The 121,896-nt window shown below is 28.4% G+C and overlaps 1 protein-coding gene across 2 annotated transcripts; it reads right to left on the bottom strand.

The window, feature by feature from the left end:
- Positions 1-6,262: 6,262 nt before the first annotated feature.
- fog (folded gastrulation) lies at positions 6,263-83,322 on the bottom strand. 2 transcript variants are annotated; one of them, XM_065507029.1, is made up of 3 exons: positions 82,686-83,322; positions 46,070-46,216; positions 6,263-11,314 (listed from the first exon to the last, which is right to left on the bottom strand). In XM_065507029.1, the coding sequence occupies exon 3, from the start codon at positions 11,035-11,037 to the stop codon at positions 8,437-8,439; it is 2,601 nt and encodes an 866-aa protein (XP_065363101.1). In that variant the 5' UTR covers positions 11,038-11,314; positions 46,070-46,216; positions 82,686-83,322; the 3' UTR covers positions 6,263-8,436. The 2 variants fall into 2 exon arrangements, with proteins under 2 accessions (XP_065363101.1, XP_065363103.1); XM_065507031.1 differs by lacking the exons at positions 46,070-46,216; positions 82,686-83,322 and adding an exon at positions 25,127-25,795.
- Positions 83,323-121,896: the final 38,574 nt, after the last annotated feature.

Below are 121,896 nucleotides of genomic sequence, written 5' to 3'. Positions count from 1 at the left end.
AACATCATGGAAATCCGCTAAGGCGACTGCAAGTTATGGGCATTCACACCCAATAGTTTCCGTGTCATAAAATAAGTTGAAGCTGCATAATAAAACTTTTAAAACGCTTATAACTCCCAAACGGTTTAACCGATTTTAAAGATGTTGGTATCAGTGAAAAGCCCATGAATTTGGCTTTCTCATAGGTATGGAAAATGTTTTGACCGCTTTCCATAAGCGTTCGCTTAAGCGTTAAATTCTAGCAAATCGCTCCTAATTATCAAACTATTATATATATTCAAATGATACATATTTTATCAGATAGCTGACTTCCTTACGCTTCCAATGAGTACCAACATCATTGAAATCCGTTAAGGCAACTAAAAGTTATGACCAGTTGAACCCAATAGTTTCCTTGTCATACAGCCGACAAGATCGGTTTTTCTCCATTCAAAATAACTTGGAAAATTATGGCCGAAAAATTAGTTGGTATCAGGAGATCAGAATCGAGTAGTAGGTGAAAACTGCATAATAAAACTGTTTAAACGCTTATAACTTCCAAACGACTTAACCGATTTTAAAGATGTTGGTATCAGCGAAAAGCAAATGAATTCGGCTTTCTCCTAGGTATGAAAAATGTTTTGAGCGCTTACCATAAGCGGTCGCTTAAGCGTTAAATTCCAGAAAATCGCTTCTAATTACCAAACTGTTAGATATGTTCAAGTGATACTTATTTGATCAGATAGCAAACTTCCTCCCGCTTCCAAGGAGTACCAACATCATGGAAATCCGCTAAGGCGACTGTAAGTTATGGGCATTCACACCCAATAGTTTCCGTGTCATAAAATAAGTTGAAGCTGCATAATAAAACTTTTAAAACGCTTATAACTCCCAAACGGTTTAACCGATTTTAAAGATGTTGGTATCAGTGAAAAGCCCATGAATTTGGCTTTCTCATAGGTATGGAAAATGTTTTGATCGCTTTCCATAAGCGTTCGCTTAAGCGTTAAATTCTAGCAAATCGCTCCTAATTATCAAACTATTATATATATTCAAATGATACATATTTTATCAGATAGCTGACTTCCTTACGCTTCCAATGAGTACCAACATCATTGAAATCCGTTAAGGCAACTAAAAGTTATGACCAGTTGAACCCAATAGTTTCCATGTCATATAGCCGACAAGATCGGTTTTTCTCCATTCAAAATAACTTGGAAAATTATGGCCGAAAAATTTGTTTGTACCAGGAGATCAGAATCGAGTAGTAGGTGAAAACTGCATAATAAAACTGTTAAAACGCTTATAACTTCCAAATGACTTAACCGATTTTAAAGATGTTGGTATCAGTGAAAAGCCCATGAATTCGGCTTTCTCCGAGGTATGAAAAATATTTTGAGCGCTTACCATAAGCGGTCGCTTAAGCGTTAAATTCTAGCAAATCGCTCCTAATTATCAAACTATTAGATATATTCAAATGATACATATTTTATCAGATAGCTGACTTCCTTACGCTTCCAATGAGTACCAACATCATTGAAATCCGTTAAGGCAACTAAAAGTTATGACCAGTTGAACCCAATAGTTTCCTTGTCATACAGCCGACAAGATCGGTTTTTCTCCATTCAAAATAACTTGGAAAATTATGGCCGAAAAATTAGTTGGTATCAGGAGATCAGAATCGAGTAGTAGGTGAAAACTGCATAATAAAACTGTTTAAACGCTTATAACTTCCAAACGACTTAACCGATTTTAAAGATGTTGGTATCAGCGAAAAGCAAATGAATTCGGCTTTCTCCTAGGTATGAAAAATGTTTTGAGCGCTTACCATAAGCGGTCGCTTAAGCGTTAAATTCCAGAAAATCGCTTCTAATTACCAAACTGTTAGATATGTTCAAGTGATACTTATTTTATCAGATAGCAAACTTCCTCCCGCTTCCAAGGAGTACCAACATCATGGAAATCCGCTAAGGCGACTGTAAGTTATGGGCATTCACACCCAATAGTTTCCGTGTCATAAAATAAGTTGAAGCTGCATAATAAAACTTTTAAAACGCTTATAACTCCCAAACGGTTTAACCGATTTTAAAGATGTTGGTATCAGTGAAAAGCCCATGAATTTGGCTTTCTCATAGGTATGGAAAATGTTTTGATCGCTTTCCATAAGCGTTCGCTTAAGCGTTAAATTCTAGCAAATCGCTCCTAATTATCAAACTATTATATATATTCAAATGATACATATTTTATCAGATAGCTGACTTCCTTACGCTTCCAATGAGTACCAACATCATTGAAATCCGTTAAGGCAACTAAAAGTTATGACCAGTTGAACCCAATAGTTTCCTGGTCATATAGCCGACAAGATCGGTTTTTCTCCATTCAAAATAACTTGGAAAATTATGGCCGAAAAATTTGTTTGTACCAGGAGATCAGAATCGAGTAGTAGGTGAAAACTGCATAATAAAACTGTTTAAACGCTTATAACTTTCAAACGACTTAACCGATTTTAAAGATGTTGGTATCAGCGAAAAGCCCATGAATTCGGCTTTCTCCTAGGTATGAAAAATGTTTTGAGCGCTTACCATAAGCGGTCGCTTAAGCGTTAAATTACATAAAATCGCTTCTAATTACAAGTTATGGGCATTCACACCCAATAGTTTCCGTGTCATAAAATAAGTTGAAGCTGCATAATAAAACTTTTAAAACGCTTATAACTCCCAAACGGTTTAACCGATTTTAAAGATGTTGGTATCAGTGAAAAGCCCATGAATTTGGCTTTCTCATACGTATGGAAAATGTTTTGATCGCTTTCCATAAGCGTTCGCTTAAGCGTTAAATTCTAGCAAATCGCTCCTAATTATCAAACTATTATATATATTGAAATGATACATATTTTATCAGATAGCTGACTTCCTTACGCTTCCAATGAGTACCAACATCATTGAAATCCGTTAAGGCAACTAAAAGTTATGACCAGTTGAACCCAATAGTTTCCATGTCATATAGCCGACAAGATCGGTTTTTCTCCATTCAAAATAACTTGGAAAATTATGGCCGAAAAATTTCTTTGTACCAGGAGATCAGAATCGAGTAGTAGGTGAAAACTGCATAATAAAACTGTTAAAACGCTTATAACTTCCAAATGACTTAACCGATTTTAAAGATGTTGGTATCAGTGAAAAGCCCATGAATTCGGCTTTCTCCGAGGTATGAAAAATATTTTGAGCGCTTACCATAAGCGGTCGCTTAAGCGTTAAATTCTAGCAAATCGCTCCTAATTATCAAACTATTAGATATATTCAAATGATACATTTTTTATCAGATAGCTGACTTCCTTACGCTTCCAATGAGTACCAACATCATTGAAATCCGTTAAGGCAACTGAAAGTTATGACCAGTTGAACCCAATAGTTTCCTGGTCATATAGCCGACAAGATCGGTTTTTCTCCATTCAAAATAACTTGGAAAATTATGGCCGAAAAATTTGTTTGTACCAGGAGATCAGAATCGAGTAGTAGGTGAAAACTGCATAATAAAACTGTTTAAACGCTTATAACTTCCAAACGACTTAACCGATTTTAAAGATGTTGGTATCAGCGAAAAGCCCATGAATTCGGCTTTCTCCTAGGTATGAAAAATGTTTTGAGCGCTTACCATAAGCGGTCGCTTAAGCGTTAAATTACATAAAATCGCTTCTAATTACAAGTTATGGGCATTCACACCCAATAGTTTCCGTGTCATAAAATAAGTTGAAGCTGCATAATAAAACTTTTAAAACGCTTATAACTCCCAAACGGTTTAACCGATTTTAAAGATGTTGGTATCAGTGAAAAGCCCATGAATTTGGCTTTCTCATAGGTATGAAAAATGTTTTGAGCGCTTACCATAAGCGGTCGCTTAAGCGTTAAATTCCAGAAAATCGCTTCTAATTACCAAACTGTTAGATATATTCAAGTGATACTTATTTTATCAGATAGCAAACTTCCTCCCGCTTCCAAAGAGTACCAACATCATGGAAATCCGCTAAGGCGACTGCAAGTTATGGGCATTCACACCCAATAGTTTCCGTGTCATAAAATAAGTTGAAGCTGCATAATAAAACTTTTAAAACGCTTATAATTCCCAAACGGTTTAACCGATTTTAAAGATGTTGGTATCAGTGAAAAGCCCATGAATTTGGCTTTCTCATAGGTATGGAAAATGTTTTGACCGCTTTCCATAAGCGTTCGCTTAAGCGTTAAATTCTAGCAAATCGCTCCTAATTATCAAACTATTATATATATTCAAATGATACATATTTTATCAGATAGCTGACTTCCTTACGCTTCCAATGAGTACCAACATCATTGAAATCCGTTAAGGCAACTAAAAGTTATGACCAGTTGAACCCAATAGTTTCCTTGTCATACAGCCGACAAGATCGGTTTTTCTCCATTCAAAATAACTTGGAAAATTATGGCCGAAAAATTAGTTGGTATCAGGAGATCAGAATCGAGTAGTAGGTGAAAACTGCATAATAAAACTGTTTAAACGCTTATAACTTCCAAACGACTTAACCGATTTTAAAGATGTTGGTATCAGCGAAAAGCAAATGAATTCGGCTTTCTCCTAGGTATGAAAAATGTTTTGAGCGCTTACCATAAGCGGTCGCTTAAGCGTTAAATTCCAGAAAATCGCTTCTAATTACCAAACTGTTAGATATGTTCAAGTGATACTTATTTGATCAGATAGCAAACTTCCTCCCGCTTCCAAGGAGTACCAACATCATGGAAATCCGCTAAGGCGACTGTAAGTTATGGGCATTCACACCCAATAGTTTCCGTGTCATAAAATAAGTTGAAGCTGCATAATAAAACTTTTAAAACGCTTATAACTCCCAAACGGTTTAACCGATTTTAAAGATGTTGGTATCAGTGAAAAGCCCATGAATTTGGCTTTCTCATAGGTATGGAAAATGTTTTGATCGCTTTCCATAAGCGTTCGCTTAAGCGTTAAATTCTAGCAAATCGCTCCTAATTATCAAACTATTATATATATTCAAATGATACATATTTTATCAGATAGCTGACTTCCTTACGCTTCCAATGAGTACCAACATCATTGAAATCCGTTAAGGCAACTAAAAGTTATGACCAGTTGAACCCAATAGTTTCCATGTCATATAGCCGACAAGATCGGTTTTTCTCCATTCAAAATAACTTGGAAAATTATGGCCGAAAAATTTGTTTGTACCAGGAGATCAGAATCGAGTAGTAGGTGAAAACTGCATAATAAAACTGTTAAAACGCTTATAACTTCCAAATGACTTAACCGATTTTAAAGATGTTGGTATCAGTGAAAAGCCCATGAATTCGGCTTTCTCCGAGGTATGAAAAATATTTTGAGCGCTTACCATAAGCGGTCGCTTAAGCGTTAAATTCTAGCAAATCGCTCCTAATTATCAAACTATTAGATATATTCAAATGATACATATTTTATCAGATAGCTGACTTCCTTACGCTTCCAATGAGTACCAACATCATTGAAATCCGTTAAGGCAACTAAAAGTTATGACCAGTTGAACCCAATAGTTTCCTTGTCATACAGCCGACAAGATCGGTTTTTCTCCATTCAAAATAACTTGGAAAATTATGGCCGAAAAATTAGTTGGTATCAGGAGATCAGAATCGAGTAGTAGGTGAAAACTGCATAATAAAACTGTTTAAACGCTTATAACTTCCAAACGACTTAACCGATTTTAAAGATGTTGGTATCAGCGAAAAGCAAATGAATTCGGCTTTCTCCTAGGTATGAAAAATGTTTTGAGCGCTTACCATAAGCGGTCGCTTAAGCGTTAAATTCCAGAAAATCGCTTCTAATTACCAAACTGTTAGATATGTTCAAGTGATACTTATTTTATCAGATAGCAAACTTCCTCCCGCTTCCAAGGAGTACCAACATCATGGAAATCCGCTAAGGCGACTGTAAGTTATGGGCATTCACACCCAATAGTTTCCGTGTCATAAAATAAGTTGAAGCTGCATAATAAAACTTTTAAAACGCTTATAACTCCCAAACGGTTTAACCGATTTTAAAGATGTTGGTATCAGTGAAAAGCCCATGAATTTGGCTTTCTCATAGGTATAGAAAATGTTTTGATCGCTTTCCATAAGCGGACGCTCCTAATTATCAAACTATTCAATATATTCAAGTCAGACTAATTCCTCACGCTGCCAATGAGTGCCAAAATCATGGAAATCCGCTAAGAAAACTGATACTTATTTCCAATTAAAATACAACAATATTTTTCCTATATTTTTCTAAAAACTGTATAGTTTTTGTTTTATTTATTTTTTGCTTCGAGTTTTGTTAAAAAAATAATATTTGTAATTTGTTTAAATATATATTATTAACATTTACATTTAGTATATTAATTTATATTAAGAAAACGTAATATAAACAATAAATAGAAGGAGAATTCTCAGTTTTTTTATTTACTATAAAATTATGTACACATTATTGATTAATTAATAATTTTTATTAATTTAATAAAAACGTTTAAAATAAAAATTAAAAAGAAAAGATAATCAAATTACAATAAAGAATGTAGAGTTTTAAAGACAACTTAATTAAGGGGGGAAATTACAACAGCATAATAATAAGTAGTTACAATAACACAATTTCAATTTATATAAAGATTTTGTTAAATTTTTGTATGAATGTTAGAATGTTAGAGTTTAATATTTGCTTTTATTTTTAATAAAATTAATAGTTGGGCAAGTTTTTTTTTATATAGATTTTTAAATATTTTTTAAAGAGATTCTTTTTGTTATTATTGAAATTTGAATATTACAAAAATATTTATTTATGAATAAATGTGGTGGTGACTTAATTAATAAACTATAAATTTTTGTACATAAAACATTGATTTTAAAAAGGTACTTAATAAAATTATAAAATAATTCGATAAATATTTTTAGAAATTACAAAATAAAGAGGTTTATTTAAACTACATTATAACTATACACTAATAAAGACAATTAAATGGAAATATTATACTTTTTTTACAGCTAATATTGATTGTTTTCATATAAATACTTAATTAATAATTTTTGGGATTAAAATTTTTAAATATTTTTTTTTTTACTTATTTAAGGGTTTCTTTTTTAAATCACAAGTAAATATTGCTACTGGTTTCACGCTCATGTAAACAGTGTAACGCTTCTTTCGTGTTTTCTGTTCTACTCTTCTTCTAATGCTTTATCAAACAAATTATATATACAAACAACAACAACTTAAGATTATTATAAACAAAAAATAATAACAAATGTAATATAAAATAGATTGTTTAAAAGTTGCTTAAACTTCTTCCTGTTGTAGTTTTTGGGGGTTGAGTTTTTGAAAAAATGCATAAATAAATCTTATAAAAAATCTCATCATTAGAAAATCTTTAATATAATAGCGATAATTTATATGTAAATATTTATGTATGTATATGACGGCGTTGGATGATGGGATTAATGGTTAGAAAGCTTTCAGTTTTTAGTATTACTATTTCAAACTTTGTCTAATTGTCCTGTCTAATTACTCCGGTTTTGTTCTATTCTTATAAAAAAAGAGACGTTGTAACGGTTCTCTGAATGAATAATTTGTTGCGAAAATAAATTTGAATACAGAAAAAAAAATATAATTTAGGAAAAGTTTCTTTAGGCTTTTTAAAAAAGTTATTTAGAAAAAATTAAAGACAATATTATTCAGGTAAAAACTTTAAAGCTTATGTAGAAATTGTGAAATTTTATATAAAAAGCTTTTACCATTTTTCTAAAATGTCAAGTTTGTATTGCTTAAAAGTTCAAGAGTTCAAAGCTTTCTGGAATCAAATAATTAAATTTTGAATTCCAAATTATAACATTAATACAGATTTAGATAATAATATTAAAATCACTAAATAAAACCAAATTTGTTTACTTAATGCGTAAAGTTAATACTGATTTTGTGCTTTTAGTCTTAATAATTCTAAAGCTTTTCTTTGTATTTTCAATAATTTTCCTAGAAGTACTATAAATAGCCAAATAAAACTTTTTGAGTTTATCTTAAACCTAAGTTTTAGTTACAAAAACCAAAAACCGGATATTACTTTTGCAAAATTTTTGAAAAAAACACCAAAAATATTGAAAAGAAGTTCTTGTTGAAATAATTTTTAAAAACCAATTATATAAAGCTTTGGAAAGCCAGCTTGTTATCACACTAAGCCAACTGAGTTCAATGTACTACAACTCTGCTGTCTATTAAAAACATTAATACTTTGATTTTAATGTTTCCTAGATGCTCGAATCTGTACTAAAAGCTTCTAAACCTTTATCTCCCATCATTGACTAAATAAAAACTTTAAAGTTTTCTTTTTTAAGTTAATACTTTTGAGGCGTTTTTTCGTTTTTCCTACAAACATTTAAACTAAATCAGAATTGAAACTAGAGTTTAACTGGATTTGGGAGCATGATATGCTGACCAAAATCGTAGTAATAAAGGTTGTTCAACGGTCTTTACCTCCTGTTCAGCTTCCGGTTGTTTATCACTGTTTGTGGGTTTATCTAAACGCCAGGCTACCGGTAGCCACCAGTAGGGCTCATAGGTATTATTTTCTGTAGAAGAATCTACAGAAGCAGTACTACTACTACTGCTGCTAGTGGTGGACTCAGAAGGAGTAGAATCTTCAATAATTGTTGTTGTTGCTGCTGTTGTTGTGGAAGTTGTAGTGGTTGTGGAAAGACTTTGTAAAAGTTTTCCAGTTGAAATGCTGTTAAAACCATTTATTCTAATGATTTTACTGTTACGATTACTGCGTGTGGATGAGGAAGACGTTGATTCTTTTGTTTGTACATCATTGGAATCTTCTTGGGTACTTAAGGTGGAGCTTTCTGTGGAACTTTTAAAACTTTCATGTGAAGAACGTTTAGGTGTCTGTGTTGTTAATAGTGGCATTATTTTTGACCATATTTGTGAAGTTGATGGAGTAGGTTTGGTGGCCACCGTTGAACTTTCACTCAGAGAAGCGGGAGACGTAGTTGACTGAACTTCATCGGGTAATGTTGTTTTGCTGGTTGTTATTGATGAAGTCATGGGCTGTTCTGAGGTTGTTGTTGTTGTAGATGTAGTTGATGCTTGCATTGTTTTGATTGTTGTTAAGGTGGTAGCTGGTCGTATGCCCTTCACGAGCTCGTTAATTAAACGCAATTCTTCGGCCAGATCAATTTCACTTGTTAATGGAATTGTTTCCATATCTGCTGCCTTAGTTGCTGCTGCTGCTGCGTCAGTTACTGTTGTTGCTGCTGTTACTTCGATGTCTGGTTTGGCAAAGTGTTGATAGTAAAACCGGTCATTATTGTCGTTTTCATTATGGACCGTAAGTAACGGTGTCACTGCTGCTGTTTCTGCTGTAGTTGATATTAATTCATCTTGTGTTTTTGTTTCTGCTTGCAAGCTGGTAGCAGTAGTTGTTTCTATTGTTGTTGTTGTTGTGGTTGCTGCTGTTGTTGTGGCCAACACCTCAACCGGTTCTACTTTCGATTTCTTTGAAACGACATGTTGCTGATGATCTTTTTGGCCTTTACGCATGCGCTGTAATTCTTCAAAATCCTTTTCAATTTGTTCTTGTTGCAACAGCAATTCTGTAAGTTCTTGTTGTTTTGTTGATGGCGTCGTAGACAAAGACGAAGATGTTTCAATTATGGTCGTATCGTCCAATTGTATTGGTGTTGTGGTTTCTAAAGGTTCATCATTCGTTACGGCTTCCAAGGTTGTATCTTTAACCAGATCATTATCGTCATTATCATCAACATCACTGTCACTAGCATCGTTCATTAATGGATTTAGGGTAACACTTCTTGTGTATTCTTGTTTATCCTTCACTTCCAATTCTTGTTCCATAATATTTGGTAAAGTGGTCATTTCTTCCTCATCCACATTAAGACTTAAAGCATCTGAAGAACTTTCATTGGGTTCTTGCAGAGAGACCGTTGTGAGTGAGTCTTGTAATGTGGTGGCTGTCGCCTGCTGTAGCATAGGCAAAAAGGATTCAGTTTGTAATAATGTTTGTAAATCATTTTCTTGTGGTTTGTCATGGTCATCATCGGTTGTGGTGGTCGTCTCTGTATCCATTATGGTGGTAACCAGTTGTATTGAGCTATCATTTTGTATTATGGACAATTTGTTAGGTTTTTGTTGTTCAAAACCCGAAGCTGGTACCGAAATGGCTTCAATCTTAAAATCCGCATCATCTGCTAAAGTAGTCAAAGTATTGCTTTCTGCAGCCTCATTATCACTTGCAGAGGAGTTTTTCTCTCTATGCTGCAGGTAGATTTCAAAATTATTTTCCGAAATATTTGAGGCTTCACTAACCAAATCATTTATGGCCGTTATATTGGTTGGTGTAATTGATGTTTCATTCGTTGGCTGGGCCGTGGTCACTACAACATTTTGCTCCTTCTCCGAACTTTGCATGCCCTCATACGATATCGATGAATAGTCTTCCAATGGTTCTTCATGAAATATATTGAATTTATTCTGAAATATATTAAACTTTAAAGGCTCATCTTTCGAGGGTGGCTTAAATTCCACTGTAATACCCTCTACAGATTTTTCTGATTCTCCCATAGGCATTTCACTGCCATACGGCAAAGGATTGCCCATTTCCTCACCCATATCATCGTAATCGTACAGTTCATCGTTCTGAGTGTTACCCACCAACAGACCCAAAGCATTCAAATCGATCAATACATCATTGGAGCCAATAACAATGGGTATGCATTTGGTGTCCACCTGTTTGTGGCCCTGTGGACACTCCACTCGTAATGGCAAAGTAAATATTGATTTTGGTGTAACTTTACGTGATTTCACTTGTTGTTTTTGCTCCGGTGGTAATTCAATCCAGGCCTGCCAGGCCAAATTTTCCACTGTACTTTCGATGGGCTTCGATGTAACCGGCAATGCCATTGTTGTGCTCAAGGGCATATCAAGTGTCATTAACACTTGCATGGCCGCCAGTAGCTGGGCTATAAATATTGTGGGTGTAAAATACATTTTAAGTTTGTTTTACTTTATTTTTTTTTATTTACTATCGTTTTGGGATTTTAAGTTGTTGTTCCTTTTGTTTTTTTCGCTGGTATTTGTTTTTTTTTGCTTTCGATTTATGCTGGTAAATTGAATGTGATGCTGTTTATTTGTTTTGGAATTTTTGTACACTGTTTATTCGATTTATGATGTTTTGCAGACACAGTGAAAATGTCTGTCTGTATTAATTACAACGATGAGGATGTTTGTGTATGCTTTGATTAGTTCGTTAATATCCGGTTCAAAACTGTAACGAAAGAATATTGGAAAAATATGTTGTGTTAAAGTTTTTGTTTTTATATCTGATAATAGATTAAAAATAATAAATAATATTTAAATGGTTTATTACATTTATCCCCATTATCACAATGTATAGTTATGTTTTAACCTAAAGTTATACTGACAGTATTCATACAAAAATTAATTTAACCGTCAGTTACAATATAACCAGACACTGCGTTAATGGGGGTTAAGGTTTCATTATTTGAAAGCTTACAACTAATTCAGTTTGATAAAATACTTAAAAGACAAAATGGTCAAGTCCATGGTTAATTTATAATTATGTATCTTGAAAAACTTTATACTTTAAGTGCTATCCAAAACTGCAATTAAAACTTTCAAGTTAAAAATGTATGTACTTTGATTTCAACAGGTTGTACATCACTGACATTACAGTTACGCCATTAAAGTTATCATTTTAAAGATAACTTTTTTTTAACACACTTAAAACAAGAACAAAAAGTAGATTTATTGTTTAAATAAACACTTAACATTTTTGTGTTACACACACCAAAAGAAGAAAAAAAGTGAATGCAAGAATTACAACATCAACAACATTCTAAGAATCTACAACTTTAAAGACGAAGAAAACGGTAGGCAGATATTTAACCTAGACATAAATAAGATATAAGAATAATATGATAAAAAAAACTGAAAACATTTATCACGAACCAAAAAAATTTATCACATCATAAAAAAACAATGTTTTTTTTTTTATTTGTTTGTATACTTAATAAAACATTAAGTGAAAAATGTATATAAAAAAACATATTTTCAAAACATTCTTTTAGACAACCAACCAGCCAACCATCCCTTCAAACATATTCGTAATTACGATCGTCGTACCAGTAACTGATGGATGGATGGTGATGATCAGCATGATATTGCAGTTATATCACATTACTTTAGATAATTATGACAATGTTCTTTTTTTATGATGATGATCATTATTATTATTATTGTTATTTTTATTATTATGTGTAAGTTGTATGTATAAACATTATTTATAATTTATATGTATCTGTTGTAATAAACATATGTGTGTTGTTGTTAAATTTTTAATTCAAAAGTTATTTATAACATTCTAAAAATGTATCTATGTATCTACTGTTATGTTTGTCAGCAGTAAGTGGAGTAAAAAAAGAGGTTTAATTTTATTTTTAAAGCATCATTTTTATTTACATTTTTTTCTTTTTTGTATTATAAAAATCATGTTAAATTTTTGTATGGGAAGAATGTAAATAAGTTACATGACTCTTTTTTTCCAACTATATAGTGTACATGTAACAGAAAACAATGGTGTAACATTGTTTTACTAATAAAAGTGTTTTTTTTATTTATTGTTATTATTTATTTGTATTTGTTGTGGTTGTATTTACAGAGCTTTTGTTGTGTGTTTAGAAACTTAGTTTGAAGTATTTTCCCAGACTTATTAGATGATAATTTAACGTGAACTTTAAAAAAATGAAGCTGAAGCGAGAGATGTGAGAGAATTTGAAAATAAAAAAACGTATGTAGCTGATTAACATATAGAACAGTGAGCAACAGAATAATTTTCGTGAGAAAACTACTTTCTAAATTTTGTTCTGGTTAAGTTCTTCATATAAAACACTTTAAACTAGGTTCAAATGGGATAATGTTACGACAACGTATAAAGTTGCTTGGGATTATTTTGTAACTAAACTAGGACAAAAATTGCACATGAGCAGCACATTCTAATAAACCTAAGTATCTAAGGTCTCAACGTCCCTGTTCACTTTCAAACTCCTATTCATAGATAGATCATACGTCCCTTGTAACGAATTTAGATATTTTCAATATTTCTTTGGACCAATGTCCATAATTTTGTAACAACTGTGAAATTTTCCGATTAGTACTCAAGCCGCGTGAACGCAAACTAAAATTGCAATCTCAAATTGCAATCAGAAAAGACGTGGTAAAATATCTGTATCTTCTAAACTACTAGTCCTATTGCAAAATTATGTAACCACGAATCGTACAGGAGGACATAGGCTTTCAGAAAATGAAATTCGTGACTACCTTGTTAGAATACAAGTTAGGATACAGAGTATCAAAGTCAACCAAAACTGAAAATTTTTAAATTTTAAGTTGACTCTCTTTATTCCAGAATGACTAATAGTAAATGATTAAATCGATCAGACTTGCACCCTACTTCAGAAAATGGTCGAAAATAATGAATTTTAAAAACAAACTTATAATTGGAAAACAAAAAGTTACATCGAATTTGTCTAATTTCTTTACAAATTATAGTAAACATATTTATTGGAATTAATCTGACATTTAATTTTTAACCCACCTGATGCACTTTTCTTGTGAAAAAAATCGTGTTGAAAACTATGTCTCCTGAATTTGTTGATTGGCGATTTCAATTCCTAAGTCGTGGTATAGCACACTGGAATACATTTCATTTGATATAAATTTATTAGATATAATGAGATATAGGCAAAAATATGAAAAAAAATCTAAATAGTCGTGGTATTTGCCTATATCTCATTCATTTATGAACCGATTTTGCTGATTTGCAACAGAAAATTCTCATATATATATCATAGACATTGATATAACTAACACAGAACATTATAGTGCTGCAAATAGGAACGACAAACTCATGGTGAAGGATGTAAATATCCAGTTTCCACTGAGAATTAATGGCCAAATGAGCCTCAAAACATATGACGGACTAATTGTGAAATTGAAGAACGTTAGGAATAACAGTTTTACTTCGGAAAAGTACAATAATGTCCTTTTTGGAATAATTTCAAAAGTTTCACAAACCCTGTAGATTCATTATCAAAATTTCCGCCACCTTTTCAAAGCACTTAAAAACCTATAATTTAAACAATAACTTACAAAACAATCAAATAAAATATAAACATTTTAATTACAAATCAACCTTCACTCCCAGCATTTGTTTAATTAATTAATTATATATTTCAAATGTTCAAATTATTTTTTTCTATAATACAATTTCAATTCAATTTGCTTATTCCCAAACAACTGTTTTAATTAATAAAACATAAATTACTGCGCACTGTATGGAAATCATCTTAAAAATTTATGGAAAAACTAAAATTTAATTAAAATTTTCATTTCACAAATAAAAAAAAAAAAAAAAAAAAAAACTTAAGAAAAACAACAAATGTACACAAGGTCAATAAGACGTAAAATAGCAGATAAACGCAGTTTGTTTTAAAAATTTAAACAAATAAAGACACACAAAACAAAAAAATAAATAAATGATTTGATATGATAAAAAAAATTGTTTAGAATAGTTAAATCAAAACAAAGGAAATAATTATTTCAAACCAAAACTAATAAACAAATTGTTTGTATAGATAAATTAATTAGATAATAAAACTTGTATGGATATTGTAAATAATCTTTGGCACTCGTACATTAACTCATTTGGCGGATACACTTGTAAAGAGTTACCCCGCCTATTAAACTGAATAGAATGGGGAAATAAGTCTTTTCATTTTGTAAGTTGTTGTCCCTAGAAAAGAAGGAAAAGCCAAAACATAAAGAAGTAAAAGTCTTATATTCGGCTGTGCCAAATCCATCAATATGTGAAAATAAAATATTTTTCTGATATAGGGGTTATATGGGGGAAGGATCAATTATGAACCGATCCTCACAAAAGTTGCTAGATAGATGTAGGATCTTATATAACTTGTTTGTGTCCAATTACATCAGAATATTAATGTTAATGTATTTTTAAAAGACAGACGGACGAACATAGCTAGATCGTCGTAGAATCATATACTTTTGAGGATTTGCGAGAAATATTTTGTTGGTGGGTATAAAAAAAATTGTATTTAAACCAGTGGTCGGCATAAATAAAACATAGATTACATTTTATTGATTGAGTTTTTTCTTTCTTATTTATAATTTTTACGAACTTTCTTGATATTCGCGTTGTTTACAGGTATATAACCGATCAGCTTTGACCGAGTACCGATCGCTGGTTTTAACTTCTAGTTTATATGAGGAGCCGCAGAACCACTTTTTCAATTTTTTTTTACAAATTGATTTTTTGGTATTTTTATAATATTTTGGTTGAAATCTTCTAGAAAAAAACAATTCCCCAAAATTTTTAAATTTTCAAAAAAGTATCTTTTGAGATATGGCCACATACCATATGAGATATGGCCGCATAACAAAATATTGGTTGTACAAAATGCTGCCTAATGGCAACCTATCTTTAGAACAAATAAAAGCATTATTTATTTTTTGTGTACAATTTTTAAAACTTACACAATTTTAAACTAATGTAAAATATATTTCCATTGTAAAGCCACACGCAAAAAATACTTCAACCATATTAACATAGATTTTTTAATAGAATTCATATACAATGAAACAATAAATTAATATTTCTTTCATTTAGAATTTTTTTTATAATACCAAACTGATCTGCTGCTGCTCTGTACTTAGATATAGTACCACATTCTAGGTCAATGTACTTTATGTAAAGCCAAATTCAACAGAATAGTTTTTTTTGTTGATTTGTTTCAGTTTGGGTAATAATTTAATTTTCTACACAAAAAAAATGAAGCGATCGTTTTTTTTATAACATTATTGTTTGTTTGTAAATCAACAGGTGTATAGTAAGTAGTAGTTGGCTTTTTGTTGCTTTAGGTTTATTTTATTTTTTTCTGTAATTTAGTTATCAAATCCATTAATGTCTACTCATACAAATTAACCGCTTTTAACGTATAGAGAAATAAAAAAAAATACCAATTACAAACACTCATGTATACAGAATTCATATAAATACCGAAATTGACATGTATTTAGATACAATACGAGGGGGTACAACCAACAAATAGCAACAAAAAATTCGAAATTATTGTAGACCACAATTATTATGATAATTTGTGGTATTTATTTATCGGTCACTGAACGTCAATTTTAAACACCAACATCAGTAGCAGCAGCAGCAACAAGAGCTACTAACTACAACATGGTTGGTTGTTAAAATAACATGATGGTGGTGGTCGTGTATATAATTACTACCACTAATGCCAACATCAACAATTTACTACAACTTCTATTTGTCTATATACATATATATACTTTTGTTTTAACAATTTCAAATTGTTGTTTAAAGTAGGTGTGTTTTAGTTGCTGAGTTTAGCTGCACTTTAATTTTTAATGACATTTACACAAGACAAAAAGTGACCATGGCACTTGATATTTATTAACACACACACATGTTCGCCACAATCCTGAGATATTTGATATTTGAGTACTGGAATATAAGACAACCTTTAAAATTAACAAGTAGATTTTTAAAACAATTTGTTTTTATTATTCTTTTGTCATAATTGTGCACTTGTCAGTCGCTATTTGAGCTCTTAAATTGTGTTTGGTAATTTACGATTATTAGTTTGTAACATAAATTTGAATTTGTATTGGGAAATTGGGCGTGAAAATGTTAGAAAAATTATTAGTTCAAATTTCAAAAATATTTATTTAAGATCTGAAGTGATTTTTTTTATATGGTGCATAAATAAGTTTTAGAAATGTAATGTTTTAAATAATTATTTTTGAAATATGGGCATTTCAGTAAGTGAACAAATAATGTATTCTAATATTATATTAAAAAGATGTCTAAATGTTTATAATATTGGTTTTTCAACTAAGCCGAGTTGTTATCATAATAAATTTTGATTGAAAATTGAAAAAAAAATATTTTTTCTTTTAATGATATTTTTATTGTTTACATATTTGTAACAGTACTGCGTTCATGTTACAAACAACAAATTATTACAAAAAAAAATAAAAGAGTCCGAACAAAGCTCAATTTATGGTAAATTTATCATTTGAGTTAGTTCATGTTCCAATGTCACATTCCAGTACCTAAATCATGGTTTTTATCAGAACTTTGAGATTGTTATTAAAGTGGCTGAAAATTTTAATTCAATCAAAATGTAGTGGTTTTAACTAAAAAATATGTTACTGCATCTAATAATGATACATATATTATTTTGATTTTCAAAGTGGGTCTTTTGAAATTTTGGATAATTTATTTTAGTTTTCCAGATCAACCTATTACTTGGAGACGAAATTTAGACATTAATAATTTTAAAATATAATTTTACTGACTTTGCTTTAACCTTCACTTTACCAAAGGTTTTTTTATGTACATACATGGTTTACCAATATCCACCTGGGTTCAAATGTTTTCATTAAATTATATAGAACTCTAAAATTTGTTCAGTGAGTCTAAATTTTATTTAAATCGAAATAAAATGAAAAAAATTATTAAACTAATAAAAACCGAGAGGTCACCCGGATGGGTATTGGTAAAGCGAAGGTTAAATGTAAGTATTAAATGTATATATTACTTTAGTCCAAAATAGATGTACATATATATAAAATAATATAATAAATACGAAGTTTTTAGTAGTTTAAGAAATTCAGAGTTGAATTCATTAGACTAATCGGCAAAATATGTCGCGTGACAAATCATACTAAATTTTGTAAAACAAAATCCAATGGAAATATTTCAATCAATTGATAGCTATTTTTTCATAAATTCTTTTCCAATCCCAGACTTTTACATTTTTCTAGAGGCAATCGAAAATGAACTAATTTTTTTTATTGCTATATATTGGAAAGAACTAAGCAGCAAAACCAATATTTTGTACGAACAATTTAAACAAGAATTAATTTTTCAGATTTCTTTATGTTTGTCACTTCAAAGTCGTACGAATGTCGCGTTCGTGACTGTGGAAATGCCCATATACAATATAGGTAATGATTTTGCAAATATAATAAATATTTATTTACATACTAGACACAAATTAAAGTTATTAAAGGAATTGAACATAATTTTATTTTGATACGATTTCATTCGAAGGTAAATTATGAAATATAATTTGAATCGATACAAAATAAAAACTAACATGACCGAAATTACGACTCTTTTTAAATATTGTGTACCACTACAACACAATAAATACAAAACTAGGACTTTTTACCACCACAATATTGGAAAATCAAAAGTACAACCCTAAGTAAAAAAAAATATATGTAGTTTTTACAAAAATTATATAACAACCCAGCAAAAACTTAATAATGACTTTCAATTACTGCACAACTTACTTTACAATGACTACATCAACAGTACTTAGAAGTAGTTAAGTAATAGCTGCCGTATAATCTATACAAATATATAAATGTCTTTGTAAGTTTGTTAGTTTGTTTGAGCATCACGCCTAAACGGCTGAACCGATTTTATTGAAATTTGAAACGTAGATAGATCCTTACTGGGAAGCGTCAATAGGCTATATATTTTTTTATTTTACTAGCGTAGCGTAGGGTACCGAAGCGCACCGGATTAAGCTAGTCTGATATATAAGTACTTATTTACAAAATTAAGAACTAATTCATAATAAAATTTATTCTACCTGTGAATGATTAGAGTTTTGTTAATTCAAATCTATTCCAAATTAATTAAAACTATCTTCTTTCAATTTGTTTTTATAATCTCTTAAAAGAAGAAGTCGAAGAAGTCGATTTGTAACAGATATAATAGTAATAACTTTGTTAAGCTGCCCTTATGAAAGTTATTGTTTATTAAAACTGTCTTCCTTTGAAATCATGTTTCTCCTTACATTTGTAAACCCAAATAACATAACATTGTCAAATTCAAAACGAGTTATGATCAATTAAAAATTCAATTTGTTTAAAATCCTTTTAAATAAATTGTTTTGTGTTTATTTTTTTTTTTTAAATCAACCAAATTTTTTGTTAGAATTTTGCATTGTTAAAAATTTTATGTTTATATTTTTTATACAGTATTATAAAACATATAATTCCCTATTGTACTTTAGATACAGCTTCAATCAATTCTTCTATTGCTCAACGTATAATTGATTGTTACATTTTACAACATAATTCTAGAATCACATCAAACAAAAAAAACGAAATCCACATTTATCTAAATACATATATTTTTCACAATCCAACAACTACAACAGAAAAAAATGAATTTAATCCAAATTAAAAACTCCCATCGTGAATGTAAAAAAGAAATAAATTGTTCATTGTTCGTTAAAATATTGTGTGTGGCTGATGGCCTCAACTAAAAACTTGTTGCAATTTAACACCTTCATACTAAATAACAAATCCATACAACAACAAAATTCAAATTACAACAAATAGTAAAAGGGAAAAAAATTTCAGCACGCTTCATGCGAAATATAATACAAAAATAAAACAACGAAAAAAAAAATAAAGATTAAAACAAAAAATAAAATATTTTTAGGTAAATATTTCAGTTTTTTTCAGATTTTTTTCTCTCGTTTTTCTAACGAGTATAAACAAAGCAGAACGTGTGAAAGTAATGAAAATCATAAAAATTCTAACTAAAAAATTCTTACACATACTCACATGTATACACTGGGAAATAGAAATTGTTGTTAACAATTGCATTTGGCTAAAATAAATAGAGCTGCTGTATGTGTGTTTATATGTATTTGTTTGTATGTGAACTGCAATGAACGTTACAATTAAAAATTCAAATTTCAAATAAATATAAAAATAAAACATTAGAACCATAAAATTTTATGCAATTCTGAATGTGCTACACAACATATGTATGCATATTTTGTATCTTTTCTTTTTATAGTTCTGTTCTGTTGTGTTATGTTATGATTATTTTATTCACAATTGCTATATATTATGCAGCATGCAACATAGATGACTTTAACTTACACAAAAATAGTTTAATCTACATGCAGCAAGAAAATAATAAAAATATGCAAGTGCAAATAACATGCTCGTTCTGATCATGTCTTCATATAAACATTTGCCTCTTTAACAAAAACAAACAACCCATATTCATTTAGCAGAATCTATAATTATATTTAGTTTGTTTTTCTGAAAAAAAAAAATTAAGTTGTATGTAAGTAAGACAAACGCGTGCCGAATTAATAAACATTGTTTTAACAAAAAAAATATTCAAAATACATAAAGATTTTGTTCAATATTTCAATATTTTTGTTGTATTTATTGTTTATTTGGTTTTTTTCTCTTATTTTATTCTTGCCTGAATACAAGATTTTTCACTTTTTTTATATAATTTTTAAACAAACAAACGAAAACCTCACTTGTTTAAAGAACTTGAGTTGAGACACTGAGAGAAATTTATTGAATAATTTTATAAAATTTTATAAGTTTCCTAACGAATGAATATATACTTTATAGGTTTATACAGCGGATAAAATGTTTAATAAAGTACATATGGGCTTTTCCATAGAAATATTAACAGTGACTGAAAATAAAAATGTTCATAAACAAACGATTCTTTGTAACATTATATTAAAAACATTTCTTAAGTTTTAGGTATTTTCAGCTAACCTGAGTTATAATGTCATATTAAAAAATCACTTGGAGCTACGATATAGATAATTATGCCCTAAAAGTAGCTAAAACGGCGTATTCATTGAAAAATAATAATTTTAAAAAATAATTTATTCACTTTACTTTATATGTATGAATTTCTATTATTATAAGTTTTTTGTAATTTATGAAATTTTGAAGAAAAATATGTCGCGTGACAAATCATACTAAATTTTGTACAACAAAAACCAATGGAAATATTTCAACCAATTGATAACTACATTATTTCATTTTAATTAAAAAATTCTTTAATAACTTATGTTCCAATTCACAGATTTTTGCATTTTTCTAGAGGCAGCAGAAAACGAGCTAAATTTTTTGTCTCGTTCGGGATACCATGTTTACTGAAAATATATTGGAAGCAACTAATCGACAAAACCTATCTTTTGCACAAAATTACAGCAACAAAAATGCTATTGAAAAATATAAATATGAACAAAATTTTCAGATTTCCTTTTTTTATTTCACTTTAAAAGTTTACGAATGTCGCGTTCGGGACCTTGTCCACATTTCAAAGTAATTCTAAGTAATGCAGATTCTTCATTAATTTTTTAAGAAATTAAAAAATAAACTGAAAGGAGAAAAAATGCTTTAAATCAATATGTATTAGATTTGAATATACCAATCATTAAAAGGTTTAACTAATTTTATTATGAATTAATTCTTAGTTTCGCAAACAGGTACTTTTAAATTTGATTATATGTCAGTCATTACTAAACTACTTCTAAGTATTGTAGATGGTATGAGTTACTTCAAAACCAGACGTAACTAAACAAGCATTACGATTCCACTGTTACCTTTTATAAGTCATTACAATCAATTTACAATGCCCCAATTTGGGGTATCACACGGTCTACTATTTGGTCATATTGTCATAATGTCCTAATATATTATGATAGTTTAAACAAATTTTTGTTGTGTATCAAATAAAAAAGTTCTAAACTAATAACAACCATGTTTATTGTTTTGTCATAAAATAACACAACAACAACTATTATAATATATTAGGACAATATGACTAATAGCAGACCATGTGAATACCCCAAATAATGTGCTAGTATTATAGTTGTGACATGTAACTAATTATTTTAGTGAAATAAAAGTAATGACTTATTTAACTCTCTATTTGTAATGTGTGTGGCAAGTAGTTGCCTTTGTATCATCGTATTTAAGCAATGAGTTAAAATGAAACTATATTTAATGTTTTCATATGGCATGATTCTTGTTAATGATGTCCAAATTAATGCATCCCTATATATATAGAAGCTAATTTCAAGGCCTTGTAATCCTAAATGGATGCAATGAAATTATATCTCATGTATTTTGTTTAATATAATGTAATTATGGTTTATGAAGCTTAACACTCAAAATAATATATTACTACTTTTTAACAAATATTTACTTTATTTATTAAGTGTATAATAAAAGAAAATGTGCAAAGTTTTATTGCTTTAATTGTACAAACAAGAAATTGTTTGTATATATAAAAAACATTATAAATTTTATATATATTTTTTTTTAAATTTTGTAGCTTTATATTGATTATATTACATTACATTTTGCCATCATGTACTTGCACGCATCAACCAAACCTACATAAGTAAGTTCTTGTAAAATATACGGTGTAAATTATTATTATGTTGGCGGTTTAATTTTCAATTGAATTTTTTTTTTTTTTTTAATGTTTATTTTATGAATGTTGTTGTTGCTGCTGTTGTTATTTTTAACAAAATGTTTATTGTATAAAGAAGAATATTGTGCTTTACCCTCAAATTTCAGTTTCTGATTCAATGTGGTTTGCAGTCGGGCAGGCAGACATTGCTGGAGAGTTTAATTTTTCATTAATGTATAAAATACAGACAGCCAGTAGAGTTTGATAGGACTTGCACAATAAAAATTGTATTAGAATTTTGTTGTCTTAATTTTGAGAAAATAAAAACAACATTAAGCTAAAGCAAATAAGATGAAATTATTTTAATTTTGATTTGTAATTGACAGAATTATTATGTGTTTTTTTTACTGTTTGCTTAAATTTTGACGGGTAATTTCCAAGATAAATATTGGGTAATGTTAATGTTAAAGAATTTGTTAAAGAAAAGTAATATTAAAAATATTAAGAATTTTTCAATAATTTAACAAATTAATACATAATTAAAAACTTGTGTTTACCTAAATACAGATTTTTAAAAAATGTTTACACAATATGTAGGAATTTATGATATTTTTTAAATTTTTAAATGAAATTTTTTAAATATCAGCAACAAAATTTGAAGTTCTTCCGAAAACAACTGCAGTTCTGGAGTTAATATCTAAATAATATTCGGGAACCTAAGATATAATGAATACAGTTCAAGAAATGTAGAGGCTGAAAGATAACTGTTATTAAATACAGAATGTTTGAGAACAAATTTTCTGAAAAAAAAATGTATTTAAAACCCATTATACCTAGTGTTATCATAAGTACTGCTTCATGTATAAATTATAAAAAAAAATTTCTGGAAATTTAAAATTTTTTTTTTTCAAAATTTAGAAAAAAATATTTTCGAAAATTTGTACGACATGTTAAGTGACAGGTTATAACAAATCGGAAAACTTTAAAAATAATTTTGTGAAAAATATATTTAATATAATTATGGAAACGAAATTTCGTGAAAACATTTTTGTGAAAATTTGAAAAAATTTCGAAAATAAATTTGAAACACTGCAAAAAATTTGATATGTACAAAAAAAATATTCTGAAAAAATATAATTAACAATAAGATTAACTCAGTAACATGTCAAAGTGTAAGATGCCCTTCGTAGAACATGTTAAAGTGGCAGGTTACAATAAATTTTTTATCGGAAAACTTTAAAAATAATTATGTGAAAATTTCGAAAAAAAATTATTTTAATCAAATTAAATAAACAAAATTGCATGAATATATAAAAAAATTTAAAAAAAAAAATTTTAGATTACCAAAAAAAGTATTTTCGGTGAAAATGAAAATTTAGTTAATTCAATGCTCTGTCATATAGTTTTTTTTTTATTCAATAGCGAAAGTTATGCACTTAATGAAATTGTAATGTCATAATGTTTAAAAAAATTGGAAAATATGAACATTTTTGAAAAGAAAATTTTGAATGAAAAAATTTAGTATTCCCCAATAAAATCTTTGTCGAAATTCTCAACGCAAAAAATCTGAAAAATATTCAAATTAAAAAAATATATCATATAATTTAGAAAACTTTAAACAAACTAAAAAATTAATTTATACAAATTTCTAGACTAATTTTTGTTTTTAATAGGCAATATGTCAAATACTGGTTGAAGCAGTGGAATTAAACATTTGATAAAAACGATTCATCCAGTGTAAAAATTATTTGTTCGAAATTCACATAATCAAAACCTTGTAGAAAGTTTTAGGAGAATTGGAATATAAGAAATTATTCCTTGAAGAATATTTCATTTTATTTCCAACAATAATTTGTTTATAGGTTTATTAAATTTTATAGTTGAAATCCAATTAGAAAATGATATGGAAATTTCTAGAACAGTCTTTTTGAATAAAATAAAGTTAACTGTGTTGAAATAAACAATAGAATTGAAAATATTTTATTCACAGGTTACGTCTGTTTCATCAAATATTTGTCATGTGTGACCCTTAATAAGCTAGAATTTACAAAAACAAACATTTACAATTAATGAATAATTAATGAATAATTACTTTTCGGCTTCTTATAAAACTGTTGACATTTCTCACTGACTAGAATTTAATATAAATATTAAATTTTAAGCGACGAAATACATATAGACTCCACAGATTAAGCAAACAAACTGAGAGAGGCCCAGAGACTCTCTTGAATCTCTGATATGATTCACTTTAAATCCCATTAAAATTATCGCAAATCTAAACACCCTTTCATTAAACAACACTTTTACACTTCATCTAAGCTAAATTGCGCGTTTTTTTTAACAAAAGAATAATTAATTTTTGTTAATTTAAAACATTGTTTAATGTACGCAAAAAATGTTAATGTATTGTTTTGATTAAAACCAAATTACAATTAAAGTGCGTTTCAATAACAACATTTGTGTATAAGTTAAATAAATACTAAAAGCAGCAATCCAAATAATATACATTCAATGACCAAAAACATACATATACTCGTAGTTAAGAATTTAAGTACACATGTTTTTGAAATCGACAGAAATTCAGAACAAAAAAACCTTGAATTCTTATCAGCATCCAACAACATAAAATCAAAACACACGCTTATTATTAAATCAAAATAACTATACAAGTTTGGATAAAACTACAAAACATTTTAAATAAAAACTAAAAATAATATAATATAGAAAACCACTTACTTTTTGAAACAAAATTTTTTTTTAAATCCTCAATGAAATAATGGAAATTTATAAATTTTTCCTAAAATTGCGGCCAACACTTAAAATAATTGCCAAAATAATACAATAACAAACACAAAACACTTTTCGCACACAATTAATTAAAGTGTCAAAAAATTCACTTGATATTTTTCGTTTGTTTTGGAAAATTTTACTCTTAAAAAATATTTTTGTTTTTTTTCTCTTTTTTTAAAAATTATTTAAATTTTTATTAAACATAACTTTTATATTGTTGTTTTTTTTAGCTGTTTTTCTTTAATACTATGACACTTTACAAATTCTTAAGCTCATAAATTTGTTGCTTTTAAAAATAAAACATTACTAAAATAATTTCATTTCATTTTGAAGTTTTTTTTCTCGGTTTCAACTTTATTTGTTGTTAAGTGCGTTAACATTTTTTAATTGTTTATATAGAAAAATTGTTCATTTAAATTGAGGAAAAACACATTTTCTTTTTGTTTTATTCGGAAATATTGTTCTTTCTTCAACTTTGCGTGTTAAATCTGTGAAATCTGAATACAAACTGAACACAAGTATTCAATTTTTGTTGAAACACTTACAATTTGAAAATAAAACGAAAAATATCAAAATACCACCAAAAAAATATATAAAAACAAAAATAATAATGAGTAAAACACACACACTCTCACACTCATATTTTTGAAATAAAAACACTGAAATTGTTTGTATTGTAGTGGTAGTTGTGTTTTAATCTTTCAGTACGAGTACTACAAAATGAACCATAGTGTTTCTGTCTGTCCGTCCATCTAGAAACGGAACAGAGTATTTTTGGTTTGTTTTTAAGGAAATTAAGAAGAAGAAAATTTTTAAAACACTCACACACATCCACACACCAACAATCTTCTTGTGGTAGAGTAAGATTTGTTTGTTTTTGTTGTTTCCTCAAAAACTTATAGTCAAATTTTACAGATAAACTTACGCAATTTTACTACTTAAAAACCAAGTGTTTTTATTGGTGTGTGTTATACGAATTTTACTCAAACTCAAATTTTTCGTTTAAAGAAAATTGTAGGTAAAATTTCAAGACTCTCAAAATCAAAGATATTTTTACTCAAGGATATTTAAGTAAAGACAATTGAGTGCTAATCAGGGATATACATCTCAATTGGTGTATTAAACTAGGTTTAAATGTTTAGGCCACAACTAACAGTGGGCACTTGATATTTGGAATTAAAATAAATCTTAGAAAACAGGTAATCACAGAAAATTTTTAGTAACAATCCTGTGGGAATCTTGTGTTAATTGTTTTAAACATATTAGTAGCGTAATATGAGAAAAGTATTTAAATGACTTAAAGCGTTAAAGTTCTTATAATTTTCATTAATTTAAATTTACCTGTATGACCATTACTATAATATCCAAGACGGAACCAAATTCCTTAGTGAGCTGTCAGAATGTGCGTAAAAGGCGCCAATTTCTCTATGTTAGGACCTGTTTATAAACCAAGGGGAAGAAACATAACCACATTACTTGTTATTTGACTGGTTCTGTTGGGGTAGGGACCGGTTTTAATAGTAATACTATTTATGAAAGGGACCTGTTACTTTAACGGGTGTTGGTTTAAATGTGGTAAACTGATTGACATGGGTCACGGTATTAATCCAAACAAAACTTTTATTATTTTAAATGAAATGATAATATTTAAAATTCATTGATAAACTGTAAACTTTTAGTCAATATTTAAAACTTGAAAGTATTACTACAAACTATAAATTTCCCACAAAATACTTCCCACAAAATTTTTCGTTTAATATAGTATTAAACGAAAAATGGTATTAGTTCCACTACAAGTTTAAGAACGCATACATATAGCCTGTACTTGTTTGGCGTTGGGATCAATGATATTTGTTTGAAATGCTCACCTCCAGAACTGGTTCTAAAGAAGCATTGTGGAGCTAGAACATGTTATATAAAATGGTTCTGGGACCAGTTCGTTAATCAGTGCTTTTTATTTAAAATTGTTACCATCGTAACTAGTTCTGAAGTAGCTTTACACATTCTTACTAGTTCTTCCGTAAATGATTTTTGTTTGAAATTGTCACGTTAGGAACTAGTTTCAAGAAGCAGATGAGGAATTTCAATGATTAGTTTATTGATTTAGCCTTAGTAGGCTTAAAACATAAGATGCTAAACATTCATAAAATCAATGGAATTATAAAAAGGTTTTGGAAAAAGTTTAATTTTCAAATATTGACGGAGAACTGAATATTGTATTATTTCCAATTCATTGAAAATTAAACAAAATGTTGGCTCATTTTTATTTTCCAAAAAAATAAAAGTTTTTAAAAGGTTACCAAAGAGTTGTTCCGGAACTAGAAAGTGATCTATAGAACTTGTTTAGAACCAATGCATAACTAGAGCCAAAGTACAGGTTCCCTAATGTTCCCAAAGAAGTATTTAAGAATCACATTATTGTTCCACAGAACTGTTTCCAGAAGTAATTGCGACATCACTAGTTCCAAGAATCTGATGTGGTTCTGATTACACTCGTTCTGAAACTAGTTATTTTAGAACAATCTCTGAAAAGTTTCCTGAGTATATTTAGAAGTATTTATCATCAATCAACACATTCAACCATGGCAAATTATTTCTCAAAAAACATTTATTTTGATTTGAGTCAAAATTATCTACCGGTATTTTTAAAATATTATTCTAATGCATTAGTTGTTGAAATAAATTAAGCTAAGTTTATCATCCGAAAGGTCCAATTTTCAATGACGAATAATCATTTTGATAACAAAATTTAATGTACGTGATGTTCAATCGTGTGATCTGACATCAAGACTGTATAATAAACTACATACATATTTGACAGATATCGCCAAAACAATATGGCACCTACAGACTGTCATCGACATTCTCTTATTCGAAAACATTTCAGCTTTTATTAACTTAATATTTAAAGTAAACCACAAAAAGGTTTTTATTTACGGAATGGGTGGACATTTTTATAATAATTTGAAAAATTTCCAACCAATTTTTGCCTTATATACCTTATAGAAAATAAAAAACATTCCCATCCGGAAATTTCAAATCACTGCAGACTTCTATATCTGCGTCCATGTAAAACCTGCTGACACCTACGAAATTAATCCTACTTTTTGTCAAATGTCTGTGGATTAAAGTAATAGGTTGACCACATAACTAGAAATCTATTAAATTTTTAAGATGCAAATTTTACGTGGCACAGGTTCATAAAAGTCAGTTCAGACCTAAAATTTTGAACTTCGATATTCCAAAAATTAAATAAGAAAAATTTCAGAGCCAATGTAACAAGGGTACACTACATTATCACTCAAAAAACAAATTCCACTCTTAAATAAATATTGAGTAAATATATTTTGAGTTTTACATCTCATCAAAAGGATAATATGCCCTTCTAACCACACAAACAGGTAGTATTTTGATAAAAATTTAAAGACAAAAGAAATTTATCTCAAAATAAATAAAACAAAAGGGAAGCAACGAAGAAGAATACAAGACACAAATAAAAGATAAATAAAAATATCTCAGCAGGTAAACAGAAATGTTGTTTTTGTTATAATCATTGTGTCTATAGGTCAGTAACAAAACAAATTTATGAAACATCATGAATTGTCACCTACATTTAATAGTCCAGGCTAGCAGCAGCAGCAGCAGGAATGATCGTATTTAATTGGGTCACAAAAACAATTTCAAATCATTCTTATCATTATTGTAGAAAATTATTTAAAGGTTTTCTATGGTTTTCAAACACCATGGGTAAGCAAAGTATACACACTTACAGACAATAGACACAAGAATGACACATGGATGGATGGATGGAAAAATATAAAGAATAATAATAAATGGTCTTTATAGACAACCAGGTGAATGGACGGACAGACTGATAGGCCAAATTGAAATGGTGACAAAAATATGTTTTATAGGTTTGCTAGTCTCTAAACAATGGTTTAATTTTTAAGAAGAGTTAAATACAGATTGTTCTAAATGCATACATAATAGATATACAGTAAAAGGTTTTTTTGTATTGAGATTACAGATTGGTAGTATATAATTTTATTAGAAAAGTAGTTTCAGATTAAAGTCAGTGTGTCTTGACATATTTTGGCGCGTTCGTAAAACGCGTGCTTAGGTAGTCAAATCAAATGAAATCAGTTCAGCTCAACCCTGCTCAGCTACTTGTTACTATGTAATTTGTTTTAGGTCTAGAGTGATATAGAGTTTGAAATTTTAAATTGGTATTCCTAAAATAAGATGATTATCATTTGAAAAATTTTAAGTAATTTTTATAGTCTGCTGAACAATAACTTTATTTCTTAACAATTATGAGTTTTCAACTTGTTTACACATAATTACATATAAGGACACAGGTATTAAATTCAGTTTTGAAACAACTGTCTTAATGACTTTTCTTTGTGACCGTTTGAATTGTATTATTCTGCATATTTGTAGCTTGTTGTTTGTGTTTTAGTTATAAAATTAAAAGTTAATCTGTGTAACTACCTTGAGCTGTCAATTAAATAGTGGACAATGTGTTACAAGTCATATCAACTTTCATTTATTATGAGTAGACCAACAAAAACAAAAAGAAAATTAGTTGGTTTATAATTATAATTATTATTTTGAAAAAGTAAGATCTTGAAACAAGTCTTATTTTATAAACAAAGATTTCAAGTCCAGTCCCCAATTAGTATTTAAAAACTAGTTATATTTTTTTTTGCTATACATATTTTAACAATTTCTTTTAAAAATCTTGTACCACATGTTGAAGTTTTGGTATGATAATAAACTAAAACCATCATTATTTTCGACTCTGATATCTGTTTTTCTTCTATATTTTTAACTAATAATTTCAGTATGATTTAGAAAAATATTTTCTGCTTTTTATTTAAAGTTCTTTTATAAACTGATATGACAGAGTAACCGTATTTATGACCATCACGTTACAATAATAAAAAAAAAACTTTATATAATTTGCCTCCATGTAACTTCATTACAAAAGCCAATGTCATTATCATTTGCTATTTATAAAATATAAATAAAGCTCATGTGTATGAAAATAGATGCTTTTTTATCTTGAAAAGATTAAACCACCATGACACATCTAATAATTTTGTTTACTCATAACCATGATAAAAGTGTAGGGGAATTATAAAATTTGATTTGGTATCTAAAAACCTGAATTGAATCGAATATTTAGCAAATACTTAGTAAAAGATGCACAGATCAACTGTTTATAGTCTAAAAATGAGAAATGAATCCATCAAACAAAGAAAAGAACAAATCATGTTTTTCTTTAAGATCCCTTTCAAAAATTTCTACAGACCTGTGGTTTCGATACATATTTTGATTTTCAAAACTTATTCTGCACAATCAAACACGTTCTAAGAGATGCTTCACTCAAATCTGTAGACTCCAACTGGATATTACAAAAATCCATGAAATAATTCAGACAGGGAAAAAATAATTTTTAGGCATAGGTGATTGATGAATAATTTTAAAAATTTGAAAAAAGCTGTTTTATATTAAAAGCATTTTTTAAACTTCTTTAGATCATAATGGTATGAATTTGGGGGGCGAAAATAAATTAAAATTTATTTTATATTTTTCTTTTTTATATTAAAAATTTTGGATTTTGGGGTGGGAAATTATCTTTTCTCCCCCCATGGATTCGCTCCTGTTTGAAATCCGTTAAAAGATCCATAATTGGGAAACGTTGCTTTGCAGAACTATATATGTGAGAAATCTGTTCAAACTGCTGATAAAGTATTAAATTACGAATTTTAACCGTTACTTTAAATATATATTTTTATACTAGTTTTAAAAAAACTCAAAAATTTGTTGAAAAATATTAAAATTATCACAAATTCTATGAAATTGTAAAACTTTCCAATTTAAATGTTTTTCCAATTGATAAATTTAAAATTTAACTTTTTGTGAAAGAAATTATAAAATTGCAAGTTTGACTTCTTGTCTTAAAGAAATTTGAGAGAATAAATCCAAAAGGTATTAGGTCAAATCAAATGGAAATAATAACAAAAATTTTGACTGAAGTTGAATTTCAGAATATTATGAAAAAATACATTTGACTAAAATCATAAGATTGTAACCATTCGTGCTTAAATGATAAAAAATTAACGAAATGTTCAAAATAATTCCATAAAATTAGATATTTTCAAATAAAGGATATTTTAACAAAATGGTAAATATTTATTTAAAAAATGCTTTGTTTGATTAATTGTAATCTCATGGCCATTAAAGGTATAGTTTTAATTAAAACGTTATATTTAAATGACAGAAGATAATTGGTTTGTGACTTAATAAAAGTCCTGAAATCAAATTTCATATTTTTTTGTTTTTTTGATAAAACTGAAATATTAAAAAATTAAATCCTTGATACCGGCCTGAAAATTACTAAACATTGGTGCATGATCTCAGTTTTTTTTACTAAATTTAATATTTCACAGAATTCGATGAATTCAAATATAAGATGCGGCTAAATTAAGTAAATAACTTAACCCTTAATAGCACTGGTTCCAAAATTACCCCAAAACAAAGTTTGGATTATATGCATAAAATGGTTAAATTGTTGTTTATTTAAATAAAATAGTTCCCAAATTTATTTTGATAACATTGTAATCGGGCAATGTTTGTTAAGTATTTTAGAAATGTTGACCCAAGAGCAATAAATGGTAAATTTTCAATAAAAGCTTTATCTTTGTATGACAGCTAATGATTTTTTTCTAATTCGTTATATTTTATTTGAAATATTCCAAAATGAAGCCTTTGAATTTTGGCTTATGAGAGATTTTTTCACAAATTTGAATGGATCGACTAAGAATTTTATATCGACACATAATACAAAGACTGTACAGTGCGAGTATCTGAATGAAACTAATTACTCAAGCACCACGAGTGGTAGTTTTATTAATAACACAGGGCAACAAAATCGAAACAATTTTAGAGGTTTTTTAAACCACTACACAATTTTGATATCTCATTTTGTTCCTATTACATGTGGCTTTTCGATAATGCAATAAATCTGAAAAATGTCTGCCGATTTAGATTTTTTATACAAAAAATTGCATTTTTCACGTAAAAAAATAAATTTTTTGCTTCAATTTGTTATTATAACTCCGAAACTACTGAGCCGATTGAAACGCAATATATATGTATATGAAAGTTTGTACATAGCATTGGGAAAATATTTTCAAAATTCAATCAATCGAATGAAGCAACTACTTAATGTTATGTATAGCAAACAAAAAAGTAAAATTTTGTGAAAATGAGCGAATTCACTTAATTGTGAATAAATTCGAAAATAATTAATCGATTTTTATGATCGATATCTCATTTAGTTTCTATTATATTTGGGTTTGCGATAAAGCAATAAACCTGAACCATTTCTGCCGTTTTCGATATTTCATGATCCTTTTAAAACAAAAACAATTTGTTATTTTCAAGTAAAAATATATTTTTTGTTTCAATTTGTTATTTTGTTTGTAACTCCGAAACTACTGAGCCGATTAAAAAGCAATATATAAGTAGATTAAAGGTTATGTAAATTTTTTTAAGTTTACCTCAATAATATCGGACTAACCCTTTTGAGTTATCATAAATTATGTAAAGAAACATATACAGTGAAGCCTCGATTATCCGTGATTCGATTAACCGGCAACATCAATTATCCGGGAAAGAAAAAGAAAATATTTTTGGATCGATTTCAACTTTTTTGCATCGATTAACCGTAATTAACTCTACTATCCGGGAATTTAAGCAAAATCTTTTTCGATTATTTTTGAACAATCAAACACAATGTGAATAAATCGAAAAGGAGAATTCCCTCGACTTTTAAAGTTTTGTGTAGAAAGTGATTCTGTTATTGGCTTTCGATGTTTCCTGAAAGAACAAACTCCAATTTCTGGATTAAATGAAAAGGCTAAAATATTCTGCTCAAAATTAAACAAAAAAACGATAATGCTGCAGGAGAAAAACCTTAATGCTGCAGGAGAAAAATGATTATATAGCTGCCACAATTTTTGTGGAAAAATTAAATGAATTCATATCAATGGAAAAACTCAACAATGACAATCAACAATGAACAATTTTTCCCACCAAATGTGATGTCTTTGATCTATCCAATGGATCAGGGTGCAATATGGAGCTTTAAATGTCATTATCGAAGAACTCTAGTGTAAAAACTAGTTACATCAATCAACAGAGAAGAATTTAAGAAAGCACTGTTCTCAATTAATAATCTATCCATAGAATTAAAAAATTTTACCATTTTTTTACTTAGGAAACCATGATGCATCAAATCTATATAGTGGTTAGTGAAGCCTTTTTTGCTGTTGAACTATGTAATGGGTTCCATACAGCTAACGAAATGTTTTAATTTTTCACGATAATTCATACCTTTGACTGTGATCATTTTTACCCAGGTTACATTAACTTAAATATATATATAAAACACTAGAAAGATAGTGAAAAATAGATTTAGTATTATGATTATGCATAAAAGCTTAACGTTTTTAGTTGCAACTTAAATAACGGTTTTAAGAGACATGAAACTCAAGAAAAACTTTTATGACTGTCACACAGCTACGAGTAATTATATATGTTTGTATGTGCTTATGAAATGTAATTCACTTTTTTTGTATATTTTTAAACTTTTCACAAATGAAACTAAAACAATAGACAATAAATACAAAACTGTAAAAAAAAATTTCACCGTATTTTCAAAACCACAAATAGAATAAAATTATTTAAATGTACTACGAGCACAAACAATCTTAATACATTCATATTATACCCTACTAAAACTTACTCTCTCTCTCTTAGCTGTAGCTGTAGATTTAGGTTTTACTAATTTACAATTTACATTTTACATTTAACACATTTTGTATGCGTAAAACAAACTTTGAAAGAAATTCAATTCAAATCAATTCAATTAATTTTCAAGTTTATCGATCACACTGCTTTTGCTGGCAGTTCTTAAAGACAATTTACCACTTTTCGAATTTATTGTTAAGAAACATTCAACATTCAAATATTAAACAGATGAACGGACAGACAGAAAGACAATCAGTCAGTTAGATAAAGACGAGAGACAGACAGACAGGCAATTTGGTTGATTGTTGAACAATCAATTAAGTATTTTTGTGATGGTTTTCTATTATTTGCACATTATAATTAATACCAGTGAGGGAAGAGTCTTATCTTTTTATTTATTTTTTTTTTCGTTTTTATTTGTTGTACTTCAAAAGTGCTAGAATAAACTTTGAAAAATGCATTTATTATTTGGATGGCTGGATGTTTGGATGGATGGTTGGTTGGCTGACTGAATGCCTTGCTGGTAGGTTGCTGGCTGGCTGGCTTTGTTGTTGGCTGAATGGTTCATTGGCTGTTAGAAACTGCTTGCAACCAAATGCGGTTTGATTGATGTGTCGCCATTAAGTAGCCGTTAATGTCGATTTAATGAGTTTGTTGTATGTATAGGATTTCATACATAAGAAGGTTTTATCTTCCCATTTCTCTCTCTCACTATCTCCTCTCTTAACTCCTCTACTTATTTGCTTTTTTTTTCAATCTATCTATTCTACAAATATTTACTGCTCGTATCTCTCAGTATTTGGTTTCACATTTAGACATTGGAAACAAATTTATGGTTGTGTTAAAATTTATTTTAATGAACTTTTGTGGTTTTATAGATTGATTAGCTAGATGATGCACAAATAAGAATAAAATTTCAATTAGTAGTTGAATTTGATGCCAAAAATATGCTTAATGAGGAAGTGTTTTGTTTCGCCGTTTAATTGCCCCAAAAAATAACCATTTGCATAGTGATGTGTTTAAGTTTTTTAACAAAAAGAGTTTCAGCAGATAGTTCCATTTTAAATTAGTTATATTTACAAAAAAATATGAATGATTTTTATTAATCAATTTAAAGTTATGACTTCTGAGTCACTTAAAATTTTGCTTAGTTTTTTCTCTTGTTTGTAGCTTCATTTATTTATTTATTAAAATAAATTAACTAGAATTTTGTTAAAAACCCATAAATCATGTGTTTTCAAGTATTGGTTTAACACCTTTGACACTGCCAATTAAATTACAATAGGGTTTAATTTAGTACAAGTGGACAAATATTTTAGTTGGTTTTTTTTTGCTGCTACTGCTTTGAAGACAATGGAATGTTGTTTCTATTATTTGACTTGTAAAATACCCAATGAGTCACTTAAAATCTTTAAAACTTGTAGTTGATTTATAAAATAAGTTAAATAATTTTAAGGTTAAATAAAAAATTGATGGTTTGACATTTGCAAAATCTAATAAAAGCGGTGGTTTCCTCTTTCATTCAATAGTTTTTAAACAAAAAATATATTTAATTTATTCCCTTCTCTCTTAGATGCAATTATTTAAGAGCGAATAAATTAAACTGTTGTCAATCATCGGACAATTTAAACAAACAATTTCTTAGCCTGTATGATTTGGAAAGAGATACACCAGCCACTCGTTCGAAATATATATTGCGTTCAATGTAGGAACTAATTTTCTATAAATTTTTTTTCATTGCATACGAATTAACTAAAATTAACAACTGATAGCCGGCTGAATTTCACGCCAATACATTTTAAAAATCAAGCCCAAAATGTTTCTGGTCATAAATAGCCGCCTTTTTGGAAAAAAGTGAATGGAAAATTGGATCCAATTTAAATGCGTCCACAAATATAGACCTGTCTCGTACGACTGATAGCTGGCAAAGCATAATCGCCGACACATTTAAAATCCACCACCGAAAATTTTTCGTAATGAAAATAGCCTCAATTTTTTATATAAATCCCTTGGTAATTTTATAATTTAGTTTTAGCTGACAACATTTTAAGAGTATGCCGCCTCGGCGGTGAAATTTTGTCGGCGCAAATCTCTGTGTACAATCTTTAAGATACCAGAAATTTTGAATTCGCAATTGTTTTTTTTATTGTGGATCTAAAATAAAGTCAATAATATAGCGAATAACTTCAATATGTTGATTTTACTTAAAAATAATTCCGGATATTGCATTCATTTTTTTATATGGTGTTTGATATGTTCAACATTGAGATAACTTTTTAAAATATCGAACTCCATATAAAAAAATTCACACGAATTAAAAACATGTTTAAAGTTAAAATGTGACTTCATAAAGACCTACTATTGAAGGTAAAATTTGACATCATAAAGACCTACGATTGAAGCTAAAATGTGACTTCATAAAGACCTACGATTGAAGGTAAAATTTGACTTCATAAAGACCTGCGATTGAAGCTAAAATGTGACTTCATAAAGACCTACGATTGAAGCTATAATATGACTATATAAAGACCTGCGTTTGAAGCTAATATATGACTATATGAATATCTACGATCAAACTATAATATAATATAAAAATAAGACATTTCGTTGCAATTGAGCTCTTTAATTTGTTGATTTGACTGAAAAAGTTACTTACAAAGCGAATTTATAGAAGGTTGTGGCGAATTCAGGAAAATTCAAGCGGATTTAGTTTTTATGTAAAAAATGCGAGAGAAATGTTTTGAATATCAAACTATAAATTCGCCTTGGTTACATGTTTAAGCCGACCTAAAAGAGCTTACATTTTGAGGGTGGGGACAGGACTCAAAAACCATGAACTTTTAATGACAACTCAAGTAAAGTCTAGGAGTTTCTCACAAGTACTTAAATTTTCAAAATATTTGATGAAATAAACGAATAAACTACTAGTTTTAGCAAATAGTTATTCGATCTGATTCGACATGAATCAGATCGAATCAAAATAAACTGAAACATTTGTTTATGGTAAAGCTAATTTCCAAATATTTCAACAATATGAATGTACCTTAAGCCATAGAAAATGAATATAATTGAACCATGATTAAACCCTCTTACAAATCTAATAACTGAAAAATAAATATTTTCAAACTACACATGCAATTACTAAGAGGATTTAAATTTCAATGGTCAATACCAGGTTTTATCAAAAACAAATTTTTAATAAAGAACTTTACTATTAATTGAGCCCTGGAAAAATATTGTCAATTCGCAAAGTTCAAACAGAATTTAAATAAACTTTAAAAACTATTATAAATGATGAACAGCAAATAAATAAATAAAAATAAATAAAACAACTGAATGAACAAAATTGAAATATTTAATGAAAAATTCATGAGACAAACACAATTTGTATAAAGTACAAGCAAGAAACAAAAAAAAAACAGAGAATCCAAAAAATTCGTATTTATTTATTAATAATATTACTCGTACAATGTATACATATAAAACTGTTATGTGAATGTGCGAATGCAAATAAAATATAGTTCATACAACCAAACATTAAATATGTCGATACAATGTTCAATACAATAATAAATAACACAAGTTAAACTATTTAATAAATTATTGAAAAAAAAATGTGAAAAAAACACAAGTGAACTGTAATGAACTTTTAATAAAACTTTTGCAATATTAAACAAAAGCAAAAAACAAATTTATTGCAAAACAGAAAGAAGGTGGTGGGAATTGACAAAAAAAAAAGTATCCACTAAAATGCATTCACATAAAGCCGAACATTGTTTGTCTCAACATGAACTATTGAAATTAAATGTGAAAAATTATTTATACGTTTTTAAAACATTTTTTTTTAGTGAAGGTAAAATGCAAAACACCAAAAAAATATTAAAACTCAAACTAGCATTTGTTGTTTAATATCAGCATTATTTGTTTTAATAGATATTACCAAATTTAATAGGATTTTATTTAACCAAAAACAAATACATAATTTAGGTGTCTTTTTAAAGGTCATTTAGTTTTTAACATTTTTAACATAGAAAAGCTGTTTAAAAGTTATTAACTAGATGTTAATGTTTAAAACAACTGTTTCAATTGTTGGTTTATTGTGATTCAAACAAAACAAAATACCCCAATGTTATTACACACAAAATTTGACTACATATTTTGTATGCGTAAATTCGTGCAATCATACCAATTGTGTGAGTATCATAAAATAGCACCCAAAAAAACCCTAATAATATTTGTATGTTTAAAATATACCATACAAAATGTGTCACTAATCTAGTACTATGTATTTAAAGTCCTTGAATTGTTCGTAATAAAATATATAATTACATAGATTTTAAATTTTCATAATTTTTTTTGTAAACTACTACTCTTTTTTTAATATAAATTTTAATTTATTTTTGTAACTCACTGTGCAATTTTTATAGGCTATGAATACATATGTCCAAGGCTATCAACTGGGTTGTTGCTCTATTTTTTTTAATATAATTCAAAATCAAATCATGCTTTTCTATCTTTTTGAGAAATTAGTTTTAATATACAATAACTTTACTCAAACATGGGATAAATGGAGTAAACTGTTTTGGGTTTTTCTATTGACAATTATTGTACTGATTTACATATGTACTGATTAAATATAAACGTCTAAAATATATTAATAGGAGAATCCCAAGGCCCATCAGAATTTAACATATGGGGGATTTCAAGTCAAATGAACCAACTTTATAAATCGATGTCTTCCGATCGGGATGAAATTTACACGTATTGATTAGTAATTCAAACACAATTTTTGAACAATATCGGTCAGGAACTCTCTGAGTTAGAGGGGTTCAAATTTTGACATTTTGGCCAAACATATGTTTTTTCGCATCCATGTAACTTATTACTTATTGTTCTTAGCTAAATGTGTCTTAGATTTTTTAGATTTAGATTTCTTCTATATTTCGAAAAAAAAAATATTAAAAAAAATTAAAAAAATTTTAATATTTGTTTTTCGAAATCTTTTTTGACTAAGCTTTCTGTTGAGCAAAAAAAAAATTAAAAAATGGCCCATTTGGGAAAAAAAGTTAGATTTTGCAAAATAAAGTCAAAAATTTTATGTCTTGAGTTACAAAATATTTATTTTGGGATATCTACCACTCGCATCGCACTAAGCAAACAAAAAGGTCTTCAAGGACCTAAGCTTTCTTTTGAGCAAAAAAAGTGCCCATTTTGAAAAAAAAGTCAAAAAAGTATTTGATTTCGGAAAAATATATTAAATTTTAACCCCCTCTAACTCAGAGAGTTCTTGACCGATCATGTTGAAAAATCATGTCTAAATTACTATCCAAGAGGTCTAACCTTGTTGCAAATCCGAACAAATATTTAAGAAATAAAAAAATTTGAATTTTTCTAGGAATTACTGGATTTTCTTTTCATAAATCGTTTCCTACCTTTATCTTTTACTAACAAAATAACATTCTGTCAGTTTCTGCTATCACTAGCTTGTATGGAAAATTCTTTTAGTAACGAATCTTTCATAAATTATTCAGCCTAACTACAAAGGCCTTAAAGTCGATTTTAAGTCCATAAAGTGGACTATTATTTTAAATTTCGAACCATAAAACAAATTTCAAATATAATTTAAAAATGTTGTTTCATTATTTTAGAAAAAGTTTTGGAGTTTTATGTACATTTTGTTTTTTTATTTTTTTTTATTTACATTCTTTGAAAAATATTTTCATTTATTTGAATTGTATGTGTTGGAAAAAGTTTTGAAAGCTTTAAAATTTCTTTTATAGTTACGGTGTTTAAGTTCAAAATTATAAGAACTTCCTTTAAAATTATCAAAGCGTAATTATGATGTTAGGTTAAATTTTAGCTAGGTTAAATTATAAATACATTTAGAGTTCGAAACTTTACACTTCTTTTAATAACTTATAATTATGTTGGTTCCTGACAAGCATTTTAAATTATACATTTAAATTTAATAAATTTCAACAAACCAACTCTTTTTTATTTATTTATCTTAATTAGCATATGTCAACAAATTTTATTTAACTAATAAATTTTACTTTTTTTTCTCTCTCTACTTTTAGGTTCAAAAGAAACTACCATACAAACAGCCAAATACATTCGTTTTCATTAGAGGTAAGTTTTATAACATTATTTATTTTCTTTCTTTTTTTAAGGTTTTGGGTTTTTTATTTTATCAACCGTATCTTGTATTTTTTTCAGTAAATAATGACCAATGTTTAAGAACGTCATAAAATCGTTTTAAATTGGGTCAAACATTTCTTTCATTATGTTCTCCTTTCCCAAACTCGAAATTACACTGGCACACATAAATATTTACTTATATATATTTTTATTTATATTGCAAGCAATTGATTTTATTTAATATGTGTGTTAAAGTGAAAAAGAGACCAATAAAATAAGTATTAATTTTATCAGGTATTGTTATTTTTGAATATTTCAGTTTTATGATCGTGTCAACACGCTTTTTTTGTTTAATTGTTATTGTTGACTCTTTTTGTCAATATTTAAATATCTCTACACTAAATTCGTAGAATTATTTTAAGAGTTATTAATTGGTATTTTTAAGTAAACAGTAGTATTATTTGGGTAATAAAATGTGGGTACTACCAGTGATATGTTGATAAGTCAAAGAAAATTTCTTTGAAATTTTCCGATTGTAGGAATGATCTTTTGATATTATTTAATAAGTGGAGAAAATCCACTTATTAAATCTTTTAGGACTTAAATTAAACCAACATTTTATAAAAGAGAGAGGATTTTAACTATATTTTTATAAAACTGTTATGCAATTAAAAATAATGATCGTTTGTAAATCAATCGCATATAAAATACATAACTATGATCACATGTTACAACATCGTAACTCACAACCTGTTTCAACACCACATAATGATCATACTGATGATGTTATGAGGGAGGAATGGCTCGTTTTTGTTATCACAAATTGTTTGTTACGAAGCGTCATCAAGTGATCATTATTCAAAGATAATGAATTATTTATGCAGCTAATATCAGTAAGTCAATGAAGATTTCAAAAGCATTTTAAACTGAACATCTGCAAAACATTGACAAGTACTAGTAATTTGAAGTTTACCAACTTAAATATGGCAATACCATTCATACATTCTTATTGGAATTCTATAAAAAGCCAATTGGTTTTATATCAGCTGATTCTTTTATAATAAAAAATAATGAAAACAGAATTGACAAAACAATAGCTAACAAGTAAAAATTTTATTTTCGGCTGTGCCGAATCTTGTATACATATGTGACATTAATATTTTTCTAATACAGGGGTTAGGGCCACTAATGTACCGATCATCACTTGTTTGTGTCCAATTTCACCACGATATTATTTATTAAAAGACAATTATGAATGTTCCTTACATTTTCTGAGGGGGACCTTAGTATGGGGACTAGTGGGAAATGTTGAACGATTTTCGCTTTACTTTACAGAATAATTTCATAGAACTAATTTGTGCAAAATTTTATCAGGATTGACGTATAAAAAAACATATTTATGACTTCTCATACAGTATTCCGAGGGACAATTGTTTGGGGTCTATGTCCCCTCGTAGTAATCATAATATTGAAATGATAAAGCCTTCAACTATTTTTTTCAATGTTGCTACAATATTATGACTACAAATATACAACATTGTTTAAACAAATCTACAGCATTAATATGGTTTAGAAACTTTTTATTTTGCAAATAATTCTATAGCTTATATCTCGCATTGGAAATGGTGTTTTCTCCCACAAAAACTAAAGAACCTACAGCATTTCTTTATAAGTTTCTGTAAATTAATTACAATTATTATACAATTGATATGCCAACAACATACTTATATATAATTAATAAATAAAAACAATAACAAAAGTTAAATTTACGATTATTTTCTTTTCACAAAATTAAACAAATACAAACATTAGTAAAAACGAAAAAAAACAAAATGTTCAACAATAACAACAACAAAATCATTAAATATTCAAAAAGTGAATTGTTTATAATTTGTGAATTAAACAAAAACTAAGTATTGCTGTTGGCCATTACATTTCAAATGGCCCTGAACTTATTGTTATAATTTTTCTTTAAACAAATCAAAAAAAAAGAAAAAGAAAAAAGTGTGTACTTTTTGTAAATAAACATATATTAATACAATTAAACTTTAAAATACAAGCAAATAAAGAAAAAAATATAGAAATAACAAAAAAACGTGACTTTATAAACAAAAACAAGAAAAAAAAATTAAATAAAATTTATTGTAATTTAAAATAGCCATTTTATTTATTTTATCATTTTTACCTTTTTCGTATTTATTGTATAAAATTTTAAGTGTTTTTAATTGTTTCATGTAGATTTTTTTCTATTTTTAGTTTTTATGCAGTTTTTTGTAACAATTTTTTTTAATTACACTTATAACGAGTTTATTATTTTGAATTTTTTTTGGCCATATTTTTAAATGACAATAAATTTCATTTAAAGTGTCCATAAACAAAAAACAAATTATTAAAAACAAGTAATAATTGTTTTTTTTTTTAAATCCTAGATACATTTTATTTTGGTTAATAGAAATTTATTTTAATGACACTTTTATCTTTTTTATGGGCAAATTTTAGCTAAAACATTTATGTATGTGACCAAAAACATTTATATTTTTTTATTGCAAATAGAAATAGATTATAATTTACGCTTGAATTATGTTGTGAATAATAGCGGGAATTAGTTAAATTATTGTAAATTTAACTTTTAATGCCAACTTTTTTATATCCCAGCAAAAAAAGAACTTCTTAGAAAGCCAAACTGGAAGTAGTTACAAAAGCATGTTCACTAAATAATTTATTTAACACAGTGGCATGTCATTTTTAAATTCCTTTCTCTGAATATAATTAAAAAATGAGTTGTTGATCTTTTTTTAATATCCCAGCAAAAAAAGAACAAAAGTGAAAGAAGCAACAAAAGCATCCTTACTAATGAATTTTTACACCCAGCTATGTTTTTTCATTCCATTTCTTTAAATATAATAAAACTTATTTTAAAGTTATGCAAAATAATTTTAAAGAAATTTATCTATCAAGCTTTGGTTGTATCATTAGACATATTTTACGGAGAGATAATAAAGAACTTATGTTTAATTTAATATTTCAAAACATTTTCCCTGAATGAATTATATGTATTTAAATTTTAAATATTTTCAGTTCTTTTGTTTGGTTTATGTGAGTTTAATGCATTATTTAAGTGAATAGGTGCAAATCATAAGTTCACACTTGAAACCATTTCAAAATAGAACCTCATCTGTTTTTGTTAAGTAAAATATTCCATAAATATTGTGAAATTAACAAATGCTATTTATTAAATGAAAACTACATAAATTAATTATAAACCAACTATTAAATTTAAATAAATAATCATGACATTCACACATTAAAATATACATACAGTAGGATGGTACGATTTAAAGAAAACAAATATTTTCGACAAGCCATCGCACCGTTTAAAATTTTTTAAGACATGATCATACAAAATTTGAAGTTGTTTGAATTTATCTTTGGTTTGTCTTTTATCAAGGGTCAAAGTTCAAATTTTATATAAGAATAAAGTAAAGTTGCTTAATTTTAATTGTACTTAAATTTTGTACCGATTATCCAATGTTTACAATATTGTTCTCATACTAATGCTTATGTGCCCAAGTTTAAATTTTTTTTCCTCTACTTGAAACAAAAATTTGTCCTTGAGCAAAGGATATCTCAAAAATTATATATTCCATTACCTACAGATTATCCTCAATTATAAGCCATTGTGTGGTTAACAACACATTAAAATTTCAGAGTGGGACCTGAGGAGATAATGCACATTTATTAAAAATTTCCTAATATTTCGAAGATTAATTGAAAAATATATTTTTAGGCAGAGTTAGTTGCTATAAATAGCTCCCTAATTTATGTACGAACGACAACAAATACAAATACAACAGCTATATAATTTATATATTCAGTTTATACAATTCAAAATGAAATTACGCATTTTGATGAAATTAAACATTAATTACTAGTGTTATTCACACCTTAAACCCCAAACCTAGAAATTTATTAAATAAAAATCCAAAAACTTTTAAGCACACTACAGCCACTGACAATCATAAACTGAGCCACACACATGAAGGATGACATACATTCATACATATGTATGTATATTAGGCTGGCCCCCAAAAGGGTGGTGCATGTTCCCATTTAAAATAAAAATAATTCATTCTAGGATAGCGTTTCTCAACGGTTTTGTTCGGGGTTCAGTATTTGAAGAACAGGATCAAATATTTTAATACTTTTCGCAAAGACTTCTTATTAGATATTGTTATCATGTGAAAGGTCTTTGAAGTTGTTTTCAATGCCCTTTCATAATATAAAACAAGTAAGAAAGTATGGTCGGTCAAGCCCGACCATATAATACCCTACACTAAGTAAATGAGCAAAAATATTTTTCTTTTAAAATATCAATAATTTATATTCGTGAGTGTTTTCGAAAGTGGGCCTTATATGGGAGCTATGACCAATTATGGACCGGTCACCATGAAATTAGGTAATGTTATTTATGTCTACATAAAAGTTATTCGTGATGAATTCCAGGTGTATACAAGCATTTTTATGAGATTTTTGCTCGTTAAAGTGATTTTCGGAAACGGGCCTTATATGGGAGCTATGACTAATTATGAACCAATCATCATAAAATTAGGTCGTGTTATTTATGTATACATGAAAGTTATTTATGTTGAATTTTGTGTGTATACCGACATTTTTAAGAGATTTATTCACGTTAAAGTGATTTTCGGAAGCGGGTCTATATGGGAGCTAAGACTAATTATGGACCTATCGTAACAAAATTTGTGGTCATGAATTTTGAATATATATAAAACTTATATGGAGCGAAATTTGTGGAGATACATATATAAATTCAACATTTATGACCGATAAAGTTAAATTTTTGGACGACATTTGTTGTTAGACCAATATTTTTGAGCGTTTTAAACATCTGCACAAACGCATTATACCCTCCCTACTACGGTGGTGTAGGATTATGGCCCATTGGCTAGGATTCTGTAACTGAATGAATAAATAAAAAATGATTCGGTGTAAAAACGATTTTCTATTATAGCGTTCAGGCATAATTTCTTGGCGAGAAATATGTAAAAAATTTAAAAAAGGACCTTGTTTTTCCTTTAATACAGCTCACCAAATACTGACGCCAGACCATAAATTTTAAGAAATTGTCTTCTCAAATAAACTAGATTTTCTATTTTAGTAAGATTTTGTTTTCATATGCAAAATTCCCAATTTAATTATAGATAAATTCACTGAAATTTATTGTTGTTTTATTTTATTTTTCTTCCATACAAACGGGACCACTCTAATATATATGAGCACTAATTAAATACTTTGACTCATTAACAAATGATTATTTAAATAACAGTATAAATTGCAAATAAAAATGTAAAACGTCACATAAAACATTCATACATAAATATAAATATTTAAATATAAACGAACATTAAATGTTCATAACATTAAATGTGTATAAATGGGAGTTCATGTGTGAGAGAACATTTACAAAAAAAATAAAAAAATTGGTGATAGTGTCAAAACCTGTCAACTCTTAAAAAATTTATGTGGAAAAAAGTTTAATATGAAATAAACAATGTAGCGAATTATTGTGCCCAAAACAAAACCAAAAACAAATTTTATTCTTTTATAAAATAAATCATTTTTATAGTCGTATACCATAAAGGAAATACATACATGTGATAACAATTTCATACATGTATTTATTTCGTTTATTTAATTTTTTTCCAACCACAAGTACCAAAAAAAAAATGTCAATTTCTTGTCAAAATCATGCTTAAATATTATGTTACATATTTCCCGCATCTCTTCCCAAACACCCCTTTACCAAATGGTTTATGGCAAATGTTCTGGAGGAGTTGGCAAAAGTGATAGAGAGGGAGGTAAAGATTTTATTTATTTTTTCAAAATAATATATTTAGTTCAGTTACTACGTACCCCATTAATGCTGTTTTGTGACTGAGTAGTGAGTGTTATGAGCAGTCATAATAAAATACAATTGAACATCTCATATCACGTGGTTCTTATTCGTCTGCTTCTGCGGCTAAAATTTTGTTGGTGTTGAAAACATTCATCAATGGATTGCTGAAAAAAAATTAAATAATTTTAATTAAAATAAAACAAAAATTGTGAAATTTCGATATAGGATTTATATTTCAATGCTATTTTAATATTATAAATAGTTATTTTAGAGCCTAAATTTAAAATTGTAAAAATATTGAAATTTAGCTTAATTATGTTGTTCTGATTATAATTTTAGCTAGATGACATTTTTTTAAAACCGAAAATAGAAAAATTTTAAATCTTAGCACACTTTACAACATAAATTTTCACACATGATTCAAAATCCAACCTAAAAGCATAATAAAAAATTAAATTCCTAAGGTCATCGGGTATGTTTTATAAAATATATTTATGTCTATTACTTTCATACCCTCATCAGCTTTATTGTGATGGGTGCTAAAACTACAAAAACAAAGATATTTGTTTTGATATTTTATTCCATAATCGAAGACCTTTAAAGGTCAGCAGCACACATTTATTATTTTAACATTAAAGTTATTTTTCCTGCTGTTGTGATTCTAGGAAACTAAATTATTTATTTTTGTATTTTGCTTTCAGATAATGTTTAAAGTTTTGACATTTCGTTTTAGTGAAATAATTTGTTAACAATAAAACACTCCTGTCAAAAAATATGCCAAAATTAAGCTGTTATTGACAGCGGCAAACAAAGGAAAATTTGGAGAGCTGATTTTATGAGTTTTCATATGAAAACTTAAATCATCAATAGCTTGTTTAATTATGATTTAAATTAAATTCAATGATATTGAAAAAAAAGTAGCAAAATAATAATAATTTTTAAAACTTGTTTTTTTTTAATAACTTAAATTATCACCAAAATGTATGTTGTATAGCTACTAATTTTATCTGCTCATCAATCTCTTAACCACCATTATTTTTCTCTTCTTATTAACAAAAAGAAAAAAATAAACACTGAATGCATCTTCTGTATTTTTCATAAATAAATGTGGAAAAAACAAAACATTTGCTGCAAAAAATACTTGACCCAATAAAACAGTAAATTTTTGTAAATAATGAATGACTATAGTGTCAATAATACTTTTCATTATTTATATACAAACAAACAAACAAACACTACACTCTCCCATATGTACATTAGGGTGGCCCTTCTTTTCCAAACTTTTCGATATTCCATGCTCCCAAGATCTAAAGTTATTATCCGTCTTCTGAAAACCAAATGCTGAAATTAGAGCAAAATTGGATAACTTTTGCAGGTTGCAAATTTCATTTAAAGTTTCGTGATTCAGCTCAAAATAGCAATATTTTCCAAAAAATTTTAAAAATAACAAAAATCGGTAATGTCCAATACAAGGGCCAGCCTAATCACCCACACATTTGCATATATGTATATTGTACAACGTCGTGCACTATGGTCGTTAGCTCATGACAATCGACTTCTACTGGTGCTACATACATGCTGATATGCGTGTGTCTGTCTGTCTGCCTGCACTCTGTAGATTCATGATTATTTACTCATCTTTATTAAATGAGTTATCAATCATCAACATCAAAATACAAATAGAAAAATAAAAGAAAAAATAATGATGTATAGACCAGCAGCAGCATTATTGTATGCATTTAGATGCGAGAGTCACTACTTATTTTATGAGATATGGTAACAAGAGTATTAACTGGAACATTGCCAGTGTTGAGAACAAGGGTTCTATAAAACGACTTTTTGTTGAAAAATTTCGAAATCGTCATTTTGATCTCAAAAAAGTCGAACAATCTATTATTTGGTCCCAAAAAGTTTAATAACTAATAAGGGAGATTTTTTTTTAAAAAAAACTCGTCGCACAATTTCATATATCGTCTCCATAATAAAACAATAGTGTATAATTTGTTTGACATTTCGAAATAATTGAGCTTAAAATGTTTGTGTTAGTAGACATCTTGAACAAAAGTAATATTCCAATTGATCTTTTGACCCACTTTGTGGAAGTAGAATTTCACATAATTTTGACCACAATCAGATATGTAGATTATTATTATGCAATTGTTTTTATTGAGGGGACGATGAGGCTTATCAAAAACTTTTGTATAGAAAACTTGTTCGGTAAAAATAGAGCACTTTTCTATAGAAAACTTGTATGTCAACCAATATTCTATGGAAATCTCTTTCGTCAAACAATTTTCTATGGAAAACTCGTTTAAATTTTCTATAGATAATTGGGGTTCGTCAAACTATTTTCTGTAGAAAACTCATTCTACAACAGTTTTCTATAAAAACAACAAGTATGAAAGTATTTTTGGTCAAACCCGACCATATTACCCTACACTGAGTAAATGACCAAAAACACGTTTCTTTTAAAATTTCAATAATTTATTTTCGTGAGTGATTTTTTGAAGTGGGCCTTATATGGGAGCAACGACTAGTTATGGACCGATCATCATTAAATAAGGATACATGACTTCCGAATATATAAAAATTATTTGGAACGAATTTTGTGCAGATACCTGTATAAATTACCATGGATTATAATAATATAAAATACATAAAACTTTTATTCTCTGGTTTAATCTGACCAACTAATTATTATAATATTTGTTTTTTGTATGATAATTCTTATAATCTTATTTGTCTTTCGTATTGCTTATGGTTAAATATCGATCATGTTCAGCCCGTGGTGGCTATGAGTGCTGATCACTGTATTAAACACTCAAAGCATGCAATTAATGGATTTCTCAACCATTCGACAACCAAGTTTGTACTGGACTTTCAATCTCCCACATCAAAATTAGATGTATGTTATTTTCACCACTGTGGATTTGAAATAAAAAAGGAGCTTAAAAACTTGATTCAAAACATGTAAAGCAGTGCACATGTCCCATTAATTCTTAATGGCTACAAGTGCTGATCACTGATGTGAAGTAAATTAATCTGCATGTAGAAAATTTGGAAGACAACCGAGTATAGCTATTTAACATACTATAACTACTTTTCACCATGAATGGCAATGGTATATTGTCCCTTAAATGCAAACGGACGTAACTACATACAAATTCAAAATCGAGTTTTTGATTGATTATGGTGGTTTTTATCAAACTACATGCTCACGCAATTTTTTAGACCCCTGCAATCAATAAATAAGTATCCACTAGGGTATTCGAATTATTCGATTTTTCTCTTGTTCGAATAAAACGAATAATTCACATGGTCACAAGTTTAAAATTAATCGAATTATTCGAATAATTTAATTTTTTTTAAAAAAGTAAAGAATGAAGTTTTGATGTCGGGTTTTTAATACTTTTAAAGTTAAAGTTCAAGTATTGATATTAAATTTTCAACAGAAATATTCTGGTGAGATTAACTCCCGAACAATCTACAATACAACTGACTAGCAAAACCATTAGTTTCCTTTTTGGAGATATGCTTTAAAAAAATTTAGATAGTTGGACATGATCCTGAATTCAAATACAATATTCTTTAATTTGGGTTTCAAATTGAGTAACTAATTCTTTAGTAAATTAATTATTCACTATTTCTAAATATTTGTGTTTATCATTCGATTTATTAAATATTTTGTAACACTTACGTACGCGGTTAATAACATCACTTATATACATATATTTTAAGACCCTCATCTATTTCAATGTAATCATTATAAATGTCATCCTCAATATCACTTTCGATGACCGTTTCAAAATCACATTCTTCATCACATTCAACTCTACTTTAATCTAAGTTAATATTTTGATTATTAATTGCGATTCTTCTAATATTTCGCCAGCAAAATAACAAATATTTTATTCCCTACCTTTTCATTGGTTCAAGTCCTAAGTTAAAAATTTTGAAAGATTTGTTTTTAGAATTGTAACTTCTTGCAGTAATATTTATATATTTATAGAAGGAGCTATCGGAACACTCATCTACAGTGATCGAACGTCCCTTTGTCTTTAGTTATTTGTCGTATTTCAGAAACAATAAAATTTTTGTGAGGCATTATTATTTATTTAAATTTGAAATTATGAAAAATTTTAACAATTTAATAAATTTAAATATATATGAACATTTATTCGTTTTATTCGATTATTCTACATAAAATTGTTCGAATTATTCGTTATTCGAAAATAGCCATTTTTAAATTGTTCGAATAATTATTCGTAAGAAATTATTCGATTAATCGAACGATCATTAGTCGAATGAATACCCTAGTATCCACACTATAAGTACATTTCCCAAAAAAATGCCAAGAATACTTTATTATTATAGATTTTATAATGTTTTTTGATTCTCCTGTAAAAACAAAAATAAAATTGTAAATACATATAAGTTTGTCATTCCGTTTGTAATATACATATATTTTCTGGATTGTTGTATATGTATATCGGTGTGGATATAGCCATGTACGTCTGTATGTTGAAATCAACATTCCGTAGCCCCCAAATTACTTACATGATTCAGACAGTAATATCTCCGCTATAGACCCGGTTCGGTTGCTATTTAAAATCGAGAAACTCGGCCCACAAATAGCTGAGATATTAGGATAAAACCAGGACAACCTCGATTTTTGAACTATTTTTTATCTATATCTGGATTACTAAGCCATTAATATAGACAATATGGATATCTAATGATAGATATTTCAAATACCTTTTCACCGACGTGTGTATATAACGTAAGTCGAGCCAAACAACGGGTCCAACATTTTTTTCACCAAAAAAATTTTTTTTCCCGTAAAATGTTTTATACTAATAAATTAAAATAAAAAAATAATTAAATTTTTTTTTTAATTTTGTTAAAATTTTTATTTTAAAATATAATTTGGTGAGGGTATATAAGATTTATTTTTATATTATTTATTTTTATTCGATTGTTTCTTCTCAAAACATAAGTATCGACTCGCCTAGAAAAATGCATCTATGGCTCAAGTCAAACTTAGAATGCTGTAAACAAATTTATAGTCCCTTTTATTTGAGAAAAACAAAAAAAAATATATATAAAACAACATAAAAACTGTATGACATTAATAAAGTACAAACATCTAAACAAATGAGTTCAGAATGTGCGAGTATGTCATTGTCTGCTACAAAAAAAAGTTTTACATATGGAAACGAAGAGAATTTTATAAACAAGAATGAAATATACAATAGAACAATAACGACAACAAAACAGACTATTTGCAAACAAATACAACTGAATAGAAAATTTTCATAAATATAAAGTGTACATAGTGAATGTCCAAACTAGGTACAGTAAGTGGCAGGAAAAAAGGTCGAGCGATATTTGAAATTAATTAAAAAAAATAAATTTGAACTGATAATCTTTATTCTTAATGATTGTTATTTGTTGTCTAATGAGAGCTCAAGGTAGCCAAATAAAAAAACAATAAACTTGGTTCATTTCTCCCGCACTCACTGTATATATGCCTGTGAATAAAACAAAATTATGATCTGATGCACAATAACGACACTATTCGTAGTTATCAGTAGAATAAAAATTATCAATACTACACATAATATTGTAAATATTGAAATAAATGGTCATTAATGATGATGAAAGAAAACAGAAAAAACTAAAACTACAGTAAATATTTTTATTGTGTGAGAATTCAAGAGAGTGTAGTGTTTGCTGATGAAAAAGATTAAATGGCAAAAACTATTTTTTTTAAGAAAAAAATTTAATCTTTAAATTAATGAAATTTCTTAGGAATTTGCATACAGACATGTTTATATTTGTATTTTTAATGACACTTAAAAAAAAATATTAGTTATGTGGAATTTTTAGCTTCAATATGTTGAAAATATCAGTGATAAATTAATATTGATCGCTATTATGTCATCTGGAAAAAAAAGGAAAATATATCATTTGAAAATAAATTGTCTTAAATGAAAAATGAAAAAAAGATATTATGTCCACAAGTTTAAATAATTTTGAGGGATGGTTAAAACATTTGTATTTAAATACAACAATTATCGTTTCCCAGCAGTTCTAGGAGACTGCCCGAACTAGTGATTTTATATATAATTTAGGGAGACAACTAAACAGGAGGTCAATTGACTCTTTTGGATTACAATGAGACTGTCTGATAGCTGGTAGTCAACGCATTGTATTCACATACCGGTTACATAGAGCAAGTTACCCAACTAGCTACCCAACTGGTTATCTGATCAGCTACATAACTAGTTATTTAGTCAGTTAAAAGACATATCATAGACAGTCCAATTACCGAATGCTTGTAGACAAACCTTCCTCAGATAACTATCCAATAGATTACTTCTGGTGGCTAAAATAACTACTTTCTAAAGTGCAGTACAAAATAAACGCTTAAAATTACTTAACTATAGGTTACTAAGAGACACTGAAGTGACAATTGACTTCACGCTAAGTTACATGGGATGTCAGTATACTTAAGTAAAAATAAAATAAACAATATGAGAATTATATCAACATATTTGATATATTTTGTACGAATTACCCACACGTTTAAAGTGACTACACTATAGTCTACTTAGAGACACTTAAGTAACAATTGTCTTCAAGACTGATTACCTGGGATGTAAAAAGTAACCAATGGACTTCTATCTACACAACAAAGAGGAAATACGTGACAAATGACCCAAAATATATAAACTGGAGTCAGTCGAATAATCAAACATTAGTGAAAACAAGAAAGAAAGTATGGTCGGTCAAGCCCGACCATATAATACCCTACACCAAGTAAATGAGTAAAAATATTTTTCTTTTAAAATTTCAATAATTTATATTCATGAGTGATTTTCGGAAGTGGGCCTTATATGGGAGCTATGACTAATTATGGACCGATCACCTTGAAATTAGGTCGCGTGATTTATGTCTATATTAAATTTAACTATGTTGAATTTTGTGTGTATACCAGCCTTTTTAAGCGATTTATGCACGTTAAAGTGATTTTCGGAAGCGGGTCTATATGGGAGCTATGACTAATTATGGACCGATCGTAACAAAATTTGGTGACATGAATTTTGTATATATAAAACTTATTTGGAGCGAAATTTGTGTAGATACATGGATAAATTAAACATTTATGACCGATAAAGTCCAATTTCGAAGGGACTTTGTATGGGGGCTAGGTGAAATAATGAACCGATTTCAGCCAGTTTCAATAGGCTTGGTCCTTGGGCCGAAAAAGTAATATGTACCAAATTTTATCGAAATATCTTCAAAATTGCGACCTGTACTCTGCGCACAAGGTTTACATGGACAGCCAGCCAGCCAGCCAGCCAGCCAGCCAGCCAACCAGACGGACGGACGGACGGACGGACATCGTTTAATCGACTCAGAAAGTGATTCTAAGTCGATCGGTATACTTTAAGGTGGGGGTTAGACTAATATTTTTGGGCGTTACAAACATCTGCACAAACGCATAATACCCTCCCCACTATGGTGGTGTAGGGTATAATTACTGTCTATAAGGGCTACATTGACTACTTGCTTAACTGCTGTAATATTAACTTGTCAAGATCAAAAAGTTGTTTCTCTAAACATTGCAAGATCAAGATGTTGTTTCTTACAATGTTTGCCACATGTTTAACTAGTAAAACCTATTCTATTAGGACGTGTCAAAATGATTGATCTAAACATTTAATTTAACATTTTATAATTTAATTAAAAGTCTGCCTTCACTTCCTTTTTGTTTTATTATTATTTTTTCCAACATCACTAAAACAAACAATGTCTTGCTATACAAGTATTTTTAGTTTTTTTTATTACAAATATTTCCTATACTTCGATTTTTTGTTTAATTTTGTTATTTTTTATTTTTTTGTATTTAATTTTAAATTTCGTATGCATATAATAAATAATTTCATGCTAAATTTATAAAAAAACACAGTATTTAAAGTACTACATTTAATACGTTTGTACAAAAAGTTGTTGCTTTTTGTAGCAATTTTTAAAATCTCACGTCATTTTTTTTTGTTAAAGGTCTTAATACTTGTTTGTACTTTTGCAATAATCAATCGTTGTTTTAATAAAATATTTTTATGCACATTGGCGACGTCTGGCTTATTTTTGTTGCTGTTGTTTGATTGTTTGTTTTTGCAGCTTGAAAATAAGTTGCAGTTGTGATTCTTAAAGAAAAAATGGTTAAACTTCTTGTTTATAAATATATTTTTTTTTTTGAGAAACGAATACAATTTTTAGAGAAAACATTAAAAGGGTTCAGAGCAATATACCAAATACTATTTGCTATTGATTTATCTTAAAAGGATTAAGAGAAGGCCCAAAAGAAGATACTTGAGAGAAAAAGATGTTTAATACATTAATGCCTAACAATTTCAAATAAGTTTAAAAACTATGCAATTTATATAATATTATTCTTCTGTTTGAAATGGTATTCTTTGTGAAATATTAAAATTATATGAATTCTTTGTCAAATATAGTTTTCAGCTGTTTGTTAAATCAATTGAATATCCTTAATATTTGTGTAGTTGCCTTGAATTTCCACTTGTTCATTAAATATTTTTTGTATTTTTCTTGTTTGAGCAAATTTTATACGAAAACAAGTATTAAAGTTTTATTAAAGATGCATAAACACAAATTAAAGAATAAAATATTAATATTGAAAACAGAAATATACAAAAGATACAAAATTTAAATTATTTTCCATTTGTAAATTAAACTACAATTCTTATGAAGTTTACATTGTAAAACTTTCGAAACTTAAACCAGTCAAGATGAGAAATAAAATGTTTAATTTCCTTTTGATTCGAAAAACCAAATAAGTTCGGGATTTTTTAATATTTTTAGCTTTTATTTTGAAACATTTGTTCAATATTATTTTATTGACAGTATTAGTCATTTTTAGCTATGACCTTTTCCCATCTTTCTGGCAACATATGGATTCCGCGCCAAAAGAACTAGTCATATTTTGATGCCAAAATCGGACAAAGCCAATTTCGATACTCTGTTATGAAGTTAAGCGTATCCCAGAAAGAGAGAGCGATCTGCTTCGATCGAAAAAAATAGTAGTCGGAAGGGACAAGGTCTGGACTATAAAGCGGTTGAGGCAAAACTTCCCAACCACTTTATTCCAAATAGTTTCTAACATGTATTGCAACATGTAGCCTAGTAGTTTCGGTTTCATCGCAAGTAATGTTTCTGTGCAAAAATGAGTTGCTTTTATAGCGTTAAAGCAGCATTTCAGACATACAAAATAGTCTTCCAAGTTGTATGGTACCCAATTTCCCTGCTTTTTGATGACTGCTGCAGCTCGCAAACATTCTGAAATTTCTGCTTAAGTAGCTCATAATGATTTTGCTAGCTCTTGTTGAGTTTGACAACAATCTTCATGAAGTTATGCCTCTAATTCTTGGTCTTCAGACTTTTTTGGATGGCCTGGGAGAGCTTTGTCTTCCGTGTCAAAATCATAACTTCTGAACTAACATGCAGAATAACATGTGCGGTTAACCATGATGTGGTTAACTTACGATTCACATGATTGTCTCAATCATATATGGTTGCAGTAAACAAGTATGTGCCTGTGTCAACCATTTCTATGATGAATCATTATATCATAATATGTTGCTCTCAGATTATGATATCCATAAGCCAAGAACAACATAATATGGTAAATCCTACATCATAAATATGGTTGTCACAAATATATACTTGTTTACTGTAACCATCTACATATAAGATTGACACAATCATTTGAATCATAAGCTAACCATATTATGGTAACCACAATCATATAAACCATTACTGTGATTACAATATTGTTAAAAAAACTTGTAAATGCACAACTATGAAATATTCTTAACTAATTGAGAATTATATTCTTTCATAGTATTAATACATTGAAATTTTTATAAGTAATGCCGACGCTAAGTAGTAGTTACTACAAATTATGTTAATCATAAAAGTCGTTAGAATATTTTTAGTGTGGATCTAACGATTTTCCACTAAAATGTAGAAAATAGAAAATGAAACATGTTTAAATTTTTCCTCTCGACTTTTACTAATATTTTGCTTTGAGCTTAAATAATTTAAGCAATTTAACTTATCGACTAATTGCTGTTTATTAATTTAATTTTTTTTTTTAAACGACATTATTCTTGCCTTTAATATGTATACATATGTCTGCAGCTAAATTAATTAATTAGTTTTTTTTATTGACAATACAATTTTATTAAATCATTAATATTTACAAATGGGTTTTATATGGGTTAAAAAAAATTTAAAACAACTTTTACAAATCCCTCATATAAGAAAGCAGCAAGCAAAACACATTACCAAATTAAACAAATGAAAATTAATTAATTTAAATTGTTTATTTTGCTAGATTTTTAATTTGTAAATATTGTTAATTTCTTCTAAATTGGCTGGCTGTGTCTGCTCATTAAAAATATAAAACAAAAAATTTAGCTGATTCAGAATTTTATTGAAATTTTGACCTAATTAATCACTTTCTTTAGCAAAAATGAACAGAAAAACATACATAAATGGTTTATAAACAATAAATTATAATTTATTAACTTTAAAACGTAGAAACAATATTAAAAGCCAGTTAATTTAATTTTTTCATAAAATATTTATAGTTTAAAAAAAACAGTTAATTTTAATTTATTAAAATTTTGTTTAAAATTTGTATAAATTTTCGTTTTTTTTTGTTCAATTCATTGTATAATATTTACTTGTTAAACTTTTTTGTTTAAACAATCGTTTAAGGGCTTTTTTAAACAATTTATTATGCAATATATTTATTAACATTTTTTTTGTTTAGTTTTTTTTTAATTATGTATATTGACTTTAATCACTATGGAATCACCGTTAAAAATACTACAATGAAAAAAGGTTTTTAACAAAACAAAAAAACTTGTCTCTGCTCATCAATAAGTTAAAACTTCAAACAACAAAAAACTTAAAACACTATATAGATTGCATAAAAACTTAACAATACTTAATAAATTATAAAATAATAGTAAATTTAAAAAAAATGTTATACAACAACACTTAATACAATACAATACAAATATTTAAATACCTTTGTGATACAACAATATAAATTTGTTATTAAAAATAACCAAATACTTGTGAATATGAGCAGCAGCAGCACGAGCTCTCAGCACCCTGAATTATGATTGTGTGATTTAAATGTTTTTTATTTTGTTAAATATTTAAATTAATTAAAACCTGATCCAAAATACCATGCCAGAAAGTTATAGTAAATGTGAAGAAATTAATTGAACTAACCCAGCAAAAACTCTACTTGCCTAATAAGGCAGCAAGTAATATTGCGGACAACTGCTTATTATATAAGTGTTCAGAAATAAGTAGCTATCCATTGATAGTTATATAAATAAAGTATTATTTAGGACATTACCAGCAACTCATTATTATTTATTTAAAATAATGAGAATAATAAGTACCACACATTACTCTGTAACACATAAAGTAACTACTGAGAAGATGTAGCGCAACCCTTTAACCTTAAGAAGCAACATTTAATGCAATCGATTGAAGAATTGAGGACTGCTGATCCAAATTGTTTTCCCAGCTTTTTTGCTTCGTCCGGAAATGCTCATAAAGCAAACAAATTAATTTGTCTTGACTAAAATCTATATTAATTAAATATTTTCCCAATAAACTTCAGACCACTAAAATATCAATATTTCCCGAAAAATAATGGTCCATGTTTTTAGAATCATATATAAAATATTTCTACACTAGTACTGATCTCCTAACTCCATATATAAAACAAATAATTGAATTCGCCTTGCTGTCACATTATATTAATTCGCCTTGGTTTGTAAGAGAGTCAAGATTTTGTTCGCGAATTTCCACGTCGTAGGTCTAACTTCCTTACTAAATTGTTGATACAGATATCAACATATCTGATCCATAAACAAATTAAATATTACCGAATAAAGGCAGTTGTTGAGTGCCAAATCAGGGTTGGCACAATTAAAAGTTTTGGATGCTCAAAATTAGAATTTTCTGAGAGACCTGTGTTTGGCGTTTCTTTTTTTTTTGTCCATTCAAAAACATTTGCCAATAAAACAATGGAATACCACTACTAAGCGCTAGTTCACAATCGTCAGATTAACTTGAGCAAATATTGAGTTTATACACGCAGAGAAAAAATATAATTGGGCATGGTTACTGAAACCATTTAAATAGTGTTGCAAGTTTTTTTAACTATATTATAGTCACAGTAACCATTTACATGATTGTGGTAACCATAATATATATGGTTACAGTAAACAAATATATGTTTGTGGCAACCATATTTATGATGAATAATTTTATCATAATATGTTGTTCTCAGATTATGATAAGCTTTAAGCCGAGAGCAACATAATATGATAAGTCCTTCATCATATAAATGGTTGTCACAAACATATACTTGTTTACTGTAATCATATATATGGTTCATACAATCATGTGAATCATAAATTAGCCATGTGACTATAATATAGTTAAAAAACTTGTAACAATATTGAAATGGTTACAGTAACCATGCCCAACTATATTTTTTCTCTGCGTGTAGAAGACCGAGATTTTCCTATTTCTCTTCCTATCTAATCTATAAACATAACGGTAGAGAATTATTTTATTTTAACTTCCGCAGATTTTTTTTCAACAACCTAGCCTTATCGGCCATAACCGGTTATAAATTTCTACTTAAGATTTTAATAAACTCAATTATGTTAATAAATTTGCTGTCAAAAAAAAGCTATATTCTAAAAGAAATCATTACATGAAAGTGATTTTATTGTAAAATTTGCCACTATTTTTCGTCTAGAAAATATATATTTGAATTTTATACTTTTTTCCTCTATGAAATAAGTAGTATCATCTGCTACGTGTTATACCTACCACCAAAATATTGATTTCCATTTAAATCATATGTTGATTAAAAATTCAGCAAAAAGTTGAAATCGACTTTTTAGTCGGAAAAAAGTTCAAAAATTTAATGTTCGAAAAGTAGGCTATTGAAAAATTTCAAAAATTTTTGTTTGAAAAGTTGACATCGACTTTTTGGTCGGAAAAAAGTCGAAAAAAGTTAAAAAATTTCAAAAACCGAAAAGTAGGCTATTGAAAAATGTCCAACATTTATGTTTCAACTATAAGATAAATTTCTAATAAAATTAAAAACTTAAATGCACTGGCCTTCACTGATAATTTTAATTTTTTGAATATTTTATATTCCATATTTTCTAGCATTTAATAAGTTAATTATTCGGTGCTTCACAATAAATTTATACCTCATCAATGAATGTAATATGTAATTAAACATTTATTTGTATTTATACAAAAGTCTAATACAAAATTGTGGTTAGCTTTATTCATGAACCCCACACATGTCCGTCCTTCTGGCATTAAAATGAAAATTAATTTTTTTAAGAGACAGGGTTCCATCACTGCTTTATAATGAAAACTTGTGTAACCTAAAACTAAAATTACTACAGTTTTTTTGTTTAAAACCAATATAGAGAAATAATACAAACACTATTTGTCTACAATATTTTTCAAATTTAAAAAAATTTAAATTTCTAGCAAAAAAGCTTTAAATAAAATTATATAAAAATCACGTTTTTTTAAATAAACTGTAAATAAATGTTTAATAAAAATATTATTTAAAAAAATTACATATTTTTCATGTCAATAATTATATATAGTATAAATGGCAATTAATTATTATTATTTTTGTTCATAATATTTGTGTAATACATCATTATGATATGTTGATTTTATTTATATTAAACAAAAAAAAAAGAAAAACAAATTAAATAAATGACAAAAAATAAGCCAAGAGATACAAAAAGTAGCATTCAATTAAGCAAATGTTTGAAAAATACCAACAACAGAGGTCATTGTACTTTTATACAAAATAAAAAAAAATTAAGATGAAATGATACAGACAAATACAGAAAAAAAAGAAGAAAAATAAAACATAATGCGTTTGTTTATAAACAAATGAATTTTGAGTTTAATTTTGTTCATATTTTTTTTTGATATAATAAATATACAAATAAAACAATTTCATTAAAAATATGTAAACCCCCAAAAAACGTAAATGTAAAAGAACGTTCATGTAAAATTCTGGCTTTACTTTGGTAGTCTTATCTTTTTGTTTAAGATTTGAAATCTTCATTTTTCTTTTGTTTTAAGATCATTTTCTTATTTATAACTTAAGATAACTTGATTTTCATTAGACATATGCAAGCGTTCTGTCGGTCGGTTTCTAAGGAAAATTGTACAATACATGACAATCATATAGTACGAGTCATTTATTATAATTATGAGATTTCAAGTGACCTTTTTCGGTAGTTTAATGATGGACATGAAAATGTTTTAAAGTTGAGCGAGCGTAATTTGGCGCCTTAAATTTAGTTTGTTTTTATCCCCATTTTCAAAACAAGTTTATTAATTTATTTGTTTCATTTAAAATTTTGTTAACAATTCTGCTTTCAGAGGATTTAAAAGATTTATTTGTTTTTTTTTTTCATTTGGAGAGAGAGTGCTTCGTTAGAGATTGTATTTTAAAATAGACTTTGTTTTGTCTGATAAATTTAAACAAACAAAAAATATCAGTATGAAATTCGTTAATGTTTTTTCAATGTTAAAGTCATTGTATTGTAATATTGAACATTTTCAATGATAACAATTCAATTAAATTTTAACAAAAAATATCAATGTTTCAAATTAAGCGGAGATAAATAGAAACAAAAACATCAGAATTGATTTGTTTTCATTGTAACAAGGTAAAAATAAAAATATGTACATGATATATACATTATATGGAAACAATGAAAAACAACGAATTGAAAACTGGATTTAGCAATCTTTACTCGAATTTTTAATTGTCCTGATTTCCCCATTTCTCGGAATTTTTATTAATTTTGTGGAATTAAAGTTATTTATATTGAAATTTATGCAAATTAACAAGAGATCGTGAATAATATTTAAACTATTCTGTATTTGTATGGTTTTCAATTATTTTTTTGCATTTCTGGAATTTTGGAGATTTTCAAAAAGTTTTTGGGAATTTAATTTTTGATGGTTTTTTATGTAAAAATTATGAAATTTAACAATTTTAACTCAAAATTTAAAGGCCAACATTTATTAACTTTAGTTAATAAAATTTGGGAATTTTAAATATTATTTTTTGGAGTTTGTTTGTTTTTATTCAATTTCTTATAATTATAGGCATTATTTCTATGATAAACTGCCGTTACAGAGAGATTTTTTTATTTGATCCATTTTATATGAAGGATATTTTAACAGCATTTTTCATATTTCCCATCATGTAAAAATGCCTGACTTTCTTACAGAGTTCATAAAAAGTACTAACAGAAATGTACATTATTATTAAATTAAAAAATTGTTTATCCCTGGGAAAATATAGTAAATGTTGCCAGCAACATGTTGCAGTAATGCAAATTAGCGTATTCACATTTCACTTTTAAATTATTAAAAATTAATTCAAAAAAGTATGTCATATAATTTTTTAAAACTCAAACTATTATTAAACACTTCAAAGTATTAAAATAACTTAACTAAACATGTGTCATTTAATGATACATACATCTACATAAAGAATAAACAAATATTTTTTTAATTTTATTAAAACTGATTTTCATGCCAAAGAATCTTGCTCTGCTTTGTGCTTCACTCTACGTCAAATATTTTAATAAGACAGCAAGCAGCAGCAAGCACACAATGTCTTTCACATAAAGCATCATCATTTACGCTCATTGAATTTTATCTATAATTTTTATTATTTTTTTGCAAGAACAACAACAACAGCAAAAAAAAAAACGCGAAGCACCCTGCATTGTATTTGAACTTTTGCACATTATCGCCAGCAAAACATGAAGAAGAAAACATGAAACGGAAAGACTTTGGCGCCAAATGCAACATTTACAATGAAAAATTCGTGCTGATTTATTTCAACTGATTAAAGTAGAGTGAGTACGCGAAGTATTAGCGGCATCAAACTGCAGCAGCAGCAACAGCAGATCCAACAGCAATAGTTAGAATTCAAAAACAGATGAAAGAGTAGACAAAAACTAAAGAAGTAGAATGAATAAGTATCTGCTGCAGCAGAAAAATCTAATTAAAATTTTACCACAAATAATGTTCAAATACTCATCTTACTATTGCTATGAAAAGAGTATGGCGAGTGTGTTTTTCATCTTCTTTTTTTGTTTTAAAATAATGTCGATGTGGTATTAAAGTACTTAGATGAAGCTGATGTTGATGAACATTAACTTTAAATGAGCATTATGCACGATTTATTTGGTTCTCATCGGATTTTTTGAGCTATTTTATTTATATTGTTGCAACAAAAGCTAATAAAAAAAAACGTAACTCTGTTTTTCTGTAATCTACACTCAAAAATTACTTAATAATAAATTAAATTAAAGTTGTTTTGGAAAAAGAGAACTAATATTGCGTTAATTCATTTGAAAGAAAGTAAAATTCCATATCAATGCATAGACTTATGAAAAAATTTAAGTAAGTTTGATGGTATTTCATTATAAATCAGTGGTAGGCGTTCATATTAACCATGCCACATGTACATTACATGACTGTGCACGAAACCTAATAAATGTAGATATTTGAGATACAAAAACATCAAATCTGATTCGTGTTGCTTCAAAAAAATGTGCATTAAAAAATGCAAGCAGAATTTTCCCTGCAATCTCACGAATAATGTTACAAATGCGACTACCTTTCAACCTAATTGTAAAAAGCATGAGGCCATTACATCGCAGGCGTTATTGAAGGTCTACATAGGATTCGATTCGATATAGAAAATCCTTCTAGAACGCCTCTACTCCGACAAAACACATCAGTGATTGGCACTCGTAGCCACATGATCGGTGATTTATTTAAACAAAAATTAATGTGAACGAGTCCATACAAATTTAAAAACAAAAAAAATCTTAATAAATATCTGTTCAGTTTACAACACAGAAATAAATTGCATGCCTTTAAAATCCATGTTGTCTTTAATGTCGACTACTGATGTACTCGTATTCATATTGTCTCAAGAAGCGTTCGTGCTTCTTTTATTACTGAGAGTACAAAATAAACGGACCGACAGGTTGGCCAACAGATGCTTCCGGTGCGCTTTTATGGGTCCCAAATCTGCCTTGGCATCGAGCGTTGGTATGATAGAGACAGAATATATTTTTGGATTGAAAGAGATTTTCTTATTTGCCGGAAATTGTGGTCTTAGTTGAGTCAAAACAGTGGAAATTTTACGAAATACATAATGAGAAATTTGACCTTTACTTTGTAATTGGCTTATAATCTTTTGAAAATCTTTAATTGCCCTCTTGATCTCTCATCAAACATGATAATTGGCTGTTGTGTTGAAACTAAAGGCTGCACAAAAGAGCATAAGACTTGTGGTACATGAAGCCTCTCCAATAATTGTAATAATACGCCTCCAAAAAGACATTCTAAAATAGGCTTTCTAGAAGTCCTGTAAATTGAATGGAGTATAGAATGTCTTGTCAACGCCTGTAAAAACATTTCACCCACTCCTAAGTGAACACCATGTTAATGAGATAAAGGATTATAATTAGAACTTACTCCCATCAATATAGTTTCTTAACGAATTTCATCCCTAAGATATTCCATGTTTAACATGTTGTCCATGTGAAAGTTTTTTCTCTTGGCACAAATATAAAGATCGTATTATCGGATAGACAAGTGAATGTTGGCTTCGTTAGATTGAGAATCTTCTTTGTTCTCTTTAGGTTTGGCTTTCCCAATAGGATGTTGTTGTTATTGTAGCAGTTCCACTGGTGTCAAAAGTTCTTTCATGGGGAAACAACTTTCGGTTGATACAGCAGTTGCTGAATTGACAATCTTTGGCAGAATGAGACTCGGATGATTCCGGAGCGTAGATCCAAGTTAGATTTTATTCTTACATTGTGAAGTGGTTTAATAACTGTTTGACTTCCAATACCAACTACATATTTATTTAATACCTTCTGTAATCCCCATTTAATACATTCTCTAATCATAGCCTTAACGACAGTATTTTGATCTGGGAGTCGAAAGTATTCATGTATATTTCGGGTCAGAACGTAGTTTAGTATTCGGTCTCCATTTCATAGTATTATTGTGATGCAGCAAACCTCAATAAATTAAATAGCTTATTTGATATGACTTAAATACAAAATAATTTAAATAAATCAACGAATTAAAATAAATTGTATTTACTGCTTACGACTTTTTCATCATATTTCTCTAACAATTTAAGAAATTCTATTTAAAATTTAGTTATTAAAAGGTACCTTTGACAAAATTGAAAGTCATATTTAGGGAAATTCCCAACACACCTGTTTTAGTTTGCCATACGAAAGATTAGCTTAAATCTCAGGTAATTAGCTAATAATAAATCACTAGCATTAACTTTTGAGTGTATGATGATGCAGTTAATAGTGTTTAACCTTAAACAATTTCTGGAAATTTTTAATTTTTTTTTATTTCTTCTTAACAAAAACAATAGAGAAATAGAAACCAACATGAAAACAACAACGATAACATTTAATAACAATATAGTAGAGCTAAAATAAATTGCGCTTGCGTAAATTCCCAAGACATTTAGAGAGAGCAGCTGGTGCAGCAGGGCAGTGCAAGGCATAAAAACATTGGCGGATTAAATATTAGACAAATACCCAACAGATATAGAGATGGATGGATAGATAGACATCCATCAATATAATGTTTGCAACAAAAAAGGGAATCTTTTTAAAAGAAAACGAAAAACTGAAAGAAAGGAACAAGAATATACACAAAAACAAATAGCACTTGTTAACTTTATTGTATCTGGCGTTGGGATATTATTCTTGGGAGTTTGTTATGTTTTGCAAACGAAAAGAAAAAACAAAAGTTTTTCCAGACTGCAGCGAAAAAAAAATAGAATAAAAACAAAGTAGCAAGCTACCAGCAAGCCTGTACCGTCACATGAATTACCAATAAATACAGTGTGGCAATGTTAGAGATGTTTGTTGCACACAGATGATGATGATGATGCCAGTTGTTGGGTTTTGATTCTTAAGAAATTTAAAATAAAACTAAAAGTGCTGCAGCAATAACAACTTTTTTGCAACAACTACTACATGCCACTATAGAATCATAAAGTATTAAGTATTTTTTATTTATTTCTCAGGCTTAAGTCTTAGAAAATATTATTATTGCTACTTGACTTGCCACAGTCAGTGGCACTATTGCTGCTGTTGCTGCAACTGCATCAGCCACTGACTCAGTACACAATTCTTACGAAGTATTTTTTATGTTTCTGTTTGTGTAAATATTGTCGTTGCAGTTTATTGTTTTTGTATTTGTTTTTTATTTTATGACTTTTTCCACAAGTAGCTAATATTTTAGCAGCGGGCAGAATTAAAACTATAAAAACATTTAAAAAGAAACTTAAACAGCGTCACATGGCTGGGAAACAAAGTCGGTCGTCTCAGTGTGGTGGTCGGTCGGTCTTTCTTTATTTTTTTTCTTCTTACACATTTATCGCCCACTTATTAAACTGTTGTGTGAATTTGCTGTTTTCTTTCTATTCGTTTCTATATGGGCGTCTATAGGCGAGATGTACAATCTTAGATTTCAAATTCCCATAAAAACAGAGAGTTGAAAATACGACTTTTTTATGGCGAAATATTTATGTTGGTTTTGCAAAATAAGGATTTGTCACTTAATAAAAAAATAAGTTATGTTAGTAGAAAATTATTATTTCTGACAAAAAAAAAAATTATAAATTTTAAGTTTGTGGGGGGTGATCGAATATTTTGCCAAAACGATAATTCTATAAATATCCATGCTTTGAATGGTAAAATAAATAAATACAGACTAGTTTTACTTATTGTTTTATATTTCATTCTAGATCAATTAAAGCAGATTAAATTTATTTTATGAAACTATACACAGAGAAAACAGATTCTTGATCGTCTGATTCTGTCTTAGTGAACAAATTTTACACTTGTTGGTACAAAATTTTAGAACGCGTAATTTTGGTTGCTTCAACCGATATTCGACCTTATCAACTGACGTTCTGTTGATAGAACCGAAAAACCTAATCATCCGATTGGCAACAAATTCGTTTGCTACTAGGAATCTGTGTTCTCTGTGTAGAGGCCATTAATTTAGCTTAGTATAATCATATTGAAGAACTTATATTTTTCCCTTCTTTATAAGAAAATCCTTATTACCTGCTACCTAATCATGATTCACGATTTTTCTGGCATCTTCTTTGAAACTCATTTCTTACACAATACCTTACAGTCTTTGATGAACTTAAATATTCTAATTATCAACTATCGTTTATGCTTAAATAAAATGCATGTAGTTAATCTTCTTAAAATATATAAAAAAAAACTATTACAAAATTCATCAGAAACTATAAACAGAAAAAAAGTAAACCAGACTTTAGGTTCTTTTTTACCAGATCATCATAAAAAATTATCTGACTACACTCGTAAAAGCTTAAGCAATTGTCTATGGTTTGAGAACAAAAAAATATAAGAAGAAAAAAACACAATGAATGAGAAAAAAAAATAAAATTAGTAATGCTTATTACATCAATAGACAAATGCAACAAAAATACAACCTGTTGCATGAACACACATTTCTTTCTTTTCCAACAAAAGTCTACACAAAAACAAGGGGGAAATGAATGAATAAGAACAACCGTGCAATAGCAACAATAACACAAAAAAAATATTGAAATAAAATTGAAAAAAATAAAACAAAATACAGGTGAAACTAAATAAATATTATTTGTTTCCTGCCAACTAACTAATACTTGTATTACGAAGTATGTACTGTGTTTGTGGCAGTCTGTCAAAATAATCATAATCGTAAAATAAAATTAAAAAAAAAAAACAAATAAACGTACCAAGGAACAGACACACAGTGGGGCAGGAGAAAGGGAATCAAATGATTATAAATAAATATGAAAAAATTAGTTTATCTTTACTTTTAAAAATTTCTTATCAATTTGTAATCAGGACTTTGGTTCTAAAGAGATATGTCTAAGAAATTACATGTCAGAAAGACTAAAAACTTAGAATTTATACGGAAAATATAATCTTTTCAACCCATATCAATATCTAAAACAAAACAATTTTTGGGTTTAAAAATATTTTTGGATTATGTCCCGAAATTGGTACATAATTGATCCAAACTGGAAAGGACTTTTAAATACCTTTTATTTGACATACATATTGTCTATGTGCAGAACGTTGTAGACGAAATATATGCTAAATTGACCGATTTTGCGGATACAAAAATTCTCATGAATATATCTGATACACTTATATAATATGTGAGTTCATTTGAATTTTATAAGCTTTAAAAGCATTTGCACTCTAGTTGCGGTCAGTGGTAAATTGTATAAAAAAATATGTATATTCTATAAATGTTATCCAATCGGCCCCACTGTGCAAATTATGGATGAATGGGGGAGGAACTGATAGAGAAAGAGTATAAAAGAATGATTGTCTATTGTTGGATTGTTTTTGTTTTGATAGTACACTTAACAAAAGTTTAGTGCAAACATTTGCCAAAACCGCAGTCGAGTTTCTGTTTCCAACAATCAGGATATAATTAACACGCGTCACTCGTATTAAGTGAAAATTATTCATGTGTATTAAAAATTTCACTCCCTAATCTAAAAGACTTTGTAAATCCTGCGGTCCCCATGAGAACTCAAATTTACTTACATAAATTTGATCCGTCAGTCAAAAATATCATTGAGACAGTTCAGATGACTATAGCAGTCACATAGAAGAACTATTATATTCTTTGTCCAGACAACAATAGGTGCAATAGGTATTACGTGTGTAACTAATACTTTCCGACATACATATGTCCAATCATAAAGGGTATAATAAGTGCGCCTGTAAAAAGTCTAATCATGTTGTTGCCATCAACTAATAGCGTCTTACTGTGCCAGATAATTTCTGATATTCTTCAAATGATAATCGTAGGTTACCTGACTTCTATCTCCTTTAACGCCCATTCATCAATCACATTCGATACCGCAACCAAGGTGATAAGAAAGTAACTTTGCGACACAGATTCTTCCAAGAACAAATCGTTTGTTACACATTCCTTACTATTTTCATTTCTCCGAATACCCTCATACATGGAACTCTCGATAACGGCCTGTCTAAGTTGCTCCAGGGAATAAATGTATTTGAAAAGACATTATGACTTCGTTATGTTATATTTGAGAGTTTTGATTAATATATGGCTGTCCACGTAGATATCAATGGTCAACGCCTCGAGATTTTACGTCGCAAGAACGATCCGTTTGTTGAACATTCGTCAGCAATGTTGTTTCCCCGGATGTCTTCATGTCCAGAAACATTTATTAACTCCACAGGGTGTGGTCTAAGTTGGGCCAGGGAATAAATTCAATTGAGAAGACATGTCTACCTAATTGAGCCAGAGTGGAGAGCCTTATCAATACTCGACGTCTCGTTGTCATATGTATATTTTCGCGTAGAAGACGGGACAGTTGTAGAGCAATCTGGGTTAAACCAAGAGTTCATGTTCATCGGAGTAAATTGAAGAGCCACTGGCCATTTCCGTCTTTAAACTGTCAATATTTAATACAATCGTGTCATCCCAGTGGATAGGGTTTCCGCCTAGCCAACTCTTGTTGATATAAAAATTGAAATTATCCTATCAAAGTTATGCGTAGAAACTATATAATCCTTTCGCTGCTTCAAGACTGTGTAGGATGGATCCGTGAGAAATACGGTCATGCTTAAGTTCGTCTGACTCTTAGAGTCTTATATATAACCGAGCATTTGATGTAAATATCTAGGAGAAATATAACCAGGATCGTTTTAAAACTTGACTGAGAATTGGAAACTTTGGAACCTGTAATAGTAAGATAGAAGTTTAGTGTCCACCATTCAACCACAGAACTCCAGCCCCTTCGATTTTATAATTTTTCTTGTCGTGTAAATCAGAAAAGAAAACACTAAAACTCTCTAAGAATAATTCTAATTCCTAAAGAAAAAGAAACTAAAAACAAATTTAGTCACTGAGTGGAAAAATAAAAAGCAAAACTTTTCCATTTTATTTAGAAAGCAAACGAGCCAACAACCAACCACCTGTACAAAAAATGTTCCAAAAAAAAGAAGCAAAACCAAAGGGGGAAGCACTGACATTAAACACACTACAGTTGGTGGCCAAGAATTGTTTTTTTGTTTGTTAAATACAAAAAAATACTATAATTAAACAACATTTGAGACACAATTTTATGCAACGAAGCGTCAAAGTGTTGATGAACGTGTTTGTTTAACCATTTCTATTACCAAAACGTAAAAACAACCATAAAAACAAAAAAATAAAAAAAAGAAGAATCAACATCATTCTATAATGTGTGAGGAGTATTTGGCAGTACATAGTTTTCTTGTTACCAAAAAAGGTTTCACTCGTATATTCTACGTAATCAGGGGGAAATAAGTGTAAATGTATGAATGAATGACTGAATGAATGAGTGAGTGTGTGTGAAAAAAAAGTAATTTTATTGACCGCTACTTAGAACCTGCTAACCGGAAGTTTTAAAAATGAAAATGCATAAAGGTCTGTGTTACTCAGACCAAGAATTAAACAACAACAACAGCACGTTGTATGTCTGTTAGAATTTATGACCACTATATACATTACACTATAGACGATTCATTCATTCAGTCAGTCAGCCATTCATTCATACATTTATTAACATGTCTTGGCATGGTTGGTTAAATTTTACTATTAATTTCTTTTCGTATGCATTATTATTACTTTTTTTATGTGAGTGTAAAGTGCGTAAAAAATAATTCATCATCATTCAAACAATTTTCTATGATGTAGACCAAGTCAAATAAATGTTGGTTTTACAACCATTTCCCCCCCTCCACCTTTTATTTTCCCACTATTCTACGGTGCGTAAATAAAAATATATGTGTGGATCTGTGTAAATATGTATGTTTGCATATTTTATGTTGGTTTCCCATCACATTAAACTGACAGTCAGTCGTCATTCATTCAGCCAGTCACACTACTACTTCGTGTCGTTTGGTTTTATACTTTTTTTCTATTTTTCTGTTCCTTCATTTAATTTTCAAATGATTTTCTGTGATTTCATTTCGTATTAGAGTTTAGTTTTTATCTTTTTTTTGTTTGAGAAGAGGATTTTTCTCATGTTCAGCTATAGAGGTACAGACAAACGGTGAGGCAGACAGACAGATAAATATGTACAGTATTCGTACTAATAGACGCGTGAAATGTTCATACGTGTTGGTACTCACTCGTACTGACGGTTTTCAAAATGATGTTACATTATGGTTACAGTTCGTTGCGTGTTTAATTAATTCTTAATTGCATTTAAGTCAAAAATCACTTCTTTATTCTGACACATTTCTGTAAACAGACAGAAGCAATACACTTAGACAAATAATTTTAATAGAAAAATTATAAATTTTTAAAACACAAACTTATAACGAAATTCCCTAGCTATTATCTCATGTAGAGAAAATACATGGTTATATGGATGGATCCTGTGGATGGAATCAATCATATTCTAATTTTGCTACAACCATAATATGTTCATATCACCTAATATGCTTAAATGTAATCACATTATGATTGAGCTGTTATCATAATATGTTTGGGCTCAACCATAATATAATTGTGCTACAACCACAATATGATCATATCAGCTATTAGGTTTTTACATGTTGTCCGTCAGTCTATTGAAATCATTTAAGGTAGGGTCATACATGGCAAATATTTGCTCAAAAAAGCGTAACCACTTTTTTTAGCACAAATTTGTTACTCTTACAATTGTTTTGTAAGATCAAACAGCATCAAATAAAATAAAACTAAATTGTTTGTTTTAAATCATCCTAAGTAAAATAAGATTTTTAAATAAATAAAAGAATTCAAATATATTTCATTTAGTGGTTACGTAATTTTCGTAAATTATTTGTCATGTGTGACCTTTACAAACATGATTTTATGATGTCTCAATATATCGATTCGGTAGCTATTTAAAGTCTAGCAATTTTTTTCATCAAACTTTGCTGAAAGGTTTATGAACAGCCAAATATAGCAATCTTACTTGTTTTCTTTACATTTACTTACATATTTTGCTCAGTGTATATATTGTAAATATAGTAAATGTGAGGATTTTAGTGGTGCTTGTCATTTCAATGGCTTGTTAGCAATTAGTAAACAAAAATATTTATTTGAATGATTAAACTAATTTAGAGCTTTGTTCTGTTTCATCCTCAGTTTACAAACTTTAATGTGGAAATAAGTTAACACATGAGAAAAATATATATGAATCACTTAAATTAAAATCAATCAAATGCAATTATTTAGAGTACTAAACAGTGAGACCTAGCACAGAAAATGCTAAAAAAAAAACTTTTTTTTGTAACTACTGCACGGATAGTAAATATTAAACTATATTGTTTGAATACAGATATTGCTAAAGGAATATTCCAAAATAAAATATTTCGGAATCCAAAAAAAATTCGAGGATTTTTAATAGGGAAATTTTAAATGAATTCCAATCAATTCTAAATGAAAAGAATGGCTTTTTGAACATCAACCCAGCAAAATATCGGTAATCACTTGCTATTACTGAACAACATACTTTTCAATGACTTCATACCATCTTCATTACATAGAAGTAGTAGTTGATATCGAGTAAATTGGATCGCAATTTTCATATTTGATATTATAGCATTCGATATCGAGCAAGCAATTTAATACAGTTTATATGTAATAATGTCGATATCTAAAACATTTTTCGATGCGATAGCTCTTTCGATCTCGAATGCGGTAATTTGGTCCCAGGTTGTTAATAGAATAATATAACTAAGATTCTTTTTATTGCTGACATTTAAACAACTGGATCAAAGTAAGTCATGAGATGTAATGCAGATTTGTGCAGATATGTCAGCAAAATTTCATACAATTCATATCAATGACTTCCGAAAACCAGATGAATGTTATAAGAAAATCATATACATTTTTACCATAAAAATTTATCACATGACAATAACTGACTGACTATTTTATTTACCATAAAAATTTCAAATTATCTTCATTGAAATTGCTTTATTTGTGAAATGAAAACATGAACTGTCAATTACATTAAAATCTCACATACATATTAAATAAATTTGGAAAAAAAATATGTGATTTTTATTTAACAAAATTAAATTCACTATGTATACAATGCACAGAGTTATTTAATGCTAAAAAGAAGAAAACAAACAAACCAAAAAAGATGTGAAAAACAAAATCCCATCATGATCATCAGCGTCATTATGAGCACCATAATGTCAATAATCACAGTGAAAAATAAATAAATTTAAAAAATCATTTTTACAAACATCAAGAGAGTTAAAACATGTGAACCAAACAAAACAATGAAATGAAATGGTAAAAACTGGGCTGAGCTTTTTTTTCTTCTTGTATTTCTCGGTTTACAGGCCATTGTAGCAGTAAAATTATAAAAATAAACGAATTATCATACAAAAATACATATTTTAAATAAGAATATCTATACAAATTTATACTTATGTATGTAGTTATGTTAAAATGAAACAGGAAATGCGGAAATATGTATGTATGTTTGAATGTACAAATGTCTGCATGGTATAATAATAATAACATAACATAATTATGTTATATGTGTGTCAGAGTTTACATGGAGTCAAACATGTATGGTTGGTTGGTTGGTTGTTTTACTACTTGTATGAATAGTGAGACCATTTCATACATCATACAATGAATATATGCATCAATTGTATTGTTTTTGTTTTTATTGTTTATAAAATGCCGGCATCATCAGCATTATTATAATAGATTAAATGAAGATGATTTTGCTAAATAAAACAACAAAATCATAAACAAATTGCATAAAAACAAAAACAACTACATCTGATAAACAGGGACATTCATGTTTAGTAGCATGCAAACATTAAAAACAAAAATTGCATTCATAAACAATTTGAGTTTTTGATTTTCCATAGATAGATGACATAATTATTGACAACTGAGGGACAGCTTTGAACAATTTACCACAATTTTGTGGTAAGATTTTGGTTTATTTTTTTTTATTTAGAATGATTTAAGATAAAAAAGTAATACTTTTTATTTCAGTGAAAACTGAAACAATATATGAAACAATATATTTACATATGGTCATTTCCAGGATCAAGAATGACATCTTATCAGTTGTTATCTCTTGTTTCCATTTTTAGTTAACAGTTTAATAGCACTGTAATGAGTCTAAAAGGTAGGTGTTAATGTGTTAATAGATATGTGATAAAAACTGCGACAAAAAATAATACTAGTTTTCAACTGAAGCAATACAAATTAAGGGTGTTTTAAATATAATTGATGCCATCAGTGCAAAAGTGGTGTAACCAACAATATTTTTGATGGTTGCTGTTCTGGTGTTACATACATTCCTTACATTACCAACTATCAATATAAAAGTGGTGTAAGCAGATGAAGCTAAAAAAATCGTTTTTTCACAGAGCATAATATAACAAAGTAATAGAGCAAAAGTGGTGTAAGTTATCCCTACCCCTAAATGGCTTGGTTACACTACTTTTGCGCTGATAGCCTCAATTGGAAAAAGTGGGCTCTTGTTGAAATATTTGCATTCTTTTTTTACAATTTTTAGTATAATTAAGTACGCGACATACTTTCCCGTCACATTTGAAAAAAAAAATTAGTAACACTTGAAATTGCATTTAATAGCAAAAGCTTCTTATTTATTATTAATTGGTTTGACATTATTTATATAAGTGTTTCAATAACTTTAACTAATGGCCTGAAAATAGATTTTCTACGTTTCCCATTGTTTGGATCTTTTTTAATTTTTCCTAAGTACTGTATTATTGCTTCCGTCTTCTTTCGCAACATGTTTTTGTTATTGTATTTTAACGTACATACAAAAAAAAAAAATTATTTTGAAAAAGATATATTTACGATAGCGAACGCGATAAACAAGCTTCAAAATAGAATGTGTAGTGTGATTGTAATCTCTTTTTTAACTTATTTTGCTTTTTAAGGCCACTAAATTTTTATTTGAATCAAAATTTTGAGCATTTTGATTAGATTGATCGCGGAATACTCACAACAAACAATGATTTAGGTACAAGAACGTGACATTAGGACAATATATAACGAAGTTATTAGGACATTTAACGCGCATTCTCCAAAATGTTTGATTTTCCTTATAATTTGTTTTTGAAAAAAGTTACATTTACGATTGCGAATGCGACAGAGTTTATTGTCGTACTTATACACAACCACTTTTGTTATTTATAGTTTAGGGAATAAAAAGGTACCTTTATATCAACTAAACTAATACAGATGGGAGTATAAATTGACTGGAAACTGTTCACCACAAATAAAAAATTATTTTTGATTTTCAAAAGCCGGTACGATCGTATAGTTTTGAAGATGGTTAAAATCGACTTTTGTTTTACTGTTTTTTAAAATTTTCATACACAAACAATAAAATCTAGCAGGCATTTCAAGAGAAAATATTTTTATCTTTAGTTAACTACGTTTTACTTGTATAAATTTTTCTAGTAAAAAATAGTAGAATAAAAATTTCGTTCGTTTGTATTTTTGAGAATATATTTTATTTTTCTCTTTTTTTCTACTTTTTCTAGAAACGCATTCAAACAATGCTAATATTTTCTCTAAAAAACACACGTAACAATAATATAATTCCTTTTTATAATTATTTGTTTAGTGGTAATCATAATATACTTATATTTCGAAAATTATTATTAATATAACAATATTTTTTCATAGTTATCATAATTTTGTTGTACTTAGAACTTTCACAAACATAACATCGTTCAAAATCAATCATATTTCCAATCGTATATAGAGAATCATGTAGTTATTATAAAATATCAACCAAAACATTGTTGTAGAAAACATGTATTTCACCATTTAGTTAAAGAAATCCTCTTATGACAGCTACAAATATAAAATAAATTGTTCTACTTAAATGCAATTTAAAAAAAATAACAAAACTTATTTTTGGGAATACAAAATTTTTTTTTATTTTATAAGTTAAATTTTTTATGTGCTAAATTCCCAATTTAATTTTATTAATTCTTTTTAATTTCTCACATATAAATCTTGTTCAAAAACATTCCATTGAAAGCATAGTTTTGTAAAATTTATGATTATGAAAATATTTTACAACATTACAAACTATTAATCATCCAAAAAATTTAAAACATTTTAAAAATCTTGGCATGTTTTATGAAAAATATGTCAAATCTTTAACCTCCAGCATGAATACTCCTACTATTTAGATAAATGTGGACAGTAGAGCAAAAAAATAAATTATAATTTATCAAGCAAGTGTCACAGTCAGTCAGTAGTTTTTTTTCGCTGCTTTACACTCGTTCTACTACACAGTAATAAAGACAATATTATGACATGACCAATTGAGTTGAAATTTATATACAAAAGCAAATCAAAAAAACAAATCAAATAAAACAAATGTGATATATAGTACATATTTTCATATTTCAAGATCTTGACCTTATACTATATACTTTACTTGTAATATACTTAAATTTTTTATACAATCATTTTATTGTATAAAATTAAAACAAATATTGTCTGCAAGCACGGGGTGTTAAATTTAAAATAAAACAATAATATTTCTTGTCTTTCTTTATTTTTTCTTTAGTTAAAATTAATATGTAGCGATTTATTATTTTTCTGGAGATTTTATTTTTTTTGTTTTAGTTGGATTAAGCAATAAATTTCTCAACACTTTCAATTTCAATCTGTTCAAGTATGAAAAAAATAAACGAAAACGTAAAGCCAAAAATATACAAATAAAAGCAAGAAATATCCAACAACAAGTCGCCAACAAAATCATAATTTTATTTTATTTATTTAAGAATATTATTATTGTTGTTCTTGTGATAGTTTATAATAGTAAAGTAGTAGTTTTCCTACACGACTCTAATATGTTGCTCTCATTTATTTATGAAAATTATTTTGTTTTGTTGTGTATTTGTATAAATATGAATATGAATTTGGATCCAAATCGGACTATTACAATGCCCCACTTCATGCCAAAAAAGAGCTGCTTGCTACAACCATCACGACAACAACAACAAATCATTTAATTTAAAGACTGAAAAAATCATTTCTATGTGGGTGACCCCTAAAAACTAAATTATATTTAATATTTTTCTGTTGTTGGGATTTTGTTTTAGATTTCTGCTTCATTTCATAAATAAATACCAAACAGACATACAAAGAAATATTTATATTAGGGGGTCTCGACAAAAAATTATTTCGATTTGAAATCGGAATTAAATCCAGAAGATTTTCAATTGACAGACAGAGATTCTTTGCGAACAATTGAAATGATAAAATTGCCAAAATATATATTTTTATTACAAGGCCGTCATGTCTACTTTGAAATATCATTCACTGTCTTAGTACATAATGGTAAAAATATTGTGCATTTAAGAAACTTATCTGTCGATAAACTCAATTCAACGATTCCTATTTGACTATCATGTACGACTAAAATTGAAAAGGAAACAAGATTGAAAGTCTACAGGCAGCCACAATCAACAAAGCGATGTAATGAAATGTTTCGTTTGTAGTTATGAACTGGAACTGATGACATTTAGTGTAAATGAGTTCGACTTTTGTGAAATATCGGGAACCACAAGGACGGCCAGATGTTGTTCATAAGGTGGCTTAGTATCGCTTATACCCTGGACTCCCTGTTTTGGTCAGCTGGAGAAACTTAATCTGCGACCAGGTTTGAAATCGTAAAGTAATCTCTGAATTTAACCTTCAAATTGTACGATTTAAGAGACATTTACAAGACACAATTCTCTACAACTCATCCAGATGAAGCGTTCAAAGCTTGTGATTATTCTTCAGAATACTCTAAGATGGAATTTTCATGAGTCTAGCAACATCAAAAAAGGCCGTAAGGGCCGTTGGCAGTTTATTGCTAGCGGCTCATTGGTAGGTCATGTTGTCGTCATGGTTAATGAAAAGTCCATACTGACCTGCGATGACTTGATTGGATAAGGCCTCATTTGCATGTATATCAAATTTGAATATTGAAACCGGGTGGGCTTGTGCACCAAATTTTTAAATAGTCGTTTCCATCGTTAATATCCTTTATGCTTTATTAACGTATGGACTGATTGCTTGACCATTTCGGGAACTTGACATAATTTTGTACTTTGCTATTTAGTGAAATGAATACTTCAGTATTTTCGAAATTTGGCAGCTCAGGCATAGGAGTAAAACCAAGACGATACTATGATCGATAACAGCGACATTAGGATTATTACGGAACTGGGCAATGTGGCAGTTCGCTCTAAGAAATGTTGCAAAGGGACTGTATACCTATAGATTGGTTGCACGACGAAACCGCGGAGCACGTACTCTGAAAATCTATTGAATTGCTTTAAAATATGTCTATATAAATCTTATCCAATATTGTACAAGAATACCGATCGTTTCTAGAGGAGATAACGAAATGAAACGTATGTGAAAACCAATAGTTACGGTGTTTGTATCAATCTGGATAAACCTAAAGGCTAACAGCTTAAAGAAAGAACCCACCCGTGCTGAATAAATGAAAGAGCCAATTGGGATCCTCTGAAAGCTCAAAGCTTATCCTATATAAAAGAGCAAAAGTCGATGATCACAACCATTCGGTCTAGAACATATATAATTTCAATAGTAAGCGGCTGCTGAAGTATGCGTTAATGTTCTCTCAGTGTGCGCTTGCCATTCTATCCACTGATCGTCAGTTTTCGGAATAATATCTACATCCCTCAATTATTGCAAGAAATTGTCTATTATTATCACCAAACAAAAATACTTTTATAGATAGTATTGAGATCTCTCAATGATCGGCTCAAACAAATGAATTTTTGAGAACTCAAAACATTCCATTCACAGACATGATTTACAAAAATGGCATATTCTTATCGCATCATATTGAACATAAATTGTAAAGTCAGGATATTTCGTCACCTAAAAAACTGGACACCCTATCCTACACAAATTCAAATTATTATATTTTTTCCATAACTTACATACTTATATGTATGTTTGTTTCTATAATATTTTCAGGTTAGTAGTGTATTTTATAAAAAAAATATACAAAATAATAATAATTTGATTTGATGGGGCTTTAATAATACCGAAAACAAAAACATCAAAAATTAAGTATTGTATAAATTATTTAATTCACAATAAATCAATTGGTTTGACTTTTGGTAATAAACCTTTAACACCTACTTTAAACATGCGCTATCTGCTATTGTTGTTATGTTATTATGATGCTATTCAAATGAAACTGAAATTGAAATTCGAAATTGGAAATGAGAAAGATGTTTAACACTTCATGCAGACATTAATTTGTTTTTTATTTTTATTATTATAAAATTTTGTGGTTGGTCGATCGTTCAAGTTGTTTTCTATCTTGTGGCATTATTGTAACACTTTCGCAATTTGTATCTGATTTGGTGGGATTTTGTTTATTTGTAATATTATGATGGCTTTAATAGTATATTTTTTATTTTTTTGGTTTTCTTTTTATTTCTTTAAATATTTGAACAGGTGTTTTCTACACTTTTTAATTTGGTGTTAAACGCCTTCATTCAGTTGGTTTTTTTGCAGTATTTTACAGCTTTATGATCAACCCACCACCACCACCATTGGTAGTTTATGATTATTTATGCATTTGCTAAAGACTTGAAACATATTTTGTGTTTTGAAAATTGGTCAAATGAATGAATGAATAAATAAATAGATATGAGCAATATCCGCAAAAATTGACAAAAATAGCACAAAATAATTAATGAAACGTAAATGCAAAGAAAATTAATAATAAATAATTATAGAAATTAGACAGATTTGATAAACAATATCGAAATTATGAATGAAAAGTATTTTTAAATAATTTCTTATAGAATCTCTTTATTTTCTTTCTTTATATAAAATATTTAAAACTATTTTAAAAAAATATTATTAATAAACTTTTAAATAACACATCTGACATTTTAAACAAAAAAATATAAAACACAACTTGCAAGGTCGCTCGCTACATCCATACTGCACTCACGTTTTATTCTTCATTTCAAAAATGTGAATAATGGTTGGCAAGTGTATATTTACTACGAAAATCCAAAAAAAAAACTTTATTTATGATAAAATAGCACAGAACTTTTGTTTTCTGACAAAACTGGTTAAATATACATATGTTTGTATATAAATAAAAGATTTGTGTAAAACTTGTTGCTAGATTGCAACAATGATGAAGTAAAGTGAAAAATAAGGGTCACTTGATTTGTTTTAAGTTATTTTTCTTAACCATAGGTTTTATTTTTTATATTACTCAAGAACCTTACAGTTGCTTAAAAGTTGTTTAAATAATCTCAAATTTTACAAGGAATGGATGGTAAATAAAAATGTTGCAAATAAGTTAGTTAAAGCGTCCAACATTCTCCGATAAAGATTTAACCAAAATATAAACCACGAACATAGGTGGTGTAAACCGAATCTTATATGTACTTTAAAATATTTTTTTTGGAAAAAAAATTAAAATTTGTTTTTCAATTTTCATTAGAAATTTTTTTCTAATTTTTCGGTGAAAAAATTTTATGATACAAAATTTTTTTTGTGAAAAAAAATCGGGTTGTTTATGTCAAACAAAACAACTAGTTAACTTTCCCTTGTTTTTCCCCGCAATTCCTATTTTTTATGGATATATACCAATGCTAAGTATTATGAATTGCAGTATACGTTAAATTGTCATATAGTTCTAAAAAATTTCTATTGAACCCGATTGTCTACTTTTACTAACTTTGGTAAGAATTTCCTTATTCCAAATAATTTAATAAATGCAAAGAAAAAAATCCTAATTCCTTTGTTTTATTTTCCTATTCCTTTCTTTGCATATCCAAATTAAATTATTCTGAGTAACAAAATATCGATATTTTGTTTTGGCTCAGAGAGTTTATAAGTTTCCAATCCTCCAGTTTTTTCATCCCCAACTAATCATTGAGCTCAACACGGGTTAAAGAATATTTTTCCAGATTTTTACCCATTGTAGTTCCGACTTACTATGGCGTTTATATGTAGTTGCAAAGTTCTTTGAAATATCTATCATTAGATATTCATATTGTCTATATTAATAACCTAGTAATCAAAAAATAGGTCAAAAATCGAGGTTGTGCTGTTTTTTCCTTATATCTTAGCCATTTGTGGACAGATTTTAAATAGCAACCGAACCGGGTATATAGCTGATATATTGATGTATGAATCATGTATGTAAGTTATTTGGGGACTACGGAAAGTTAATTTCAACATATAGAGGGACATGTTTATATCGACCCCAATATATATACTTTGTGGGATCGCAAATGAAAAATGTAAAAATACAAACAAATATAATAAATAAAATTTGCCACTCATGGTTGAGGGTATAAAAAGTGGAAATTAAAAATGGAATGACAAATTTATAAATACCCACTCAATATGGAAGTTAATAAAAATTAAGCTATTTATGAGTTTTGTTAAATAAGAAATAGGCTAATTCTAAGTCTCTGAGATATGGCAAAAATATTTCAAAAATTCGTGGTAGTAGTAGTTTCTCATGAATATATTTGATATATTTTTTTATAGTAGGGACATCGTAATATAAATTTCTTTCTTGGGTCGAAAACTAATATTGTAGAAGTTAAAATTGGAATGACAATGAAATAATCATGAAGTATCGTTCATAGGACCATAGGTCGAATTATATTTACGCAAATAAATCATTGGATACTACTTCTGTTGGTTTTTTATTGTTTTTGGATTGATAAAAAAATTAAGTATAAAGTCTACGAATAGTCTAATTCAAATTTTAAACATATTCGATCACAAATAAATGCAATGAACCCGTTCTTCAAACTGAATTAATTTCGGTATTTTAAAAATGACTGCAGACGAGCAGAATGGTTAATTTAGGATTAGCGGTAGCTTAGCTGCGGTAACGGTTTTGGTTAATGTATGCGATAGTAGTGTGTTTTATATTATCAAATTTCAATTTAAAAAAATATTTTTATACTTTAAGGTTTAAATGAAAATAAAACAAATAATTCAGTGAAAATATTATAAAACGTTTCTTTAAATTTTGACGATTTTGAAAATTTACTTCGACAGTTCCCAATTTCGCGATTTTGCACCCATATCATTTGTAAAAAAATGTCAGTAACTAAACGACAATGAAATGCAAATTTCATTGCTTTCAATACGCAATGAGTATAAAAAATGCATACGTTGAATAATTTTTAAAATTTTAAAGACATCTAGAGGAAAATTATATCAATATATATTGTTACCTTAATATAGAAATGCCCTAACTCGTGTTTTTTCAGCTCATATATCGTCCCCTCAATTGCATAATAAGAATCTACATAACTGATTTTATATGTGGTCAAAATTTGTTGAAAAGATAAATTGAAATATTACTTTTGTTCCAGATGTCTACTAACACAAAAAATTTAATCTCAATTAATTCGAAATGGCTAAACAATTATACACAATTGTTTTACTAAGGGGACGATATCATATTTATCCACAAAATCTAGACTTAAAAAAATCATGAGTACCTGTATTAAGGTAACGATATGTAGATTTGTAATATTTATACATATTTTTATTGTGTAGACAATTATTTGAAATTTTCTTTTAAAAAAAAATTATTTTTTATGATTTTTGGATACAATGAAAAAATGTGAAATTGTATGAACTACATTTTGTTCAATTTAATGTTATGTATGAACAAATTCATGCCAAAAATTAAAAAGTTTTGGTAATAAATCTTCATGTTTCATTCGTTTTGTTTTCAAAAATGTTTTAAAAATAAATTTAAAAACATTTCTTTTTCCAATTTATTTTTAAAGTTTTTACTTTTCCACAATCCAAGTTCAGCAACATGTGTTTCAAGCATTATCATTTAAAAAAAAAAACTTATTTTTAAATCCCAGCATAAGGATTTATAAGTCATTCATAATGAAAATTGTAAATAATCCCGGCAATATGGGTTAATGTCTTGCATGTGTTAAATAAATATAAATTTAAATTATATCAAACTGTAATAATCTCGATCTCGTTTAATATCGATCTTAAGCTTTAAAAACAGCAAAAAGTTTCAAATTTACAATAATAAATTGTTTTTTAAAAAAAGGAATTTGTTGCTAATTCAGGGTTTAAGTTTTTTCCAAACACACAAATAAAATTGTCTTAAAAACCACAAAAATTAGCATAACTTGTTTTTTATTGTTAAATTGTTTATTAAAAAAAACCTTTGTTAACATTTATTTTATATTAGAGATTTTAAATTGACGACTTTGAGAATAAAAAAAACTAACCACAAACGAAAAACAAAAGCCAACAAAAAAACAAACTTACCTTTAATTGTTATTAATCCACAATTTTTGTTGTAGTTGTTGTATTTAATACAATGATGATGATGATGATGGGGGGTTTATTATCAACACTTCTCAGAAAACAATTCACTAATTTTAACACTACTTAGTACAAAAAGGGGAGCAACAGAGAGTGCAAAAGAGAGCTCTTAAAAAGGGGATCATTTGAAATGATTAAATTTATGATGAAAAAAAGTGGTTGCTGGTATTATTAATGTTTTTTATTTTAATTAAACACTATTATTTATTTAGTTATTGATATTTCTTTTTAAATATGTTAAATTTTCAACAACTCTTGTTTTCCAAAAAATTTCTTCTTTCTCTTTTTCTTTCCACAGTAAACAATAAACTTGTGAGGGTGTGTAACTTTGTTTGTTTTGCTTTTTTGGTGTTTTTTACACTCTTTTTTTTAACAAGGAATATTAATGTAAAAACGCAACAACAAAAACACTGATAAAATAATCACCATAATTTATGCAACAACAATGAGCAGAAGAAACAGAAAAAAACACAGGCCTTTAATGAAGAATATTAAATGAGTTTAATTTTGTAAATTTTTTGTAAAATAAAATTGTAATTTTTAAAATAAATTTCTCATTGTATTTTAAACGCTTATTATGTATTTATATTTTTTAATATTTTGACATTTAACACTGGTTTTTTTTATATATTTTCGATTTTTAATACATTCACTTTATTATTTTACACTTGTTATTTAAATCACACAACAACAAAACAATACATTATAAATAAAAAAATACGCTGATAACAGATTGTAATAATTTTCTGATTTATTTTCTTTCTTCTTCTTATTCAAAAAGTCTTTAGAATTTTTTTTTTTATTTCGAACAATTGATTGACCGTTGATTTTTTATAACGTTTTTTTTTTTGTTTGGTGTTTCTATATTCTATTTTCTGGGTTTTAATTGTATAATTTATTTGACATTTACGAAATAAAACACGTCTTTTTTTTATTTGAATTTTTCGGTTCGTTTTTTATTATTTTCGATTTTTGTTTTTGTTTAACTTAAACACAGTTGTTTTTTTACATAAATAAAAAATCGTCTCGATTTCTTGTATTTCTTTCTTTCTTTGTTTTGTTCAGAAGTCCGTTCAAAACGGTATCTCGCTATTGACTAAAATACGACAAAACAAATGAAACACATTTTTCCCATATGTTTGACTGACTTCACTTCTCTTTGCTGTATTTTGTTGTTTTTTTCTTCTGTGTGTTGCTTTGTTGTAGTTGGTTTATTTAATGTTGTTTTTGTTGCTGCTGCTGTTGACTTTAGTATAGTAAACGTTGACGTCGACGTTTGATCATCATTATTATCACGATCATCTTTGTAAACGAGCCAAAGAGCCACAATAAAACTGAGTTTATAGCAAAAACAAAACGAGCTAAAACCAAAATAAAATGCAACAACAACTACATCATTATTATGATAAAACAGTGTTTCAAGCAGTGTATTGATTTTCTTATAAGTTTTGATCCGAATTTTTACCATGATCTTAAATTTAGTTTCAAGTTTAACTTGAAAAATTTTGTAAATACCTTATATTCGACCATCTGAAAGCCTTACTGTTCGTGCAAACTATTGTCAAATATGCCTATTGGGTCTAGGTTATCATCCCACTAAGACAGTATATTATTGTGATAATTGATATATTCGAGTCAACATATTCAAAGCACCTAAAATATCATATCCATTGATTAGGTGATACAATAGTGAAAAATTTCTGTGTAACAGTTTTTCTATAGACAACTTTTTGTATAACATTTTTTTCAATAGAAACATTTCTGTATAAAAGTTTTTCTAAAGAAAAATTTCAGTTTTTCTATATAAAAATGTTTATATGACGTTTTTTTTAAAGAAAAATTTCTGTGTAAAGTTTTTTCCAATGGAAAAATTTCTTTATAACTGTTTTCTCTGTAGAAGATTTTATGTACAACAGATTTTCCATAAACAAATTTCTGTTTAAAGTTTTTCTATAAAAACATTTCTGTATAACAGTTTCTTTTTAAAGAAAAAATTCTGTATAATAGTTTTTTCTACAGAAAATTGTCTGTATAACAGTTTCTCTATATTGTATAATATTTTTCTTATAAAAATATTTCTATATTCAAGATTTTCTATAGAAAGATTTCTGTATAACAGTTTTTTAATGCTGAAAAATGTCTGTATAACGGGTTTGTTATGTAAAAAATGTCTGTATAACAGTTATTCTATAGTATCATTTCTGTATAAAAGTTTTTCTATAGAAAAATTTCTGTACATATTCAAGTTTTTATATAGAAAGATTTCTGTACAACGGTTTTGCTATGGATAAATGTCCATGTTACAGTTTTTCTGTAGAAATATTTCGGTACATCAGTTTCTCTATAGAAAAAAAATCTGTATAACAGGTTTTTTCATGAAAAGTTTCTGTAAACATAATTTTTGTATAAAAGTTTTTGGCTAAGAAAAGTTTCTGTAACTTGTTTTTTCAAATAAAAGTTTTTGTATGAGAGTTTTTTCTATAGAAAAATGTCCGTATAACAGTTTTGCCATGGAATTTCTGTATAATAGCTTTTTCTCAAGAAAAGTTTCTGTATAAGAGTTTTTATATTTTATCTGTATAACGGTCTTTCTATAGAAAAATTTCTGTGTAACAGTTTATTTCTATTGAAAAATGTCTGTATAAAGGTTTTGCTATGGAAAACTTTCTGTATTACAGTTTTTTCTGTAGAAAAATGTCCGTATAACACTTTTTCTATAGAAAATTTTCTGTATAAAAGTTAAATAAGTTGAACTTTTTATTTTGGAACCCTAAGTGGTTTAAACACACATTTTTGAATTGACACATTCACTTCACTGTCTACTAACTATGAACGTAAAAACAAAAAACAAATATTATCATTATTATCAAGATCGTTTGTTGTGTATATTTTCTTCTTCTTGAAAAAAACAAATGCCTGCTTTACAAAATGCATTGCAGTACCAAACGCAACAGCTTATATTTGTATTAAGTAACGAAAGCAGTTTTTTTAATTTCATTATTCTCTTATTAAAAAAACCCTTGTTTTTTATACAATTAAAATATTGCTGTTGTTTTCGATTATTGTCTCTTTATTTTATAGTACTCTTTGTTTTATTGTAGAGTACATATTTTTTATTTTTGTTTAAATATCAGGTTTATACGAGTTTTTCTAGTGTAGATTTGAAGTAGAGTTTAAGCCATATGATAATGGGTTGGTTGGTTTAGTAGCAGAGCTGGTTGCTTGCTGTTGTTTAGAGAATGTGGTGATCAAAACAGAAAAGTGAATATGTTGACAGCAACATGTTGCTACTACATGTTGTTTTGTTTATTCATTAAACAAATGTTGATAGGGAAATTATCGTAAAATGTTGCTAGTAATATTTTAATGTTGCTATTAATGTTTTAAATTGGGCTTCGAATTGAAATTTAAGTGGGTGTTTTAAATGTGAGTGGAAATTAAACAAAATTATTGGGTTTTTTACACTTCAAGTGTGTGAAAACGATTGTGTTTTCAATTACCAATAAGTGGCGGTTTTTGTGGAGTATGTAAGGAGTGAGATCGAAAAATTCTTAACATACATATATGTTTATAAAAAAGAAACCACTAAACTTACAGCTTTAATTTTTTTTTTATTTGATTGAAATTATTATTACAATTTACAAAAAAAATTATTTTTATAGTCTTAATCACTAGTGATGAAATTTTGAACCTTTTTCGGAAACCCTTCCATTAACGTTTTTATAGTGCTTTCTGTCACTTTGCTCGAACATGTAGTCCATCTCCGTTTAAAATCTACCACACTTTTGGACACCTTTTTTGTACTCTTCAATTCTCTTTTAACAAGAGCCCAATATCTCTCCACTGGCCTTAGCTCCGGGCAGTTTGGAGGATTTGCCTCTCTTGGTACAAATACCACATTATTGTTCTTGTACCACTCAAGGGCTTGTTTGCCATAGTGACAGGATGCCAAGTCAGGCCAAAAATAAGTGGACACATTATGAAGTCTTATGAATGGAAGCAGCCTTTTTTGTAAACATTCCTTGATGTAAATTTCGGTATTTATAGAGCCCGTTGTAACAAATGAGTGGCTTCTTTTGCCGCAACTGCATATTGCTTGCCATACCAAGAACTTTCTGGGAAATTTTGTCTGCTTTTGGGTCCTAAACTTTTCTTCAACATTCCCTCGAGCATCAGCAACATAAAATTTTTGACCTGGAAGTTGCGAAAAATCTGCCAGAACATACGTTTCGTCATCCATTATGCAGCAAGAATATTTTTTTATAAAACTTGACTTCAATTTCCGTGCTCTGTTTTTGGCCTCTAAATTTTTAGTAGCGTTCCTGTCAGGAACTTTTTGAGCCTTGTATGTTTTTAAACCTGCATTAGCTTTAACTTTTCGTACCAAATAGTCCGAGCACTGAGCTAACCGGGCTGCTTTCCTACCGGATGTGTTGGGAGCTCTTTTGAAAATGCGTTCTATTTTTTTGGCTTTAGAAACATCATGTGGACCATTCCTTCTACCTGAACCAGGTTTTCTATCAACTGACAAGTTCTCCCGGTACTGTTTAATAACATTGGAAACAGTTTGACGGCAGACCTTTGTATGCTTGGCCAACTTTTTGTAAGACCAAGTTGGGTTTTGTTGAAAATATTTAATAATTTCAGTACGCACTTTTTTCTGGTCACTCATTTTAATCAGATTAACAAAAAAATTAATATAATTGACATTACACATAATAACTGACATGTTTTTCAAAGGTAACTTGATCAAAAAAAAATTCAAATAATACTTGGGTTAAAAAATGTAATGAAAAACGTGTGTTAAGAATTTTTCGATCTCACTCCTTATATTTATAAAGTGGAAAACTGATATGTTTTGTCAAGCGAAATTTTGTATGAGTGTGTGTTAAACAATAAAATTTAAGGCATTTTATTTAAAATGTCTGTGCAGCTATATTCTCGGATCATTAAACCTTTATTTTTGTAAAATATGTAAACATTATTTAAAAAGTGTTTGGGATTTGTAAATAAATAACTCTTTTTTCATAAGTTAAGAATGCGTAAACATTTTTTTTCCACTATACGTGATTAAGCCATCAAATTGATTTTTTCCCAAAAACAAAATTAAAATTCTTTTGGCGGTAGTTTTTTGTTGCTGGTTTTGAGCATTATTTACACTACAAATGCATTTGCCATGCATTAAGAGTAAATAAAAGCAAACAAATAATGCATGGAAACAAAAAAAGGAAAAGTTTTTAAAAACTGAAAATTTCAGATTTTATTGGTTAGGGAGTCCCTTGAGAAAATACGAAATTTAAATTTAATAAACATATAGTATATTAAACCACTGGTCTTTTAAATTAATTTTATAACAGATTTTCAATGAGACTTTCTAGAATATTAAAGGATTGTAAAGAAATAGTTTAAAGGGAGGGAAACCCTTTTACCCATAATATGCAGATGATGTTTTAAATCAGCCAAATAACGATGGATGTCATAAACTAAAGAGACAATAAGAACAAATACAAAATTTATATTTTTGGTTGATGTTATTTCAATAAACGAAATCAACAAATACTCCAACAACAGCCACACAATAGAAACAATCCATACAGGCTTAAAATTACACAAAAACAAACTAAAATTCAAAATGCAGCATAAGCAAATCAAATTGAAGTAGACGTTTTGACGAATTTCATATGAGCTACATGTCTATTGCATAAAAATGAATTTGGTTTTAAAAACTTTTGAAAAACAAGTAAGAGTGATAACTACATATATTCGGCTGTGCCGAATCTTATATTCACCAAATTATAATTTAAAAATTTTTAGGAAAAAAATTATTTTTTTTTTTTTAAATTTATTAGTGAACAAATTTTATGTCAAATAAAATTGTTGAAGTTCTGTGATTAAGTTTGACTTATAGTATATGTTGTGTTGTAATGATTATTTATTTATTAATTCTGTGTCGTGAAGTCCAGTTTTTTAAATAATAAGTGAATTGACAATGTAACAATAGAATTTCAATTCAACAATAAAAGAAAAAAACTCCTGAAGAAGTTTGAAACAAACAAACGAAACGTTGGGAAAATAATAATAAAAATTAAAATACTTTGATTTTTATTTATACATTTGTAACAAATGATTGACCATAAATAGCCCGTAAGATTGGAATCTTAAAAACTAAAATTGTCAACATCATTGGTCATAAATTGAAAACTAAAAAATAAAATTGTTTTGTTAAAAAAAATCGGTTAAAAGAAAGTTTTTTCTCATTTTTACCCACCCATTGTAGATCCGAATTACTATGGCGTGGAATATATACGTTGTTGAAAAGGTCTTTGAAATAATGTAATGATTTAATGTTGAAAAGGTTAAAAGAAAGTTTTTTCTCATTTTTACCCACCCATTGTAGATCCGAATTACTATGGCATGGGATATATACGTTGTTGAAAAGGTCTTTGAAATAACTTTCATTACATATCCATATTGTCTATATTAATGATTAAATAATCCAGATATAGATCAAAAATAGGTCAGAAATCGACGCTGTCTTGATTTTCCTTATTCGCAGCCATTTGTGGGCAGATTTGATTTCAAAATATAGACAGACATACGGAAAAAAATTTAGAAATTACAAACGCAATGGCAAACTAGCAAAACCTAGTGAATGTTTCCAAACCATATCTGTCGCAATTTATCGAGTATGCAATCAGAAATCATCAATGATGTAGCGCACTATAATTACTCGTAATATTAATGAGTATGTAGAGTGTTGGCGGCAATGATTATACATTGTTGTTGCTGCTAGTGAAAGATGATAATAATGATAATGTTTGTGGTACAAATATACTGCTGGCGATGTTAGTGTCACCAGCAGCAGCAGTACAATAGTAAAAATACATGTTCCCATGATGGATTGATTCATCTTCATCATCACCGTCATCAATAGACAACGAGATAAATGAAAAACAAACAAACGCAAACACACACACACATTTTACTGTCATTATAAAAGTGCATATAAAAAAACGGAACAGCAATGAAAATAAATCGACAACACTTTTAAAATAATAAAAAACAAAAAACAACAAATAAATGTAGAAGAAAAAATAAATAAATTCTTGCACTACGCATTTACAGTTGCAGATAAAAGTTTTCAAACACTTGTCAGCTCTATTCGAGGAAGCGATCTTCCCAATTTTGCTACCATAAAATCAAGGGTTGTCTATTAAATCAATTGCAAATTTTATGGGTAACGCAAATTTTAATTATTTCTATAATGATTTCCCTTACAACCTGGGAATAACCAAGCAAAGTTCAAATATGAAAACAAAAATTAAAATGACAAAAAAATATTAGGTGTATGACATAAAACCGCGGTATTTACATTTCTTCACGGAAGAGAAACATCGTCTAGGCCAGCCAAAAAAGTTTGAAGACCATGAATTGGAGGTATTAATCCATGAAGATTGTTGTTAAACTCAACAAATCCTTGCAAAACCATTGGGAGATACTCAAGCAGCAATTTCAAAACGTTTGAGAGCAGCAGAATTCATCTAAAAGCAAGGAAATTGGGTGTCATACTAATTGAAGCCGAAAGACCTTGAAATACGATTTTGCATGTCCGAAATGATCCTTGAACGCTATAAAAGAAAATCATTTTTGCACGAAATCATTACTTACGATGAAAAATGGATTCATTACGATAACCCGAAGCGTAAGAGATCGTATGTGAAGCCAGCAAACCAGCCGATTCGACACCAAAGCCAAATATTCATGTCGCTATGGTAATGCTCTGTATTTGGCCGGAGGAAAAGGGTATATTATGAGCTATTGAAATCTGGCCAGACCATTACAGGGAACCTGTACCAAACGCAACTGATTTGAAGCGAGCATTGGCCGAAAAACGCCCAGAATATGCGGCCAGACATGAAACCTTAATATTCCATCATGACAACGCTAGGCCACATATTTCAAAATCTGTTAAAAAACAATTTAGAAAGAAGTGGTTGGGAAGTTTTGCCTCACCCGGCTTATAGTCCAGACAACGCCCCGTCCGTCTACTATTTGTTTCGATCGATTCAGAATGCTCTCTCTGAGATACGCTTCACTTTGGTACAGAGTATCCGATATTGGCATGATTCGTTTTTGGCCTCAAAAGATGAGGAGTTTTTTTGGTTCGGAATCCATATGCTGCCAGAAAAATGCTAAAAGGTCATAGCTAACAATGGTCAATATGTACTTTGAATAAATTTGTATTGAAAAAGTACCACATTTTTAAGTCATATACCCAATAACTTTTATTGACTTCTTACTTTCTCAGAGATCGTAATATGCAAATTGTTATAGATAGTATCTTATCAACTAAGTTCAAGATTATTTCAGGGATATATTTCTTAAAGATATTTTATGAAAAACTGTATCTACAGCAGTGATAAATAATACACTCAATTGTGATCTAGTTAAAACCTTTAAAAAGGAAACAGAAGCTCTTGATGATAATTCGATGTGAAGTTGATGAAATAAGCTGATTTTTCAAATGCCAAAATAAGCACAAATTAAAGCACTTGGAAATATTTAAAATCATCCAAAGCTTTGATGCTCATTCTCATCTTGATGGCTTTGTTAGTCGTCAAAATCTCAGCAATTAGTGGGCCTGTAATTCGTAAGATACAAGAAATATGTGGATTTATATTGATTTCTTTGAATGTTGGCAAAAATAACATCCAGAGAATCACAAAATAAGTACTTCCTTCTACGTTGAAGTAATGAAAATGAGATTTGCTTATTAATGGAATATTTAACATAATGTACGGAAACTTTTACTTTCAATTGCATGTAACACCCTAGTAAGGAGAATGTATGTTAAAAAAATAAAAATTCAAAGAAAGGAAAATAAATATCTTTAATTCAAAAACTACATTTATACTCAAGTAAACATGAATGCCTGAATAAGTCCATACATGTGTTTAATAAAACAAAAACGTACATTAAGGGCGTAAAAGAAAGATCAGAAACTCTACATTAAAACCAAAAGATCACATGTAGTATGATTGTGATGTGATTATTATGGTTAAAGTTGGTTGTTATTTTATCATTTCTAAATTGTTGTTTATTTTATATTTCATTTCCAATTTAAATACACACACATACAATCGTTCAAATTCATTCATTAATATAACAAAAAATTTAAAACAAAAAAAAAAAAAACTTAAAAAAAAAATAAAAATATTTCAAGACAATAAACGAAAGTGATGTGCTGTGATGCGATGTGTGTTGTAAAAAGTTTAAAGTGTCAGTTGTAAAGAATTCCTGGCATTTTGTAAAATAACATCATCTGCAGCAGCTTCGTCATCATCATTAACGTTTAGCATCATCATTATTATTATCGTCATGATCATCTCTTTTTATTTATTTAATGTTTTTTGTTTTTTTTGCTGGGCTTTCTTTCTTCACAGTTTATTGTCTTTGTGGGGTCTTTTCATGTCTTTTGTTTCATCTAATGTTTTCATTTCTTGTATTAATTTGTTTTGCCTGTAATGTGTCACTTTTTTTGTGTTTCTTTCTAAATATCTTCCCTGCATACAGGCGTTCAGAGGGACGGACAGAAATACTTTCATATGAACATATTTCATTTTACACATTTTCATTTACATTTTACATACATTACTATTACCCAATAGATAAATCTAAATAATGTTACTTTACTGTAAGAGTATGTATCAAATAAGTTGTATTCACATTCCCATTAAGAAATTGCTACACACAGTCATTAGTTTGGGAGCACAGTGGTGGGAATGGAACAAAATTGTAGCATAAACGTGAATAGAGCTTGTAAATGTCCCCAGCTTAAATTAAAGTTTAATTAATTTCTAAGATACTGGTTCTCAAAATGTTTGTACTGGCTCACAGTCAGTTTGATCGGTAAAAAGTGGTAATAATTCTGTATATTCTAAACTACTGGTCCTTATTGCAAAATTATGTACGAACGAAACTTACAGGAGGGCATAAGTTAAAACACAAGTTGAGATACAGGGTGTCAAAGTCGACCACCTCTGGTTTGAAAAACTTTAAAGAGTTCGTACAAGTATAGACAGACGTATTTTACTTTGTTATAAAGCTAATAGGAACATAAACCAAACACTCTTACTTGTTTATTTTAATTTATTACTCAAAAAAAAAACATTTTACTCAGAAGAGGATAATTAGTAGAAGGATATCTCGAAATATAAGTAAAAATAGATATAGACATTGGAAATAATACGATCCAAAGATCATTTTACGGAATCAATTTATATTTTGATATATTTATCTTTACATTATGGTCTATTATTAAAACAATAATTTATACAATTTGGAGCATATGTTTCAAAATATCCTTGCTTAAAGATTTGTTTAAATTATTTATCCTTTTTCCTTCGAAAAAGGGTTTTTGGTGATATACTCAGAAAATTAAATACACTATGATAATCGTACAATTATTGGCTGCATGACTTAAAAATGCAGTACTTTTTAAATTTTTTAGCTTTTATACTGAAACCTTTTCCCATCTTTCTGACAACATATGGATTCCGAGCCAAACGAACTGCTCATCATCTGAGTCCAAAAACGTATCATGCCAATATCTGACACACTTTTCTACGGTGAAGCGTATCACAGCGAGAGCGTTCTGCATCGATCCGACTACTAGGACAGGACACGATCTGGACTATAAAGCGGGTGAGGCAAAACTTCCCAACCACTTCATTATAAATACTTTTTAACAGGTATTGCAACATTTGGTCAAGCGTTGTCATGATGAAATATTACGGTTTAATGTCTGGCCGCATATTCTGAGCGTTTTTCGGCCAATGCTGGCTTCAAACTAATCAGTTACGTACGGGACAGCTTCCCTGTGATGGTATGGTCAGATTTCAGCAGCTCATAATAGATAGGAGGCTTTTGCTCCCACCAAATACAAAGCATTACCTTGGCTTCATGGATATTTGGCTTTGGTATTGATTCAGCTGATTTGGCTTCACATACGATCTTTTATAGTGTTAAAGCATCATTTCAGACGTTCAAGATCGTCTTTTAAGATCTCTCAGCTTCAATTCGTATTGTACACAATTTCCCTGCTTTTCGATGAATCCTGCAGCATGCAAACGTTTTGAAAGTGCTGATTAAGTAGCTCCCAATGATTTTGCAAGCTCTTGTTGAGTTTTACAACAATCTTCGTTCTTGGTCTTCAAACTTTTTTGGGTGGCCTGGGCGAAATAACCACTTCTATATAGCACAAACCATTTCTCGCACATTGAAACCGATGGCTTACATTCACCATAAGCTTTGGTGAGCAATCGGTAAGCTTCAGCGGCACTTTTTTTCAAATTAAAGAAGTAAAGAAAAACTTCCCGCATATGACGCGGTACAAAATTCCACATTTTCGAAACAAAAAAAATAAATTTTGTATTCCCGTATAACTTTTTGATAAATTTGCAGCAGGTGCCCGAGCTTCAAGACTAAAAACTGGCAACTCTCTTTATTTTGATTTTCTTGCGAAAACAATAAAGCAAGTTGTTTTATTTTTTTTTTGTTTTTTCTTCACCCACTTACAAACTACAGTTTGAGTTGAAAAGAAACCAACCAACTGTAGTAGGGAATGTAAGAAAAGATAAACTCACTGTTTATTGTTGGTGTTTTGTTTAAGCTTTGATATTTTTACAAATAAAGCTTGAGTGTCTGTAATTCTCATTCACTCTAGTGTTTTATTTGTATAATATCTTTAGTTTTCTAAAGCCTTTTGGGAAAAGGTTTCCTGATGATCTGGCTTAAGCAACCAGTGAAATTCGCATAGGATCTAGCTTATCCCCCAACAATAAATTTCAGTGAATTTATCAATTATTGGGAATTCAGCACAGTAATTCTTAACAAAAAAAAACTAATTTTATATTCCCGTATAACTTTTTGATAAAAAACTTTGTGGTTTACACTATAATGTTCAATAACTAAGTGAGAATAAATGACAGATATGTACCCTTCGAAATGACATATAAGTTATTGAAAACAAAAACCGCGTTCAAAATATACGACATATATTGCAAATCCCGCAATTTTAAGTCACACACCCAATAATGATATTCCAACAAATATATTTAAAAATGTTTAATTGTTCTTGGAAATATAAGGAAATTTTTAATAAAAGTTTATTATCTCGAAATTCTCTGAATTTTTTATGTGTTGTTAACCATACAATTATTTTGAGACCAATATTGTCAAAATTGAATAAGCTGTTATATATAATTTAAATTGAGCGATTTTATATCATTCTTATATAAAATTCTAACTTTGAACATCGATAAAAAATACAAACCAAAGCGAACATTCTTAACAACTACAAAGTTTGTATGATCCTAAAGTACCTATATACCAAGTTTTAACAAATTTGGAACGGGTAATGGAAAAACTAGTTATAAATTTTATTCAAAATTATTTCAAATTCTATTCGAAGTGTAGTAGTATATAATTAAACTTCAAAAAAATTATGTTTTCAGAACCACTGTCAACTAATCATTAGAAAATAAATAAAGAACACTTAACACACTGTAAAATGAAAATGCACATACAATACGGTCGTTTTGGATTTAATTCAGTCGGCGGTTTCTTTACATAACAAACATTTCATTTCATCTCAGCATACAACTCAACTCATTGCAACTATGTATCCTACAAAAGCATACTACTTAGATACATATTTAGTAAATGTATCGTATGGATAGATGTACTATATAGCAGCATCATTATCATCACAAAATCATAGAAAAAACCACATAGTAGAGAAAACCACATCGTGTAACATACTTTGCATGATTGATGACAAATTGCGTTTAATGTGGTACTAAAAACAAACATACACACACAATACATTAGAAATACAACAAAACATGTAAATGTATCTAGTATCTTGTATCCATCTAATAGTGTTCAGTCGGCAATTTCTTAACACAAACACACACTTCTTTTATTTCTTACTCTCACTAAATTGTAGTGAAAAACTAACAAGAAGCAAGAAGAGAAAACAATTAATTGAAACGCTTTATATAACAAATATTATTATTTCTTTCTAAAAGTATATTTATTGTTGTTGATTTTCTGTTCCTTAAATTTATTTAATAGAAATTTCTAACACTCCTCCTCCCTCATCAAGTGCTAAGTGGCTGTTTAACAAATAAATAATTTTCGAAATGCCGCACGAACATCGTCAACATCCAACAAACAATGTCATGTCATTAAAATGAAATATTTTATTTCTTTGCATTGTATGACTCCCTCAATACATCTAGTGTTGGGTCAGGTCGTGGGGGATTCTCGTTAGAATTGTTAATATAGTACTTAGGTACTTGTATTGTTGTTGTTGCATTGTGTTTAAGAATTCATATTTTTATGACTCATATACATAATATTTGCAAAATACATACAAGATTGCTATTGAAATTTTTTGCTTTGACTTTGATGTGGAAATTTTGTATATCCATCATTTGATGCCTGCATATCAAGGATTACAAATTTTCTTAGAATTTATTTTGTGAATTTAAATATAATACAATTTATAAATATTTCTAGAAATTTCTTATTATAGCTGCTAACTGAAAATTAATACCTTTCAATTATTATAATAATATTTAATTCCGTTTTCCCCCCATTTACATACACACGTTTCCAACAAATAAATATTTACACTTTTCAAATGAAAATATTGATATTTAATATTTACATTTGAATAAATTTCATTTTCCACCTAAAGGCATTTTGGCTAAAAACAAAAGTCTATATTAAAATAAAATCCTGCCTCCAATCTACTCCCTTTCCTTTCCACATAAAAACTGGTATGAATTATTTCAAATAGTATTTTCGATTCATTCATAGTTATTAAGTATTATTTACTTTTGCCTACTTCGATTACAATTTCGTTATTTTTTTATCTTATTACAATGAAAACGAAATAATTAAATATTTGTTTCTTTTTAATTTTTATGAGACATAAGATTTAAACTGGAATACGTATTAAAATATATAGTATTCGCACCTCTGAGTTATGTAAAATTACAGAATGTTGAAAAAATATATTTCTCAAAACGAACAATATTAAATACTCTTTATAGACAATTGTTTATGAGTTTTCCATTTATGATGTAATAATTAGTATTAGAAAAAGGTTTGATTAATTTTCCATTTATAGAAGACGGAGCCCTTAGACCTTTCAGGAGCGACGCACAGTGGGTTGAATCGCATCTAAAGTGACGCTTATCTCATTTTTTTTTTGAAGATTATGCCTTATTAAGTAAAAAAAATAGAAAAAATTTTAGGTAAAATGAGGTACAAAAGAAAAAATTTTCAAGTCCATTGAAAAAATGTTTAATACTGATGTCTTCCGATCGGGACGAACTAAAGATAATACTATCGGATAGTAATTTAAACACAATTTTTCAACAAGATCGGTCAAGAACTCTCTGTGTTAGAGGGATTCCAAATTTGACACTTTGACCAAACAGGTGTTTTTTCTCATCCCGAGTTACCTCACTTTGAGGCCTTGAGCGCCACTTTGACCATGATTCAACCCAACGTGCGACGTGTGGGGTCTCAGAGTAGGGCTGTTTTTGTTTAGATGCCATTGAAATTAATATAAAAACTTTATAGTTTCCCTAAGATATGTAGCTCAAAAATAGAAAAACGACTAAAAATCCTAATAGTGGTTTCTCAAGGCCTATTCGATTTTAATCTGTTTATTATCGAATTTTTAAATTTAGGGTAAGTCTTTTAAAATGTAAGTATAAACATGTAGTCGGACATGGCGATATCGACTCTGCTATACATAACGATCAAGAATATATATGGGGTGGAAATTACAAACTTATATTTTCCACAACCCACAGGTAACTCACATACATGATTCATACATCAATATACCCGCTATATACCCAGTTCGGTTGGTATTTAAAATCGACAAAATCGGCCCACAAATGGCTTAGATATAAGGGCAACCAGGACAAACTCGATTTTTTACCTATTTTTTATCTATATTTGGATTAAATAACTCATAGTAAGTCGAACCTTCAATGGGTCAAAATCTGGAAAAATATTTTTTATCCCAATTGTTTTTTTAACAAATTTTTTTGTTTTTAATAATAAATTAAAGAAAAAAATAATAAAAAAAAATTGGCATAAAATTTGTTTTACTAAAAAATATATTTTTTTTAAATTTGTTATTTTGGCAGTTTGATAGCTATCAGTTTGAGGTTAGTAAAAATGCAGCATTACACGAAAGAACAACGTATTTTAATAGCTGAACAATAATTCAAAAATAATTAAATCTATTTTTACATAAAGGTGTCCTAAAATTCACGCAATATTTGAATTAGACGCCATTTGTGCACTAAAGTGTTAACAGCCAGTTTGACAGCTGACAGTTTAGTGTAAATAAAACTGGAGCTTTACCCAGGAAAATATTTATCACTATTGTATTTATTTTTATATGATTATTTGAAAACAAAGGTCTATGCCAACAAGCCCACATAGAGAGGAAGTTCACATTTGGGTATTTCCTCTGAATGATCTACCAGGATCGAAAAATAAAATATTGATAACCATCGTGTTTTATTGTTTATAATTATAAAAAATGTCTATTGTTTTATAATAGAATGTTTTCCTAACATATCTCAGCTGTTTTACTTGAGGAAATTGGGCTGGAAACTGAAAAATTTTATATTTTCTTTATAAGTTATTTCTAAGACATTTTTATATTTAATTATTTTACATGCAAAAAATATGTTACAATCAATTAACCCTCTAACCCGCAAGAGTGCATCAAGGCATGCATTAAAAACCACCAATTATCTCAAAAAATTAATTATGTTTTTTAAAAATTTAACTGTGACATTAGTTACAGATTTGCTCACATTTCCCTCGAAGGTAGAAATGCATTCTGACTTTTAGTTTTTATTCTGTCAGCTGTTTTGTGAGTGATGTCATAATTTTAACACGTGAAATTTTGTGTGTAATTTTTTTTTAAATCAAAATTTTACTAACTTTTGCCCGATTTTTCCGAAATCTTTTTTATTAGTTATTTTTCATTAGTTTTTCAATAAAATCGTATCATAATTATTATTTTTTAATCCTAAACCGGCAACAATGCCCTGAGGCACTCTTCACCTTTTTGCACCTGGTTCCTAAACTTAATTTGCAAATTAGTTTCTGATGGCTGTTCTGAGTTTATTGGGTCATAATTACGCTAAAAAGAATCATTCGACAACTTTTTTTTAGCTTTTTAAAGTTTGCTTCTTATCTATGTTTTTATCGTCTGTTCGCGACCGAAAACATAATTTTATTGTAATTGCTTTGTATTAAACGTCAACAGGTGACAGACATAACACATTTTAATTAAGTTGGGTGTCACTAATTTGTAAATAAAAAAACTTCTTTGTTACAATTAAATAAAGATTTGATTTTATTTGCAAAATTTCGTACGTTCGCGACCGTAAGTAAATTTTTTTCATAAACTATGCAATTATTTTCTTAACACGCAAATATACTTTCGTAGATGGATAAAACATGTGAAAAATCGCAAAATGAGAAACAAAAGCTTTATATTAACAAAATTAAAAGCGATACACAAAACCTAAAAATTTTACGTGAAAAAGTTGACTAAAATTTCATTATTTCATATTAAATAAAATATGTAGTCTATTTCTTGTTATAAGTGTATTGAGTATTACGTTTTTTGTTAAGGAAGTTTTAAGATATTTATGGGAAGATGCAAGGTGATAATAATAAAAAAATACATATGGAAAAATCGTACGTTCGCGACCGGTACTTAAGCCAATGAAACAAAAACAAATAGAGATATTTTATTGTATTAATACTGGATAGAGCCAATGAAACAAAAACCTACACCTACATTAATTTTTTAAAATAAATTAATAGCTTTTGAATATTCCGTTCCATTTCGCAGATTTTTACATTTCACTACTGTCAGCCAAAGTTGACTTCTATTTTGCATACGTTCGTGACATATTTATAACTATCATTATGAAAATTTAATTTAATTTTTAGGAAAAGTTTCCTTTTCTATATTCTTTGTGCATCAAAAGCGTACGTTCGTGACCCCAGGAAATGCCCATTTACAGATTTATGCAAAATGTTCGTGAAAAAATCTACAAAATAGTAGCCCGATGTGCTGTTCCATACATAACTCAATCCCGTGTATTGAAAAAAAAAATATTTTTTCTATTTAATTAAAATCTTGTCTAAATTTGGGTAAACCCTTTATAAAATATCATACTTTTTCCACATGCTGTCTAAAATCATTAATAAAAATGAGAATAATATCTTTGTAAATATTGTTTTGTTTGATGGCTTTATTTTTTTTTTCAAATACAAATTTATGAAATGCGTTCTATTTATTTCCACTTTATTTTGCTGTGGTTTTAATTCCTTTACCATTAAAATATTTGATTTTATTCAAATTGAATAACCAAGTCTTGTATTCAATATTCCACATTTAATTATATATGAACGTATATGGATCGCTGTGATATTGTTTATACTAGTGGTACGAATCTGTTTTAAAATAATGCGCAAAATTTTCCATTAACCCAAACGAAATATTAAATCATAAAATTCATATTGAATTTTGTTTAATAAATTTTATTGATTCTGGGAAATTCAAAAAATAAAAATATCAAATATTATCATTGTCGTAAGAGTATCATTTATAATTGATGGTACTCATGCTGGTTGGAAAAACAATAAATTGAATAGTAGAATTGTTTATTTTCTTTTGATAATTTGGAGAAAGAAAACTTTTGGGATTTTCAAATGAATAAAGTGGGTTTCGATATTTAGTATTTGATGGATTGTGGGTGGAAATGTTTTGAAAACAAAATTGTTTTAAATATAAAATAATTATTGTTTTCAAAAATTTAGTAACGTGCAGAAATTTTTTAATACTAAATTTGTTTTCATGAAGTTTTTTCTATTTTGGGGTATGAAACATCAATTATTATTATAAATTTTACATTTTTTCTTTCAATATTTATTTACATACATTTTCAACTATAGATAAGCCAGCCAGACAGTCTTTCTAACATGCGTTAGATATTTTAACGAGATTTTGTGTTTTTTTATATTTATTTTTATTTAAAAAATTTATGTATTTATTCCTTTTTGCTCTCGTTTGTGTTTTTATTTTTTTTTTCTTCAATGATTTTGATACATGGCTAAGGATTTGAAATGTCAGTATAAAACAGGCATGAACTTCGGGCAAAACATGCAAAAATACAACAAAATAAAAGAAAAAATCTAATAAAAACAGACAAGAATGGATTGTTGTATGGTCAATATTTCATGTTATCGTTTCCAACACCATAAACCCTGCAACAAACCCGACAAAATGGCAACAACTGAGAGAAAAAATCGAACACATACTCGTCGTATAGACAGCATCATATTTCTTTGGGTATTAACGTGTCAATTACGATTACTGAAGTTTAGAGATGGTCTACATGCGAAAGTGTATGTACATTAGGGTGGCACTTATATTCTAAAATTGTTCTCCCTCATCGAAAAACCAAATGAGGAAAATCATTCAGCAAAATCGGATAACGTTTAGAGATTAAATAAAAAGTTGGTTATCGTGAGTTAATCACTTTCTGAGTCGATTAAACAATGTCCGTCCCTCCATCTGGCTGTTTATGTAAACTTTGTGTGCAAAGTACACAGAGAGAACAGATTCGTGATAGCAACTGAATTTCTTGCCAATCGAATGACCGAATTTTACAGTTGTGACTACAAAATTTCGGTTGCTAACACGAATCTGTTTTCTCTGTGTACGTGTCGAAATTTTTAAAATATTTAAATTTGGCACTTAGAATAAAATGTTTAACCTTTAAATGTTATCCGATATTGCTCAAATTGTCTTCCTTTGGTTTTTAGATAACAGAGAACAGGCAGCATCGAAAATCGGAAAAGTTCAAAGTAAGGTCCATTCTAATGCACAAACATTAATATAAAAACATAAACATACATGTACGAACACAAGTCTATATAAATACGATATAGAAGATAAAATACATGGTAGAGAATGACTACAACTACAAACAACATCAAATATCCTAACTGAGCTAAGTTGAAATTTATAACCCATTTATTGTATTTGCAAATGAAATCAACCTGTAATACAGCGAATAAATAACCAACAAATGCATACATTCCGCTTAAACTACTAATATACCTGGAAAGAATTATGTTTTAGTTCCACGAATCATACATTGTGGCTAGTTGAACTAAGTACAGTCTGGAAACGAACATGTGGTTTTGTCAAATACAATTATTTTAATAAGTTTTCCAACCGAATTGGTTAATATATTCAAAGAATTTCGTTTGAAAATTATAAATTGTTGTAATTATTTCATTACTGCAACGAATTCAATGAGCTAAACGTTTTATAAAAACATGCGGTTAATTATAGGAACTAAAAACTCCCAATAGTTTGGCGAATATGCGACAATAAAAAGAAGTCAGTGGTTCCCAAATCTGGCTTGTAATCAAAAAGTCATTTGTTTTTGTAGGATTAGCTGTCATTGTCGTGGATCTTTCTTAGTTTATTACTAATATAATCGTTTGCGAAAATCGAAGTTTTCACATATCTAAAGAAAAAGTAACTATGTAGTTAGAAAATCTGAATGCTGACGACGAAATTATTGATTCGTTAATTGTCTGTCACTGATCTCTTGTGCAATATTTCTTAACAGTTCTCCATTGAGTACTAAATAAGCCTTTTAGACAGGACGATCATCTGTGATAACTTATATTTTTAACCAAAAATCTATTTTTTATATGAAAATCAAGAAAAACATAAAAGTGGCTATAAGTCGTTAAATAGTGGTCCAAATGGGAAAAGGACGATCATCTGTGATCACTTATATTTTCAACCAAAAACTTATTTTTTATATGAAAATCCTGAAAAACATTAAATTGGCTATAAGTCGGTAAATAGTGGTCCAAATGCAAAAAGGGCGATCATCTGTGATCACTTATATTTTCAACCAATAATCTATTTTTTATATGAAAATCATGAAAAACCTAAAATTGGCTATAAGTCGGTAAATAGTGGTCCAAATGGAAAAAGGACGATCATCTGTGATCACTTATATTTTCAACCAAAAATCTGTTTTTTATATGAAAATCATGAAAAACATAAAAGTGGCTATAAGTCGTTAAATAGTGGTCCAAATGGAAAAAGGACGATCATCTGTGATCACTTATATTTTCAACCAAAAATCTGTTTTTTATATGAAAATCATAAAAGTGGCTATAAGTCGTTAAATAGTGGTCCAAATGCAAAAAGGACGATCATCTGTGATCACTTATATTTTCAACCAAAAACTTATTTTTTATATGAATATCCTGAAAAACATTAAATTGGCTATAAGTCGGTAAATAGTGGTCCAAATGCAAAAAGGACGATCATCTGTGATCACTTATATTTTCAACCAAAAACTTATTTTTTATATGAATATCTTGAAAAACATTAAATTGGCTATAAGTCGGTAAATAGTGGTCCAAATGCAAAAAGGACGATCATCTGTGATCACTTATATTTTCAACCAATAATCTATTTTTTATATGAAAATTATGAAAAACCTAAAATTGGCTATAAGTCGTTAAATAGTGGTCCAAATGGAAAAAGGACGATCATCTGTGATCACTTATATTTTCAACCAAAAACTTATTTTTTATATGAATATCCTGAAAAACATTAAATTGGCTATAAGTCGGTAAATAGTGGTCCAAATGCAAAAAGGACGATCATCTGTGATCACTTATATTTTCAACCAAAAACTTATTTTTTATATGAATATCTTGAAAAACATTAAATTGGCTATAAGTCGGTAAATAGTGGTCCAAATGCAAAAAGGACGATCATCTGTGATCACTTATATTTTCAACCAATAATCTATTTTTTATATGAAAATCATGAAAAACCTAAAATTGGCTATAAGTCGGTAAATAGTGGTCCAAATGGAAAAAGGACGATCATCTGTGATCACTTATATTTTCAACCAAAAATGTGTTTTTTATATGAAAATCATGAAAAACATAAAAGTGGCTATAAGTCGTTAAATAGTGGTCCAAATGGAAAAAGGACGATCATCTGTGATCACTTATATTTTCAACCAAAAATCTGTTTTTTATATGAAAATCATGAAAAACATAAAAGTGGCTATAAGTCGTTAAATAGTGGTCTAAATGGAAAAAGGACGATCATCTGTGATCACTTATATTTTCAACCAATAATCTATTTTTTATATGAAAATCATGAAAAACCTAAAATTGGCTATAAGTCGGTAAATAGTGGTCCAAATGGAAAAAGGACGATCATCTGTGATGACTTATATTTTCAAACAAAAATCTATTTTTTATATGAAAAATAAGTGAAAAACATTAAGTTGGCTATAAGTCGGTAAATAGTGGTCCAAATGCGAAAAGGACGATCATCTGTGATCACTTATATTTTCAGCCAAAACTCTATTTTTTATATGAAAATCATGAAAAACCTAAAATTGGCTATAAGTCGGTAAATAGTGGTCCAAATGGAAAAAGGACGATCATCTGTGATCACTTATATTTTTAACCAAAAATCTATTTTTTACATGAAAATCAAGAAAAACATTAAATTGGCTATAAGTCGTTAAATAGTGGTCCAAATGGAAAAAGGACGATCATCTGTGATCACTTATATTTTCAACCAAAAATCAATTTTTTATATGAAAATCAAGAAAAACATAAAAGTGGCTATAAGTCGTTAAATAGTGGTCCAAATGGGAAAAGGACGATCATCTGTGATCACTTATATTTTCAAACAAAAATCTGTTTTTTATATGAAAAATAAGTGAAAAACATTAAGTTGGCTATAAGTCGGTAAATAGTGGTCCAAATGGAAAAAAGACGATCATCTGTGACCACTTATATTTTTAACCAAAAATCTATTTTTTACATGAAAATCAAGAAAAACATTAAATTGGCTATAAGTCGTTAAATAGTGGTCCAAATGGAAAAAGGACGATCATCTGTGATCACTTATATTTTCAAACAAAAATCTATTTTTTATATGAAAAATAAGTGAAAAACATTAAGTTGGCTATAAGTCGGTAAATAGTGGTCCAAATGCGAAAAGGACGATCATCTGTGATCACTTATATTTTCAAAAAAAATCTATTTTTTATATGAAAAATAAGTGAAAAACATTAAATTGCCTATAAGTCGGTAAATAGTGGTCCAAATGCAAAAAGGACGATCATCTGTGATCACTTATATTTTCAGCCAATAATCTATTTTTTATATGAAAATCATGAAAAACCTAAAATTGGCTATAAGTCGGTAAATAGTGGTCCAAATGCAAAAAGGACGATCATCTGTGATCACTTATATTTTCAAACAAAAATCTATTTTTTATATGAAAAATAAGTGAAAAACATTAAGTTGGCTATAAGTCGGTAAATAGTGGTCCAAATGCGAAAAGGACGATCATCTGTGATCACTTATATTTTTAACCAAAAATCTATTTTTTATATGAAAATCATGAAAAACATAAAAGTGTCGGTAAAATAAGTCGGTAAATAGTGGTCCAAATGCAAAAAGGACGATCATCTGTGATCACTTATATTTTTAACCAAAAATCTATTTTTTACATGAAAATCAAGAAAAACATAAAAGTGTCGGTAAAATAAGTCGGTAAATAGTGGTCCAAATGGAAAGGGGACGATCATCTGTAATCACTTATATTTTCAACCAAAAATCTATTTTTTATATGAAAATCATGAAAAACATTTAACTGGCTATAAGTCGGTAAATAGTGGTCCAAATGGAAAAAGGACGATCATCTGTGATCACTTATATTTTTAACCAAAAACCTATTTTTTATATGAAAATCAAGAAAAAGTCGGTAAATAGATGTTTGGATGCAGCAAAGGCCACATTGAATTTCTTCCCTCAACGCTCGGTTGATTTTAAATAACGTCACAAAAATAAATCGAATGGTATTAAATCACTGATCTAGTGGGCCAATTATGATCACCGAAACGAGAGAGTAAACGAAAAGTAAATGTTTCATGCAAGAATTAAATTTCTTCCCTCAATGTTCGGTTGTTTGTGTGCTTGTTGGCATAGACCTTTGTCTTGAAATAACGTCACAAAAATAAATTTAATATTATTAAATCACTGATCTAGAGGGTCAATTTTGATCATGCAAGAATTAAATTTCTTTCACAGCATGGCATCCTGGGATATCGGACATCAGTAATAGTTATTGCTTAACCAGCATCATTGTCGAAGAAGTATGATCAAATGTTGCTTCCGGCCAAAAATCCGTACCAAACAGTAACACGTTGTGGATGCATTCGATTTTCGACAATCTCATTGCCAAATTTGTCAATTTTAACGATTGACAAAGCCATTAAGATTTTCATGTGTTTCATCGCTTAGGTTGATATGGCTCGAATTGTGGCCTCCAACCTTTCATTATTTTTTTTTTAAATATTTTTAACAATTAGAAAGCGTTGTTTCAAAATGTAGTGCTGCAATTTTTCTAAGCATAAGCTGTCAGTTGTCAATTTATTTTTGGTTAGATTTACAGCACAAATATCGGAAAATTTAAATCTTACTTTAATTTGGAACCACCCTATATATTTGAAAAACCTAAGACCTTGATCTTATATATTTATGATTATAAAGCCTTACATTACTAAACTACTTCTGAGTAATGTAGACTGTATACAGTAGTCATTACAAAGCATGTTGATCAGTATTGGCATGTCATTGACAAGTTTTTGTTGGAAAATTTAGGTGTCATAAACTTTTTTTAACCATGTTACAAACGCCATAACAAATTTATGTACAATATCATCTCCTATAGAACAAGTAGAACAAATCAAAACATAAATTATATGAAGCCTTACTTTTTTTTGGTTTCAAAATGAATTTAAAACATATTAAATCATTAAAGAATATATATGAAAAAAGAACATGCTACAAATATTTCATAATTATTATAATTCTCATTTGATTAATGATTTTTAAACCTTGTTTGTACAATATATTCTTCATTTTTTTTGTCTAACCAACTGACTGACTGGTCATTAAGTAAGAATTATAACCTGGTTAACGGTTTAGTTTTCATTTTGTTAAACAAAATCATAAACTGTGTTTATTTGGGTCAAGGTTTTTTTGTATTTGTAACATTTTGGTAAAATTCTTGTTTAAAAGCCATATTTTATACATCAAATCAAACATGAACTTGTATAAACTGCAATTTATATTTGCTTTCTTAATAAAGTAATCTAAACCTTTTTTGCTGAATTTTATTATTGTGGTTTAATTTTATTAAGTTTATATAGAAAAATAATGATAATTATTATTACATTATTTCTTTTTATGGTTGTTAATGTCTTTTATTGTTATAACTTCGTTTATTTTAAAATGATTTAAGAACAAAGACAATTGTGTTAATAAACTTTTGTTTGGTTTTGCTGTAATTTCTTTTGTTTTATTATTATCTTATTTTCACTTAATTATTACAGATCTTACAGATATTTAAGTTGTAATTTTTTGTTGTTGAAAGAACTTACAAATTAAGAATTGTTGTCATATAAGAAAACCTTGTGGATTATAATTTAACATTAATGTTTCTTCTTTTGCTTTCTTAAAACTTTGCTGCATGTTGTATGAATATACATATGAGTCAAATATGCGTGTTAAAGGGAATTTTTTAAAAAAAGAGCTGACACTGGTATATATTTATGCCGGTGTTGGCGACTTCCTTGAGTCTGTGATTGATAGATTTTTTGTTTCATAAAAAATTTTAAATGAAATACACTTTAAAACTGTGTCATAAACTATAATGAAGAATGCTGGTTTTGTTTGGTTTAGATAAAGACTTTAATAAGAGTTTATTAAATTAAGTTGAATATAGTGAGTGGTTCTACATTTAAACTGAGTTTAAATCCTGGTTCACAGAACTTTAGCAATATTAATCTTTTGTTAAAGATCTAGCAATATGTAAAAGAAAATCCTGGGTAAAATTGTATGCAATTAAGTGATTCAGAAGTAATTTGAGGCAAACAAAGTAATCTATCAACTAAAATTTATTTTTTTCTTTGTTTTCGTTAAAATTCCTATCAAATTGAATTTAAATTATTTCTAATTTATTACCTATTACGACATTTTCTAAAAATTTGGTGAGAACCGATAATGTTAATATTTGTTTTGTGGTGGCTTTACAACATATTTTATTATTTCTTTTGTCACACTTATTTTATTTGTAAATGTTCAATTTAACTGCAGCTTAGGGCTCCCTTAAATGTGTAGAATTATTTATTACTTTACTATTTGAGTTGAAATATCGGAAATACTTGTTTTCTAAAATTAAAAAAAATAGAAAAATAATCATATAAAGAATTCGTTGTGCCTGACATAGTGTTTTGAAACTAATTATTCATGCATGTTTGTTTTATTAACACAAAATTATTTAAAAATGGAAAATTTTGGTTTTTTGTAATCAAAAATATTTATTTAATAAATATAATAAAAGAACCGTCCACTCAAAATTAAATAAACATTTCGAGTCTAGTAATGTAAAACCTAGAAAACTGTTAAATATAGACTTGTCATCTGGTTCGACATTTAAATCAAGTGGGACAAAACTATGTATGATTTAAAAATGCTGGATTTTTTAAATTTTTAGCTTTTATTTTGTTACATTTGTACAATACAAATTTATTAAAAGTATTGGTCATTATTAGGTATGACCTTTTCCCATCTTTCTGGCAACATATGGATTCCGAGCCAAACGAACTACTCATCTTTTAAGGCCAAGAACGAATCAAGCCAATTTCGGATGCTCTGTTCTAAAGTGAAGTGTATCCCAGAGAGAACCTTCTTCTTCTATCGAAACAAATAGTAGTCCGACGGGGTCCGAACGGGGTCCGAAGGTCTGAACTATAGAGTGGATGAGGTAAAACTTCTCAAACACTTCATTCTAAATAGTTTTTACATGGTATTGCAACATGTGGCCAAGTGTTGTCATGATGGAATATTACAGTTTCATGTCTGACCACATATTCTAGGAGTTTTTCGGCCAATGCTCGTTTCAAACGAATCAATCGTGTTCTGTACAGGTTCCCTGAGACGGTCTGTCCAGATTTCATCAGCTCATAATAGATAGGACCCTTTTGCACCCACCAAATAAACTAATACCCCGGTTTGCGTCTTTTTAAAATTTTTGTGATTTCGAAGTTGCATCGATTTTGTTCCAGTTTGCGTTGCATGGCTTCGAAGTTGCGTCGTTAGTACTTCGATTTGCGTCGTTAATATGAAAATGTTTGTATGAATCTAGGAACCAATTAAATGAAAATCTATACAAATGTGTGGAAAATCGTGCTTCGTTTTCCGTCGTTACGGTTTGCGTCGCGTTTATCCATGCCCTATTAGCGACGCAAACCGGGGTATTAGTATACAGAGCATTACATTAGCGCCATGGATATTGGGCATTGATATCTATTTGGCTAGTTGGCCGGCCTTCAAATACGATCTCTTACGCTTTAGGTTATCGTAATGGATATATTTTTTATTGCAAATAATGATTCGGTACAAAAATTATTTTCTTTTATAGCGTTGAAGCATCATTCAAAATCGTCTTTCAAGGTCTTTCAGCTTGAATTCGTAATGTACCCAATTTCCCTGCTTTTGGATGAATCCTGCTACTTGCAAACTTTATGAGTGGCTCCCAATGATTTTGCAAGCTCTTGTTGAGTTTGACAACAACCAACATGGGGAATGCTTCCAATCCTTGGTCTTCAAACATTTTTAGCAGGCCTGTACAAGTGATATCTCGCTCGTTTAAACCGACTGAACACAGTCACCGTAAGCTTTGGTGAACAATCGTTGTGCTTCAGCGGCACTTTTTTCAAACTAATAAAGTAAAGCAAAACTTCCCGTCTATGTGGGTACAAAATTCGACATTTTCGAAGCTAAATAAACTTTGTTGTTTACACTAATGTTCAATAACTAAGTGATAATAATTGAGAGACATGTAGCCTTCAAAATGACATATAAGTTATTAAGAACAAAAACTGCGTTCAAAAAATACTGAATTTTTAAGTTATACACCCAATATTTTGTTTATAAATTGCTAATTGTATCGAAAACACGAGACTTCAAATTAAATTGTTGTCCGATTTTGCTAAAATATTCAGCAAAAAATAGATCGTGGGAGCATCGAAAATAGACAAAGTCCCAACCTGCTGTTTAATCGTTCATTTCTTTTTGCCGATATTGCAAATGAAAAGACAATTTTGTTGGATTAAGGTTTTATCGGCTATATGCAAAATGGCAAAATTACTCAGAAAGAAAAAGTGAATATTTTACACAAAACTATAATAAATTTTCCAGAAATTTAATGAAAAATCAACCATTTCTATTATATTAATTAGATATTGGCATTGCCCGTCTTCGTCTGCTCGGTATTTTAGATAATTTCGATAACGGTATATTAGCTGTACGGTAATTGCAGTTATTTCAGTAAATCTATTTGGAAAGTAACGGTAGTCAACAAAATTTTCTCAGACTAAATTTATTTACCAACATTCTATTGTTTTTTAAAAAATATATTTGTTCAAAGTAGAGTTAATTAATTACAGCAATGTTTCTAAAACTTATTTATTTATTATAACCAAAAAAAAGTAGCTTACAAGCATTTCCTAAAAATTGCCACAAAATAAAATTTGAGTTTAAAACCACATTTCAATAAAACCCTTAAGCAAAATAACCTTTTTACGCAACATCTTTAGTATTTCACTTGAAAACTAAAAATCTTCAAGTGTTGCAATAACAAATAAAATCAATAAAATTTCTTTGCTTTCTTTGAGAAATCTTTATTAAAAACATGTCATTGCCAGATAAATATATGTATAAATATGTAAATGAAAAATGACGAAAGAAAATACCAGACAAACCTGAATAATTATCATATTTCGTAAGAATAAACAAGTGATGGAAAGAAATTTCTCTCCATTTTTAATTTCACTTAAGACTTAAACAACAATCTCTCAAGTAGATGAGAAATACAGGCAGATTACAGACATTAATTGGGCAGCTACTTTACATAATAAATTCTTATTGTTTTTTGCTTTTGTCCTCTTCAAAACTAATAATTTATAAAAAAAAAATTTAAATGAAATATATACTTCCTTCTTTTAAATGTAAAAGTAAAATCTCTTTGTTTATTTGAAAGCAATTTATATTTTATAATTGATTCTTGAATAATGAAACGAAAACGAACAAATATTACAACAAATTGAAAATGGAAAAACACTTGACCACACTCTGCAGCAGCAACCAGAAATTGCTGCATGCAATAATTATTTCAGTGTTTTTTTTTTGTCTTCGTAAACTTCTTGCCACGTTACCAAAGCACTGGAGTATTGTAAAAGAAGGCCAACAAAAACTGGCGTAACTGTGATGTGGCGGCATGCAACAACCTACAGCCACCCCGTTGGTGTAATGTTTTTTTGTATTGCGGTAGAGTATTCGCTCGTAATATGCCATGTGGCACTGACCATCAATGTGCCAACCAAGAGCCAACCAACAAACAACAACAAAAATTGAAATAAATATAAAATGCGTATTAAGACGCATTATGTGGAAGCTTAAAGTGGTTGAAATAATTCCCAACCATACAGACAATAACAATAAACATAAAATGCGTCCCCAATGAAAATCACACACAAAAATTAAAATAAAATACACAGAATTGAAAAAAATAAACTCCTACAAGTGCTTTTTTCATTAATATTCCTTTTTTTAATTTTGGTATTCGAGTTGGCAAGTTTCGTTTAAGGCTAAAAAGACATCACCATTCAAATGAAGACTCTTAATTTAGTTCGTTCGTTGGCTATTGTTGTTAGTGGTTGGTTAGTTGGTTGGTGGCTGTGATTGTGATATTTGCCACACAGTAGTGGGTCAAGAAAATAAATTAAAACAAACAACACCCCTAAATCATTCAAAAACAAGAGCACAGAGTCAGTCAAGTCTGCAGATAATACGCAACACAGCTTGCAGTATTGAAGCAAAATTAACTAAATGACAAAAATCACGATATTTTTGTTTGCCCCTTCTAATTTATTTTACTGTGTTCCCCCTCTTCTGACTTGTTCTAAAGTTACGGGGTAATAGAGTGTAATTTCTTTGCTTTACTGGCAACAACCTGCTAAGTTCTAGACACACAAGAATCCTTAATTATTTTTTGTGGTTTTTAATTGAATTTTTCGTTTTCCCTTTATGAAAATATTTCTTGTTATTTAAAACACTTTTGTCTTAAATATTCATGCATATGTATATAGTTGTTAATTTTGTTTAGAAACCACATCCTTTTGATATTAGAATTGTACTATAAACAATATAAATTCCAAACTACACAGCAAAAACTTACATTATAAAGTAATGAGTTAAAATTCGAACAACCCAGCAGTTAAGCAAGTAGTCAATGTATCCTTTATAGACAGTAATTGTCACTAATGTCTGATCACTTGGCTGACTTCAATTTATAAAATTTGGGTCTTTTGTCACGTATGTTCAGAGAGAAGTCCAGTGGTTACTTTATACATCCCATGTAATCTAGCGTGAAGACAATTGTCACTTAAATGTCTCTAAGTAATCTAGAGTGTAGTCACTTTAAGCGTTTATTAGCGTTTATAATTCTTATACAGTTTATTTTCTTTTTGCTTAAGTATACTAACATTTCATGTAACCTATCGTGAAGTCAATTGAGACGTATTTTTAACTGACCATTTGAGGTCAATTTGCACCTGTATATGTTAAAATAACTAGTTATGTAGCGGATCAATTAACCAGTTAGGTAGCTAGTTAGGTAACTGACTCTGGGTAACCGGTATGTGAATCCAATACATTTACTACTTTGTACCAGCTATCTGACTGTCTAATTGTAATCCAAAAGTGTCAATTGAACCCCTGTTAAAATAAATAGTCACTAGTTCGGTACAGTCTTCTAGAACTGCTGGGATTTAGCTCATCATGATATCCTTGTAGGCAAGCACTTATCACAGACGCTTACGAATAGGGAGCTAAATAAGTCATTGTCACTTTCGCTTACAAATAGCGACTTAAATAAGTTATAAAAAAATATTTTTCATTTATTTTCTAAGACAATTAAAAAACAAATTTAATGAAGAAAAAATATTTGCAATCAATATGGATTAGCTTTGAATTAACACAAATTTAATAATTTAAGGTTGAATTTGTTTTATTATGAATTAAAAAAAATTTCCATTTATATATAATGTTTTAATTTAAAATTTCCATAAATTTAATTTTATTTTCTTGTCTTGTCTTTACAGCAAATACTTTTACTACAGTTTATTTAAACGGGTAAGTGAATTAATATCCATTATCTAGTTTATAGCTCTTTATACTTTAAGTTAGTGTAGTAAGGAATTTATATAATAATTGTTAAATAAATTCCCAATTCATTGAAAAAGCAGATGAGAACACATTGACAACATAGTATTTGATTTAAGATTCTAATTGAATCACGGATAGTTGAAATGATTCTAAATATGTTCAACAAATGTCTTTTAAAAGCATCTATTGAACTTAGTGGACATGTCCTGGGGAATCAATATACGTGGATGATTTGCTGCTAGAAAACTTGTCCTCATATAATGGGAAAACGCAATTTTAAAACCTTTGGAATGAAACTTTGCATCTTCTCTATGATTGTAATTAACTTTTTTAGATTTTCGGTACACTCAAGGTTTAATTGAATCGTTTATTTCAAAAACCAGTCAAGCAACAAAAAATCTAAAGTTTAGTTATTAGGCGATTACTGTTTTGTAAAGGAAAATTATGGTGAAGCAAAGCCGAGACATTCGTCTTTAGTGCAGAAAGAAGTTAAGTGACATCACTGTGTTTTTCCGTTTCTTTGTTTCTGTCTATTAACCCTTGTCTGTCTGTCTTGTCCTTAACTGTCCCAATCCTACATGAATTAAATGTTAAACTCTATAAAAATTTCATTTGTCATTTTAGTTCCTAATAAAATTAGAATATTTTGTATGAAATTTATAATAGTGATAATAAAGTTTTATGTTTATCAAACAGTTATACAAATGAATAACATTCATAGGAAAAATATCAATTTTGTAAAAGTAATTTTTTAGGTTAAAGGAAGTTTTCTTTGATTTACTCAAAATCAATAATTTGTTGCTTGACTGGTTTTTAAAATAAACGATTCAATTGTTCTCCTTTATCTAAAAACCTATAGGTATCAGTATACTGATAAAAGTTGAGCATATCGGCAGAAAAATTTTAAATTTTGTAAAAATGTATGTAAACTAAAAATAGTTTTGGAATATAATTTTAAAAACATTTTTACCCCAGATATAATATGGTTAGCAATATCGTAGACATTTTAATTACGAACACTTTAATTAGCAAAAAATTTAAGAAAATAGGATAAGAAATATAATTTATGACCAAAACCCGTACTTATTGGGTTAGCATGGGTACCGATTTGAATCATATAAGTAGCTAAATTAAAAAAACAAAAATTATTATAATGAAAAGTTTGTCATTCCGTTTGTAATTTCTACTTTTTTCAATTGCGACCGCACAAAGTATATATATTCTGGATCGTTATAGATAGCGGAGTCAATAAAGTCTTGTCCGCCTGACCGTCTATATGTTGAAATCAACTTTCTGTATCCCCCAAATAACTTACAAACATGATTCATACATCAATATATCCAATAATAGATATTTCAAAGACCTTTGCAATGGCGTATATAAGGCCAAAGTAAGTCGAACCTCAAAAAGCGGAATAAATATTTTTTATCCCGAATTTTTTTTTACCAAAAAAGATATTTTTTCACTAATATTCATATTTTTTTTAATACGAAGGGATAGTTAGTAATGGTAGGGTCACACATGACAAATATTTGCTCAAAAAAGCGTAACCACTTTTTAGCACAAACTGTTTGTCGTGTTTACTCTTACAAGTTTTTTGTAAGATCAAACAGCATCAAATAAAATAAAATTTTTGTTTTGAATCGTCTTAAGTAAAATAAGTTTTTGAAATAAATAAAAGAATTCAAATGTATTTTATTTAGTGGTTACGTATTTTTCGTAACTTTCGTTAAACGAAAGTTGGATTTTGGCCATTCTCACCCTCCAGTTTCATAAACATTTGTTAAAAAATTATCCTGAAAAAATTTTAGCTAAATCAGTTGGGGATAAGACGTGCCGCAAGCCCTCTGAAGTTTTGAGATGCATTTACAAGGGGAGAAAATGCATTTTTTGAGTTTTTGTAAAAATTTTGCCATTAAAAAATTACTTTTGTAATTTAATTTAAAGAATCGAAATGTGTACCTAATTGTCGTTCTAATGAGACATAAAAAACAGAAATTGGTCGAAAAGTGTTAAAGTTATTAAAAATTCGCCAGGCCATTAACGTGTCTCAGGCCACTAGAACAAGAAATGTAGGAACAAAATTAACATATTTTGATAAATATTAAAATAAAAGCAAATTTTTACTTAAAATATGTCCATATTTACTTGTATATGAGTTTTTGTCTTCGTAGGATACCGTTAACCTATTCTTAGGTATGAATAAAAAAATAAAATTTTTTAACGGTAGTTTCAAAACTCCATTTTCAAATTTTTAAAAATTTTGTTAAACAAATTTCAATGATCAGCTATTGGGATTTATTACGAATATAATAGGGAATAAAAATGTGAAAAAATTATGAAAATATCTCTTATAGTTTTTCTGTACCTGCGATTTAAATTTTGAAATTTTCGATAAAAACCAATTATTTGGCAATTTTTAGGCCAATGAGCTCTATTTCCTTACTCTTATGAATTTTAAGCAAAACTTATTCAGAATATTATAGTCCAGATAATTCTAAATATACTCTGAAACTTTTACTAAAATCGGAAAACGTTAACCCTTAAATCGTGAAGGTCAAAGGTAAAATTTTTCAATATTTGGAATTTCTCTTGGAAAGATTTCGAAATGTTCGAAATGTTGTATATTTTTGGGTCGATTTTGATGAAATTTAACAAAAATATAACATAGACTCTAGGGTTTATAATAACAGCACAAGAATGGAAATTAACGCTTAATGGCATTAAGGGGGTTAAAATGACCCCAAACTATTAAAATCATGATTGTCCAACCGATTTACCTAAAATTTTTTCAGGATGATTTTTTTACTAATTTTCTCCAAACTGGGGGGTGAGAATGGCCAAAATCCAACTTTCGTCTATTAAGGGCCACCCTAGTGACCCTACCTTAAGAATATAAATAATCGAAACAAAGAAAATTATTGAGCTCAGAGTATGGGTTAGTATAACAAAAAAATTAAGGCCCTAATTTTGTAAATCACGTCACCGGAGTGATATTTATATGGAAAGCAAAAACTAAATTTCAAAAATTTGAAAAATTTGTTTTTGTTTTATATACAAATTCACAACAAACGCACCAAAATTCAATTGCCTTTCATAATTTGAAATTTTTAAAATTTTTGAAATTTTGTTTTTGCTTTCCATATAAATATCACTTCGGTGACGTGATTTACAAAATTAGGGCCTAAATCAACTTTGCCTACTTTCAAGATTTTCCTTATTCGAGTGATAAAATCCTTAATTTCTTATATATAATTTGATTAAAAAAATAATAAAAATTTTGAAAAATAAATTTGTTAAAATTTGACGATTTTTAACATAATTCACTTAGTAACTGTATCTGCAATTTCAACTATGTCAGTTGAGACTTCTAACTGCAGCCTGGTGAAATTATCACCATAATGTTTATAGAATATTATGTACTAAAATCATAATAAGTAGTGGGTTGTACAAATAAAGAAAGTATGTAAAATAATAAAACTACCGTTAACCATAAAACTTTAAAAACAAATAATAAAAGTAATTGAATTTTAATGCATTTATCTAATGTAATTGTTTTTAATACCAAAATATAAACAAATGCATAAATAAATAAAAGAAAAATCAACAACAATGACATGCGACGACTGACACTGATTGATTAAATGCATTTTTTACACTTAGCAAGCACAATAGGAAAATGTAATATAAAATGCACTTATAACGGAAATGCACAATGGAAAAAAGAGAAACAGCTACTAAAAAGTGCAGCTATCAACACATTACGATAAAAGAAACCCATAAAATCCTTAAGTATCCTCATAAAAAAACACATTTACAAACTAGATGAAAATAAACATCGAACCATTTGTACATATATTCACTTACCATTAACGAAATCACTGTCCTCGTGTTAATGGCTGTGGAAAGAAAGAAAAATAAAACAAATTAATAGAAAATTATTGTTGTAAACCAATTTAAAATCAATAAAATTTTTAAATAAAATGTCAATATAATAATATCAAGTGGTTGGTTGGAGAAGATGCATGGCTGGCTGGCTGCCTTTTGACTTAAAGCCAAGTGTTGCTAAAAGTGAGTGAATGAATTGAAAAACGAAGTTGACTCCAACAACACTTCCACTCAAATACACAAAATAAACAAACAAACAATTTTATGTGTTTTGGAGGATTTCAAATACACACACAAACGTACAACATTCAAACACACTCTTAGAATCTGACTCCCACATATGTATATAAGAGGGCTGTTTTTAAAGTCCTTTCAAAATCATAAAAAATTGCCAACTGATCCTATTTGCTGTTTAGTAAAAGTTTTATCTTTTAGATATTTAAAGTACTTTTTTGGATTTCCCTCGCTGTGGCAAACAAAGTTATTCTTGAATGTAATACGAAAAATTTAATGGGTTAGTAAACATGTTACACATGTCAATTTGACAGCTAAGTTGTTTTTTCTTTTGATACAAAAACATTAGAGATGAAAAAAAAAAAATATGAAAATGTGTTGGAAAATATTTTAAACCGAGGGTTCTGGTGTTTGTTAAAAGAAAATATTTTTTAAAACATTCAAACATACATACTTACGCATACAAAGATTAATTCATACATCTGTACATGTATGTATGTATGTATTTAGATAAATGGTTGGAGATGTATGAGGTTTTTTTTGTATGTTTAAGTGTCAATTTTCATTTGACATGTCCTTTATTAATGCAAACAGGGTTATGAATAACATTTTCTTTTTTAAGTTTACTCTTTTTCTGTTTTTTTCCATCATGTCTTATTTTTGGCTTTTTTTTTGGTGAGTTTATGAATGTGAAATATTTTTTTTTGTGGTTTCTTTTAAAATGTATTAAAAAATCACACACATGCTGAATTCTAAGAAGGTCAGTGTTTTTCTCCTCTTTCTCTCTCTTTATGTCAAGTATTAGTGTGTCATTTATTTAATGATGTTGATGAGGCTTATAATGCTGTTGTGATGTTTCATCGGCTGATGATTCATTCATTCTTCATTCATTCAAAAACTTTTTTTTTTTTTCGAGTTCAAAAGTTAAACATAATATGCCTGTTTTTTTGTATGTTAAAATGAAAATTTCATCAAAAACATGTCGAAATGAAAAAACATCTTTCTTTTATTTATTCGTTTTCCATGTATTTATAACTTTTTTCTCATGACATTCATAATTGCTAATGATGTTGACATTTCCAAATGACATTTTTTTAATTTATAGATTTCATTTTGAAAAAAGACATATTGGTAAACCTTAAAATAAGGTGTGTCTGTTTAAATACACTTGTAAATTTATGGAAAATTTTATTGTGCCTCAAAAAAAAAACAGATACTTTAATGTCAATCATGTTTTAAGTTAAGCATTCAAAATGATTGATTAAATAGTTTACTAATTAGTGAGATATTTTTAATTGGACTGTTATGAATTCAAAATTCCTTGGTTTAAGATTTGCCACGAAAAAAACATTTGTTAAAATTTTAACTTCAATTAATTTTATTGCTGGAAAAGTGAGTCACTGCATATTTAAGAAAAAATGCATATTTTGTTTAATCTTGCATAAAAATGCATATTTTTTTCTTTATCATATTCGATGTGTGGTGGTTAGACACATCAAATATGATTGTAGATGAAATTGTGGTACTTTTTCTATGTAGGGAATTTTTCCTGATAATTGATTTGCACTGGTCAGAAGTTTTTTTGTTTATTTTGCTGGATATCCCACTCGCATCCCACTAAGCAACCAAAAACCTCTTAAAGGAATAGACCTAAGCTTTCTTTAGTGCTAAAAAAAATTGCGCCCATTTTGAAAAAAAGTTCGATTTTTCAAAAAAATAAGTCAAAAATTGTGTGTCTTGAGTAAAGTAACAAAAGGTCTTCAAGTAAAAGACCTAAGTTTTCTCTTGACCAACAAAATAAATTAAAAAAGTATCCATTTTGAAAAAAAAGTCAACAAAAATTTTGATTTTGCAAAAAAGTCAAAAATTTTATGATTTGATTTACAAAACATTTATTTTGATGGATATGCAACTCGCATCCCTAAGCGACAAATAGGACTTCAAATATATCTAAGCTTTCTTTTGAGAAAACAGGCCCATTTTGGAAAAAAAATTAAAAAAGTTTTTGATTTCCAAAAACAAACGTCAACATTTTTTTATTTATTTTTTTTTCGAAAGATTGAAGAAGTAGCTATCTAAACTATTTCGGACACATTTTGCTAAGAACAATAGGTAATAAGTTACATGGATGAGAAAAAAACACCTGCTTGGCCAAAATTTTTACCCCATCTAACTCAGTGTTCTCGACCGATCTTGTTGAGAAATTATGTCTGTCTACTATCCAATAGAACTAACCTTCGTTCAAATTTCATGCCGATCGAAAGACATCGATTTCAAAAGTTTGTTCACTTGACATGAATCCGTATGTAATTTCCATATTTTTATTTCCGACCCTACAAAGTATCACTTTAGCTTTTAAAAATATGTCAGATATTATCTTTTCTAAATCATTAATTTTCATCTGTAATTTCGGTCAAAATGGTCAATGAAAAAAGTACGTGAAAAAATATTTGAAACTTTTTTAAAAAAATCCCATACGGACTTTCAAAAAATAGCAAAAGATTTGAAAAGATCATCGTCACACTATTTTTAGAAATATTTACACAGTATAAGGAAGACTTGATGATTGAAAGAAAATCTAGATCAGGAAGAACAAGTACGAGAGATATATTCGGCTGTGACGAATCTTATATACCCTTCACCAAATTCTACTTTAAAATACAAATTTTAAATATTTTTAGGTAAACAAAATTTAAACAAAATTTTTTTTTCCAAATTATTTTTTCCAATTTTTTTTTTAATTTTTAAATTTTTTTTTTAATTTATTACTGTAAAAAAAAATTTAATGTGAAAAAAAAATTTGGGTTAAAAAATAGTTTTATCGATTTTGACCTATTGTAGGTCCAAATTACTATACATGCAATGAACTTTGAAATATCTATCATTAGATATCCATATTGTCTATATTAATAACTTAGTAATCCAGATATGGATAAAAAAATGACCAAAAATCGAGCTTGTCCCGGTAATATCTCGATTTTAAATAGCAACCGAGCCGGGAGAATTCCCGATATATTGATGTATCAATCATGTTTGTAAGTTATTTGGGGGCTACGGAAAGTTGATTTGAACATACAGACGGACATGGCTATATCGACTTCGCTATCTATAACGATCCAGAATATATATACTTTGTGGGGACACAAATGAAAAATGCAGAAATTACAAAGGTAATGACGAAAATATGCTTATAAAATTAAATGCTATGGTCTACGCAAATGTGTTGGACTCTTGTAAAAAAAAGAATTAAATAACACCGACAAGGTATCCCAGGACATTGTTCGATTTTAAGCGTAAGTAGACCACCTCGTCCCAAAAAGTAACGGATAAGTTTTTTTTCTGGTTTTCTCTTTATATCTCGATAACTAAGTCATGAACATAGACAATGTGGATTTGAAAGGAATTTCAACGACCTTTCCTGTGATGTATGTATATAATGCAAACGAAATTGATTTTTTTTTTCAACAAAATTTTTTTGTTTCTCGTACCATGGTGAAGGATTATAAGATAGGAGACAGTCGAATATAGCACTCGTCGTTCTTTATTATAAGTATGTTCTATAGGTATAAACATTACATCTACGATTTAATTTTTGAAGTCAGTAGAAACATTTATTTAAAATTATATTTAAGACCAGAAGCTTATAAACACTGCTCTTAAATTATTATGCAATTTAGAATATTATTTAAGAAAATATTAATATGTATTTGAAATACAGCCATTAATTAAGAAAAACTTTTAACAAAAACGTTTCATGCTTTTTCACAAAACCCCTAAAAACATTTTTGAACATGAATATTTCATGAACAATTAATAGCCTTGGTCTTGGTCATCATTTTATGATTTTACCTTTAGAATGAAAACAAAAACATAAACAAAACAAAACAAAAAACTTCCATGTAACCATGATGTTTCATTTATAAGAAACAATTGCCTGAGTACAGACACCCAGAAAAAGCAAAAATATAAAAAAAACTGACAGAATTACAGAAGGCCGATGCTAAATGAAATGAATTGGCAGTAAAGGGTCAACATCCATACAACATTTTTCTTTTACATATTTGTTGTTATGTTGTTGGCCGCTGCTGCTGTTGATGTCAATATGTGGTAAATCTGTTTGCCAAGTTATGACATTTTTGCACATGAATATTAAAATCATTTTTTAAAAATACACGCACCACAAACGAACAAGAAAAAATTGTTTAAAAAAAGACAGACTAACATACAGATTTTTCTTGGGGAAAAACTACAAACAACAACCCACAAAATAATAATAATACGAGTAAAAAAGAAATACTTGCAACAACAGGAAAAATGCCTTGTCATATTTTGAAATGGGTCTGCTGGTCATGTATGACTGGTAGGAATTTAAACTGGCATTTAATTTCGGTTGTTGTAAGAAAAACCATTCATTCATTCTCACCTTATTTTGAGTTATGTATTTTTAAAAGTTTTTCTGGGAAAATCTTTGAATTTCAGAAATTTCTTTATGTATTCAATTATGACTAAGAAATGGAAATATTTTTGTGTAATATTGCAC

The sequence above is a fragment of the Calliphora vicina genome, chromosome 4, assembly GCF_958450345.1.
Source record: "Calliphora vicina chromosome 4, idCalVici1.1, whole genome shotgun sequence".
Classification (NCBI taxonomy): Eukaryota; Metazoa; Arthropoda; class Insecta; order Diptera; family Calliphoridae; genus Calliphora; species Calliphora vicina.
This window is presented reverse-complemented; position numbering and strand designations above follow the sequence as displayed.

Excerpts from the sequence above, each read along its gene's own strand:
- fog (XM_065507029.1), bottom strand. The coding sequence starts at position 11,037 with ATGTATTTTACACCCACAATATTTATAGCCCAGCTACTGGCGGCCATG.